The 144,179-nt window shown below is 37.6% G+C and overlaps 3 protein-coding genes and 1 long non-coding RNA gene across 5 annotated transcripts; 3 read left to right on the top strand and 1 right to left on the bottom strand.

Moving 5' to 3' along the window:
• Positions 1-10,284: 10,284 nt before the first annotated feature.
• Positions 10,285-11,187, top strand: LOC139123869 (uncharacterized). Its single transcript, XM_070690024.1, has one exon. The coding sequence runs from the start codon at positions 10,285-10,287 to the stop codon at positions 11,185-11,187; it is 903 nt and encodes a 300-aa protein (XP_070546125.1).
• A 37,037-nt stretch (positions 11,188-48,224) lies between these two features.
• On the top strand, positions 48,225-117,677 carry LOC139151753 (uncharacterized). 2 transcript variants are annotated; one of them, XR_011556487.1, is made up of 3 exons: positions 48,225-48,559; positions 52,116-52,223; positions 117,421-117,677. It is a non-coding gene; the product is annotated as an uncharacterized lncRNA (long non-coding RNA). The 2 variants fall into 2 exon arrangements; XR_011556486.1 differs by lacking the exon at positions 117,421-117,677 and adding an exon at positions 56,498-58,629 and having other exon boundaries at positions 48,226-48,559.
• On the top strand, positions 93,739-95,885 carry LOC139151745 (ATP-dependent DNA helicase PIF1-like). The gene is made up of 2 exons (XM_070724723.1): positions 93,739-94,857; positions 95,533-95,885. The coding sequence occupies exons 1-2, from the start codon at positions 93,744-93,746 to the stop codon at positions 95,883-95,885; spliced, it is 1,467 nt and encodes a 488-aa protein (XP_070580824.1). The 5' UTR covers positions 93,739-93,743.
• Positions 100,599-104,263, bottom strand: LOC139146820 (uncharacterized). Its single transcript, XM_070717785.1, has 4 exons — positions 103,265-104,263; positions 102,441-102,681; positions 101,946-102,042; positions 100,599-100,716 (listed from the first exon to the last, which is right to left on the bottom strand). Exons 1-4 carry the CDS (start codon positions 104,149-104,151, stop codon positions 100,655-100,657), a joined length of 1,287 nt encoding a protein of 428 aa, XP_070573886.1. The 5' UTR covers positions 104,152-104,263; the 3' UTR covers positions 100,599-100,654.
• Positions 117,678-144,179: the final 26,502 nt, after the last annotated feature.

Raw genomic sequence — 144,179 nt, forward strand, 5'->3', positions numbered from 1 at the left:
GTCAGACTGGCACCATACATTGCAGTACCAAGCCGTGTTGATGCAGTGACGAGCAGACTAAATGCCCTGGATAGGTACTGTTTCAATGACTTTTGTTTATTTGTTTTGCAGGAACCTCAAATACATCATTCTTACATTTCAATGTTACTTTCCAGATAGGAGCAGTGAGTATTGTTTTATTTTCTTTAACAAGTACACTAAAACTAGTTCCCTGCAAGGAAATACCAACCAATGAGATATGGCTAAAGGTTGGAAGAGACCATGGTGGTGGATCCATGAAGTCAGATCTTAAATATAAAAAAAGCCAAACAGTGTTTAGAATGCTGTGGGTTAAGAGCATTTTCCTTGTTAGTGATTCTGATAAGAATCTCCGCACAGCAATGTATGTAAATGTAGGACAGGTGAATCAACTGCATGGTCACAAATTGAGGTAAGTTGAAATGAAATTTGCTGTAAGTGTAGGCAATTTGCCAGTATTTATTTTTGTTTTTTTGTATCAACGTGTTACTCATTGCTAAGATTTCCTGTTTTCTGCTTGTCTACACGGTTTCCATATGTGGAACACATATAGCCATTGTCACTGCAGGCAAGTAGACTATTTCTATATCTGTCAGAATATTCCAAAATAGTCTGCCCAAGGGAGTAACTCATATATTTTCAGGTTTTGATTAGATAATTATGATATATTTGATGCTTGTGTTTACCACTGCAACAATTACAATGAGATAATTTCTGAAACTTAACGACACCATTTCTAATCACTTCAGGGAAATGTTGCTCCGTATATGGTTGTGCGGTGGCTATGAATATTTATTGAAGATCCATGGCTGGTCTGGAGCAAGTGGTATGTACACTTACTGGCCTCATCACATATAAGGGAGCCTTCAGTAATTACAGGGGGGTGGGCCGGGGGAATTGGGGGGAGGGTCACTTTTTAGAAAACAGTTCAAGGGGGAGGGTCACTTTTTATAAACCTATCTTGGGGGGAGGGTCACTTTTGACAGAAGCTGATATTATGGCCAAAACTTTGATTGTCCGCGTGATATTTCCTGAATAGGAAATCACCACAAAATACGCACACACTTATAGACCGCCATGCATAGTAAATTGACATTTGGTGAGATTCCAAAATCAAATTTCTTACACAACCATAGACTTGTAACCACTCTAGTCTAATCAAGAAAATTAATATCAATAATCAAGAGTACAGAAATGCAAAGATTTACCTATTTTTGTATTGGAAAAAACTATTCATAATTTCATTATAAACACCATGGATAGTGAACCAACTTTTTAGATGAAATTCAGAAATCAATTTCTCATACACAAATGTTCATTTTACTTCCCTCTTCAAGCAAAGTACATTTAAATACATTATCAAACATGTATAAAATACAGATATAGCATGTTTTGTGGGGGCAAATTGTCAATAATTTGCCTGATAGACTCCATGTATTATGATTTGATATTTTTGGATGAAGCACTAAATCAGCTACATCTTGCCTTCTTATAGTTGCACAAAATATGGTGACCCTCCCTAAACTGTATGAAATACCATATCTCTTCAAATATTCTTGCGTGATAAATTGCGACTGTCCCTCCAAAAACACCAGCCCTCCCCTCTGTAATTTGTCCCTAACATAACAATTGAACCAATTGTTATGTAAATTAGCTGATATTGTTTAAGTTATTTCTGGGAAGAATACCGCAGTGGTTTGGGGTTGGTGGAGGGTCAAGTTTTATAATGTCGGACAAGGGGGAGGGTCACATTTTAGACAGGAGGATAGTGGAGGGTCACATTTTACGGTATAGGTGTTCGCGAAATTCCCCCGGCCCACCCCCCTGTAATTACTGAAGGCTCCCTAAGCTGAAAGGCAATTCATCGTGATCATGCAACTAGCGTCTTAACATTGTTGTGATAAACTCTGTTATTGTTTTTACAGGAAAGTTCTTCTATCTGTTGTGTCTCATCACCAGGGAGACATCACTCATGGCACCTGAGAATAGACCTGTCATTCTAGAGAGAACCCTTGACATGATTTTAAAGGACAATTCCAATTTTCCGAAAGATGGATCAAAGCTTAAAGATGCAAAGGAGTTCCACAATTGTATTCGTCAGCCTTTCTTTTACATTCCACTTTCAAGGGTTAGTGAACTTGCCAGCTATTTTCACTGTGTACATTACTTCTAATCTAATTTGATTATTCTTTAATTTTATATAGGTTTGCCTGGATATTCATTGTTAAATGATCTTGAACTTTTTATCATAATATAGGTAGCTTTGCCAGTTTTACACATTTTCTCGGGATTATCCACCGCTGGGTTAAAATGCTTCAGAATACATGTCAAAAGCATGATATGGATGTATTCATGCACTTAGCCAAGGATGATAAGTAAGATGAGCCGGTTCTGACAAGTGGTCCATTTGATGATTGAAAACTAGCCGTATTTTCTACCCTGGGTTGGTAACTCTGCTGGTAGACAGAATTTTCCCCGAGGTTATCGTTCGCCCAGTTATAGCGATGAAATTCGTTTCTTCGCTTCGATAAAGTGTGTATGTGCGATGTATGATAGTGAGCATGTGTGCATGAGTGCTTCACGAACTCTACAACGTGTTGAGCGGTCTCAGTCAGAAAAATGTAACAACTTAGCCGGCTATTGAACCACTCTTTTTTGGGAGTGGAGATTTAGCCGAGCGGTTCTGTCTATGGCCTCTCAGCTAGGCGACTGATGCCGTATGTTGTGGGTTCGAATCCGATTGAAAACTAGCCGTATTTTCTACCCTGGGTTGGTAACACTGCTGGTGGACAGAATTGTCCCCGAGGTTATCGTTCGCCCAGTTATAGCGATGAAATTCGTTTCTTTGCTTCGATAAAGTGTGTATGTGCGATGTATGATAGTGAGCATGCGTGCGTGAGTGCTTCACAAACTCTACAATGTGTTGAGCGGTCTCAGTCAGAAAAATGTAACAACTTAGCCGGCTATTGAACCACTCTTTTTTGGGAGTGGAGATTTAGCCGAGCGGTTCTGTCTATGGCCTCTCAGCTAGGCGACTGATGCCGTATGTTGTGGGTTCGAATCCGATTGAAAACTAGCCGTATTTTCTACCCTGGGTTGGTAACACTGCTGGTGGACAGAATTGTCCCCAAGGTTATCGTTCGCCCAGTTAAAGCGATGAAATTCGTTTCTTCGCTTCGATAAAGTGTGTATGTGCGATGTATGATAGTGAGCATGCGTGCGTGAGTGCTTCACGAACTCTACAACGTGTTGAGCGGTCTCAGTCAGAAAAATGTAACAACTTAGCCGGCTATTGAACCACTCTTTTTTGGGAGTGGAGATTTAGCCGAGCGGTTCTGTCTTTGGCCTCTCAGCTAGGCGACTGATGCCGTATGTTGTGGGTTCGAATCCGATTGAAAACTAGCCGTATATCACCATCATTGGTCAAATTGTTATAAGAGGAATCTGATGTTAGTGAGTGGAGGCCAGAAGTGAAATCGGTTCGATGGTACATTGACAGTGTCATGTTCGAAAATGATGATAATGACGATGATAACGACAATGATGATGATGGTGGTGGTGAAGATAATGATCAACCTTCTCTGTTTAAATTGAAACAAACTGAAAGGAATGCTGAGCTTGCAGGAGAAGGTCAGGGTAAAAGGTTAATACTTTAGATGTTGTATGTTGAAATTTTATTTGTCAATTTACTGATACATAATCCTTTCTGTTCACAGGAATATTCATGATTACTTTGTTTTGCAGGCTGAAGTAAATGCTGACCTAGGTTAGAGGCAGCCCTTGCAACAATTAATGTGCACCTGCAGGATTACCATAGTCAGGCTATTGTAGGAAATCATGCGGACAGATGTTGTAAGGTGTCCGAACCTAGTAATGAACAGTTTATAAATTCTTTGTGAGCATATGAAATATTTTTGATTACTATTTTTGAATTTGTTTATTTAGGTAGAATTGTCATGTAATATTTGATTTTTCGAAAACGATGACAGAGAAGGAGATATGTTTATTCATGTTTAACTTTCATTTCAATATGTTCTGAACAAGGCAATGTGTCCATATGAAAATCACAGTTACATTTAATTATACAATTATTTGTTTAATATGCATATATCAACGGTTGACATACTTAAGCATGTCATTACTGTACCATTTTGATATACATATATATATATATATATATATATATATATATATATATATATATATATTATATATATATATATATATGCAATTGTGTTTTGTATTTGTATTTTATGTAACAGTTTGTTGGTATAAAGAGTCAAAAACATCATCCCCGTGACACATCCTGCCACAGCCCATGGCCATTGATTATGTATGATTGTTGTTTTCTAGCAATGTATGACAAGTTCAAGGTTAGTATTGACAATATACCATGGAATTGTTCTTTACTTCTGTAACCATTCTCTGTAATTGTGAGGTCTCACAGACAAAGAGAATGTGTCCCCAGCTACTTAATAATGCCAGACACATTGTATTGAAGTACCTACAACTTTTCACACAAATTGCAATATGTCATAACATCTACTCTGTCAACAGAGAGCTTTCATATGGGGAAATCAATAGGTTGGGTATGTACATAGAGGCCTATGGATTATTTCATCAGATATGGCATTCGTATCTTATTTTGTTAATTCAGTTGTTCTCTACACCTTGGTCTTCATAGACAAGACACCTATATTGGCATGCTTACTTGTGAAAGGGTTACTTCGCAAGCGAGTTAAGGCAGGGGTCCAGACCGAATTTCGAGCTGAATTTCATTTCTCAAAAACCACCGCTCATATTTTGATGCACTCTGGTACACATACGTAGTTTTGATAGTTCTTTCAGTTTATATCACTTAAATTTACATAAAGGTGTCATGTGATTTTTATATCGACATTTTCCCGCCAAAATCGAGTATATTATTTTTCGGCATATTCCAACTTGTAAACCACATTTAAACTATATTTTTTCGGCATATGATAATAGAATAGGTTCAGTACAATCGATTAACATCCTTTTCAAAGAAAAATTTCCGAGTTAATCGCCTCATATTTGTGCCAAATACGTACGATCCGTAGGAAAAGTCAATTCTTGTTTGAATTTCGATAATTTTTTAAAGAAACGTTACCAAATCATACATGTTAAAGGTATGGTTGTAAAGATATTTTAAGCCTAAGTTTGGGAATAGCAAAATTTCTGGGGAAAATGCGATCTACAAGTTGGAATTTTCGAAAGAAATCTGGTCGCTTTGTACGCGATCGGGCCATCTCGCAAGCTATCCAAAAGGTCATGACCCCGTCGCCTGTTACTAAAACGATTTGTAATTGTAAATTGGAAAGTGGTTGCGCACATCATCCCTCTTGTCTTGTATGTACTTTAATGTGTTTTCTGTCTGTATTGGGTAAGATTGTTAGTGTGAAAATTAACAAATGGGTTGTTAAAGCCATGGTGAGACGTGGAAGTATGTCTCAGACCACCGTGACCTTTTGACCCCACGTTTCCTGACCAGTTCGTTCCTTAGTGGCTTATATAAACATGGAGGTACCAAATGTACCTCCATGACATAAGCATATCTCTTTCTTAATTTTATATTGTATCTATGTTGTTGATCTCTGCATTCTTCTTGCAGGGAAGCAAGAATACTCATGTTTGGATCGTTTTGTGTCCGACTCTGTTCATTAACCCTTGTCACCTCGTTCCTCATGCCGTGGACTTTGGCCTCAGTATGGCTGATGTATAGATTTCGTTTGTATGCGATGATCGGCCTTTTTCTACGTGTTCCAAGTTCCACACAGTGCTTATGGGCTATATTTTGTTGTGAACACTAGTGTGTTCTTTGTCAATTCGTTGGCTCCAGTTAGGAAAATAATCGCAATCATACCAATCCATAATCCAATGACAGTAGGTCAGAATTCGCAAGACAACGTTATAGTTGTAAACATAGACACAAAACAGCACAGAACAAACAGTAAATAGACGGTACACAAACAAGTCATATTCATGAAAGAACTTTGTTTGTGATGTTATTTTTGAGATTTTCTGTTGCTATCTCATGTGTGGGTAGTGTTGTTTTATAAATATACATGAGCCCTAATTCATGATAACGTTTGACGCCCATGCCCAAAACCTACTTGCGTTCTTGATATAAGAATTATTGTATTTTTTGTAACTAACTCTTTTGTTATTGTTTTTGTTCAGATTTGTGCAGATGTTAGACACTTACATATGACTTTCTTTTTACCCTTGGTTTCTTCGTATGTCCATCATTATGGACACAAACAAAGAAAAACGAAATGAATTTTCATCGCGTATACATTTGAGCGGCTTACTTTGCATATTTAGCGTTGTCTTACATGGATTGTATGATTGCATTTTGATATTTTGGCAGGAAAAAATTGCACTTTGAAATTAAATTGCCGGAGAACTCCTAGATACACGTTAAATTTACCTGTATTTCGAACAAACGCCATAACTAACTAGCTGTACCACACTCAATATTTCTATGAGATTGAAACTAAATTGAGACCTCATCTAAGCTGTAATACTTACAATTTCGATGAAATAAAATAGACGAAAATAACAGACATGTATTTATGATAATTATCATGACACTGTAACCTGTTAAGAGAATTGATCACAAAGTAATAACAATTTAAGTTAGAATTTTGTGGTGACGTACGATCTTGATTGATCGCACTCTATTCAATGTGATGTGTAAGTATACATAAAATCAAACACTAAATGAAACACTTAGCTAAGAGTTTGCTGCCCTATATGCACTTTCAGTAATATTTTTCGTTCATACCTTAACTGACGTGAAATCCTGTGGTGAGAGCCTGATTCCCAAATACTTGTAACTGACACAATAAATGTTGATTCCACAACATCCAAAGTACCTCTACGGTATGTTCAATACCGTCTGACTTCTTACCTTAACTGAATGTAATAAATCTTTATTTACTTTAACAAATTTTCCTTTCTTTGTTTATTTTGGCTGAAAACAGAAGTAGATAACGAGATAAATGGACAATTAGCTGAATTTGCATACAAGATATTTACATCATAAACATTTGTGAATACAATCTTGACAGAAATTCAAAAAAATACCGATTCTGTCCCTGTGTAGGGATAGGCTAGCCATCAAAAATCTTCATCACAGTTAGCTTTCGTTTTGACTCGAGCATGAAGAATTCCAACCAATCCATGAGTGCATCAGATATCTATGTAAGAAATCGTAACGCTTTGTTAGAAAATCGTTCAGGGTAAAAGATAGGTAAACACTAAATATTACAATGAAATGGCTTGCAAGTAACTATAGAGTACAGCTTAACTGCGAGATAACCCTGGCAGTGCTAATTCTGGATGAGTTTCAGACCAGTTTTATTTCTGGGTAAATCCAAAGACGTGTGCAACGTTCAGCGAGAACAAAAGATTCCATTGGACAATAAACTCATCTCATAAGTTTCGTAGCTCGAAAAGAGAGCAACAAAGTACACGGATTATCAAAATATACATGTGCAAATCGTTATTGATAATGATATTGATATAATAATCAGCTCTTGAGTATTTCTTTGTCGAATAAATGCATGCATATTGAGCACCAGTTTCAGGAAATAAAGCAGTAACATAAACATTACATAATCACAACAACTGTAACGAAAGTTTGGTTACAACTATAACGAAAGTTATGCTTCCAGGAAGGACAGCAAAATCTTCAGAAACTTGCACCTCTGTCAATAATATAATCACTTTCTCCAGAAAAAATAATTTGATGATCATATGAGATATTAAAATCATTTTGAAATTCGCAAATATTTTGCCCGTTGACGAAGCTTATTGGTGTATCAGATGCATTACCAGGTGCATTATTTTCATTAAAATGTAATTTTGTTTTGTTCATCAACAGTAACAATGCAGTACAGTCCGTGTTAATAAGCTGAGATGTCTGTATTCCAATGCGCTGTGTGGCGGAATCTTGAAACTCATGCTACGCATGCAACAAAAGCCTAAAAAACGACTGTCATACGTTTCAGTTTCCCCCCTATAATTACATATTTATTTAACATTGTCATCTTGCATTGAATTCAATTTCAAACAATAAAATCGCGACCATTTTCTGTACATTCATGATCATATTTAAAATTAAAGCTCATCATATGCTTTGTATAATAAGTTTTTAAAAAACGTGAACATCATATTTTTGAGATGGAAAAGAGTAAAGCCATAGATCATTTGCATGACCAAACAAAGCCAACTAATTGCGTCATGCATTGGTTGCACACTTTGTTTGAGTTATAACATTTAAGCATGGCTCAACTATCCGAAAGAGGGTTAGGTTGACAATAACCGATACTTATTGCCCAAGTATGCACGTTTTACCACACTTTCAACAAATCTCATTCAAGTCGCCCCTGAGAGCCTGCATACAAAGGCGATTGGATATGGCTGTTTTAAGAAAAGGGTGTTCAATGTTTTACCCAAAATAGCAAAATCAGGCCTTAGAAGATGATACTGCAGACATCATCACAATTTGTACAATGATGACACAGATCATGCATCCTTGCGACATTCACATCAATTTTCACATCAATCCGCGAACGGTTTTAGAATTGAGTTAATAAATAGATGAGTACGTGTACGTATTTTGTCGCAGAATGCATAAAACAACGCAAAGTGATGTGAATAATTATCACTGCTGAAAGCCGACCACAGTGCAAATACCCAGTACATAAGTGTTGATAGAATAAAAATTATGAGGCATTTTGGAAGACTTTGCAACAAGTTAGATCATTTTAAAGTCGTTCACATGAATGATTGATAGGTGACTTTCTCAACACCAAAATCACATAGTTATTATTTGTTCAGAGTTGATATCTTAGCTAATAAAACATTTGTACGGTGTCGTGTTATTCCCCTCGTTTCGTCAATTTTATGTTTGTTTATGTTGATATCACATCCAGCATCTGAATATTGAAGAACAGAATGTTTCTGATTAAAGGTTTATAAAGCCAAACTTAAACCTTTTGTCCTCTCACTAATATCACCATATTCAATGACGTAACAGCACAATGGTGGACTCAAAGTCACAATTTTATAGGTACATGTAGTCATTATTGATGATGAAGTTTTACATTTTCATGTTGGAGTAGACAGAATGTCGCATTAGCTCATGTTTCGGTAGCTTTCTGAGGACCATTCATGCTTCATGTTATTAGTCTACGATACCTAGCAATACGTCTACATAGTCATTGTAATGTTATTTATTTTTTCGACCACGTGGACGCAAGGCGGGATGAAAGCATCCAAAGCCAAGGTATGGGATCCAAACGATTAGAACTAATCACCGTGCTCTACAGATTAGACACAAAAATTCACGCTCAAGAGTACTTCGTCTGATTCCGGTCTCTTCACAAAGTAATGCACTCAACGAGCATGCAATCGAAACCGTACTCACCACTCAGATTCACGAACACCTTGATTCAAGCGAACCTCCACACTTGTCAAAATTCCTAGAACATCTTCCTGCTTCAACAAACTCAATCTGAACGCTGCTCTGTGGAACGCCCGTTCTCTGAACGGCAAACTCGGTGCTATCGCATCTAATTTGCTCGAAGGGAAATTGGATATCATGATTATCACCAAGTCCTTGCTAAAGAGTAAATTTGATCCTGTCATTGCATCAATCCCGCTCTCAGCGAAAAGGAGGAGGGGTAGCTGTCGTGGCTCGATCTAATCTAGGACTTGTGGAAAAAAGATCAAAGATGTTCCAGTCCTTCGAATCGTTAGATGTTACATTTAAATCTGCAAATCAGCTTCTACGCATGGTCGCTGTTTACCGTCCTCCAAAATCAACGAAGAACAAGGCGACCGTAAGTGACTTTATCTCAGAGTTTTCCACTCTTTTGGAAACAGCCGTACCTTCCTCGGGCCATCTCTTAGTTGCTGGAGATTTTAATTTTCCATTTGAGAATACAAATTCTTCCGACACAAGTAAGCTGATCGACCTTATTCACTCAGTCGGCCTACAACAGCATGTCAAGATATCAACACACAGCAAAGGCCACACATTGGATTTACTTATAACACGATCATCAGAGCAATTCCTTCACTCCATCAGATCTGACGACTCGCTTAACTCTGATCATAGCTTATTTATGTTTTGGGCTGAATGTTCAACGATCACCCAACACCAAGGTAAAAATCTCACAACGTCACTTTCGTACGATGAACATTGACAGACTGATTGATATTATTTCATCCAAAATGACCGGTCGTCCACGCAATACCAACCCAGAGGATTTGTATGTTTATTTCCATGATGTTGCTACCGATGCTCTTGATACAGTCACCCCTGTCAAAAGCAAATCGGTCTTAAATAAAGTGCGTGCACCATGGTTCTCTGAGGATCTACTGACTTTGAGAAGAGAGGTTCGTCGACTGGAAATAAATTGGCGCAAATCACAGTTAGAAATCGATCGTCAAATGTTCGTATTAAAGCGCGTGGAATATTCAAGCCGCTGTGATGCAGTAAAATCAGCCAATCATCGGACTAGAATTGAAGACGCGGATAACAAGAAATTGTTTGCCATTGTTGCAGAACTATCGGATTCGAGAACAGGTTCATCCAACGCCATGCCAAACAACATCCCAATGAAAGAGATTCCATCAACATTCATGAATTATTTTGAAAACAAGCTGTCGAATTTTCGTGACAGGATTGGTGTACAACCGCACAGCTGTGAGATTGATGTACACAATGATGTAATGCCGACCCATACTTTAGCTCAATTTGACCCGGTGTCACCTGGGGATATAATTGCGTTAGTGAAACAGTCATCACCGAAATCCTGTGAGCTCGACATTCTACCACATGGAGTCTTGAAGAATTGTATACACATCTTGGCACCTTTCCTTGCGGATCTATTCAACAATTCGTTCACAACTGGCATCGTTCAGATTCATTTTAAGTCAGCGATAATTCGTCCATTGTTGAAGAAAAAATATCTTGATAAGAACATTCTGAAGAACTACAGGCCGGTTTCAAACCTCCCTTTCTTATCCAAAGTCCTCAAGCGGGCTGCTGTTCAGCAACTGAACCACCACCTCAATAAATTTAATCTTTTCACAACGTTTCAAGGCGCCTACCGTGCTAACCATAGCACATAAACTGCTCTCCTCCGTGTTCAAACTGACATAATGCTTGCATTGAATAACAAACATGATGTGATTCTCATCATGTTAGATCTATCAGCGGCACTCGACACAATTGATCATGAAATTATGCTTCAGAGACTACAATTTCGTTTCGGTATAACGGGCAAATGTCTATCTTGGTTTCGTTCGTACCTCGTAGATCATCAGCAATGCGTCAAGATCGGATCTGCATCATCCCCAATTTCTCGCATGAAATACTGTGTTCCGCAAGGATCTGTTCTAGGCCCCCTCTTGTTTACACTCTACACTGCACCTCTGGAAGACAGCTTCGTACACCATGGGATTGATCGCATGATATACGCGGACGATACGCAAATTTATGTCATCTGCTATAGACCTGACGATATTCGTAATAACATTGAACTCTGTGTCGACGACGTCCGCAGCTGGATGAAATCTAACATGCTCGTACTGAATGACAACAAAACTGAAGTTATTCACTTCTCATCACGCTTAAATCTGATGTGACAAAGCTAGACAGTCTGAGAATTGGTCAATGCGACATAATCCCTTCAGTTTCAGTCAGAAATCTTGGCATTACTTTAAGTCGGGATGGTAGCATGTCTGACCATATCAATATGTTGTGCAGAAATGGTTTCTTCTCTTTGAATAGAATAAGTAAGATTCGTAAACTTCTTGACAGATCTACAACTGAAAAACTAGTACATGCATTTGTGACTTCCCACTTAGACTATTGTAACAGTCTTTTATTTGGTATCCCTAGAGGACAACTCTACAGAGTGCTGCGGCGAGGTTAGTTTCTCGTACGCGCAAATTCGATCATGTCACACCCGTACTCAAAGATTTACATTGGTTACCGGTAGAGGCCCGCATCAGATTTAAAATTCTGTTGCTAACATTCAAAATTATCCATGGAAATGCACCTATTTATCTGAGAGATTTATTAGATTTATATGTACCAGCTAGAGACCTGCGATCACGTGACAAATTATGTTTAACCCAGCCCCGTGGCAACTTTAACAAGACATATGGACAGAGAGCGTTTTCAGTATGTGCACCCTTACTATGGAATGATTTGCCATTTGAAATTAAGACAGCCAGAAGTGTAGATAGTTTTAAGCGCAGTTTGAAAACTTACCTTTTTACTCAGTTTTATGTGTAATTTTCTGTTTTAATTTTCTAGTGTGGTTGTATTTTTAAATTATTTTATCCAGCTATGTACAATGTGCTGAGACGTATGTGTAGTGCATTTTAAACAATTTTTAATAATAATAATAATAATTGAGACAACACTATTACTTTCAAGTCAGTCTCATGATACAAAATACAAAAATTAATATCCGAATTTTGAGAGTTACAATTTTACACATTTCATGTAAGTCACCCTAAGGAACCTGGTTTGTAAATTTCGAAGCAATCAATCCAATTGTTTTGGAGAGGATACTTGGAATTTGAACAGTTAGTGGACGCCGCTGCATACAACAGACGACAGGCAACGACCTATCGGATAAGCTCTGCATTTAATACAGACAGTGTAGCTAATCTCACGAAAAGTCCCTAACTGAAGAATTCAACAAACATTTTTGTTTCTTTTGATTTCCTATTTGCTCATTTCTCGTAAGTGGGACTCTTGGGTTCATGCAAATTACTATTTGTATTTTGAACAATAGGAAATTTGTGAGATCAATTATCACACGCATGTATAGTGTACTCACCACAGCATTTATCATTGTCATCTTTTCTTTAACATCACATTTGATATTACATGCACCTGTGTGGAACGTTTTTATTGATCATTTTATTTACTTTTGCTAATATTGTAACCCAACAGATTGTCATAACAAAAAGGTAATTCGAATGTCATATTTGATAACATCAAAAATACATCGACATGCATATGTCTACTACAAACTATTAACGTTTGGACATCATAAGCAAATTGACTATCGCGCATCTCTGATTTGGGCGTGAACGGAAAATACACATAAGAAATTACCACCTTGTTATCAAATTGATCCCATAGAAAACACAAATGACTTGCATATTCATGCAAACTGTGATTATTATTGTGCCATGTTTTAAAGAAGTCGCCCAAGGCATGTCAGAGATATACAGATGCTGGAGTGGACGCATAGACACACGGACAGACTAAATAAAATCTACGAGTCACCTTGCCTTCGTCCTTGGGGACTATGAAGCAGTTGCAATTTGAATGTTAAAAAAGAAGAGCTAACATATACAAGTAAGTATTGAGCAGAGTTGAAAATTTCAATAAAAAAAATAAATACTCATTTTTTATGGTAAACGTGCGTTTAGAGTCAGCTGTATTTCACACTACATTCCAGGATTTCTAATATTTACTCATCATATTATCGCACACATTGAGCATACCTGTCCTCTTGTTTTGGTATAACAACACATCCTTCAGCAAGCAACAGCCGTGTTATGCAATCTCTGCAACTGATTGGGATATTTTTAGATCCACTGTCTGCGGGGCTTATCAAATAGGCTGATTTTTCCATCGTCCGTCAGTCTGTCGTCCTTCAATAATTGTCTTCTCTTCTGAAACTGCAAGTTCGATGGCTTTGAAATTTCATGTGCAGTTCACTTGAGGTGACCTCACTTAAGTTTGTTCAAATCCTGGTGAAATTTTCATATGTTTATTTTTGGGGCTTTTTTTGCTGTTTTTGGCAAAAAAAATCTTCTTCTATTAAACCGCATGTCTGATTGCTCTGAAGTTTGAAACGTGACTTACTTAGGGTTACTTCATTTAGATTTGTTAAAATCGTGCTGATATTTTCATATTTGTATTAAGGAAATTTTGTCATTTTGGGCAAAACATATTAAACAAATCTCTTCTTCAAAACTACAGGTCAGATAACTTTGATATTCGGTACATAGTTCCCTAGAGATGATCCATTTCAGATTTGTTCAAATTGTGCGGAAATATGCAAATTTGTATTTTTAAAGCATTTTTAGCTCTGCTATCAGCGACGCGGAGCTTATCAAATAGGTCGATTTTCTGTCATCGTCCGTCTTCCGTCAACGATTGCCTTCTCCTCTAAAACCACAAGTCCGATTGCTTGAAATTGTATATGCAGTTCACTTGGGGTGACTTCACCTAAGTTTGTTCAAATCGTGGTGAAATTTGCAAATTTCTATTTTGGGGCATTTTTTGTTGTTTTTGGTAAAAAATCTTCTCCGAAACCACTTGTCCAATTGCTTTGAAATTTTATGTGCAGTTTATTTAGGGTGACATCATTTGTGCAGATGTTCTACTTACATATGACTCAAAAGGAAGATAAGAATTGTTGCATATCACATTTTGTTTGTTGCATGTTTTATATTTTTGCGAAACGTGTTACTCTTTCAAGTCCTGACAAAAAATGCATTAAATGGAGATGCTGATGTGATTCTATATACATGCTGATTTTCGTTTGTTTTTATCTTTCAGGAATATTATTTTTGTCCTTCTAGGCCACTACAGGTCAACTTTCCCACAAGAAAGTTTTTTCCCCTAATTGCATGTCTTTGAATGCCATGTATTGGAAAGGATAAAAAAAATAATCAAAGGTCGGCTTATTGCATCCGTCTGCCTCCGTTTGGAGTTATTTTTCTGATTTACCGCAATTTTCACCGTTCATGTTCGCCCAAAATTTGTATTAAAAACAACAACATGACATTTATTTGGTCTGTACAACTTAAGAGACGCGTACTGATTAAAAAACTTCAATTTAGGACCCTTGTAGTGCAAAGGTAAACACTGTCAGACGGCTATTTTTGCGGGTACCAGTGTGCTGCGCGCGGTTATCAGAATATACAAATGCAAGTAAACAAGTTTTGTGAAGATAATTTAAAAATCTAAATGGTAGGATTTTCGTATATGACTCTAAGATCATTGTGCTATTTTTCACTATCATTGGTTAAGTGATAAGGAATTTGAATAGGCGAGGCGTAAGCATTCTGTACAGTACATTAGACGACATTGTTTTCTATGGGAAATCGAGGGGCTTAGCGACATCGTAAAATTAAAAAATGTCAGAAAAAACACAGTTGGTTTAACTTTTCCATTTCGCTTTATATTTCTTACAATATTACAGATTACACATCTCATGAAGGTTAACTAATACTCAATCGTTTTATTTATATATGTTTTGTAAGTTTTCTCATTTTTGTAAAACGACGAGTTCGAGATCGTTTGCTCTTTGGGCTGTGCTTTTGCCGTGACCTATTTTTGATTATGAAAATTATTGTTGAGGTATTTTCAGGCGTCCTTCTCCATGAAACTATTGCCAAAACATAATATAACAACATAAAAGGAAATGGATTCTTCGACTCATTCAACAATATTTCGTTGTGCAGCAAGGAAATTCGGCAAAATTTTCAATATTGCGCCGAAGCGTGATTTGACTCTTTGTACGCTTACTTGACGTATTTGTGGCGAAAAGTTGTATGGACTATTGTTTAACAAAATAGGGTCCTTTTGTCCCGCAGAGATGTTCAAAAGCAGTATTCTTTATTATTACATATGTACCACAGTTTACTCGCATCGAAGCGCGCGCGTACTACCGGTATTTGCACTGCAGTGCAATACCAAAAACATTATGCCATTCCTTTATGTTAATGAGTATTTACCAATGTTGACCCGGAACTATTTTTGTTTGTAAACACAAAAAATGTCGTCCACAAGATTTCATTTCATGTTGGTTCGTCGTACGATGGATGACATTACAGATAAAACACTACAACAAAGAAAATTGCATGTACTTATCGTAGTGTGAGGTCGATTTTTATAATCCAGAAGAGCAGGTTGTCATCAGCGAAGCAAAAACATTGACAACGGGCGACGTCGGCGCAGCCACGGTTACGTGTGGTTCGGTACACGGCACGGTACGCGGTGGCCGCGCCGCCGTGGGAACGGCGGCTGTCGTGTGTCGAACCACACGTAACTATTGGCGCAGCGGTGCCAATTAAACAGTTAACATTTTCAGAGACGTTTTGCCAGTAGTTTTCTCCCCGTGTGCAGTTTACTCTGTGCTTGTATGTGTGCCACGGTGAACACTGATATTTGATCGATTCGACAAGTTACGTTTGCCGTATCTTACTCTTGAAATTCCCGTAAAAATCTCTGAACTGTTATTTGTATCGATCATTGAGAAGAATTTCAAGCACAAAACGTGAAAAATTTACAAGCGTTCCATTTTCAAAGTTTTCTGTGTTTAACCTTCTATGGTAATGGTATATTGCTACCCATGTGCGAGCGATCGCGATCACAAGCAGAGTTCGAGCTCGCCGACGTTCCTCTGACGTCATCCTTGATAAAGAAGTAAACAATAGTTAAGCCAATCAAAATAGAGGGTGTGGCGGCGTTGACCAATGAAAAGTGAAAACTGATTTGATGCCTCATTACAGTGATGTCAATGTTGTTTAACGCCGCAGGGCTCGACTGAAGCTTTGATAGACAAGTAGTACGCACGACTAATCGTCGATTCTCTCGATGAATGATGCAAATAAAAGATAGAACATATGTAATAATAACAGAACCCCATGACCTGTGAGTGCAAGCGTCCGTACTAGCGGTATTTGCACTCGTGCTGCAGTGTATTCGGCTGTCCTTTCACGAGCGAACTGCCGCCGGATACACCGCAGCACGAGAGCAAATACCGCTAGTAGGGCGAGCTCGCACTCACAGGCCATGGGGTTCTGTCATATTATCTTTATGGGGCAATTCATAAGTTCCCGTGGTTTGAGCAGTGAATATGTGACGTCTGTATTTTTGCATTCTACACTTACCTACAAAAAGCAATAAATTAAGAATTCTCCTGAACTCTGTAATTGAATATGCTAATGTATAATTATACGAAACTTAAGCATGAGAATGAAAATAAAATAAAACATACAGCACTCACACCCGAAATACACCTAAAGAAAAACATTAAAAGTAATCTGATTAACATCTATAATCGACACAATAATTAAAGAACAGGCCAGCGAAGAGTCTTTAAGAAACACGTCTATGTATCAAATTGTGACTATGATAAATAAGTGAATGTCATTGTTTCTTACAATACGCCACATTAAGAGTACACTATACAATGCGTTAATAACGAAAAACCTATCAGAAATACACAATATAATAAAGAAATCTTTTAGAAGTACATAAATTTGTATATATGCAATTTTTCTCATTATATATATTGACCTGTATAATGTTCCAATAATCATTGTCATTTAATCGTTCAGTCTATAACTAAAGTGTTCAAACTGTATGCGTTACGTATAAACACTAGAATCGCAAAAAAACTTCGCTGGATGTTGTTTTTGACTTGAGAATAAAATCATACATTGTTAGACAAAATACACTATTACAACATGATTATGTCGCAGAGTTTAACAGGTGACAAGTTAATCAATGTGATTACAACTGTGTTTCAGTATGAGAGATATAATATATATATATATATATATATATATATATATATATATATATATATATATTATATATATACATATATATATATTAGATAGATAGATAGATATATGTGTGTGTATCTATCTATCTATCTATCTATCTATCTATCTATCTATTTATCTATCTATCTATCTATATGTATGTATGTATATACATGCAATATGATAAAATATGAAAGCTTTAAATGTCAGACAACTTATAACACATAAAAATTCCTGAATTTTGACAGAAACGCACAACATTAAACATGTTGACGATCACATATATCTATCTCTCAATCTAGTAAACACAATACGAACAGGATCTTGAACACAATAGAACAAAATTAGATATCCTAACTTCCAGAATGAAAGAACAAAGTTCCAGTGGGACAACATAGGAATACATACAATTTACCAATATACCACACAATTTATCCAATGAAGACGAACTTGAGGCAATAATCCAGAAAGGCTGGCAAACTTCCGAAATGCAGCGTCAAAGATTCGTAGTGTCTTACACAGTCTCTCCACTCTGGAGCACAGACTGCACTGACATGCAGATTACAGCCGCTTTGTCTCGCTGTGCCTAATCGGCTTGATACACAAGACAGTCAACCAGACAATACATACAAACAATCAAACGCAAAACCACCAATATATGCACGACGTGAAGAGTTGTTTTCCTCTCTCTCTCTCTCTCTCTCTCTCTCTCTCTCTCTCTCTCCTCTCTCTCTCTCTCTCTATATATATATATATATATATATATATATATATATATATATATATATATATATATGGAATATGATGAAATATGAAAGCTTTAATTGTCATCAGTTCAAGCAAATATTAGACTGTTTTAAATGCAATAATATGCACCAAAAGATCATGTTTGTCGTCCTTGTATGAATGAAATATAACCTCTTAAATATACGTTGCTATTAAAAATATCGAAGTGAGTCGATCGTAAATTGTACATTCAATCGCGACATTAATATACACATCAATGCAATTTAATCATGCTTAAGGAACTCAATCTAAAACAAAATGCTCAACAATAATGGTTGCTTAAAAGTTGAATAAACATGATAACAGGCATATGATCGGTAGTATATACACTAGAAAAGTTAATTCTAAATAAACATGTGTAGACTTTTTGCGTGTTTGAAATTATATAACCGGTAAAATCTTTCACCGGAAAGTAAATACAAGGAACAGCAGAGAAAGTTAGAATGATTACAAAGTAACTAATCAGCAACAGTACTTAGGCTTTCAAATCCGAACAAATTCCGTAAGCAGTTCATTGTGGAATAACAGTCAAGGAAATCGATTTTAAGGTAAACTGATTGTGATTCAAAGGAAAATGCAAAAGTGCAACCCTCTTGCTTGCTGGCGTACAAAGTTACAACAACAAGCTCCTTTGTTCTTAGCGTAGAGATTACAAATCACTCGTCGTTATCACATAAGGTGTAGACACCTTCAAAGCTACAACCTCGTTAGTTGTTTGTAATTAAAGGAAAGTTTACAGCCTGTCTAGAAAATTACAGCTGTTTGGGTAACCGCTTTCTAGCTATGCATTTATAAATGGTTGTGATTGTAGCTCATAGCTATCAGTCTGAGTCAAATTTCTTGTTTGATCATTTGCCATTCCTGTATTTGTTGACGAATTTTCATTTCTGCGTCTGGAGTATTCTTTCGAATATACATTTCTATCGAATGCCTTATTTCACTGATTCTATCTTCAAAGCGTTTAATTTTTTTCCCTCCCCTTCTGCTCTCAATTACTTTTGGTAAGATTGCTATTGCTGTTCCTAACATGGTTGAGATAAAGGGAGTTTGTTTGAATGACATGACCACAAAAAATACGAACAGCAGAAAAATAATGAGACAAAATAGTTTTATAAAAACCCTTGCAAGTTTAACTGGTATAGGGCTTATATCATTGCAAATATATGAAAACATGTCACGCGATATACATGGTCCCCAGCGCCAAGAGTTGATAATGGGAACACCTGTGAAAATCAGAATATCACTTGATTTTGATAATTTACAGTTCCCATTTATGTTTGTAACAAAACTTGCTTGGTGATTTCCAAATCGACTGCACTCATCATACGTACATGTCTTTAAGTCTTGATAATGTTGGGTTACTTCTCTATATGCTGTTAAAATATATGGACATAATAGCAATACAAGTCAAGTGTCCGGCCACGACATCTATGTTTAGTGTAAGACCCATCAATACATACGCACCAAATAATATAGGCGCACTGAAAGTCGGAGCGAGGAGAATTGGTTGTATAGACGGTAGAAACATCGCGAAATAAACCATGTATATCAGTACACAACTGTGCCGTTCTGGTCTTGGTAATACACGTGACAAAATGCATCTCAAGAGAAGTGGCATGAAAAAGACGAATATACCAAAACCTGAAAATACCAAAAAGGCAATAAACAGTAACAAAATCGGAGGCGCCACAAAAAAAAGAAAGAAAGGAAGTTTGCAACACCATTGATAAAATAAAATGATATTAGATTTATAAATCTGAAGAGACCATTTTGTACCTAATGACGATATATTATCATAAATATGTGCATCGATACAATTTCCTGCGCCCCGAAAACGTCCATAGATACGACTAATAATATCATCCATGGATAACTTAGAACAAAATGGCCATGGCAGCATGAACGAAAGTGTCTCATATTTTAGATTGAGACGTCTTAACTCATCTGCCATGCAGGGAAATTTATGAAATATGCATTGTAGTCCAAATTTATAACAAGAATATCTAATATAACAGATAATATGCCAGATATGACTGCAAGTACTACAAAAATGATGTACAAAGTTTTAGAATAGTGGAACTGAGAAAGGAATGTGGCAGTACCATGGTTGAAGGTTTTCTTTGCGTTATGTTCTTCCTCCTTGTCTTGGAAATATGTGAGCTGGAATATTAACAAGATCCACAATCCAATGGGGACAACCACAACACTATTGAAGAGGACGCGGAGAAGACGTGAGACTGGTACTCCAAACACTGTGCAAATTGTGTACGAACGTTGACAACAGCTTTGTCCATTGTCGTAACAACCATTTTGCGTTTCACAAGTTTGGCTTCTAAAGTGTAAACGATTTGTCCCATATTCGATGAAGCGAAGTATTTCACGAAAGCGTAGTCTAGATTGTTCACTGCAATCAATGAGGTCGCTGTTAAGGACAGCAATTTTGCGATTGTCCCGAGTTTCGAACTCTGCGCCAAAAGGAATATTATAAAACAGTAATTGCCAACCAATAAATGGCCCCAAATGTACGACATGAATAGGGAAACAAGGAACATTGTGTTTTTTGTCCAAGCTACCCATAGAGTGTCTGTTATATCTTCAAAATCACAGACTGTAGTATTCCCCATTGACTGTACTTTTAGATCACAGCAACATCTGTAACGGATACCTTTCTCAGCACGCAAAGTCGATGGTACATACCTAGAACAGATGCAGTTTTCCTCCTCCGCTTCTTCTTGAAAATCAATCACAGTAGCTAAAAAGTCTACACCAAGATCATATTTGCATAATTCAGAAAGAGAGGCTATATAATCTGTAGGCGTCGCATTTAGAAATTTAATATGAAGCGTCTTCACCTTCTTGTACAGTAAGCCAAGAGAAAAATATTGTGCCTCCTTCGGAAATCTGAGAAGAGATTTTCCGTATTCGTCATTCACCCAAATCCATTTCCACAAACCAAAGTTTTCGGTCAGATTGTACAACATCGGATTTATACCTTTATATTGTTGAAAATGTAACTGGAATATCACCATTTTAGCTCCATTTTGTTCCACAAACTCTCTGAATATCTTCTGCAGTTGTGACATCGTTTTGTCCGTGTATAGCGTTATGGAAGGACTTCCTGGTTGACGAGAACATTCAAAATGGAACTCATTGTTAGCATACTCCTTGTGGTTATTAACAATACCTTCATCGATTGCACCAGAAAATACAATACAAAATACATGATAACTGAGCAAAACAAATGGTACTCTCATAACCATGATGCTTGTTCAGTTACGGCTGTCAATTTGCTGTTGTCAACTAATGTTATTCTGAGATCTCAGTAGAAGCAGTGCGAGCTGTACATATGAACACCCTAATGAAATGTTGTTACCCATATATTGAACTAACGATATTCAACATTATTTTAGCCAATCCAAATTTACCGAAATGAGTGATAACAATATCAGCCTATCACAAATGTTCACACGCCCATATTAAAATATCTTGTCATTTAGTTTGTCTGTCAAAGTGATAGAACAAAGAATATTAGCTCCTCAATGTTTCTGTTCTTGGAAGAAGAGAACGAATGACATATACTGTACTATTGGTATGATTTGATCATATTTGGGGATGTAAGTATACTGTTATATTAACTGTAGCACCAACTTCTCAACATTTGCTTTTGATTGCAGATGCTTGAAATGTTATACAAATTCATCCAATGTTAACGATAAACCCAGATAGATTAATCGCATATGTTTGATTAAGTTAAGCATACTAAATATACGTTGGTAACACAGACAATGTACTAGAGATAAGCCATAAGGTATGATGCATTATTTGAGCCAGTATTCATTAACCATAAACGTTACGTATCAACATGCTACAATTATTCACACGTTAATAATTACAAGTCATAATATGTTCTTTTATCTCTTGACAGCCACCTGCATAAAGATCAGTACATGCCGCGCAAGTTTTTCGGCTCATACTTTACTGGGTTTAAGATAGCACGATTGGAACTTATTTGGGATAATTGGATGTTGCTATTCTTTTTAAGTTACACACTTGTTGTTATGAGTAATTTGTAATATTGCAACATTCAGCTATAGGGCACCTAACACTTTTGAGAAATTTAAAGAAATATGAAGATCCAATTATCTCAAACTAATTTCAATCGTGTTAGATCTATATTTCAACAAATTTCAAGATATTTAACCATTATTGGTGTTGTTACTTCCAAACACCAAAGACAGCTCAAAACGTAGGAATCTGCATATGCCTATCAAGTAAATATCTCGTACACACGTGTTTATCATTTGTGTTTCATTATCTAAATACTAAATTCAGTTTATACCGACTTCCAATGATTTTCTATTATTCCCTTGCATTTATCCTAGTATGTTGTTCAGCAAAGACATAAGCCAGATTTTAGCTTATGTAGTAACAAACATACACGACACATTGCCCTATCAAATTGGGATACAGTGTAGCTTTGATTGCTACTTGAGACCACTGACACAGGTAACACCATAAAGGTCACGATATCTCCTGGAGCAAACTGCCAACGCGATCAAAAGGCACACCAAAGGTCTACGGTCAAGTTATCACCAGCTGAATGACCTGCCAATAAGATAACTTTGTCCTTCTCTTTCAAATACGTAAGGCTTGTTTTAAGAGGATACAGTACTTTGACATTGGAGGCTAACATTGTACATTCTATTTTGGCGCAATCTTAGTGTTACATACGGATCACAACATTCAGTCGACAGTGGCAGGTTTGAACAGGTTTAGCGGTCGTGTATAACGTCAATGCAAGATAACACGACATGGTTTAGACTTGCCAAAAAGTCTTAAGGAAAACAAATATCAAAATAGAGTAATTTGAAGTAATAAATTTCATCAGACTATCGCTTTAGTGGTGACGTTATTGCAAAATTTAAGTTACATATTTTGCCATACTGTCACTAATAGCTTTGTGTATGATATCGACCTCTTTTTTCGGCCTTTGTCCAGGAGGAGGGCCTGTATGTTTCCAAATTACGCAGCGTGAAAAACAGTGCTCCCTCAAAAGTAATTGCAAAATATCAAGCGACCTTCCTCAATTTTCATGCCAAAACCGATGACTTTCCCCTTGCGCGTCATAGACCATATTCCCCTACGTGTCACAGTGCATATCACTTATACCGTTAACATGTAGTTACTCATTCGACCTCTGAACTTTCAGCGAATACCTTTTACTCCGTATTAATCAATGCAACTGTGTAAATTTGATAATTGTTGGTACGTATTATTCTGAATCTATGCAAAACATTACGCTTACAGATCGCATAAAGTTTCTCTGCGTTAGGTTATTGCTGTCCTGACTTCTCTAGAACTCACGTGCTGCTTTTAAGTATAGTCTGCTGCTTTTTCTTGCTTCGATTTATTAATTTTGAACGATTATTTCCAGTAAAGATTATGAATTCAGGAGAATACCCTTTCGTGACTACAGTTTTTTTGAGCTGATGGTTGACGGCGAAGTTCTCGGGCATGCCACTGACAGGTGATAGCGTTGTACTTTGACTAAAACAGAGCTAAAATGAGCATTCCATAAAGGTTTCAAAATCCCAAGGACATACACTCTGATACTGGTGCGCTTGTTTGGGTAGTTTCCGGACACCCAAACACTCACATGCTGCCAACTTTCCGAATGGACAGTAGTAACGGATCAAGGGAGGTGCTGGAAATGGGCAGTTACAAATACTTTGTACGGATAGTATCCTTAGCAGGGAAAAAGAGGGTTTAAATGGCAACTTAAGGGAAAAATAGGAAATAATTAGGAAACCACCGAGAGTACAACAGTCGAACAGCGGTCCTGACCGTTGTAGAAGTACTAACTTGAATTTTGACTCTACATGGCTGTAAAAAGTAGAGAGACCACATGGTCTAAGTAAAAGGTTGATCGGGAAGCGAAGCTTATTTGGTAGTTCACGGATTTGTCGTTTGACGAGCTGCCGATTGGAATTTTCAGTCATTTTGCCAGTTTCAGTAAGTTTTCTTTGAAAGTTACATGAAACTCGGGAAATTTTATGACAACCGATATTTTCCTTGGTACTCTACGGATAATGAAGTGCAAATGAAATGACGATCGTCTTCAGCAGTTTACAATTTAACGAATGTCTCTCCAAACAAAATATTGGCACGATCAACAGATTCAATTTCTTACTTGCTCATTTAAATTTGCAATTATTACGGCGACACGGGAATTTTGTGCGTACCCATAGTGAAGAATAAGGATCGTTGTTTACCGCACATTTTTCGTTTAAAGCAGGACACTATATGATGGCGTCAGCTATGAAAGCAGTGTGCATCATGCTTGACAATTGCCACAAACTGATCGATCATTAACTTCAGAGAGATTTATGACTAGTGTAATAATATACTTGCTTGTCTTATGTTCTGTGATAAGAATTGAGTTATTGAATAATATTAAAGGACCAGTTGACCAATTGGAACACTATTCAGGGGAGAGAAAATCCATGCGTCTGAAATGAAAATTATACAAGTATTCATGATCCACGTTCTGTGAGGAAAGGATTGTTTGCATGTGGTATCAAACTTTTAGTGTTCAGTGTAAATAAAAAAACAGACAGTAAATGTATCAAAAGAGTAGAGAGGAATTTCTATGTATTTGCTTTTGCTATATATGATGCGTAACACATTATGGAATAGTAAGTGACTTGAATATTACAAATATGTACTTAACAGGAGAAAATATTTGAGAACATATATTAGCCGAACGGAAGTTACCCGGTTGACTATTTACTATTTATGACTCAAGCATATGAAATTTTGACCATCGAGAAGGTGAGTTAAACTTATTCCGTATTCCAATGCCTATATATGACCTGCCTGTTCAACACTGCATCATCATATAATGTAATTTGACCATAGACATACAGCCAATCAATGAAATAGTTTTTAATGTAAACTGAATTGTGGGAGGATTATATTTGTCCTTAATTAAGTTTGGATAGCATAACCTTTTTGTGTCGCTCTCCCTACATACCATGAGGACCTTGCATCACCCTGTATCAATGTCAATGCAAGGCACGCCGTACCACTTACCATATGGTATATAATTTAATTTTGTAATATCTATACATGATGAGATATTTCAAGTACCATCAGTAGTATACAATTGCACTGGACAAAACGCTGGATATACGTTCAGTATATTTACGTATATTGACGTATATGGAACACAATACTAATTGTACACGTATACATAACGTCTATCTTTGTATATGGAACATTTCAATACGTTGACATGCGTAGAGTATATCTATGGATATCATGAGTATACGTAATGAAGATCTTTGCACACTCAGTGTACATTTTAGTTTTGCATTTCATTAGTATATGTACGTGTATACTTGACATATTTGACACATGTACAGAGTCAGTATATGTCTATTATATTCTTTTATTCAAACATTTTGCCCAGTGTTGGGGTTCTGTAACCACTACCCCAGTGTAGGACTCTTAAATCGACAAATAGAGGCTCCTGATCCCAAAAAATTCAAAAACCAAGGATCACTTGGCTCAATGAAGCACGTACCCCACCTAAAACGGGTGCGATTCTGCACCATTTAGGGGATGAGTGCGTTGTTTCCATGGTTGGAATTGATCATTCATTTTAACTATCAGCTAAGGAGCTACCAGCAGCAAAGGGGCTACGTACCCACCAATCACTTAGAGGAACTACTCAATAGGTATTGAACGATCATTTGGAGAGAAGCAGCAAAGGAGGTATCCACTCATCAGGATGCCCCTTGAGGCCATGCCTCCGCGACCTCTCCCAATGGAGAGGATATTAATGGGAATATCCTCACCTTCATTTGCACATATTTTATCATTAGGACCCTCCTGCGGAAATTGAACATTGGTGTTGCCCAAAGGTATCGTCTCCGAGCTTATCCCTGAGTTTCCTTTGAAGGTGTACAACCCAAGATCAGACTGAGACTCACTGTAGAAAGAGGAGACCATGGCATCCTAATGTTTCACTTCGTGATGAGGGTCCTCCTTAGGCTTGACAAACCAGATAAATTTCAAGATTACCAACAGCCTCTGTTCGCGTCAAGCAAGTGGTACCCCTACAGGCCAGTGAGATTGATCAGTCACTGGACGTTGCCCTACCCATCTCCTGGAGATGTTGGAAAAGTGAAGACAGAGGGCCTCCTGCTAGGTGGTTGAGAGAGTTGGACGTCAATAGAAACCAGACCCCCAGAGGCAGCTCTTACATTGCACTACCTGCAGCCCTCAGAAACAAGAAGGCAATCAACAAAGTGAAAAACAAAGACGACAACTGCTGATGCTCCACCTGTGTCAAATACATTAAGTATACACGTATGTATACTAATGTAATGCGTAAGCTCAGAGTACACTTGGTGTGCAAAGATCAGCATTACATATATTCTTGATCTGCATAGAAACACACTATGCATATCAAAGTATTGAAATGTTCCCTATACAAAGACATATTTTATGTATACAATTAATATTGTGTTCCATATACATCAATATACGTAAATATACTGAACGTATATCAAGCATTTTGTCCAGTGGTACCTTATCAAGGATGGGTTACACAAGGCTTTCAATGGCATCAATATCTAACCCACTGTCCAAGATTGGAAAAAATTGAGAGACAGAGAGGTCTGGTAAGATTTGTCTTTGGCTGGGACAAAGGCAGTGTCACTGCCTTCCATATCACCAAGAAACCCAGGGAAATGACCAGGAGTTATGTTATGTTGATTGAGGTGGTTTTGAAATCCCACTGCACCCACGGGAAGGACCTCAACCAGCTGCTGTATAAAGGACCTCAACCAGCTGCTGTACGACCAGACAAAGCACAAGGAGTGCAAACACTTCTGCGTACGCTGCCTTCATGGGTACACCAGGCAGGACCTGCTGGAGGCCCACAAGCCTGAGTGCCTGGGGATTGGGAAGACAGCTGTGAGGGTCAAGATGCCAGAAGAGGGCAAAACAAGCTCGCCTTCCAGAACCACCACAAGCAGCTCCCAGCCCACTTTGTGATCTATGCTGACTTCGAGGCCCTGATCATTAAGGTGGAGGGCCCGAGCTCAACCCCACAGCCAGTAACACCCAGTAGTCCCTGAATCTTGGCCCCGCAGCTTTTGCTACGTTATCGTGTGCAGTAATGGCACACGAGATCAGAAGGCCTAACCCAGCACAGCATGTCTTTAGAGCTGTTCGAAAAGAGGTGCGACGAATCAAGGAATTTCAGGCCACCCAAAGACCTGCAATGACCCTAGAAGGCTGCATGGCCAATCGTTCTGCCATGACCTGCCACATGTGCCACAAGCCTCTCACCAGAAATTCTGTCCATGACCAGTGCCACATCACGGGGCAGTACCGAGGTGTGGTCCACAACGCTTGCAAGCCTAAGCTGCAGTGACCCCCAAAACCACAATCACACCAGTCGTCTTCCATAATCTGCAGGGCTATGAATCCCAATAAGCCAAAGAAACGAGGTTCTTGAAGATTTTCACGCTCATTTTCTCCTTTTCTACGGGATCCTCCTCTATCCCTTCCACAGGAGATGAGGCCTTGGGTAGCCTGCTTCCTTCAACACGTCCTGCACGTGTTTGACCATTGCTTCTATTCTTTGCACAAATATAATTGTGCAGCAGTATATTTTGTACCGAAAGAAGCCAATAAGGAGCCATAGCACAAGCAGGGCCACTGCCATGAGGGGATTCACCTCTTTAGCTTGTGCTGATGCTTGTTTTGATAAACTCTGTACGGGCGCATGAACAAGGGGTTCTCAACAAAAGCATTGACGCCATTATTGTAGCCAAAATTCATTTCGGCTGTGGCTTACTGCAGCTTGTTGATGTACTCTGCAACACTTCCAGTGATTATCAGCATCTTGCTTGGCATCAGCAGCAGAGCCAGCAAAACCACCATGTCCAACTTCACTTTGGTGGTGTCAATCGTGTCTCCCCAACCTCAGTAGCTGGTGACTTTGTCCGGGTTGGCAATTTCATCTTCAAGAAGAACACCTAGCTGTTCCCGTGCCTGTTCTGCACCTCCTGTCCCACCAATGATGGTGCTCTTGACGCTGGTTTGGGTCCAAAGAATGCAGTAAACATATAGGCCTCGATGCTTTTGTTCAGTCTGGCCGTGCCTGCCTGTGTCAATCTGCTGCCCGCATCCCTGCCACCCCCCACAGGGACAAACCACTTGTACTGTCCTTCTGCCCCATCATTTCTGAAGAAATAGTAGTGGGCCCTCTTGCTGTCTGGGCTGGTATGTTTGTGTTTTATGGCCGAACAAGTCCTTGGTGTAGAAATATTTGCTATCGGGGCTGATGAAAAAAGTCCGGGCCATTAAACTTTGTTACTTTGCTCAGCAAGAGGCCACTGTTGGTGACATACGTGTTGCCGTTGACAAGGCCCGTGTTTGACCCCTGCTGGTGTGTGACCATTGACAAGGCCCCTATATGACCCCTCCTTCAAAAGAGCTATGTAACTAACCTTAATGTAGGTGTTGTTCCAAACCTTGAAAGCATCGTCGTCAGGCAGGGCAACCCAAATCTGATGGTGAATGTGCCTGGTGGTGAAATTTACATGGTAATGGAGGAGAGATCTGATCTCAAGGTGAGGGTGGATGCAAACAAGTAGTCTTGGAATGTTACACCATAACCGGCTGTGGTGCACCAAACAGTAAAGTTAACTGCTGGGCCAGTATTGGTATGTGAAGGCCGGCCAACCAAGCCTTTGTCTCCTTTGCATTCCAGTTGGCAATGATATTCTTCTTGAATATGTCTCTGGGGTGTGTTATGAGCTTTTCTGTTTTTGTCGTATAGATTTCGAGCCCTGTAGGTAAAACCATGAGATCGCCTACAGGTGCTGCTCGCACCTCATCTACCGCAGGGACCACTGGGCGCATATCCTTGTTAAGCTTGTAACTTTCTGGGTAACCGGCCATCCTGCCTGTATATATTTTAAAGTATTTACCGCCAGGGTGGCCGCGGGCCACTTTTCCTCAGTATGGCTGTTGAGCCTGTACTGCTGTATATACCTTTCAAGAGGTGGGGATGAGGCTCTGCCACTTCTGAATCTCTAGTAACTCTGAGAAAATTTCTTGATAACACCGAGTCTGGGTCGTCCAGCACTTGCTGGATGGGCACACATCACTCTGTCTTATTTCTTTGAGCAGCTGTTTTTACCGGAAGTAGAACACTATGTATTTTTCTCTTTTCCTTGCCAGTGCTTGTCTTGATGACCTCGACGACAACACAAGAAAGGGCAACTGCCCCAACGGCTGCCAATAGGGGAGTAATGATGGCAGCCAGCGTACTGCGCACTGCTGATGAGCATGCCTTTTGTGATGTTCAGGCCCATATTGATTTGGCCAATCAACTTGTAACTGTGCCGGAAATAAGCAGCAGCTGTTTTTTCAACAAAATCAGCCAGCCTGGTGGCGTCTGTATAGACTTAAACATGCCTTATGGTTTTTTATCATATACCTACATTCACGTGCCTATGTAAAGCCATGGGGGGAAGTGCTCTAACTTCCATACTGAGGAAAAGTGGCCTGCGGCCACCCTGGCGGTAAATACTTTAAAATATATACAGGCAGGATGGCCGGTTACCCAGAAAGTAGGGTTACGCCTGCGCCATGTAAATTGACAGGTGGTCTCGTGTGTCATTCGCCAGATATCGGTCAAGTTGTACTCATCACAAAGAAGATCAATTTCACGGCGCGAATCGCGATGGGAATCTTTTGTACGCCCAGCAGTATCACTATCGAGATCTCTGACAACATTCCAATCCCCAACGACAATAACTGAATCGTTACCTATCATGTCGATCTTCTCTTTGATATTTACAAAAAACGTAGGGTCATCCTCATTGGGACCATACAAACAAACTAAAGTAAAACGAAATCCTTCAGCTGTTAAGTCAAGAAGAATATAACGCCCGTTTTGATCACTCTCTTCAAAATGAACTTGAAACTCAAAATTATTTTTGAGCAGTACCATCACACCTCTGCTATTACTGTCACCTGCACTAAAGTAAACAGGTGCACCCCATTCTAGGCGCCACTTGGTAAAATCGTTTTCTGAACAGCCACTATGGGCAAAAAGGGCCTTAAATTGTTCAGTACAGCGCCCCCGCCGGACAACGCTTTGGCTGGTTGCTAGTGACGACAGCGAACATTGTATCAATTTCATTTCAATAAAATATCGATCGAAATCTGCTCGCCTGTCGCTCGTATTTTCAGGTTACGTCATGAATTTTTCCATGACAGCCCGTATATATTGACTTATGTACCATAAAATCAACGTATCTGTTGTTTTCTTCCACTCAAATTGAATCGAAGACAGTTTGTTTAGTTTTGGTGATACTTTTATGTCTCAGCATATTTTGGCGCTCTTTGGACAAGTTTGGCACCATGCGATCCGCGGGTATGCAACACAACATTGTATCAATTTCCAACAAAAGAATATCGATCGATTACGTTCACAACACGTTCACAGTGAACACTCTACACCAGTTCGCCTCCGTTCCGTGTTATTTTTACCAATATAATGCAAAGTTAATGATTCATAATCACCCAAATTTTGTATAAAAGACAACAACTTGACAGGTATTTGGTCAGTACAATTTAGGAGACACTTGCTGATTAATTTGCGTCAATTTCAGACCCTTGTTCTGCACATGTAAACGCCGTCAGATCGCCATATTATTGACGGCAACAGTATATTTCAGTGATCAGAATAAATAGAATGGCAATAAAACAAATTTTACGAAGAAATTCAAAAATCTAAAACGATACGATTTTTGCTTATAAGTCAAAGGATCACCGTGCCAATTTTCATCATCATTGGTTCAGAATTGAAAAATTTGAACCGGCGAGAAGTGTGCAATCTGTTCGGTCGATCGGACGCGCATAAACGCCATTGTTTTCTATGGGAATCGAGCTTATTTGGCACATCGTAAAATGAAAAATACATCTGAAAAAACCCGCCGGATCAAATTTTTCATTTCGCTGTTATTTCTCACAATATTTGAGATTAAGCATCTCATGAAGGTTAACTAAAACTCTATGGTTTTAGTTTTTTAAATTTCTCTCTTATTTTTATGAAATGACGAGTTTACGATCGTTTGTGCTGTTGGCCGTGTTTTCGCCTATTTTTGCATAGAGTATTTTCGCTTCGGTATTTTAAGAATTCCTTCATGAAATTATTGCCGAAATATCATAATGGACAGAGGAACATATGAGGAAATGGAATCTGCATCTCTTTCCTGAATATTTAGCTGTGCGGCTAGGAAATTCGGCGAAGTTTTCAACATTACGCGGAAGCTTGATTTGGCTCTCTTTACGCTCATTCAGCGTATGTGCGGCAAAAAATTGTCACACTTTGAGTGAACAATATAGAGGCCATTTTGCCCACAGTGGCAGTGGGTTTCTTGCAAACAAAAAATGGAGGCGTCTTTTTTACGTAACCAATTCATCACGTCTTTTCTTTTGGACGTGTCACGCAAACCACGTACATTTAAAGAAATAATACTCAAGTTATGACTCATAAATTACATGTGTTAAAGTTTGTTTGCGATCATCACAATTAAACTGTGATTGTAATTGGCATGAACTAGAAAAATAACTTCTATTTCTTGATACAATGCTAGTGACAATAAAGAAATTTAAACCCAACATGAAAAAAACAAGCAAGAAAACGAGCAGCCAAAAAAAAAAAAACCCAAAAACCGCAGCAAACAAAAAAACCAAGGGGAAAAAATAAAAAACAAAAGACGAGGGCACAGAAGCACAGAAAACAGGACGCAAGCAAAGAAGAAAGCAAGATATTAGCTGAACAAGCTCTTGACATGCGTCATTCTCAAATTACTGTAGCCAATGACTAAAAACTGATATAAGGAAATAGTCTGATACTCATTTTCAATGATTCCTTACACATTGAGTTCATTGAATTTTACTGCTCTGCCGCTTTTAGCAGTTTTCACGAAGGTCGTGCCGAACTTTGTCCATACACTGAACCATTTCCTCTCCTTTCTCATCTTCCGAGCTCTCTGAAAATTCCAGCATTTTCCTTTGTTAAACTCTCGTTTACGTAGACTTGTTTCGACCATAGCGAAATTCCAATGTCAGTGTTTTTGACATGATGTAGTTTAGTTCTAGCTGCGTAAAACTTAGCTGCAAGATGGCTTGACTTGAATTTAACCACATACACGGGCAAATTATGACTGGATCGCGGCAGAGGGTGGCAATTGTCTATATCGTTGACTGATATGACAACACCAGCTGCTTGGCTTATTTTACAAACGCTGCACTAATTTCATCAAACGTTTTATTTTCGTGTATAATCCATGAATTTCCAACGAGTATCTTCTATGATATTGTTCAGAATCTCTCTGTCTTTCTTTGAGTTGTTGAATTTCTTCTTTATCTTTGCTCACTCATTTTCTAGGGCCAAGATTTTTACGTCGTGTGCGGTAACAGTGTCGTCCAAATACGACAGGCTCTTTTTCAAATCCCGTATTTCGGTGCTAAGTTCTGTAGAAACTGAATCCAGTTTGTCCATTAGTCTGGTAAATACATCTTGTAGAGACATTTCCATATTTTCTGAACAAGGAGACTGCTCTAGACAACTAGGACTCTCAGAAACAGAACAATGTGAAGGACTGGTTTTACTCACACCTGTTGCAGCCATCTTGACACGTTTCGGAGTCACACCACCACTGTCACTGGAACTGCTCACACTTTTGGAGAATTTTTTCTTCTGGAACGTTTCGGCATTGGAAACACATGCAGTCAGTGGACTATTACCAAACCATGTCTTTCTGACTACCTTACAGGTCTCTAGTCAGCAAATATCCCTGGTTTCGACGTCAAAAACCGGGAGCCATGTGAAAACGTGGCTCACTCCACAAGAACCAAAAGCGCCCTATAATTGCGGTTTTTTATATTGTCGGTCTTGTAATTTGTACTAAATTGTGTGACTTTCTGTGTAAAATTGGTTTCGTTGTTGCATGTTCTGATGTATCGTAATGTTTCACCTTTGATAAGACCTTTGAATGATGCTGCCGTATGACATGAGACTCAGAGTTTCTTTGTAAGAACTGGAATGTGTCTATTGGTTTTTTTGTGTGTCTTGTGTCGAGAATGTTCTTTTTGTTGTATCGACGACCTTTGTAGATAGTCAGGTCTAATATATGATTTCTTGAGAGGAGCTTTCAAACGAAATTTGAAAGTAGGATGCATGTTGTTGATGTTTGATATGAATTCATTGAGTTCGTGTTGTGTTCCGATGAAAGTCAGAAAAACATCGTCCCTGAACCTCAGCCAGGTCGGTATTTGTTGTTTGTGTTTCTCTTTATTCTCATTTCTGTCTCGTGAAATGTAATATCTGCATAGAGCATCCCATATTTGCCGTAGAATTCATCGTTGAATTCAAATGTTTTGTTTTTTAAGTATTTTTAGCAGAGCTATCATGTATCGCGTTGCTTGCTGCTTGATTATGTAATTGTTTGATGATCTTTGATAACCGTACAACACCCTTTCAAAATGAACTACAAATGGATCCCACATACAACTGAGAACTCAAAGCTAGAACATTATTTGGAAGCGACAAAATTGGCTATTGTTTACACACCTATTTGAAACGCAAACATGACACATACAGAAAAAATAGCGTTGAAAACGCTATCGAAAAGCAAGAAGATAACCATCAAGCTGTTTGATAAAGGACGGGGGGACAGCAGTTTTAAACATTGATGATTACATAAGAGAATGCCAATGTCAACTTAGCGATCAACAATGTACACAAAATTGGTAATAGATGACACAAACACTACAATAGAAGACATACACAATTTCACAACAGAAATGTACAATGAAAAACATATGACTATCCCATATATGAATACTTGAATCCAGTCAATAGAAAAATAAGAAAACCACTTTTGTACCTTCTACCGAAAATACATAAAATGCCGCCACCAGGAACTAAGCTCGTAGGGCGGCAAATTATAAGTGGAAGCCCCAGTCCAACATTTCACATATCAGAACTCATTGACCACTTTCTCAAACAAATCGCAAGAAACAACCAACATACACCAAAGATACAACAGACTTTATACGGAAAATTAGGACAATCAAAGTACCGGCCAATGCGACACTAGTAAGGCTAGATGTAATTTCAATGTACACAAATACACAAAATAATGAAGCGGTTGAATCAGTCGGCAGAGCATTAAATCAGGAAGGATCATCAAAATAATTACATAATCAAGCAGCCACCAACGAAATACATGATAGCTTAACTAGAAATAATCTTAAAAAGCAACACATTTGAATTCAACGATGAATTCTACCGGCAAATATGGGATGCTCTATGGGGTCTCTCTCGTCTCCGGAAATAGCAGATATTACATTTCACGAGACAGAAATGAGAATAATACAGAAACACAAACAACAAATCCCGACCTGGCTGAGGTTCAGGGACGATGTTTTTCTGATTTTCATCAGAACACAACACGAACTCAATGAATTTATATCAAACATCAACAAAATGCATCCTACTTTCAAATTTTGTTTGAAAGCTCCTTTAAGAAATCACATATTTAGACCTGACTATCTACAAAGGTCGTCGATACAACAAAAAGAACATTCAAGACACACACAAAACCAACAGATACATTCCAGTTCTTACAAAGAAACTCATGCCATCCGACAGCAACATTCAAAGGTCTGATCAAAGGTGAAACATTACGATACATCAGAACATGCAACAAGGAAGCCGATTTTACACAGAAAGTCACACAATTTAGTGAAAAATTACAAGACCGACGATAAGAAAAATGAAATAGAACGCATTATCAGAGAAACAGATCATAAAAGCAAAAAAGACAGCTTGGACAACAAAAAGAAAGAAAGAACGCCACAAACAATACAGTAGTCTTCATAACAACATATAGCCCATACATCGAAACGACAAAAATCAAGCAAGCCCTGACAGAAAACTGGAGTGTACTTGAAAAAGACGAAACACTAAAAAAACTGTTCAAAATCAACCAATAATCGCATAGAGAAGGAACAGAAATATAGGCGATACACGTATAAGTGCCAGACTTCACAAAAGCGACAACAGCTCGAACTCAAGTTCACACGAACCAACACAAACACAAAAAGACCAAACAGTAGATATTCTAGCTTCCCTACTTGAACAACAAACGTATGTGAACAACATACTACAAATAAAAACAATCAACCATTCAACACGTCTCACCAATCAAGAATGAATTTTTAAGCGACTGATGAAGAAAACTCTGTTTTCGAAACGTAGTGCCAAAGGATCGCAGTGTCACACTAGTCTCTCAGCTCCAGTGCAGAGTAACATCAAGACACGTAGATTACGGGTACGTCTAGCCATGGCTAAGCAACATTTTACATAAAACAGCCAAACATGAGATGCACTTATATTATACACAATTTCATACACAAAACACAAACAATCCAAATATGAACGATGTGTGGAGTGGCTTTCCCTTTACTACCTGACCTCGGAAATGTGAACATCCACACAAGCAACACGTTCCGGATGAAGAATATGACAGTGATTATTTTTAATACATGTATAAATATGCATATTATGGGACTTATGATCATTTTCCTATAGTCTAGATATGGTACCTGGATTCCTAAACCACCAAAACATGGTGGTAGACACAGACATCACTAGTCTAGCTTTAATATTTAATTAAGTAGTTATGGCCGTTTTAAGTATATGGCGGCCATTTTGGACGCCATCTTAAAAATGACACGTTTCCGGTGGTCAGATTTTGGTAGACTTTTAGTATGTTATTAAGCACATTGACTCTATAGAAAACCGTTGAGAAACCTTTTGTAGCAATTTGTTTTGGGTCAAACCATATTTTCAGCCGACTAATGGTATTGACCATGTTTACATAACGCCAGATGGCAGGTAATGTATGAACAACCTTGGGGATTACCGTCAAGGACAGTGTGCTCATATTTGGTTAATTCAAGAAATATTTAAACCAGAAACACAAGAATGACAAAAGTAAATAAGGTCTGACACTAGGTACTGGAGGTCAACTTTAGCAACATGCATAGCAGAGGAATGTTTCAACTCAGTCATTCTTAGTTTGAGTAGGTCTGCCAACATGTAACAGTTCATGAACAATGACGGGAAATGACTAATAAGCTATTTCTGTTACTGCCACCACTCCTACATATAATAGGTACACTGCATACAAATAGGTTAAAGGTCATAAACCTCTTACTCAGATGTGTGGGCTGTCTCAGTTACTGCAACCACTCCTGCATATTTGCAGGATTTCCCCTTTCTCTTATCTCATTTGCATATTTTTGACACTGACATGTTCATTTGAACATATTCACATCTCCACCCCTGGGTCTACCTGTACACAAAACACTAAGATGGTAGGTGTGGCACTTTAAGAGTTTTGATGTGGATGGACATACATCTGCACATACTAATATACATACATACATACATACAGACGCCACGGTCTCACCATATAAGCTCTCTTTGGTATTTATACACATACCAAATATGAGCTAAAATTATTTACATATAAAATTTGGGGATTTCCCAACTCTTTGAGCAGAAGATGTATCTAATAACATCCCTCAGGAATTTTGTTACAGATTACAAAGCTATCAGACAAGTAATTTTAAGAACAAGTTTTCTGAACTAAAAATGAAAAAAAATGGCTTAAAATACAAATATGTATATTTCAGGACAACTTCCACTTATCTAACTATTGTCATCCCTGGACATCTGTGCACCAAATATTAAAGTTGTCTCTCCAGGGGCTTTAAAAAGAAAATATATTTTAAGATTTTTGGACCAAAAATGACAAAAATTCCCCCAAACAGTATTATCAATTCTGCAGGGTTTTGCTCTAAATATCTGTTTAGTGTTGGCTGTTTGCATTGCCTTTGCTTTGCAATGGAGAAGGGTATTGTCACCATGTTTCTTTTCACTTGGTTGTCATTTTGCCCAGTATCCAATTTCAACGTGATGCACTGCCACAGTAATGGTTCTTGAATCTGATTGGGTGAAAGAAAACATTCACTTGACAGATTTAATGTAAATACTATGTTCTACAAATTGTTGAAATTAGTTGAAATCTGTTCAATCTAGAACATCGTGATTTTATCTTCACAATAAGACAAATTGACTGTTTATGACTTCTGTAATTGTAATTAAACCTTTAATCACTGGTACGATTTTGCCCAAACCAATCGTTATCAACGGTGATTGTGGTCCTGTTTAAAGAAAACAGGTATGTAGGTCAAGACGTGTGGCAATATACTTATTTATTTATTTGTTTATTTCAAGAAAGACCGACCAGAAGTCCCATTAAGGCTCAATAAAGTATAAATAAAAATATAAATGCAAAAAGTACAATAAAACGATAAACAACAAACAGAGGACTAACCATATAAAAACATTAAAAATATCTACAAATTAAAGCATGACTCTGAAACTTCAATACGATGAATCAATGGCAGGGCTGGAAATGCAACTTGTTTTATCCAGAATGGCATCAACAGGGGGATTTTGCCCCTTTACCGGAAAATTTGGGGGATTTCACCAGTTCATGTGTTCTACTTGTATCTCTAAGGTGTGACTGGCACAATTTCTAGGGGGATTGTCCCCTCTTGACAAACAAGTCATCGTTGATGACACAGTCCCCGATTGTTGTTAATAGGTACTTTGATTACAGGTCCTCAGAGAGGATAGATTCCTCTTCATTAGGTCTGCGATAAAAATACTTTTAAATAAATTCGCTTGTAATTGATGCATGTCTAAGTTATGGTTCAGGACATGTAAAAATCATAATAAAATGGTCACACAGCGGCAATATTGGATCGTATCACAAAACAAATCAATGTGCATATGTATGACATAGGTCAATGTCCCTGTACTAACTTTGAATAAAATCGGTTGAGATATGCCTGAGTTATGGCTTTGTACATGAAAAAAATCATAACAAAATGACCGCACAGCAGCTATATCAGATTGCATCACAAAACAAATTCACGTGCATATGTATGACATTGGTCAATCTCCTTGTACCAACTTTGAATAAATTCGCCTGATACATGTCTGAGTTATGGTTCCGGACATTAAAAAAGGTAACAAAATGGCCACACGGCGGCCATATTGGATTGTATCACCAAAAAAATCAATGTGCATGTGTATGACATAGGTCAATATCCTTGTAGTAATCTTGAATCTTTTTCAGCGTAGTATGCACCTCGAAAGTGAATAACTTAAACTTTTGCTCAAACTTTCCTTAGGAAATCTTTCATCCATTCTCTTTTAAAATCAAGAATAATAATCGGGGGTCACCGTGCAAAGTTTGGTACTACAGAAACAAAAGACCCAAAATTTACCGATATTTACAATTCAAAATGGCCGCCATCCCTGTGTTAACTCTATGGAGAAAAATACAATTTTCGAATTACGAAAAAACTAAGCTAGTAAAACGTTTCTTACACCAAGAGCTGTAAAATTACCCCCCACAAGTGGTAATTCAGAAAAGAAATGTAAAAGCTTGACAATTCAAATATCTGTCCCCGAGTTGCATTCTACCTTAAAGTAACTAGTTTCTTCTGTGTCTCTAATGACTAGAGTATCTGATAAACGCAGGGCACAAATGGATAGAAAATCGATATAATGCCTGTTAATGATACATTTGGAATGTAGAACATGCCCTTGTTACTGCTTTGTAGCATTATAGATATGCACTGTAGGTCAACTTTGAGAGAAACGCGATTTTTGTATACTTATACGTAAGATCAGACCTGAAAGAAACACTAGTCGATACACAGGAATTAGCAAGCTGTTTATCTCTACATTATGACCAAATAAGACGACCGCAACAAGTCATATACTTGGGACCTGAGCATACAACCAATGACTAAACTCAGCTCAGCGGTCGATTAATGATTGAGTGTCTTCATGGCGAGAAGTTGAACTGAATGATAAATGTTAGAACAGCTGTAATACGGATATTTAGCGGTTACTTTTACGTCAAAATGGTGGCGATCGGTGAATATCTATAATGCTACAAAGTAGTAACAAAGGGCATGTTCTACATTCCAAATATATCAATAACAGGCATTATATCGCTTTTCTATCCATTTGTGCTCTGAGTTTATCAGATACGCTAGTCGTTAGAGATACAAAAGAAAACTAGTTGCTTTAATCAGGACAACGTGGATGAAACAGCATAAAGTTGATAACGCATTAAACAAATATTATCAACCTCTTTCGAATGGTTCATTTATTATCAGGTGTACCTTGATGAGTCAGAACTCCTCATTTTTAGCAGCAGACAAATAGAAGAATGGTGACATCAGGGTACGAAGTACACGCCCTTTATCATTTATACTGGGACCTGACTCGAGCCTTATTTAGCATTCTTTATGTACCTTGTCAACGACCTTTAGTCCACAAAAAGATTATAGCTAACCATGGTACAACGTAAAGGCAAGCGTTTAAATAAATTTCTTGCACAGTATTTTTTCCAATTTCCACTGTATGAAATCGGGCGTTTACGATTTTTATAAGCTAACGTAAACGCGCCTTATCCACTTCCTGTCCCGTCGATTAAGCCAGCTTATATTTCCTAGGGTTGTGACCGGCAGAAACTTACACATCCTAAATCTCACACTTAAGCTGTTACAGGCCGTGTACGTCGAATCTACAAATACGCCCAAATGTACGTTTCAGCAGGGTGATTCGTTGCAATTTTCAACTATAGTGCTAACATAGTGATCTACGTTGTCTTTAACATGCACTTTTGTGGTTTACGGAGCTAAAACTGGATAGAAAATATGGTTTTGAGCAGGGTTACTCAACTATGTCGAAGTTGCTAGCGAGTGGCGTCAGTGGACAGGCGGGGCAATTGTCACCACTGTCCGTTGTGATTACATAAGCAACGCGCTCGGGTAACACACGGGAAGTATGAATCGCTTCGGTTACGTGCCTTACTAATACTATGACCACACTCTTTTAGTTCTGGTATATAAAGGAACATTAATAGTGGAGCAGCCTCGGTCAATTTTAGCACAGAATGTCTCCCAGTAAATATGTAGTCTTCCCAGTAACTAAAGGCTGACGGTAGCCAGCTTCACTTGGACACCCGGACCATTTCGACAGGAGTTATTCGACGTCTAGTTTGCCGCGGCCACATTGATTCCCTTTTTAGTCACTTCCAACAAGGGAAATTCTCATTTCACTCCTTTTCTTCATGTTAACGCACGTTTTAAGGCGAAGCTAATTCTAGGTACTACATGTAGTACGTTCAAGAACGTGTTAACTCTCACTCCGAGGCACGGTAGCATGGCATTCATTAGTGTCTACCAGCACGCATTATCGCCTAGCGCCTTCTTTACCTCATAACTATACATGTACTTAACTTTGAATCATTTCAACCCACTCTGATTTGATTTGTAATTAGCCATGGATTGACTGCTCACACAAACAGCTTGGCGGTCAGAATGATCAGGATCGAAGTGGCAATAATTCTGGCTGGACGTTGATCAGTAATTGGACGATGTCGTTACCTACTGTGGTCCTTAGGTGAGCGCTTGCTACTTTTGATTTGAGCTTCAAATAAGTTTCCCGAAACTTACATTCAAAAACGCTGGCTGGTCAATAGGGACGCACAAAAAAACTATAAAATTAAGAAAGTTCACTAGTAATTTTGAAATGCGAAAAAAAGTTTAGTGTAAGTTAGGGTCGTGTTATAGAAAAAAAAGGCATATATACGCAAACTTTCGAAAACAATTATTCCTGTTTTGAAGGTCAGTGAACCGCTAAATACCGTGGTTTCAGTAAGTTGCGACGGAACGATGTTCCGATGTTTTACAGGACGAACAGGATAAAAAGTTGTGAGTGACAGTAAGCCGGTACGACTGACGTTTCGAACGATCAAGGGACCGTGTTTCCATGAGTGAAGTGAATTATCCCCCTGAAAATCTCCTCGAATGAATAGAATAGCTGCCAGAATACATATACTATAGGAAATGTCGCTAATTTATACATCAATTTATCAATTTGACAATGTACAACGACAGTCCCTAAACACACAACTACATGAACAACGCAAAGCGTTTCTTCGCAAACGCCGATCACGCCTGTTCTGAATGTGAAATACAATAGAGCATAGAGGTATATCTGGTGCTTATGTGTAAATGTAGTTCTCACCTCTTGACACCTCATGTTTCGCGATGGAATCTGTTATTGCATGATCTGAATTTTCTTGCCACTGTGAGCAAACCAGCACTATCATGATTATATCGCTGGGAACAATGATATACTTACAAAATACCGCAACCTCAAAGACAGATGCAATAAGCAATTATCATAAAACATGATGGACTTTCGTCAATTTATAATGGCGCTTCAGTGAAAACTGGGAAATTCCTGAAAAAGTCCACTGACTGGAAACGCCATGATACTGGCCACGGTCCCTCCTGGCACGTATTTTAACATTTATTTCCGGGTTAAATTTCTAGATGTTTCGGCATAAAGTCGTAAATTCCGACCGCAAGCCGTTTCGTGTCGGCCTCTAGCATGTTCTATCTTACAGGGAACATGGTAAAACACAGTAATATCTTCACATCATTTTCAATTCTGTGACACAAGTTTATCGATAGCACTAGCCGCTGATAAAACAAAAGCTTGAAGGCGGATCCGTTGGAGAAAAAACAAAATGCACGTAAAAGTAAAGGTAAGAAGGCAAGGTCAATCAAGCTTACGAATACAACTAGTCAGTCAATGACTGATAAGTTTGCCCCCCCCCCAAAAAAAACAACAACAAGAAAAACAAAACAAAACAAAACAAATCGAAACAGGGATGCTGAAACGACTTAGGTCACGATGCCGATGTGACTTGCGGCCGGAAATTGAGATCGTAATGACATGGGTTGAAACGACTGGCTGGAGGCCACCGGTAGCCAGCGCTACGCAAACCCTTTTATTCCACAAGCTATCAGTCTTTTTAACGCAAATTTTTATCGTGGTAATTACAGTTGTCAAAGTGTAGGTCAGGCCCAGATCATTCAGCTATATCATGGCTGTGAGGTAATTGCCTAATGGCTTCCTCAAATATCCGAGAGAATTTCTGAAAATCGCCGTTTGTGAAACGTTCCTTTGACATCTAAACCATGCGATCAGAATTCGTCCGACCTTCGCGACGTCAGAACTACGAGTGAAAGACAAATGATAGAAACATAACTTTTTTCCAAAATGCAGAAAAGCCACTGACATGAACAATTATGCAACAAATCACCGTCCCTCCGTGGGTGGAGGGACGGTGAACAAATGTAGATCGTGTGAAACGGGTACGCTTTTCCCGCAGAGGAAGTCCTTCAAACGGTGTTTTCTTTGTACAAAACGTGTCAATTACCATTGCGCCAGTAAACTCTCTAAACAATCATGAAAAAAATATTTCAGCCGACAAACATTGTAGCCAAGACAGTTCAATTTAGTACAAAAATGAGATAAAAGTTCACAGGTCCGCATTTGATAGCCAATATATTCCCCGGAGAAATAACCCATTTGAGAGGTTGTCGGACAAGTGTGTCGAGGTATCGAGAGAACGTACGGCTATCAAATACTACGCAAAATAGTAAAGAATGACAGTGGAATGAGCTACAAAATCACTATAAGTTTTAAGTTGCAGGTAATATAAGTCAAGCAAGCTTGTCGAAGAGAATGTTGCATCGGACATTAGAGGTATCGAAGATAACATCTGACAAGTGTGTCACGGGTGTCGATCGACTAGATGGCTTTCAATTCTACTGGTGGACTCAGAAGGAAAAAAATCAAAGAAAAATTAGTCAGAGGAAAGCATTAACGAAATCAAGAAAATCAGTGTATGTCTCATTGTACTTGTCCGTGCACAGTCCCTCCACCAAGGGACCGTGGTCCGCGTAAGCTCATTTTTAACCACAGGCTTTGTTTCTGTATATGGTTTTACTGTTGGACAAAAACACCGTAATGCTACGCTAAAATTATAGAATGATTTCCTTCCCAGAGAACTTTTTCATATTATGATACGCAGATCGATGGGGAAATAGTTTAATGTTAGGTATTCTTAGAAGTCGGCTGTCCTTTGTTTGATATTATGATTAGCAACTGCACCCTTCGTTCATTTGCATCTAAATGAAGCCGTCTTGGCTTTGGATTTGCACATATGCATGTGAAATGAGATTTCAACCTGTCGTTTTCACGGGTTGAAGCGATGTTGTAATCACCGTCCCTCCACCCACCTAGGTGGAGGGACGGTGTTGTAATTAATGGTTCATTGTGTATGCACAAGGGGCAGATGAAAGTCCCCGGGTGGGAGGTTTTTTGTGCAACGGTTTACCTTATTTGATTTTATTAATTTTGACTGTGATATTTCAAATAAAGCTTTCGAATCCAAACTGTCTGACTGTGTTTCCAACGTCCTTATCTCCTCTTCAACCAGTGCACATACCACTCTAATTGCTGCGCAAACATTGCCAACTTGTATCAGCGTATCAGCGGATTGGCTTATTAATTACGTCAACACCACATTCGTCCCACATGTGTAGGGCGGCTGTGGTGTTGACTCAATCACTTAATCCGCTGATACCGACAACGGATTAGCAAGTTGGCAATGTTTTCGGAGCAATTACAATGGTGTATACACACGTTGGAGAGGAGATAAGGACTTGTCGGGTAATATATAAAACAGTCAGACGGTGTGGAGTCGAAATCTTTATTTGAAATACCACAGTCAAAATTAATAAAAGTAATTTTATTAATTTGACTGTGGTAAAATTAATAAAAGTAATTTATTAATTTTGACTGTGGTATTTCAAATAAAGATTTCGATGATCAAGAAAGCAGTCAGATGGTTTGGAGTTGAACTTTATTTGAAATATCACAGTCAAAATTAATAAAATAAAATAAGGTAAACCGTTGCACAAATAAACCCCCCTCCCTACCCCAGGGGACTGATTTCTTTCGCCTATGGTGTATGGTGCGAGCACTATCAGTGTCAAAGAGGTGAAACGATAATGGTGGTGACATTTCGGGCATTCTCCAAAACAGTCGGTTTTCACTGAAAAAAACAGCCTTTAATTTTAGGAGCGGTGAAGATCGCCCAGGTCCCTGCTTCAAGCCATCGTTCATGAGCACTGTTGATCGCCACGATTTAGCTCCGCACCGAAAACTGACGCATCAGCAATACAGTATTTGCATCAAAGCACGTGTTTGCATGACTTTGCGGTCCCATGGCACGCGCCGATAGCATTTTTGTCAAAGGATCAACAAAACATAGCTAAACTTCTGTAAGGCGAAACTAGATTCTAACGCCTCCCCTTGATGATAAACATATAAATGAACAATATCTGATTGGTAAGACAAGAGACGTTACATGACCGCAAAATCTTCTCAAACAGTCAAAGACTAATTCTCAGAAGCAGTTGTCACTAGTCTCTAACGGTCCCATCCTACGGTGAGAAGTTACGCAATTTGTGTGATTTGTTAATTTCATTGCCACTCCATTTTGTGGGGTGACGGCGGTTATTCGGGTAAAATTCCATAGCCTGGGATCCCCCAGGCCGAAGAAACTGACCAGACCCATAGTGACAGTTGAAAGAACGCTAAATTTTCAGGTACAGGTAGTCAACGGAGCTGTTCATCGAAAAGGGGCAGGGGAATCGTAATGGCAGTGGATATTTTAAGGGCAGTGAAACAATATTTTAACTGGATGTGTGGCAGATTTTGTTTGTTTGCTGGTGGGTAAAATCACATGATTGGCGTTTGGAACGGGTTATTAACGACTGGCGAGACGAAAATGCTCGTAAACTTGTACAGAACAAGAACATTTACGATATACAGCGGAAACGCAGTCAGATGTGTCCCTCGGTAGCTACATGTAAGAGTACACCAACAACCGCACACTATCCAAAATACAGTCAAAATGTAATAAAGTTGAGGAGAGCTGATGTACATCGACTTTCATCTGTTTATATTACCAATAAAATCAATTATGAAGTATGAAGCTTTTTATATTTGTTCTTCCCCCGAAGTGTATAGAAAATATACCGTATGGCGACATGTCTGAACTTTTCGTATTGTTTTCCCAGGCATAGCATTCCAATTGCAAAGAGTTAGCGAGTATATAGAGATGGAGCGTTTTACAAGATGGTCTATACCAGACTGCCTGATTAAGTAAAAAAATCCTGCATGAGAGATTTAGAATTGACGGACGTCCGAATTCTACTTGTCCAGTTTATTATGAATCATTGTACGACGTAAGCGATCAAGACTTCCAAAGAATTCTATAGACAGGCACGTTTTATAACAACTTTATAATCTTATAATCCGCGGACAACTAAGATCATAATATTTAGCAAAATGCTCTCGTTTCGATTTGTTAGGGTTGCCATCGCAAATGTCGCTCATTTATATGACAAATATGTGCAGTCAGCAGACGACACTCTCTTGTGAGTTCAACTTTGTTAAAATTGATGTGACTTGCGACGAAAATTGATTAATTGACACATAACTATAGGAGAGCTGCATTACATTTTGTACCGGTGTGTTTTCGAATATTGCCAATACACTCTCATTAACATTCACCAGGGGCATCAACGACATCAAAAATCGGCTCGGGGGTGAGTCAAGGTTGTTTAGCGACATTGCTTAGCAACGCAGAAAATTATTCTTGGAAACAGGACGGGAGCATAAGTCAGGGCCGGATTGAGCACAGTACCTATGGAAACCGGTGGTTATTTCTTACAAAATATGTGATTCGACTGCGTACTTCTTCTTTTGGCCTTGGACTTTCGCCGCCTTGCCCCAAACGTCAATCAGCAAACAAATCATAAGATAGTTCAGTCACATTAATCTGTACATTTTGATGCATAAATCTTTTGTGATTTATTGTTATTCTGACTACCTAACTCATACACCGGTACCTCCAAGCTCCATCAAATCCCACATCAAGTTGTGGTGAACACCGAGCTCAGTTCCGCATGTGAAATCGCGACCGTGACCCGATGATGATGAATTGCATAAAAAAGTGCTTCTATTTCGCTTTTCCCGTCATAGGGGGGGGGGGGGTGCCTACAGGTTGATAGTTATTATACCAGGCTGATTCCAAAGCTTATTTAGAAATTGAAACAGATACGATATCCAACTAAAAACCGTGTTTATACAACTGATTCGTTATCTTTTCGCCTAGACCTTGTTGTGACATCCTTACTTCTGGAGCAACCTGGTTGAGCGCGACCGAACTACAATATTTCTTCAATGTCTCAAAACATATTGCACCACGTTGGCGCATTGGACACGTCCTTGTATTTCGTCAGAAACTAAATACAGTAGGTTTGGATATGACATCGGTTACAAATGATGGAATATTAAAGATTAAAATACTTTTATCGATCGACAAAAAAAAAAAAGAAAGAAAGAGAGGGTATGTTGAATCAAAGTCGGGAGACACGATACTTTCCACGAATTAATCAACAGTGAGCAACGACCATGAATATTTTATTCAACTTTTAAAATTTAGTTATCGACTTTCTTTGACACCCCCGTTTTTTTGGTTAGGAAATACTGTCTTCAGTCGTTTTGGTACCTCTTAGTATGACTGACACACGATTGCAGGCCTTACCCAAAGTTTTAATTAGGCCTAATTGCTGCTAGTTTTTACTATTTTGAAAAAGACCTCGCCAAATATCCGGTTCAGCCAGGTGCAGCCAACGAACAATTCACTTTTAAAGGGGTCCTTACTAATGATAAGGTATATAGTGTGAACTGACTAATTTTCAGTCGAGAGGGTAATTAATTCATAATTTGCCCCCCACTAAAACTTTTTCGACCTACCCTGCCGCACTCAAACCCACTCCCCACTTATTTTTGCCCGTTTCCCCTCCCTACTGTGAATTTTTGAAGCTGCCCTGTGGCGAAAAAAAACTTGCCAATTTCCCCTGCCCTGGAAAAAAATTCCCTCAAAATGTTGTCATTCCTTTTCCCTGCAGACATGAAAAGTTATAAGTACTAGCCCTGTGTCCCAATCCCAGAAACACCATGACTCAACTTCCCCTGTCCCCGTTTTAAAAGTAGCTTTCTCTCTCCTCGTTTTTCGCCAAGCTCTGTCCCCAGGACAATCAACCGATATCTGCCCTGTCCTACAAAACAAACACTAAAATTTGCTCCCCTGCCACTTAAAAACATGTTCCCTGCCTGAGCAAAATTAAAATTTCCTCTGCCCTCAAAAATCGCCTCGGAACAGCTTTTTCGATGTTCCTGTTCTGTGCACGGGTTTGGCACGTCTGTGTGCGTAACACAGAATATTCATGAGGATAATATTGCGTAAATACAATACAAGCCGCAGTCTGATAGCACGGCAAAACTTGACCCTCTAGCCTGCTGCCCTTGAGTTTGTACATTTATCTGGTGTAAGACAAAGATGGGGCTAAGTTAGCAATATTATTGTCTAACGAGAGCGAAAAAATAACATTTTCTTCAAGATTGAGTAAAAAATGATAGTTATCATCAAATTCTTCGCAGTTCGTTTCGTGAATATTTGAAAACCTAAGGAGCCGTAAGCCATATTGGTCAAGGTCAATCAGAAGACCCAGTGTGGTGTTGGCGTGGCGTCGCGTACACGTACCGCCAACAATGATCAAAATCTCCAGTTGTTCATCTTTTTGCGTTTACTGACATGTCCCGCCCGTGTTTAAAAATGTCTACAGTCTACCTTGAAATCCTGGACCATCTCGACGACTACGCTGTACGTTTTAATCTAGTACAACTGGAGAGTCCAATCGTGTCGATGTCATGAACTTAGTTACGTTTAGAGCTACTACCAGAAGCTCAACGGTTCGACAAGCAGCAAGTTTATTCTCCGTTCAATCGGGACGAAACTCGACAACCCATTTAGCAATTTGGACGGAAGAGGGCAACTCTTTTCGCACAAGCGAAAGGTCGACCCCTCGATCGCTGCTGAGTCCTGCATCAGCTGGACGGAGGTCGTGTACAGTATACCAGGTACAGGTATGTATAGTTAACTTGTCCTCTTTGTCTTATTTATTCTTAACCAGCCATATGTAACCAGCCCAAGTGTCTTTTCGTACATACGTCTACTCCTTCTCGTATAAACGTGTTCAGCAATGTCTTTATCTTGCAAAAATGTCTAACGTTTGTGTTGTTAAATCATCGATATTGCTGATAAAATTTCAATAAACAATGAACATCTAATTCCCAGGCAACTTCATGCTAATGTAACCTTTTCGTGGCGAGGGACTGTACAGAAATTACGGGGGGGGTGTGTGTTAGGGTTCTGGTGTCGGTGTTTCGAAAATATAGAATAATCACCCTTCAAAAGTGTTTTCAAGAAAAAGATTGCCCCAACTTTCATTTGTCCTTTGTGTCACAGTCTTATTTGATGTTTTATTAATAACTGACGTAAAATTTCTTATTTGACCTTTGAACTTTCAAAGAATACCCTAAACCTTTAGAAACATGTAATCACTTGGGTGAAAGTCCAATAGCATATTTGTTGTTCACATCTGCTTTCAAACGCTATTCTCACCATCCGGTACTATTCGAAAAACCAAATTTCGTGCACCAACATTCATGATTCACTAGTAACCAGCTCAGTCTAATTTAAGTACATTAATATCAATAATCAAGCATCTATAACATACACAGATGTGGCTAGTTCTGTATTGAAAAATAAGATTTAATGGTTTCCTCATAGATACAATGTGAAGTGAATCACCGTCCCTCCACCCACCGGTCTGGAAACAGCTCCTGTTTGCTCCGAGCCGCGTGCTGGTAAATATATCAATTACAAAAAATCTCTGAATCTCTGACACCTTAAATGTGACAAGTACGTGAATTTGCATTAAAAATATGCTAATTTTATCCAAAATGACCAGAATGCATGGCGATATTCACTACAGCGATTTTGCTGGATAAACTTGTCGAGACCAAAATATTTTGTAACATAAACATTTTGATATTGAGGTGGGAGCCTCAAGGTTCTTTCACATTTTTATACATAAAAATTCATTTCTTTTCAAAGCTGTCGCGTACTCTTTGGCCTCCAAAATAGAGCTTGCAAGGAATGATGCTAGACAACTGTATGCGACAGTATCCCTTAGTTACACAGGGAGCTATATCGGCCGCTAGGTTTGAGTAATGTTAGAATGAAAATCGATTCTAGAAAATAAACTTTTAGAAGACTTACACCTCGCAATTCCCCATTTTCAAAAATAGGTAATATTACTAAGGACATAGAACATACAATGTCTAAGTTGAAAACATTCAGCGCTCTACATTATACATTAGACTACTCTGTGCACTTTATGTGAAGATTTCAGTGCAGGTATGCACAGTATCCTCAGTGTTTGCATGTTTGGGCAAATATTTAATCACAGCACAAACTTTACCTTGTGCAAAATTGCACATACACCAAAATTACTGTATTTTCACAAACTTACTTCAGCTCTGAAGGATGTTGGCTTTTACTGCAGTAGGAAACCATACATTTGTGAAACATATGATGAGTAAATTCAAATTTTAACAGTCATTTTGATTTTGGTAATATTCCTAAGGAACAGAACATGCAACGTCACAGGTGAAAACATTCACCTCTGTCAGTGTTCAATCTGGGATGTCAAAACAGGGGGTCACTGTAAACCCCTACTCCTGTCCCAAGGGGACCATTTTAGAAATTCGGGGACATCAACACACATGTAAAACCCTTGAATCTTCTGTGGAAATTACTATATTCTGTCAACGTGGGATTTAAAGGGACATAAGCTGTAACTTGTTGCAAGTTTTTCAGTGTTCTGCTTCTGTCAACTACTGTGTCTGATCCTAAAAAGTTTGTCATGCTGAAATTTCAAGTATTCTTTTTGTCAACACAGCTTGTATGTGTGTAGTGATCATTGTTTATTGTTTACAAATGAATTCTAGTCCAGGCTTGAATGCAATTTTCAACAATACCGTAATTTCGTAGATTATACTCATTTAGGTTGTGTTGACATGCTAAATACTTGGCATTAAATTACGAATTAGGGATTCAATGCAGAAAGTGTAGGAAAACCACAAAACAAAAGTTCTGAAAAAATAGCCAAAAGATACAGCTTATGGAGCTTTAAATAAAGTATATATCAACTCTTAAACATACTGTTAACTTGTATGTATTTGGAAATTTATGATCATTGGTTCTGACCTAAGGGTTTACATAGCGCTGTTTCTCTGGAAAATCAGATATGTCCGACCTAAAATATTGCTGTTCAAAACGATCATAGCTGGCCCTACATGGATGCTTGCCTTGTAGTGTTCAACCTTTGTATGGGTGGTAGACATTGCAGACGCTTCAATTTGAGGGCATGCCCCATCACCTTTGTCTAAAACAGGGGTGCATCAACTACTGGCATTAAAAATCCAAGTCGCAACTAGCCTATTGCCATTATGCACAGTCTATTTGTCTTGTTTACATTCATTAGCCATGTCACATGCACACAGCTCTACACTACATCAGTCCTTTCTACCCAGCTTCTTACACACCACCTTATACACTCTCACAAACTTATTTCAACTTGAAAGTTAGCGCATAAAATAATGCTTAAAGATACTGCTATTGGGCTTTAAAAGGCCGTGAGCTGCAACACTGTGAAATTTGTCCAACCTCAAAGTACCTTCAATTTCTTCAGATATTCATTGCAATCTACAAATTGAACGATATATAGTCATTAACTGTGCCTCAACAGCATTTGGTTGTGGCAGAATAGACAAGAAATTGAGCACATCTTTGTTAATTTAAATTTCCCGCAATTTCAAAATCTTGCCATAATTAATAGGTGAAAACAAGAATTTTTCCTCTAAGTGGAGTGAATCCCTTTCCCTTCCTTTCAGTGGGTTGCACCATGTTGTATTTGTAAAGATTTAAATGTGTACATCCACCATTTACGCTGTTTATCATGTAGTTGCATGTAGGCAGCCATATTTGGGTGCGGCACCCATTTATTATTTGTCTTACAAGAATCTCCTCATGCAGTCCAACTCTGTGGATAATTATACTAGAGTAAACATCTCTGAGTTGTAGAAATTTGCTATGAACTGATTTTAATCTAAATATAAAAATCATAAAAATAATGTCAAAAGTTGCAACTCATCTGCCTTAAAGTAAACATGAGAATAATTCTGATCTTACCTAAACATGGTATGTCATTTTATTTTGCATCACTTCATTAATGATTTCTAACTTTCTAAATTAATGCAATTTCTGTATCAAATGAAATATGGTCTTATTTTCAACATGAACATTTTGTATTATTGTATAACCATGGATGTAAAAAGAGTCAATCTTTCATCCATGCTTAGTGCAGTGGGAATCCGATGATGTCAAGCCTTTGTAGGCCATGGGAATGCTATTGTCTGATTCAAATGTGAATACCAATTGATATTCAGATTAATATGATTATTCATTGTCATTATTGTCACATGAAATATGATGATTCATCATCTGTGTTTCAGATATTTTGATTTTTCACAGTAAGATTTTTAACTCTTTTATTTATATCCTTGCAAGTTGCAGGCCCCTTGGAGATGTTTATTAGGCACTGAAAAAGTAGGGAAAGGGTAGTGTCTCAAGGAAAGACAGAGTTACACAAAAAGGCATGCCAACAACAGGAGAATACGAGAGGTATGTACTACAAAGTCTGCACTGATAATTTTTTAGTCTAAACCAGTGAACTTTGAAGGACAAGGTAACCAAAGCACCAGTGTTGGTGAATTATAGTACATGTACATGGTAGAACCATCATGACACAAGTAAAATCAATTTTACTTAGTTCAGCTTTGATATTTGGTTATACATTTGCAGAGCACCTAACAGCTTTAAGCGACAAAATCTGCCTTTTAGCTCCGCTGTCAGACACGCGGAGCTTATCCGATAGACTGATTGTCTGTCGTCGTCCGTCCGTCAACAATGGTCTTCTTCTCTGAAACCGCAAGTCAGATTTCTTTGAAATTTGGTATGGAGGTTCATAGGAGTGACCTCACTCAAGTTTGTTCAAATTGTGGTGAAATTTGCATAATTGTATTTTTGGGGCAATTTTTCCTTTTGGTCAAGAAATCTTCTTCTCTGAAACTTTAAGTCAGATTAATTTGAAACTTGGTATAGAGGTTCCTGGAGGTAACCCCAGTCAAGGTTGTTCAAATTGTGGTGAAATTTCCATAATTGTATTTTTGGGGCAATTTTTCCTGTTTTTGGTAAAAAAGTCATCTTCTCTGAAACCGATCGTCGGATTGCTTTGAAATTTGATGTGCAGTTTACTTAGGGTAACTTAGCTTTGCAATTTGTTATACAGGTTCCTACCGATGAACTTAATGGTATTTATTGAAATTATGATGAAATCTGCAATTTTGTTATTTATGGGTAATTTTTGCCATTTTTGGTCGAAAAATGTATTTCTCAAAAAGTACTGGTCTGATAGCTTTGAAATTCGATAGGCAGGTTCCTACAGAATAACTAAATTTGTATTTTGACATTATGATGAAATCTGCAATTTTGTATATTTTGGGGCAATTTTTGCTATTTCTGTTAAAAAATTTGTTTCTCAAAAACTGCAAGTGGATAGCTTTGATATTTGGTATACAGGTTCCAAGGGATTATTGTAATATGTGATATACTAAAATTATGGTGAAATCTGCAATTTTTATTTTAGGGGACAATCATTGCCATTTTGGTCAGAAAATTTTATTCTCTAAAAACTACTCGTCAGATAGCTTTAGTGGACGTGTTCTTTGGAATGATCCGATGTAAAAATTCAAATTATGATGAAATCTTCAATTGTATATTTTTGCAGATATTTTAGCCTCTTTTTTCTGGCCATTGAAATGAGCTATCAAAGATTACCACCTTCTTCACCAACATGTGTCAAAAATAGTTATTCTCTACATAAACACAGCGGAGCTATATCGGCCGCTAGGTCGCTTGTTAACCTTCCCTTGAAGATACAGATGTAATCGATAGTTATGCAGCTTATTCAATGTCAAATTTTGAGATCACAATGAAATGTGTAAACCCTGCAAATTATTTTGGAGAAACATACAGATAAAGTATCGCCCAAAGCTTCGCTTTTTTAGCCTCATTATCGTTTCCGTATCGTTTCCGCATCGCCCAACCCCAAATCCAACATCGCTCACTCGGTTGTTTGGTATCGTTTCCGTATCGTTTCACTAGCGCATCGCCTCATTCACGGAACTCAAAGACATCGGATATGAGATATCGGGCATGAAAAGTCGATGTCATTTCGTCAAAAGTCATCGAAAATTGAGAATATAGACAAGATTTTATCTAGTTGAAGGTAAATGATCGGTTAATAATCATGAATTTGAACGTCTGGACGATGTGGGTACGTGATTTAGAGTGATTGGCGCGGCGTGACATATGTAGGCCAACTCAGATTTATACCGTATGCGCATGGTGCGATAGTTTGCCTAAAATTAATTTTATTTGTGATGGATAATTGGTTGCGGAGTGTAACTCTATAGTATGAATTGCGTAGCAATTATTGAAACACTTGGAAGTTCCCGCTATCAGAGTGTTATCAATGTGTTGTGACTAAAGGTCACGGACTTCCTCTACATCATAATTTATTCACGTCAATCGGGTTTAAAGGTCACTGTGCAAAGCGTTAGGAGAATTCATGGCGGCATCACTATATGTGTTAACCTAGTATATGATACACTGCAGTTATTATTTTAGCAATTGTCCTTACTTTGTACGGCCAGTTTTTCTTGTGCGCTTTCAAGGACGTACATGTATTTAAGCTTAAAAATACTAATTTCAGTCATTTAAAATGGTAATCCGCACACAGTACCATACATTTCTGGGTTTCTAGTCAGTGGAAAAGTTGTCCCACGTCACTTTTTGACACTTGTCTCATCGGGCAACCCGTACTGGTGTTTCAGTCAGTTGCAGTTGTCCAAACGCGACTTTCACTTGCAACCGTTAATGTCTGTCCCTGGTAGAGTGCTATCTTGTTACAAAAATGTTTGCAAATAAAACGGTATACAAACTTCATATCAAATAAAAGCAATTCGTAAAAGAAGCGCATTATAATCACAATATGTTTCAACTTTGTTCCCATTTTTGTGTGTTGAAGCAACATTTCATGAATGGATAATGTTGGACATATGGGGTTGGACACATGTATTTGATCTTTCATTTTGTATACCTTTACTCTCAAAAACATGGGCAATGCCAGGCGGCGAAATTTCCGAAGGCGGCAACTTTGCTGTGGCATTTTGAGTGAATAATATGCCGTGGCCAATTGGGACCATGAAATTGACTTGATACGATGCAGTGGCGATGTTTAGGCTGATACGATGCGGAAGCGAAGCATGCAAGGCTGATACAGAGGCGGTGATGAAACGATATAGAAAATAAACAAACTGAGGCGACAGCAATGTCGGAAACGATACAGAGGCGATCTGAGGCGAAGTTTTATGCCATACTTTATCTGTAGTGTTGAAACAACTAAAGGGGCTCTTAGATTGAGTTCAAAACACAAATGTACATAACATAACATACAATAATAGCATAGTCAAACTCAGGATGAGCTTTTAACACTTTTAACAGCTTTTAACTGGCCAAAATATTGTTGAAGGAATCCATGAAGTGTATTTTATGAACCTTGCCAGGGAACACAACTTTGAAACAATATCACAAGACACACTCATGTCCAAGAGTTTGTTGCAAATTTAATATTGAAAGATGAAACAAGCTTATGCTCTGATAACATGTTCCAGATTACACGATGTGCTAAAAAACCATAGTTTTATCTTTTATTAACATTATACGAAACTGTTTTTGGAACAACCAACTGTGTGCAAGAAAACTCTTGCCTTATTTCACAAAATGTAACTTAATATACATTTTTTCATAAAAACATTTTGCATAGTCAAAACAGCTTCAGTGTTGCACCCGCTGGGAACAAGGATATAGTTTTGAACTAGTATTTACTTAGTGGCTGAACTGACAGTTATTGAACAGTATTCAACAACAGCCAGTCCATGCTTCAAGTATCTCTATTATACTTCAAACTTTTCTGTATGGCTGTCTATATAATTTCTTGAAAATTATATAAAATGTATATAACACGATTGGAACTAATTTGGGATAATTGGATTTTCATATTTTTCAAATTTCTCAAATATGTTAGGTGCCCTATAGTTGAATGTTGCAATATTACCAAATACTCATAAAAACAAGTGCATAACATAAAAAGAAAGTAGATGAGGTTACATTTAGTAGATGAAATCGACATTACTTCATCCAATTATCCCAAATTAGTTCCCATTGTGTTATATGTACTCTAAATAATGCATGATATTGAAAAATCATTTGAAATGGTTATTGACAATGAGTCTCCTTCAAAGCATTTTTTCAAAATTTTTATTTTAGTAGTCTACAGTTTTCTCTACACATGTGAGCTATGCCTGGCTTGACTAGGGAATCTCTGTTGGTACAAATCAGAATGAATCATGGGATATTTGTAGTATGGGTTGGGGTCTTTGCATAGTTAGCACTATTAGATATACAGAGTCAACAATTTTGTCACAATAATTGTACAAATGTACTAATGGGTTCAAATAAAATTTAACAAAGCAAGACTTACTTTAGTTGAGGGTTATGTAAATTGACAGTTCCATTCTGATGTGCTCAAAGGTCTTTGGACAAGGATGCCAATGTTAAAATGATACATGAATTTCCCTATGTTCCTAAGCATAGGTGGAATGGAAGGCAACATAATAGTTCAAATCAGTAATAAGTCATGATACCAGAGTTGATCTTAAAATATCAAATGTACCATATTGTTAGTTATGGCAGTGACTGTAAGTATTATGCCATCATTTATCTCACTCTTTGCATTATTTTAAATAACCATCATTTATCATTTCTACCTACAGATTTTAAAGAGGAGAAGTGCAGTGATCAATGCAGATGAGAAGGGTTTCTGGAATGATGTAACTGCAGACCTGATGTCTGATGAGGAGGTCCCACCAGATGGAAGGATAATTGCCTCCAGGCCTTCTTGGCGATCTGACAAACTAAACGTTTTGATAGGATAGACACACTCAATCAGCGAATGCTTAATGACTCTAATTCAAGACACTACATACTGCAGAGGAAGTATGGCAGAGCCAGTGAGAGACCACCTGATAAAAACAGTTCAGTGACAATTGTGTGAGACAGAACAGTGATGCATAGCTTTTCTGAGTAATTATCCATCATCCCTCTGTTGGTCAACAACTGATTTGTTCTCAATTTTAATTGCTTTACTTGAAAAGTAGTACACAGAGCTGGTGTTGTAAGTTCAGTGAAATATAAAGTCATTAGCTGGCACAGGTCAGTTACACCAAGAAAAGTTTAGTATAACCAAGGCATAACTTACAAATACTTCACAAGTACATCTTTGAAGTACTGCTGAAATTTGTCACTTTGACGTATCTGGATTTGTGCCCTCAAGAATTTATCAAGGTGCAGTTACAGTGTTTAAACATGCTGAAACAAATGTGAGCCACACCGTGTTACTGATGGTATTTTTCTATTTCTTGTCCAAAAATTCTCTGAAATTGCTTGTCAGATTGCTTTGAAATTTAAATGCAGGTCTCTTAGGATAATATAATTGAAGCAGTAATCAGTTTGTCCTGAGATATGCAATATTGTGTTTTTCAGAGCAATTTTTCCTACTTTTTTAGATTTTGATGAACTGAACAAAAGCTACAATTTAACAGTGCACATACATGTATGTGATAAGTAAGAGTTAATTAAACATACACTACAAAAAAATTCACCCCTGAGACAGTTCCTGCACAGGCCCTGATACAAACTGTGTTACAGGTCTGTGTCAGCAAATACAGAAGGAGTTCTATCAGGGGTGATGCACATGTCTGTATCAAGTACTGTAAACACATGGCTGTATTTCTACCAATTACAGCACCTGTACACAGTGCTGTGAACACTGATCTCTAACAGGGTCTGAAATTTTTCAGTGTTCAAACAATAACATTTCTTTCTGCTTCAATCATCAAAATTTGCCAATTTTTACAACAAATTTACACCCTGAAATCCATCCAAATTTCAGGCCCTGTAGCTGACACACCACTGTACGCACACCGGTGGTTCAGTGCTGCAATTATAGGTCTTGATACAGTCAGAATTTACAGCATTGTATACAATCCTGTACCACCATGAATCAGAATTTACACAACCCTAAAATTGACAGGTTTTTACTGGTCTTGCAAAAAAGGTTATTTCTCTGGGCCTGTTACAGGTAATGATTATCCTCTGTTACAGGCATGTGTCTGCCTTTTCTTGCTGTGTAGATAGCTTGAGTGCTTCATATTCAATCAAGAAACTCTTGAAATGATTTTTTATTCCTATATTTAAAGGTACACATAGTTGATCTTGTAATTTGGTGAATTACACAGTCATTAGCTGACACATCTCAATTGACACAAACTTACTGTACAAAACTTAGGAATACTACACATGTATATCTTTTAACGTATGCCAAAATTTACAGCATACTGTAAAGAGCATTAATTTTCACCAGGATTTAATTTCACTATTTTGCTGTTTGGGACACATGATTCACTGTGTTTTATTTTCACAGATCAGGCCGTGAAACAATGAATTCTATTATAATTTAAAATTGTCATATGGGTTTAATTGAGCTGATTTTTAGTTGCTTGTTGTATTTGGGTTATTTTCCTGTTTTTGTTTAAAATAATTTCTCTGAAACAGGTCAACAGATTGCTTCAAAATTTTGTATACAGGTCAATAGGGATGATAATGGTAAGATATCAAATTGTTCTGATGAACCATATTTCTCCCTGTTAGGCTCAGGCATATTTAAAAGTGACTGCATTAATTGATATTAGAGTTATCAAGGCTATGGAAATTCTTTTTTTACAGTATTGAAGATAACTTTGAATGTGTCTCAGGAAAATTGTTCTGAATGTTTTTGTCTGTATTTTTATTTATTTTACTAACATTTACACATTCGTTTGGAATAAAGAAGAATCATTTACAGTGATCTTGGATTTGTGTATCTAAATTGCAGTATAGTTTTCAGATGCAATCTGTACTCTATTTTGCTGTAGAAAGCATCATTACATTGGTGTCTTCACTTGTAAAAAGAATACTCATTGCGCATACACACACACACACACACACACACACACACACACACATATATATATATATATATATATATATATATATATATATATATATATATATTATATATATATATATAGTGTATGTGATGCCTGTATGAGTAGAAATACATGAGTCAAAAGCTACAAAGCATTACTGTTATTTGAGGACCCACCCCCACACCCAGGTCCCCGAAGCCAGTGTTGGATAATTATGTAAAAATTGGTGAATAATAAGTATGGATATATGCGGCAACTGTCCCTTCCATTATTATGTAATCAATCAAGCCAAAAGTACTGGTCCCTTGATTCTCTATAAATTAGAGAATCCAGTAGTATCCTGAAATACATATATAATGGATAACACGTGAATCCAGCAGAATCCTGCAATGGATTAAGCAATGGATTCTGTTCCGTATCCGACAGAATCCATTGACCACCAGAATCCACTGGCATACATAATGTATATTTTAGTATTCTGGTGGATTCTTGAAGTATCCAGAACAATATACAGAAGAATCCTCAATGGATTTCTCACTTTTGGCACAGTGTACCGGTTAGATAAGTAGCCCCTAATTGACTAATCTGTTGATGACACCAGTTAGTGTTTGACAAGCCTGCAGCTACTGTTCCCAGGCCCTGGGACGGCTAACCAACCAGATCAACACAAACCAAACCCATGGTAAAATAGTAAAGTAAACAAAATTGTGTCACAGATCATGAGTTTGGTTCTATTACCCTCTCACCGTCCCCTCTAAAGATGCCCAAATTAACGCAATTCAACTATAGACAGTAGAGGGAGCCCACTCTACTGTTTATGATAACAAATCGCGGTTTAGTAGTTGTTAGAACATCTATCATGTGATAAAGATTTCAGGAGCCATCGACGTCGTGGCCATTTCATAGCTAGTTTCGTTTGTCGGACCACGCGGATGTTCACTTTCCTGTCTCAAGGCTGAAATTTATGCATGTGCGTCAATGGACAAACGTATTCACTTTATTGCCAAATTGGGCGTTAAAAACCCAGCGTACTCAGTTTGTACTGACCCAATATTACTGTTGAACGCTACATGATTGTATCACAAAATACGATTGAAATTCAAAATCGTCGAAGTAAATAAGAAAATAACGCCACCGATATAAAATAGAAAGGTCAATCAAGTGCATGGCGGTAGAAGAGACTGCTTCAAAGGATGGTCACCCATTAATTAGAGTATTATTTTGAGGTCCCGACATCGACTAATTCTTCATCAGGTATTTCTATGCCGTAAATCACAAATTAAAACATATTGAATATGGGAATCATGTAAATATGAATATGGAATCATGTAAAAAATCAACAGGTCGCAGTTACAAGCTACCTGTGAAAGGTCGCGATCGACTACTATCGATGGAGGAAGCGTGTCGCCCTTGAACAGAAATAATTATATTACTTTTGTGAAAGGCATGTAAAAAATTAAGAGAAAATAGCTTCAGGTCATAAGGACCTGCACCAAGCCAAAGCTTCAGGTCCTTACAGAAAACTGCCGGTCCTCAATAAATGCAGTTGTTAACGACCATTAAAGTCAATTCTCCACCGATACTATGCTTTTGAATGTTGTAATATTTAATTTTTCATATCCTTTATCAATAGAGTCAGTAAGTATTCACTCCAAAGGACTATTTTTCACATAGATTGCAGAATAGTGTAAATGAATGATCATGAAATATTCATCTACATGATCAGGAATCTGAAAAAGATCACAGCCCTCATCTTCCTCAAGGTCATGCGCACACATTTATCAATGTTTTCCATCACCGGGGGGGGGGGAGACAACGGGACTAACAGGAGAATTTGACATTTTTCCTAGCCATGTCAAATCCCCTACTCTCGGACTATAAAATGATGTCAAACACCCAGGGGCCGGGGAATACAGGCTCATGCACTGGCATGGCTACATGTGGCTGATGATAGCGAGAAATTTTTCTATCGTAACTTTCTATGGGGAATGGTGTTCTCTACATTGCTGTGTACAATAGCGCTGTTCACGGTTACACGTTTGTTCCTAAATATAGCTGTACGCGCGCGACATCGGACACACAGCTTGAAATGCGGACAAATTTTATCAATGTTGCACACATGGCCGTTTTTGCAGGTTGTACTCTGAGTCCTGAATATGCCTTTTATTATTCATTGTTACACTAGCAGTCGCCTACTAAGATTTGTTTTCGTCGATTTTGCATGCGCAATTTCAATTTCTAAAAATGCGGACAAATATTAATTTTTGCATATTAATAAGAACAGTGACGTAAAGTTATTAAAATGACTCTGAAAAGTTTGACAGACCTCGATACTGCTGAAAACCATCGACACAATCAGTTAATGATACCGTAAAATCTTAAAAGACGTAATTTTTGCGACATTTAGGCCTACAGTCCATGATGACGCTGAGTTTTGCCTGCCTGTCGTAAAACGGTATACATCGAAACAATTTGAAGCCCTACTCTCGGCCTCTGAGAGTATACACGACAGACAGTGCAACTCGACAAAACTGTTAATGATAAGGTCGCTCTGTTTTATAAAATGCACACTTGTTATCACGATATGTCGTGGTAAGAGTCGGCCTTGTGAACTTTGGTTAAAAACCAACAAGCGAGCAAGATGTTCTAGCGGTCCACAAACAAACGCAGCGAAACTTGAACTTGACTGTCGACTGCAGGTAGTGCAATTGGGCTGTCGTGTAACATCTAGTCCTTGTTCAAAACTTGAGGTAAACAAATACCTCCATGTTCAGTCAACAGCACTGTTCTCGTAGTAGGTTTTTGTCTTAAACTCTTCTGTGAACCGTTTATGTTTTTAACGCTTCAATGAAAAATCAAAGCAAAGAAAATAGAGTCAGTTTGATAAAACGAAGGGCTGTATTATGTACATTTGTGTACATGTAAATTCCGAACACTTAAAGTGTGGAACTATTGAAGTAGTACTGGGTGTTGTTATCATATGACACAGATATGCTAACATTACCAGGGTTACACTCTCTAGACGAGTATTATTATAATATTGTGTCACATTGTTGCACCAAAATCAATCCATTCCATCATTGCTAGAATCTGCATGCACGGACGTAATTCATACTGATCTGAATGTAATCAGTTGCACCGTGCTAGCGCGTCGATCGGAGGGGTTAGACTTTTTGTAAATGTAAAAAGTCGCAAGACAAAAAATTACTATGTTGCGACATTGTCAACTCCCACCACCCCCGGTCTGGTGTACCATAGAGATCAAATTCCCACTACCAGGACACGAAGTGCGATCAATATCCCCTGTTGCCCCGCACTCCCACGGTGGAAAACATTGATAGGTGCATGACATTCAAGTCTGAATCGCATGATTCAGAGTCAGTCATCATCTGCATCTGATACAGGTCTTGACGGAGAAATTTCATCATTTATTCCAAATTTCAGTCGGTCATAAGGACCGACATGTTGCCAAAAACCTTCGGCCCGACGAGAAATCTGTCGGTCTCGGACCGTCGGACCGACGTTAATTTCGCACACTGCTTATAACTGAATGCGTCATTCTAAAATCGTGAGGTTCGAGTCTTGTACAAGTAAAGAAATACGTGAACTTCAGTCAAACAGTTGAATATCGCGTTTTCTGATATGTTGAATCGAGCATTCGTCGTTCTTCGGTGGCGACTGGCCGTTGAACTACTATAATAACGATGATAGACAACCCAGCAGCACGCTGTTTGTCCGCGTGATTGAGTTTATAACAGGAAAAGCAGTTGGTGATTCGAAAAAGCACTTTCGTGGTTGTTTAAGTTTTTTCAAGTTCATGGAAATAATTCTATTATTTTCTATTTTGGTTTCTTTAAATTTATTGCATAAGTGTATAATTCCTTATTCAATATCGTTTTCAAGCTATACTGACATGAATTTGTGCTGTGAAATATCGCATACTTTTCAATCGAGATTTACTTCGACCCTGGACTTCGACTCATTTCATAAGCAGTCCGCCAATGACAAATTATGTCTGCTCTATATAACTGTTCGTGATAGAGGGACCGTGGTCTGCTCTATAAGAGCGCCGGTACAAATTGAAAAACAAATGCTAGGTCAACATTGTGTTTACATTGTAAATCACAGCATCATTCTAATGTAATATAGCAAAACTTTACGTGCGTTACCCGTATCACGTTCCCTCTTTACCCGCATAGAATTTACATAACAATAAGCTTTTCCAAACCGGGCAGAGCAGACACCGGTGCGATATTTTGTCGCTTTAAAAGTTCGAACTATTGGCATATTATTTCTAATTTCTACTGAGAGGCATGTTGCTCGCTCAACTGTCGAAACAAAAAGACGTCGCAACCATTCTCACAAAAAAGGCAGAAAACTTTTGGTGACGTACAGGAACGTAATGTTCATTGCATGCTTTAAACCGTACAGTATAAAGCGGGAACAGTTTTGATTGCAGACTCACTGGGCATATGCAGACATAAAAGTCATCTGACATTTTTATCGTCAGTCGCAATTAGTTCGGAGCGGATCGATTTTGAATGTCGGACTTCATTAGGTGCAGACGAACATGTAAAGTGTTATCAGAAAAAGACGTAATTTTTGGATTTTCGAAGTAGGCCAAGTTTGATTGAGACGGGGTCAGTTTGAATGTCAGACTATACTTTGCATAGAGACCACGTCAATTCGAGAAAAAACGCAAAAAACCTGTTTTGTTACTTCGACGCGACGGTATTTGATAATTAAACGTGCATTAACCTAAACGCAGGCATATTTTATTACCTAGTGATAATGTCGATCGGGAATGACAATTGTTCAAAGAAAAGTTCCGAGAAAAATAAAATAAATAAATAAAATAAATCACGGAAAACTACGATTTTTGGAGCCTTCGTTTCGGCACGTCGCCAGAGCTAATGGCTTTACCAGGCAAAAAAATGACGATGAGTCATTACTGAGATCGGACGTGTCCTAATTCATAATATAAGCTTGCCTACGTTCCCCAGATACATCGGACTAATGTTTATTGTTCACAAGTTGTGAGAAGTAATCTAATAAATGACTAGAACCGTCAAGCACCGCAAAGCGGCTAGTTCATCCTCCAACCACAACTATCGGTATTTTCGAGGTATAGCCTAAACTTACTTGTATAATTAGGGTTATCATACGAAGTTTGGAGGGTACCGACTGATGTTTCCGTATTTTGGCAAGTAGCGCAGCAACTTTATCGTGCCTTCAACAAACAGGTTTTGAATTGCTCTGAGCTCCGGTCAGAGGGTGGAGATTCCAAACCAAAGCAAGGTCATTCGAACGTAATGTAAAACAATCGACGAATACCCTGGCAACGTTTGCCGATAGGGTCGAGGAGCGGTCGGCATATTTTTTCGCGTACAATCCGGGGGAGTTCAAAAGAGTTCGTGGGGGATGTCGCCCGATCGACTGTCAAATTGTATGACATCGCACCATTTCCAAAATAAAACGACACTGAAACCCTTGGTGAGGTACGTGAACGTAATCTTTATTCACCGTGATTACGTTCAGATGCATTGAGGAAGGTGCATAAGCTTACAACGCGAAGTTTACCGAGTTTGACCATGGTTGACCGATGTGTAAAACACAATCACTGCATCAGAAAAAGATGTTCGTTTTTTCGGCTCCAATTAGTTCGGAGCAGGTACAATTTTGGATGTCGGACTTGAGCAGATATGCTAAATATATTCAGAAACGGACATAATAATTTGGTGTTCTGCATCATAGGTTGGGATTCTGGGAACAGTTTTTGAATGTCAGACATTGTATTGACCGACATAATATACCAGAAAAAGTCGTGGTTTTTGGTAGTTTTTTCGACCCTAATTTCATTCAGAGCAGGATCGAAGAATTTTGAGTGTGGAACTTTGTTGCATGTCGACTCACATGTAAAATGTTAACAGAATTGGACGTATTTTGGGGTTTGAGGTCGTAATATTAAGTTGGATGGAGAACAGTTGTCTCTTATCGGGTATGGATAAGCTTAGACGTGAAACATACCGGTAAAACAGGTAGTTTTTGGCCGCAATGCGTTTTGAGCGGAGACACTTCCGTATGTCGAAAACTGACTTATTGGACTAGGCTTCAACCACCGTCCCTCCTGGGTGGAGGGACGGTGCTTCAACAAACATTATTGTTACGGTTTATTGTTGACAGGTGGGAGTGATCATGGGTTTTGGAGAAGCCCAACAACGTCACTATGTAAATTACGCAACGCTGTGTCATTCAAGGGGAATTATGCAAATAGGAATGCAAATGTGTCCACAATGTTTACAAAAGCTCCCCGATTTGACCGGGATAGCCACGTGCATATGTTTTGAATTTTAAAAATCGTGTATTACACGGAAACAATTACTTATTATGAATGAGCGACACAGCTCAATGATGGCCTTGATTTCAAGGCGTATTCTCTGAGAATTTCGAAAATTTGACAGAAAAATGACCAATTTAGTATTTATCTACATAAGATAAACGATGGCACGCGAACTGGCTCACATTGTTCATTTTTGTTAAAATCTAACACATTTCCGAGTATGTTATGATTTCAAACTTATCGTCCACTCAAAGGCTATATATTACACGGATTCAAAATTTATCATAAAACAAAAAATGACCAAAATCACTCAAGGAAGGTGGGTGTACCCCTTAAAACTACTTTTGTGCCCTGCAGTTAGGATTCCTATCCAAATTTCTACGAGGTGAAAATCGCATTGCGGAGACGGCTAATGTCACAATTATTTCAAATTTCATGAAAAAAGTACGTTTCCGCCAGAAAATGAACCGTCTACCTGGCAGTTTGTGTATTCACATAAATTAGTGTGATGGCAGGTTAGCCTATGACGTCGGACTGTCAAGTACGGTTTCTTTCAGTTGCCGGGAGGTGCTAACTGATCCTCGTTAATTGGGATTAGCTGATAAACAAAGGCTTGTTCCAGATCGATTATTCTCTTTTGTTCACTCGCCAGTTCCTTTCCATGATGGGTAGACTGGGAAACTACTCAGAGATTCGTGAATGTAGCGATTTTGTCTTGCTTCGGTTTAGAGATTTGTTGCGCTCATCCTTGTTTGTTGTGTAATCAATGTGTTTTTTGTTGACAGAATTAGTAAAGAGATAAATTTTGCGTCAGTCCCTGCAGTTTGGTTCATGAGATTTTGTGCTGCGGACCAGTCTATATACCTAACTCATGCAATTTGTTGCGTACCTGGCATTTTCCCAGCATTTAAAATTGGATCTGTGGTGTGATCATCTGAAAGTTTTGTGTTTTGTGCGTGCCAACACTTGATAGCTAAGGCTAATCAGACACATATTTAATCACCTTCGACAGATCAAGCTGATGAGGCTGCACGTGTGGACAACGAACCATGTGGCCATACTGTATATTACGCTTGTCACTGATACTTGTCTTCGCATCGAAGCATAGACCCTCTAAAACACGTCTATGATCGAAGTAAATAATCACTCACATGATCCATGAGTGACAGCTTTTTATTGCCCCTTTGCATCAAAGCTGAACCGCGTCACGGCATTCCTTGCATAAATGCATATGAAATTAGCTGGTTACCGGTTGCCGCCTGGTAGCGTGTTTGCTTTTGCTTTTTTTTTTTCACATTAATCCTGTTAGTCTGAAGTGATAAGTCGACTACATTTGTGGTCATAAAGCTTTCCCCCCAGATTGAGCGCTCTATATAAGACTGCGCTCGATTCCCGATAGTTTCGAAACCGACGTTTGGTATGCAGTGTAAGATTTCTTTTACAGACTGCCTGACTGACAAACATTAAATGTTGTAATTTATGAAACGTGTGTGTTTCACGGCATATAGCCGTTCCGTTGGTTGAAGAATACTCGAAACGTAGGCCTACACACTGTCCCTCCACAAACTGGCCTACATCATGGATGTAAAAAATAGACATCCATGCCTAGATAAGCTCACTCTATTAGCGAATATAGGCTACAGTAGAAGTCAGGTCTCGCTGCCACTCTCTACATTAATGCAGCGTGGAGGTAGCATGGAGGTAGCATACCTCCATTGATAATGCAATCATGAACCATGTCCTGTAAATCCCAGTAAAAATCACACGCGCAGATACGGATACCTAGCTTATGTTACACAACTGGTATCAGTGGTAAATGACGTTATGCTAGCAAGTACTGCGGTTTTACAAAAGTTTCGGCAGAATTTTGAGGTTGTGAACGGGTTACGAGTATTTGATTCAACGTTACCGACGTGGCCCTAACCGATGTATAAGTTGGGCTTAACCATGCCGGTTAAAGGACATTTAAGCCATGTCGTATACGTCGGCCTACAAAGCGGATAAGCTGACGGTTAAGTAACGTATTGGTAAGTAAACAACCGACGGTTCTCTTCCGGTCCAGTCGGATCAGCCATTGAACCGGTGACGAACCGCTGACAAACCGTTGCTAAACCGGAAGTGTAAACGCCCGATTTCATACAGTGGAATACGTTGCAATTTCAATAAATTAATACGGTAACACCCTTGGAAACATCCAACCGAAATTTGAGAATATTTGGGCTGACGGTTTAAGAGAAGAAACATTTTACTTAAAATGAGAAAAATCACCAAAAATTCAGCAAAAATACAAAACTCAAGATACCTTCCCGATATTCATAAAACTGTATTAGGTTACCTAAGGTACTTGCACACGAATTTCAAAGCAATCAAAACAGTGGTTATTGAGTTATTAATTCTTGACCATTGTCACTTTTCAGCTCATTTGCAAAACTTTGGCAATGCGTCATTTTAACAAAATCCCATCTATAGCTCAGGATGCATCAACACGCCAAATGCCAAGCTAAAAAACGCAGCGGTTCGCAAGTTTTTTGAGGTTGACGGATATACTATACGTACATACATCAGACGCCACTAACTTCAGCTTATACGATAACCTTACATTGGTATACAAATGAGAGATAATAATGCTCCAAAAATACAAATATGAAAATTTCACGTTTTAAGTGAGGTCACCCCAAGGCAACTGCATATCTGCAGACTTGCCGTTTCGGGGGAAAAGGCAATTGTTGACGGATGACAGAAAATCAGCCTACTTGATAAGCCCGCATCACTGACAGTGGAGCTAATAAGCTAGTCAGACTAGGAACGGTGTTCATAATTTTCTGTCACTCTAATAACATGAATTTTGTTGAAATATTGATACTTATTGAAAGCAATAGTGTTGATCTCCAAAGCAAGCTTCAGATGTAGTTTTGAGCTTTTATTTTTGATCATGGAATGTAACTTGACATGTCCATGAGCAAGTCAAATTTGCAGTAATCTGCAACATTCTCTGTACCCTGTCCATGGGTTGACATTGCCTGAAATCCATCTTACATAAGCTTGAAGATATCCCCTAGTAACTAAAAATATTTGTACTCCAGTAACTGTAATTTTTTGATAATCTTTTCACAATTTCTTTTAATATCAACTACAGTTTCTTCTTCTACTAGAAGCCTATTGGGAAAGATAATATTCAGCTTGTCAACTCAGCCTATACATGTGTAGTTTGCACTGTTATTGACGAGTAAATCTAGACCCTGATTGTTATGTACATCCACTGTCATCCTGCCGATTGGCAGATGTTTTAATAAACATTTTTGAAGTAGAACAAGAAGTTATAATGAAAAGACATGATGTTAAAAAATCATCACAAGTGACGATTAGCTACAGGTTCTTTACTAAATCACAATGATACTTAGTTTTGCGGGGGGGGGCAATGTGCAACAATAATTGTGTTTTTTCAATGTTCTGAAGGTTGGATTTTTTTCTTTCTTTATGAGCTGGATCACCTTCAACAGTTCTGTTCACTAGCTGTACTGTATCTGATGATGCTCGAGGGATTACTTCTGTTAAATGTCTACTCTTTGTGTGTGTGCTTGCTGGCAGTGTAAGAGTGCACTTCTCTCCACCATACTGACCAATAGGAAGTCCTCTACCGAATGGAGGTGTAATCTCACTGCCTTCATCCTGAGACCACTGTACTTGTAGGTGGTTCCTTTCTTTGTCTGTTAAAATGCTGCCTTGAAGTCAGTTTTGGATTGATCTTGTTCCTCTTCTGCATGGATATGCACACCTGTTCCCTAACATATTAAACATAGTAAAAACATGGAAGATAATCATTGAACAATCATGGAAACAATATTTTCTCTTCAAAAAATGTCAGTTTATTTGTGCACAAACAATTAACTTTATTTTTCTCTCCGCCATATGCATGTTTCTCTAATCTTAAATCTCAACCACACTGTACAAACCTGTGCCACAGCAAGGACTCCCTGCCTTGGGAAAGAAAATATATTGAAGATAGACTCCCTCAATTCTGCAGGGTTTTGCTCTACATATCTGTTTAGTGTCGGCTGTTTGCATAGCCGCACACTGTGCCTTTGCTTTGCAATGGAGAAGGGTATTGTCACCATGTTTCTTTTCACTTGGTTGTCATTTTGCCCAGTATCCAATTTCAATGGGATGCACTGCCTCAGTAAGGGTTCTTGAATCTCATTGGGTGAAAAGAAAACATTCACTTGACAGATTTAATGTAAATACTATCTCCTACAAATTGTTGAAATTAGTTGAAATCTGTTCACGCTAGAACATCGTGATTTTTATCTTCACAATAAGACAAATTGACTGTTTATGACTTCTGTAATTGTAATTAAACCTTTAATCACTGGTATGATTTTGCCCAAACCAATCTTTATCAATGGTGATTGTGGTCCTGTTTAAAGAAAACAGGTATATAGGTCAAGATGTGTGGCAATATACCTATTTACGTATTTGTTTATTTCGAGAAAGACCGACCAGAAGTCCCATTAAGGCTCAATAAAGTATAAATAAAAATATAAATGCAAAACGTACAATAAAACGATAAACAACAAACTGAGGACTAACCATATCAAAACATTAAAACTATCAACAAATTAAAGCATGACTCTGAAACTTCAATACGATGAATCAATGGCAGGGTTGGAAATACAACTTGTTTCATCCAGGATGGCATCAAACAGGGGGATTTTGCCCCTTTACCGGAAAATTTGGGGGGATTTCACCAGTTCAAATGTTCTACTTGTATCTTTAAGGTGTGACTGGCACAATTTCTGGGGGGATTGTCCCCTCTTGACAAACAAGTCATCGTTGATGACACAGTCCCCACTTGTTAATAGGTACTTTGATTACAGGTCCTCAGAGAGGATAGAATCCTCTTCATTAGGTCTGTGATGAAAATACTTTTGAATAAATTCGCTTGATGCATGTCTGAGTTATGGTTCAGGACATGGAAAAATCATAACAAAATGGTCACACAGCGACCATATTGGATCGTATCACAAAACAAATCAATGTGCATATGTATGACATAGGTCAATGTCCTTGTACTAACTTTGAACAAAATCGGTTGAGATATGCCTGAGTTATGGCTTTGTACATGAAAAAAATCATAACAAAATGACCGCACAGCAGCTATATCAGATTGCATCACAAAACAAATTCACGTGCATATGTATGACATTGGTCAATCTCCTTGTACCAACTTTGAATAAATTCGCCTGATACATGTCTGAGTTATGGTTCCGGACATTAAAAAAGGTAACAAATGGGCACACGGCGGCCATATTGGATTGTATCACCAAAAAAAAATCAATGTGCATGTGTATGACATAGGTCAATATCCTTGTAGTAATCTTGAATCTTTTTCAGCGTAGTATGCACCTCGAAAGTGAATGACTTAAACTTTTGCTCAAACTTTCCTTAGGAAATCTTTCATCCATTCTCTTTTAAAATCAAGAATAATAATCGGGGGTCACCGTGCAAAGTTTGGTTCTACAGAAACAAAAGACCCAAAATTTACCGATATTTACAATTCAAAATGGCCGCCATCCCTGTGTTAACTCTATGGAGAAAAATACAATTTCGAATACGAAAAAACTAAGCTAGTAAAACGTTTTCTTACACCAAGAGCTGTAAAATTACCCCCACAAGTGGTAATTCAGAAAAGAAATGTAAAAGCTTGACAATTCGAATATCTGTCCCCGAGTTGCATTCTACCTTAAAGTAACTAGTTTCTTTTGTGTCTCTAATGACTAGAGTATCTGATAAACGCAGGGCACAAATGGATAGAAAATCGATATAATGCCTGTTAATGATACATTTGGAATGTAGAACATGCCCTTTGTTACTGCTTTGTAGCTTATAGATATGCACTGTAGGTCAACTTTGAGAGAAACGCGATTTTTGTATACTTATACGTAAGATCAGACCTGAAAGAAACACTAGTCGATACACAGGAATTAGCAAGCTGTTTTATCTCTACATTATGACCAAATAAGACGACCGCAACAAGTCATATACTTGGGACCTGAGCATACAACCAATGACTAAACTCAGCTCAGCGGTCGATTAATGATCGAGTGTCTTCATGGCGAGAAGTTGAACTGAATGATAAGTGTTAGAACAGCTGTAATACGGATATTTAGCGGTTACTTTTACGTCAAAACGGTGGCGATCAGTGAATATCTATAATGCTACAAAGGGCATGTTCTACATTCCAAATGTATCAATAACAGGCATTATATCGATTTTCTATCCATTTGTGCTCTGAGTTTATCAGATACTCTAGTCGTTAGAGATACAAAAGAAAACAGTTGCTTTAATCAGGACAACGTGGATGAAACAGCATAAAGTTGATAACGCATTGAACAAATATTATCAACCTCTTTCGAATGGTTCATTTATTATCAGGTGTACCTTGATGAGTCAGAACTCCTCATTTTTAGCAGCAGACAAATAGAAGAATGGTGACATCAGGGTACGAAGTACTCGCCCTTTATCATTTATACTGGGACCTGACTTGAGCCTTATTTAGCATTCTTTATGTACCTTGTCAACGACCTTTAGTCCACAAAAAGATTATAGCTAACCATGGTACAACGTAAAGGCAAGCGTTTAAATAAATTTCTTGCACAGTATTTTTTCCAATTTCGTTGCAATTTCAATAAATTAATACGGTAACACCCTTGGAAACATCCAACCGAAATTTGAGAATATTTGGGCTGACGGTTTAAGAGAAGAAACATTTTTACTTAAAATGAGAAAAATCACCAAAAATTCAGCAAAAATACGAAACTCAAGATACCTTCCCGATATTCATAAAACTGTATTAGGTTCACCTAAGGTACTTGCACACGAATTTTCAAAGCAATCAAAACAGTGGTTATTGAGTTATTAATTCTTGACCATTGTCACTCTTTCAGCTCATTTGCAAAATTTGGCAATGCGTCATTTTAACAAAATCCCATCTATAGCTCAGGATGCATCAACACGCCTAATGCCAAGCTAAAAAACGCAGTGGTTCTCAAGTCTTTTGAGGTTGACGGATATTCTATACGTACATACATACAGACGCCACTAACTTCAGCTTATACGATAACCTCCACTGTGCAAAAAGTGGAGAATCATTGAGGATTCTTCTGTATTTTGTTCTTGATACTTCAAGAATCCACCAGAATACTACAATATACATTATGTATTCCACCAGAATCCACTGGCAATCAAGCAATGGATTCTGTTGGATACGGAACATAATCCATTGTTTAATCCATTGAAGGATTCTGTTGTATACCAGTGTAATCCATTATATGTATATTTCAAGATACTGCTGGATTCTCATGTGTAATCCACTGTATATATTACAGGATACTGCTGGATTCCCTTATTTATAGAGAATCAAGAGACCAGTACTTTTGCCTTCTTTGATTACATAATAATGGGAGGGACAGTTGCCGCATATATTCATACTTATGCTTAACCAATTTTTGCAAAACTGTGGCATCTGAAAACTACAACTACAATTTAGATACACAAAATCAAGTTCACTGTAAATGAGTTCTTCTTCGTTCAAAAAGAATGTGTAAATGTTAGTAAAATTAGACAAAAGGCAAGATAAAGCATTAAGGAAACTGCACTGATTAACTGTTTAAGCGCCAAAGTCAATTTTTTTCACCCTTGTAAACTACACCTTTGTTCATTTTTTCAGATTTTTGCCAAAATTTGATAGCAAACTGTGGCCAATGAAAAATTGTGTTCATCTGGTCCAAAATTATCAGAAAAATTACACAAAAGTTCATAAAAATTGGTAAAATGTTGCGCCATAATTTTGGTTGGAAAAATACAGCACACCAAAGGATAATAAAATACACCAAAATCAAAAATTCAGAACAATATACAGATTGTTGATCAACTGTTGATGGACGGAGTGATGATGAATACTTACTTCATCAAAAAAGCTATGAGTCACTGTTCTGTCTGACAAATTCAAATTTTTTGGAGGTGGCCTCTCACTGGCCCTGCCATACTTTCTCCGCAGAATGTAGTCTCTTGAATGAGAATCATTCAGCATTCTCTGATTTAATGTGTCTATAAAGTCATTGAGTTTATCAGATCGCCAAGAAGGCCTGGAGGCAATTATCTTTAGATCTGGCAGGACCTCCTCATCAGACATCAGGTCAGCAGTGACATCGTTCCAGAAGTCCTTCTCATCTTCATGGATCATTATGCTTCTCCTCTTTAAAATCTCACTGGACAAAATGCTTGATATGCGCTTAGCATATTTATGTATATTGACGTATATGGAACAAAATACTAATTGCATACGCAGTGTATATCTTTGTATATGGAACATTCCAATACGTTGATATGCGTAGCGTATTTCTATGCAGATCATGAGTATACGTAATGCAGATCTTTGCACACTAAGTGTACACTGTAGTTTTGCATTTTATTAGCATACGCACTGTATACTTAATGTATTTGACACATGTACAGAATCAGTATATGTGTATATGTTGTATACCAAGCATTTGCCCAGTGTCTGTAGGTAGAAATGATAAACGATGGTTATTTTCAATAATGCAAAGAGTAATACTTATAGGTCACTGTCATAACTAACAATATGGTACATTTGATATTTTAAGAACAACTCTGGTTTCATGACTTGTAACTGATTTGAACATCATTATGTTGCCTTCCATTCCACCTATGCCAAGGAACATAAGTAAATTCATGTTTCATTTTAACATTGGCATCCTTGTCCAAATACCTTTGAGCACATCAGAACGGAACTGTCAATTTACATTACCCTCAAGTACAGTAAGTTTTGCTTTGCAACATTTTATTTTATTAGTACATTTTTAGTATTATTGTGACAAAATTGTTGACTTTGTGTATCTAATACTAGAAGTAGATTATGCCAACTGTGCAACTCCCCCCCCCATACTACAAATATCACATAATTCTTTCTGATTTATACCAACAGAGATTCCCTAATCAAGCCAGGCATAGCTCTCATGTGTAGAAAAAAATGTAGACTACTAAAATAAAAATGAATATTTTGAAATATACTTTTAAGGAAACTCTCATTGTCAATTACCATTGCAAATGATTTTTAAATATTATGCATTATTGAGAGGAGATATAATTTTTTATGTAATTTTCAAGAAATTAAATAACCAGCCATACAGAATAGTTTGAAGTGAAACAGAGATATTTAAAGCACCTGTCTAGTCAAAAAGATATTGATTTTTTTCTATTGACAGGGCTAAGGCAATGTCCATGTTAACAGTCAACAAAGACAGGCCACCTCAGTTACTCATTTGTTTGATTTGAATAGTGTGAAATTTGTAGTACATGCATACTGTTATTTCTATCGCTTTTAAATTTTGATTTTGAAACTTTCACTCTAACTCTCAATATGTACTTTTAATGGATAATAATAGATAATTTTATATATACTTTGTATCATTGTTAGTATATTAAACAGAAAAAGTTCTAAAAATGTCAACCTCCTATGGTACAAATCACAAAGAAGCCATATTAAGCCATAATTAAGCCATATTATCTCTAAAATATTACTCTGTATGGCCTTGGCAACAGACTGGGTCTGTCTAATTCACGCAAAGTGTTTTTGCTGGTGGAAACCATATTTTGGTTTCAAGGCAAAATTATTTTATTGTACAAAATTTGTATGTTCTTCATCAATATTTGACAATTTTCTGTGGCCATAATTTGGAAGAACTTTTGCCTAAGCACTCTAAATTTCAAATCATGATATAACAAATGATCTGAAAAAATACAGCTAATGTACCTTTAAAGCTAGTTACACCTTCTGTTATACTTTTATGGAACATGATGTCTTAAGGGCACAAAGTTGCTCGTTCCGGAAATGCATTTGGTTATTTCAGTTTCGGTTGAAAATCATTATGTTGGTATTCTAACTGAAATATACTCATTAATCACTTGTTATAATTCACCCTACACATGGCCATAACATGTGAATTCTACTTTAATAAAATTTTGGTACATACTGAAAATTAAATGACGGAAGTAATCATGCACTGTGGTCTTCACTAGGTGTGAGATAAAATGTGACAATCAGAGATTGAACCACTTTAAGTTAAGGGAACAACATACAGTGTTCTTCCCATAATAATTAAAGAATATCGGCCAAAATCCATCAATTTAGGGGAAAAATTAGTCGATACTGTATAAGAAATTCCTGGGGAGAACATACATAATAAATCAAAAGAAACCTACCCAAAATAATGCCAAGATATAAGTGGCTCTGATCATTTAATGAATAAAAAAGTTTGTCAGATGCAAGGTCTACCTCTCTTGCAACATATACATACTGGAATACACAAATGTGAACATTTGTTTTTTGTTTGGGAGAGGGGTGTAAGCATGTATCTTTCTAATAACACTTGCACATTTTCCATTTAACTATAGGATAAAACAACAAACCTTGTGCAGACGACTTCTCTTTCTTCTTCTAACTTTCTGGTTTACTCCAAAATCAGTGTTTTCCGATTCTCTAAACTTGACACGGTCGGTGTCAAATCTTCTTTTTACTGCCACTGAGGAGGATAAAAATTGTAAGCTTGAATAAGCATTTTTACAAGGCAAAAACAAAATTATTTGTGGTAGTCTGGTTTTACAAGGATGATAATGAGAAATAAGTTTACTGGACTGAATGCTAATCTTGGTTGAACAACATAGCAGTGTGTTACAGTCAGCTGGCAGGTCATGTCTTTTAGACTCGTTATCATAATTTGTAGACTCCCCATGAAGGCAGCTGAGCAAAACATGCAAGAGACCAACACTCGATGATCAATTATAGGGCGCCTTATAGCATGGCTGTCACAATATATCACAATACATAATATTGACAAACTTTCTTGTATTCATAACTCAAATAATTTTCCAGCCACAACCACAAAAAACTTATCATTTCTTGTCATTCCAAAATAGAGCATGTGTACTTTGATCGAACTCTGACAAGCTTTTTTGAGAAGATGTTTATCTTTTTAGACTAAAATTGGCAAAATTCGCCCCAAAATATAATCTTGCATATATCAGCACAGGCTGATAAAATCTCACTCATATTATCCCATATTTTGTGCTTATCGAGTCTGACACCTGATTTGAGAGAAAATGGTTTTTGACCATAAAACATGAAGAATAGCTCCAATAATACCAATGTGCAACTTCACCACGATTTCAACAAACTGAAAAAATACCGCAATTATATGGTGTCGCTCAAATTTGATCAGAAATGTTCCATACCAAAGATCAACAATAAGTGTTATTTCTATCTGTTCAGTGCAGGAAAATTATACGTTGATGTTATGACAATTTCTGCACAGAACAACCAGAAAAACAACAAGAAATATTTAAACCAGAAAATTAAGAATGACAAAAGTAAATAAGGTCTGAAACTTTTACTGAAGGTCAACTTTAGCAACATGCATAGCAGAGAATTTTCCAACCATGGATGTACAAAAATGACATCCATGGTTCAGCAGATCTGTAATATGTCACAGTTCATAAACAATGACAGGAAATGACCAATTAGCTGTTTGAGTTACTGCTACTACTCCAAACATAACAGGTACCCTGCATACAAATATGTTAAAGGTCAAAATCCTCTTATTCAGATGTGTGGGCTGATTCAGTTCACTGCCACCACTCCTGCACATTTGCAGGATTTCCCTTTTGACACAAATGGCAGTAAATTTTTGATATCGCACGCATTTTTATCGCCTTAACAAAACGAATATTATGTGATCTACATATTTATCATTCCATAAGGTATATGATAAAACATTAACGGCCCTGATACGGCTTTTGCGGCCCTTGGTCGTATGAGCGTACGGGCCCTCGCACGCTCGGGCCCTTCCACCGTACGACCTCGGACTGCAAAAGCTCTATCAGGGCCGTAAAGATTATTCATTCCCTTGCAGCATTCTTGGGAGTGGTCTGGCTGATTATACGTGTAATGTTTGATTTATTGACTCGCTCTACCACACTTGCCAAAGTTTGTTTTTATGGAATAAATTTCTTATTAGTAGTCTTATTCACGATTTTCATCACGGCAAGTCATGCACCTGAAGGGCGTGCTGAAAAATGTCTGATATATTAAAGTAATGAGCTTGAAGAGCACGCTGAAAAATATTGAACATACAGATATCTCTGATATATGTATGCTTGATATGTTAAAGTTGGGCGTGCTGAAAAATATGACTGATTATTAAAGTTACGCGCCCTTCGGGCGCGCCGAAAAATACAACTGAATGATGAAATTTGTGGCTGACACTAGCATTTTAGGCAATGATGAGCCTGTGTCAAAATTCAAAAACACACTGACCCCCCCCCTATTGGGCATTTCAAAAACATGGTGACCCCCCCTATCACCAAAGTCAAAAACAGGGTGACCCCCCCATGAATCCAACGGCCCCCCCCAAGGCTGAAGAAACAGACCAGTCCCTAAATCTGAAACTACACCTGATACCAACCTCACCCTGGATATTACATCTGCTGGAGGATGCTATGGCTACCGTAAGGTGGTGGTCTGTGTATAAAATATTCACCTCGATGGCAGGGCGCTGGATTACATTTTGCGCGGAGGTGAAAAACAAGGGAGGTGGTGACGGATTCTAACGTCTTAAATTGATACATTGTAACTGCATTGCTGACTGTGTGTTAATTGGCACGGATGCAACCCCGACTAGCGTGATGAAAGTCTCACAAACAGCCAGGCAGGGTACACCCGCAGAAATTTATAAGTTTTACTGACAGTGCGTCACGGTGAGTTCCTGGAATAATTCATCTAAACTGTCCATACTAACGAAAGTTGTAAAGACGGCGTTATACGGCTGTGGTGGGAGGCCATACGTATAACGCTGGTAACACACAGCCCTGCCACGCAGAGCTAAACAAAAACGTGGTCTAGCGCTTCCAGTGCGGTCGTTTTCTGACAATATACAATATACATTTTTACGTCTCGTATGACCCTATGTCGTATGACCCTATGTTGACACAACTGTCACACTACACATGATCTACAATACATCGAAATTAGTGCGATAAATTTATCATTTCAGTCGATTCGAGTATAATATGATCAAGCGTAAGCTTACCTCTGCGTGGCATGCGCCAGGCAGGGCTGCACGTGTGTTGAACATACTGCCGTGGCATGCACGCAGAGCTACATATTTTAATTGGTAGTATACTTGTCAAGTACTTACGTGGGAGGACGGACTTCGCAACTCGAGGCAAATACGTTATCATCAGCTGTGGCCCTACAATGGTGGGAATTGGCTTGAGTAAGATGTATACGGCGCCGCGTTGAGGTAACTTTCGCCAGGGGTTGCACTGCACATTCACCATACTGGTCACCACGCCGACCGTGTGCCTTCAGCGAAACATTTGCTAGAGTACAAATAGGTCCGCTTTACACAGGCATATCCTTCCATGACAAGCAATCAAGTATGCCATTCTCGGCTTTATTTTGACAATACATCAAAGTAACTATTTTACAGAATGCTTTATACAATATAAGCCAAGACTCCTAGCACATTAAGCTGTCAATAGTAGTGTTAATTTAACTTCGCTACACTTCGCTACACTTGTTCTTGTTTGCATAGAACTTTGCACCTCCTTTCTTGAATGAGATGAGACAAAACGAACAAAGAGGTGAACTCAGCAGTTTTTTTTAAAGGAAATTTATTACAAAAATAAAACTAATCACTAAGTCTAGGGATAGAATACAAACTGTAAAAGTGTGCAGGCTACTTAGCTTAGCTGGTACGGCACTATAGGCTCCAGAATCAGACACCGACACAAAGTGAATAGTCCTTTGACTTGCTTGCAGGGTTGAGGTTGATCAAAAGCCCGCGGAATAAGTAAAGCATTGCTGTGAAGGTCTTGAAAAATTTTGAAATTAATACTGCTGGAGTTTCCAAAGTCTTGAAGTAACACGCACGAGACACTCATCCCAAATGCCTGACTGCAAGCCTGCTGCCCTAGTATTTATACTTTAATGGTTATATAAGAAAATGTAAGGACAATCTAGAACTTTTATCGGTATGCTAATTAGTGCTCTAAAGTATCCCCACCTGCACGACTAATTGAATTTCGAGAAGGTTCCAAACAGAAATAACTGAATGCAAGGTCATGAGGTCATGAAGGACAGTGACCTTGAGAATGTTCAAAACTTATTAATATAATGTTATCTATACAGATTTCAGCAAGGTTTTTGATAGAACTGCTCTACAAATTACAGTATTTTGGAATTCATCAGAATATATGAAATTGTTAAAAAGTTATTTGAATAATAGACAGCGATGTGTCCTAGTAAATGGAGCAGCATCAACTTGATACCAGATAACATCTGGCATGCCACAAGGTTCCATTCGTAGGGCCTTTGTTACTTCCATTATACATAAATGACTTGCCGATGACTATCTGTTCAGCCATTGCTGTTTGCAGAAGATGCAAAACTTTTCAGTCGTGTTAAAACTCTTGATGATAGCAAGCACTTACAAAAGTCTGTTGATAACCTTATTCAGTGGTCAAAAATTTGGCGCTTAGATTTGAATGCTAGCAATGTAAGGTACTTACCATCACCTTTAAAAGAAACATATAAGTTTAATTACCATGTGGATAATAGACAATAATAGAGAATAGAGACCAAGGATACCATTACCATCAATTTACGGACATATTATTCCGCCAGTTACAGAGACATATTAACGCTGAATAATTAATATCATTGCATGATCAAGCTCCGTTGTAGTCGGATCGAAACGTCGCAACTGTTTCAAAAAGACCGTTCCAAAGTGACTATATTTCACTATCTCCTTTGATTCTTGGAACATGAACAATATATTTTCCAATGTGGATAATTGTTTGCTCGATCATGTTTCTCACATAAAGGATTTCGGTACCATTTTGATTCCAAACTCACTTTTGTTCACCATATTGCATCTATTGTAGGTGAAGCCAATCGCATAATTAGTCTCACTGAACTCATTTGAATTCAATTCTGATAGTCAGGCAAAACGTATTGAGTCAATTCAGAAACGTTTTCTTAGATATTTACATCGTCAGCAGGGATGTCACAGTGACTCTACATCTAGGTTAAATTGTGACTGTAAATTGCTCTGTAATTTATTTAAAATTCAACCTTTGTTCTTGCATAGAAAACTATTTGCTTTTATGTTTGTGAGTAAATGCCTTTTATCTTCCTATGACTCTACAGATTGTACAGGTTTTTATGGCTTATGCGTCAATAGATCCATACTCTGATAGACATTGACCTCTATTACATATCCCTTACTGAAAAGTTGATGTTACCAAAAATGGCCTGATTGAACGTACATCACGACTTTTCAATGATTTGATAGATAAGGTTTGCAAGGTCGATGTTTTTTGAAAAATATCATTCAACCTTTAAAGAGATGTTAATTTGTTTTTGTCAGTGTTTGATGTTTAGAGTACTATTTTGTTGTTTAAATTTTAGTGTCTTTTATCCCTTTCTTATTTTCTCGCCTGTAAGTACCTGCCTTATGACGCTGTTGATGAGCAAATAAAATAAATTAAAAAAAAAATTTAACCCAGGTCATGAGTGTGGGGGGGGGGGAATGACATAAATAACACACCCCTCTTCAAAAAAGGAAACTTTTCAAAGAAAATTCTTCCTTTCACAAATGTGATATTTAATAATAAACAATAAACTCTAAATACGAGAGAGGCAGTCTGCAGTTAAATTGTTTATGCCCTTGAAATGTCTAATGTCAAGGTTAAACTACGAACATTAAACTCCATCTTAACGATCTCTATTTTTTGCCTTTTAATTTCTGCAGAAAAACTTCAAATGTCTAATGTCAAGTTTAAACTACTTTAAACTCCATCTTAACGATCTCTAATTTTTGCCTTTTAATTTCTGCAGAAAAAAAAACAAGAGGGATATGATCAAGGGAAACCAGTATTGGGTGATTCGGTTATATTAATAATCACACAATCAAGTTGTATGCAGTAACCTCTGCGCTTCAAAATTTTGATATTTCAAGCCTTTTTATTAAGTTTTTGCTCTGGTACGACAACACAGACTTTATAAATGCTTCGTGCCTACTTCGGTTTGGATGTCAATTTTACAGCTACTTTGAAGACGCTTTACATGGTGTTTTTCCATTTGTTGTTCCTGATTCTTCGTGTACTGGGACAGTGGACAGGCAGGTACTCTTACTTTTACATAACAAACACTGGACAAAATGCTTGATATGCGCTTAGCATATTTACGTATATTGACGTATATGGAACACAATATTAATTGCATACGCAACGTTTATCTTTGTATATGGAACATTCCAATACGTTGATATGCGTAGCGTATTTCTATGCAGATCATGAGTATACGTAATGCAGATCTTTGCACACTAAGTGTACACTGTAGTTTTGCATTTTATTAGTATACGTACGTGTATACTTAACGTATTTGACACATGTACAGAATCAGTATATGTGTATATATTGTTGTATATCAAGCATTTTGCCCTGTGAAAAAGAGTCTGTCATCCATTTCGTTATTGACTACCTTTTGATGTCATCGTTAACTCAACGTGTGAGCATTCCAGGCCTGCTGTAAATCAGTGCCGTCATTAACGGGCCAAGTTTGTTGCTCCTGTCCTCTACTACAGCAATAATAAAGCTTCATTTAATGTGTTGTTGTGAGACGGTGACATTCATACCAACCAGGTTCCACTTCAGAATTAAATCCACATCGTAACTGTGGCTCTACCAACAGTCCTGATGTGTAAAAGCCATCTTTTACCAGAATACAAGGGATTGCAAACAAAACTCTGTGATTTTTATGTCAACTTGTCGGACGCTTTCTTTGATGTTTTTCTCCTGACTGAAACATGGCTGAATCCACATATATACGACAGTGAAGTTTTCGATCTGGACACTTACACTGTATACCGGAGAGATAGGATCGACTCGCCTTCTCTTAGGAATGATGTAGGAGGTGTTCTAATCGCGCTGAAGTCGAAATTCATATCACGTCGTTGCTCGGAATTCGAAAACTTTAGCCGAAATATCTTAGCCGAAATTATCTGGGTTGAAATCAAGCTTCCAAGAGCGTCTATATATATATCCGAATTTACTACCCGGGTGACGCATCAAATTCTGTATCAATGAACTGGATAAATCACTTGAACTAGTTCATAGGTCAAAACTGCCAAATGATATCATTTTGGTCAGTGGAGACAATCTCTGTGACATTATCCGGTCATTTTCTTCTTCTGATATAACTGAGCCTATGTCATGGTCTTCTTCTAGATCTGAGCGTTTTTGAATAGTTTTGTATTTGAACATCGGCGTTTCCAGTGTGTTGATGATTTCGCTTGTAACGCGGATTATTGGACCTTATTTTCTGTAACATTTAGAAGATGAACAGATGTAGAAGATGAGCCTATATTTACAGATTTAAACGACCTCACTTCACCATCCAATTATCCCAAATTAGTTCCAATCGTGTTGTGTATTGATCCAGTAGTAAACTCAGCTCAAAAGGCTATTGTAAGTGTTTGTAACTAATACTACTAGTGTACCACTGAAATCAAACAGAGTTATATATAATTACAAAAAAACAGATTTTGATCATTTAAATCAAACACTTTCCTGTATACCATGGAGTATTATAGCAGACACAGCTGAGATTGATGAGTGTATTGATATTATTGATATTTTTATGATCTGTTGTTTTCTGACATAAACGACTGTGTTCCTCCTTGATTTGATGAAGATCTCATTTGTTTATTAAGAGAGACGGAAGCTCTCCATCGCAATTACAAGAGAGATGTTGACTCGTATGCCAACTTTACTGAAACACATGCTAAATTTAAGAAGGCAAGAACGAGAAAGTACAAAGATTACAATGCCAATATCGAGCATGACATTCAAATAATATTAAACACTTTTGGGGCCACATACAATCAAAATCCATAATAAAATCGGTCCCAAATTCTGTACGGTATAATAACGTCTATTCGTGTAAGCCAAAGGACTCGCTGATTTGTTATTTCATTGAATAACTCTGAATTCAGTGACTATCTCGCTATGATTTATCCTCCAGAATTGGAGATTAAAGAAACTACAGAAACGGCCTCTACTGCTTCATATCTGGACATTTTACTTGAACTTGACTCTAATGGTCACTTTTCTTCTAGGCTATATGAGAAGAGAGATGATTTCAACTTTAGTATAATCAATTTTCCACACCTAGTCAGTAATATTCCACTCTCACCTGCTTATGGGGTATACATTTCCCAGCTTATTCGATATGCAAGAGCATGCAGTTCATATGGTGATTTTGCATAGCGACATGGCCATCTCTCTCACAAACTGTTAAATCAAGGTTACACCAGAGCAAGACTTGTCTCTACATTCAAATGCTTTTTTGGCAGGTATCGCACGCTGGTAGATAATTACAATATCTCTCTTCGACAAATGATCACTCATGGCATCGGTGACATGGGGCCTTAGTTAGTGACCACTACCTATCTGACTTACAGATTGATATATGGCGGGTGCCATTTGTGGGCAGGATGCGCTTACTATTTTCGAAACACCTGATATCACTTCTTTGTCTTTTGGCTAGAGGTCTATATATCTTTCTTTCATGAATTTGACTTTGATTGTGTACCGTCTATTTACTGTCTGTTCTGTGCTGTTTTGGGTCTATGTTTACAACTATTGTCTCACGAATTCTGACCTAGTGTTATTGGATTATGGATTGGTATGAATGCGATTATTTTTTTTCACAAGTTTTTTTTTATCAGATTTAAGAAAGATAGTCAAAGTGATATCTTCCAACGTTTTGATGATGTCACTGACGAGGTGTTATGTGATATTAATATGTCTACAAACACCGTTCTCAAACATCTTAAGTCACTTGACCCTAATAAGGCTATTGGTCCTGATTATATCTCGGGTATGTTTCTTAAAATGTGTGGAGAACAAACTTGCCTAGTACCCAATTTCTGTTATTTCTACTAAATCTGTCCAAAGTGGGAAATTTCCAAACCAGCTAAGTAGGGCAAACGTGGTTCAAATTTCTAGGAGTGGTACCAAATGTGATGTTACCAATTACAGACCTCTCTCTCTTCTTTCACTTCTAGGTAAGATTTTTGAGAAGGCTAATTTTGACGATATGTTCAATCATGTTAAACAGCATATTTCTAATTCACAACATGGTTTTATTAAGTGCAGATCAACCAAACTAATCTTTGTGTTATGTAGATCATTTTGCTGTTTGCTTTGATGAGAAAATACAAGTTGATAGTATTTAAACTGACTTTTTAAAGCTTTAGATTAAGTCAATCATAGGCTTCTTGTATACAAACTTGAGCGACACGGATTTTCAGGTCAGTTACTTCAGTTGCTTAAATCCTACTTAACTGACCGCAAGCAGAGAGTAGTGGTTGGCAATCATTTTTCTGAATGGGTTGCAGTGTCTCTGGTGTACCCCAGGGGTCATTGCTTGGTCCTTTGTTGTTTACCATGTACATAAATGATTTACCAAGTAGTTGTACTAATTCTAAACGTTTGTTATATGCAGATGATGCTAAAATGTTTGACCCATACAGAATTTATCAGATTGTGTAAACTTTTAAGATGATATTAACAGATTTGAGGTTTTGTGTACTGTGATTTGAATGTTCAAAAATGTTTGGCAATTTCTTTTACTAACAACAAATCTGTTATTGATTTTAATTATTGTATTGCAGAGTCTTTCATTAAAAGGGTAAACCAGGTCAAAGATTGACTTGAATATCAAAGACTGGCTCGTACGTTCCAGTTTACCTAATCGTGACTGCGCAACTGGAACGTCATCATGTGGCCGTCGAGTGTGTAACACCTGCCCGCATACTTTTACGACCAATTTCATTCAGGGCCCGGGTGGTAGAGTCAATGCTTCAGCGTGTTCACATGCACGTTGGCTAATATCATTTACTGCATCAAATGCAAATGCTGCAACATGTTATTTATTGGCGAAACAAAGCATTGCCTGGGTGATCGCTTTAGTGAACACCTTCGCACCATGACCGACAACAAGCTTGCATACCCGGTGGCTAAACATTTCTGTACACCACCCCACCGTGGTCGGTCTGACATGGCAGTGTTTGCTATTATTTCCAACTCCGACTCTACCGGCCATAAACTCGAACAGGCCACAATTTTTAAAATTGGCACTCTTGCGCCAGCCGGAATGCGTTTGATCGTTCTGTCGCCTGATTGGTTGTTTCATTTCTTGTGTCTCCATGTGCTCCAGCGAGTTTTAGTACTGACGAAGGGTTGCACCCGGAACATCTGTGTTTTTAGTGTCTGCAATTTGCAAGTGTTTTATTTCCTGCTAGTCGGTCAGTATTTACTATATTTGTTTTAACTATTGTCGTTTTTATCATCTGTCTTTTAACAAGTATTGTATCTCCTGCTGGTTGGCACATATCAGAATCCACCGACTATTTTCTCAAACAAATTGTGCAGAAATAACCAACATGCATCGACAATAAAAGTTTCGGCTAATGCGACATTGGAAACACTACGCATTGTGTAAATGTACATTGCTGTAGTACACCACATAATGTAGCGATGGAATCAGTCGGCAGAACATTAAATCAGGACAGATCATCATTATTACATAATCAATTATTCAACGACAAAATACATGATTGCTATACTGAAAATAATCTTTAACTAAATAGCGCGTTAGACTTCAAAAATGAGTTTTTCAGTCAGATATCACTGGACCAAATGCATGATATGCGCTTAGCATATTTACATATATTAACGTTTATGGAACACAATATTAACGTATTGTATATGGAACATTCCAATACGTTGATATGCGTAGTGTATATCTATGCAGATCATGAGTATACGTAACGCAGATCTTTGCACACAAAAGTGTACACTGTAGTTTTGCATTTTATTAGTATACGTACTGTATATTTAACGTATTTGACACATATCTGTATATATTGTTGCATATCAAGCATTTTACCAAGTGTATGTGGGTGCAGTATGGGATCTCAAGCTTCACCAGAAATACCCGAAATTACATTTCACAAAACAATATGAGAATAATTCAGCATGCGACGCTCAGAACAAATATATCTCTCTGAGTGAGATTCACAGATGATGCATGATTTTCATTGAAAAGATTTCAGTGTGGCCGTACTGAAAAAGATCCGTAGTAAAAGCACCATCTGAAGAGACACTGAAGAACTCAAAATCATAGAGTATTTCGACTATGTCAAAGAAGGACAAATAACAATGTTGGCTGTGATTTGCCCCAGTTGTTCCTACCATTGTCCTCACTCAACAGTGTTTTCACACCTTTGCTCAAACTCTTTGTTTCACTTTGACACCTCCCTTTGGCATTGTCCATTACCCACAATGCATTTGGCCTTTTGCTCCTTTGTCCATTCTGCAAGTACATCTGATGAAGGAGACTGTTGTCTCCGAAAGCTAATGTTACAGTAAAACAGTTGATCAACAGTGTGCTACCCTCAACAATATTGGTATCTACATCAAAAGTAATGATAAATTTACCCTGTGTAGGAAAGTCACCACTCTGCACACCAGCTAAATCAAAAGGAGTGCCACGATAACGCTCTGTAGAAAGGTCATCACTCAAAACACAAACTACATCAAAAGTAATGCCATATTCACCCTCTGTAGAAAGGTCACCACTCAACACACCAACTACATCAAAAGTAATGCCATATTTACCTACGTACCTTGGTGGGCTTTGTGGGTGAACAGCTTTGGATGTTCATGAGAGTGCTTTTATTCTACAGAGTGAATAGGCTGACAGTAAGATGAGGATATTAGGCAAAAAGAATATTCCAAAGTTTCTTCAGAAACACAGAGGAGTCTTGGGCTTCTGCATTGATCTACAATGGTGCAGCCTGCGGAGAGCAAACAGACATATCCTCAAGGCAAACCCTGGCAAAAGGCTAATGTGCGAGCTACTATACTGTACTGTCCTTGGTTTTGTACTTTTTGAAAAGGATGGACTTCATAGATGTGTTCCAAGACCAGAAGAAAGTGAAGAGCAATACTAAAGCTCATATATGACACAGAGAGGAGGTACATATTTCAAGCGCAAAGAGATTTGCATTAAAAGCTATTAATCTTTGCGGTCCTGACACAGCTTTTGTGGCCCAAGATCGTAAGGGTCCGAGCGTGCGAGGGCCCGTACGCCATACGATCAAGGGCCGTAAAAAGCAATATCAGGACCATAAAGGTTATATCATATAGCGTACGGATGATAAATGTGTAATGTACAGAATATTCAACATCGTTTAGGCGATACAAATTGCGTGCAATATCAAAATTCTTTTCATTTGTGTCAATTTTTCTAAAACACAAAGCAATGCGCGTACTAGTACGTGACCAAGAGTGATCCAGGCTGAAATCGAGGTGTAAGAAGGACAAAAACGTGATGTCAGTTTATTGTAATTTATACTGAACAGGCACGCACTTAGTATACACAGGATTTCACTAGAATTTAGAAACATAAGCCGATGTCAGTGTCGCTGCTTCACCTTCACCTGCTGCATATACCTTTCACGTTTTTGTCCTTCTTACACCTCGATTTCAGCCTGGATCACTCTTGGTCACGTACTAGTACGCGCATTGCTTTGTGTTTTAGAAAAATTGACACAAATGACAAAGAATTTTGATATTGCACGCAATTTGTATCGCCTAAACGATGTTGAATATTCTGTACATTACACATTTATCATCCGTACGCTATATGATATAACCTTTATGGTCCTGATATTGCTTTTTGCGGCCCTTGATCGTATGGTTACTGGCCCTCGCACGCTCGGACCCTTACGATCTTGGGCCACAAAAGCTGTGTCAGGACCGCAAAGATTAATAGCTTTTAATGCAAATCTCTTTGCGCTTGAAATATGTACCTCCTCTCTGTGTCATATATGAGCTTTAGTATTGCTCTTCACTTTCTTCTGGTCTTGGAACACATCTATGAAGTCCATCCTTTTCAAAAAGTACAAAACCAAGGACAGTACAGTATAGTAGCTCGCACATTAGCCTTTTGCCAGGGTTTGCCTTGAGGATATGTCTGTGTGCTCTCCGCAGGCTGTACCAATATAGATCAATGCTGAAGCCAAAGACTTTTCAGTTTTTCTGAAGAGACTTTGGGATACTATTTTTGCCTAATATTCTCATCTTACTGTCAGCCTATTCACTCTGTAGAATAAAAGCACTCTCATGAACATCCAAAGCTGTTCACCCACAAAGCCCACCAAGGTACGTAGGTAAATATGGCATTACTTTTGATGTAGTTGGTGTGTTGAGTGGTGACCTTTCTACAGAGGGTGAATATGGCATTACTTTTGATGTAGTTTGTGTTTTGAGTGATGACCTTTCTACAGAGCGTTATCGTGGCACTCCTTTTGATTTAGCTGGTGTGCAGAGTGGTGACTTTCCTACACAGGGTAAATTTATCATTACTTTTGATGTAGATACCAATATTGTTGAGGGTAGCACACTGTTGATCAACTGTTTTACTGTAACATTAGCTTTCGGAGACAAAGTCTCCTCATCAGATGTACTTGCAGAATTGACAAAGAAGCAAAAGGCCAAATGCATTGTGGGTAATGGACAATGCCAAAGGGAGGCGTCAAAGTGAAACAAAGAGTTTGAGCAAAGGTGTGAAAACACTGTTGAGTGAGGACAATGCTAGGAACAACTGGGGCAAAACACAGCCAACATTGTTATTTGTCCTTCTTTGACATAGTCGAAATATTCTATGATTTTGAGTTCTTCAGTGTCTCTTCAGATGGTGCTTTTACTACGGATCTTTTTCAGTACGGCCACACTGAAATCTTTTCAATGAAAATCATGCATCATCTGTGAATCTCACTCAGAGAGATATATTTGTTCTGAGCGTCGCATGCTGAATTATTCTCATGTTGTTTTGTGAAATGTAATTTCGGGTATTTCTGGTGAAGCTTGAGATCCCATACTGCACCCACATACACTTGGTAAAATGCTTGATATGCAACAATATATACAGATATGTGTCAAATACGTTAAATATACAGTACGTATACTAATAAAATGCAAAACTACAGTGTACACTTTTGTGTGCAAAGATCTGCGTTACGTATACTCATGATCTGCATAGATATACACTAAGCATATCAACGTATTGGAATGTTCCATATACAATACGTTAATATTGTGTTCCATAAACGTAAATATACGTAAATATGCTAAGCGCATATCAAGCATTTTGTCCAGTGATATCTGACTGAAAAACTCATTTTTGAAGTCTAACGCGCTATTTTTTTAAAGATTATTTTCAGTATAGCAATCATGTATTTTGTCGTTGAATAATTGATTATGTAATAATGATGATCTGTCCTGATTTAATGTTCTGCCGACTGATTCCATCGCTACATTATGTGGTGTACTACAGCAATGTACATTTACACAATGCGTAGTGTTTCCAATGTCGCATTAGCCGAAACTTTTATTGTCGATGCATGTTGGTTATTTCTGCACAATTTGTTTGAGAAAATAGTCGGTGGATTCTGATATGTGCCAACCAGCAGGAGATACAATACTTGTTAAAAGACAGATGATAAAAACGACAATAGTTAAAACAAATATAGTAAAATACTGACCGACTAGCAGGAAATAAAACACTTGCAAATTGCAGACACTAACAACACAGATGTTCCGGGTGCAACCCTTCGTCAGTACTAAAACTCGCTGGAGCACATGGAGACACAAGAAATGAAAACAACCAATCAGGCGACAGAACGATCAAACGCATTCCGGCTGGCGCAAGAGTGCCAATTTTAAAAATTGTGGCCTGTTCGAGTTTATGGCCGGTAGAGTCGGAGTTGGAAATATTAGCAAACACTGCCATGTCAGACCGACCATTGTGGAGTGGTGTACAGAAATGTTTAGCCACCTGGTATGCAAGCTTGTTGTCGGTCATGGTGCGAAGGTGTTCACTAAAGCGATCACCCAGGCAATGCTTTGTTTCGCCAATAAATAACATGTTGCAGCATTTGTATTTGATGCAGTAAATGATATTAGCCAACGTGCATGTGAACACGCCTGAAACATTGACTCTACCACCCGGGCCTGTATGAAATTGGTAGTAAAAGTATGCTGGCAGGTGTTACACACTCGACGGCCACATAATGACGTTCCAGTTGCACAGTCACGATTAGGTAAACTGGAACGTACGAGCCAGTCTTTGATATTCAAGTCAAATCTTTGACCTGGTTTACCCTTTTAATGAAAAACTCTGAAATACAATAATTAAAATCAATAACAGATTTGTTGTTAGTAAAAGAAATTGCCAAACATTTTGAACATTCAAATCACAGTACACAAAACCTCAAATCTGTTAATATCATCCTGAAATTTTAAACAATCTGATAAATTTTGTATGGGTCTAAAAATTTTAGCATCATCTGCATATAACAGACATTTAGAATTAGTACAGCTACTTGGTAAATCATTTATGTAAATAGTAAACAATAGAGGACCAAGTAATGACCCCAGGGGTACACCAGAAGACACTGCACCCCATTCAGAAAAATGATTGCCAACCACTACTCTCTGCTTGCGGTCAGTTAAGTAGGATTTAAGCAACTGAAGTAACTGACCTGAAAATCCATGTCGCTCAAGTTTGTATACAAGAAGCCTATGATTGACTTAATCTAAAGCTTAAAAAGTCAGTTTAAATACTATCAACTTGTATTTTCTCATCAAAGCAAACAGCAAAATGATCTACATAACACAAAGATTAGTTTGGTTGATCTGCACTTAATAAAACCATGTTGTGAATTAGAAATATGCTGTTTAACATGATTGAACATATCGTCAAAATTAGCCTTCTCAAAAATCTTACCTAGAAGTGAAAGAAGAGAGAAAGGTCTGTAATTGGTAACATCACATTTGGTACCACTCCTAGAAATTTGAACCACGTTTGCCCTACTTAGCTGGTTTGGAAATTTCCCACTTTGGACAGATTTAGTAGAAATAACAGAAATTGGGTACTAGGCAAGTTTGTTCTCCACACATTTTAAGCAAAATACCCAATATATAATTAGCACCAATGGCCTTTTTAGGGTCAAGTGATTTAAGATGTTTGAGAACGGTGTTTGTAGAAGAGTTAATATTACATAACACATCGTCAATGACATCATCAAAATGTGGGAAGATATCAGTTTTACTATCTTTCTTAAAATCTGATAAAAAAAAACTTGTGGAAAAAAAATAATCGCATTCATACCAATCCATAATCCAATAACACTAGGTCAGAATTCGTGAGACAATAGTTGTAAACATAGACCCAAAACAGCACAGAACAGACAGTAAATAGACGGTACACAATCAAAGTCAAATTCATGAAAGAAAGATATATAGACCTCTAGCCAAAAGACAAAGAAGTGATATCAGGTGTTTCGAAAATAGTAAGCGCATCCTGCCCCACAAGTGGCACCCGCCATATATCAATCTGTAAGTCAGATAGGTAGTGGTCACTAACTAAGGCCCCATGTCACCGATGCCATGAGTGATCATTTGTCGAAGAGAGATATTGTAATTATCTACCAGCGTGCGATACCTGCCAAAAAAGCGTTTGAATGTAGAGACAAGTCTTGCTCTGGTGTAACCTTGATTTTACAGTTTGTGAGAGAGATGGCCATGTCGCTATGCAAAATCACCATACGAACTGCATGCTCTTGCATATCGAATAAGCTGGGAAATGTATACCCCATAAGCAGGTGAGAGTGGAATATTACTGACTAGGTGTGGAAAATTGATTATACTAAAGTTGAAATCATCTCTCTTCTCATATATCCTAGAAGAAAAGTGACCATTAGAGTCAAGTTCAAGTAAAATGTCCAGATATGAAGCAGTAGAGGCCGTTTCTGTAGTTTCTTTAATCTCCAATTCTGGAGGATAAATCATAGCGAGATAGTCACTGAATTCAGAGTTATTCAATGAAATAACAAATCAGCAATATCCTTGGGGTTACAGGCAGAGACGTTATTATACCGTACAGAATTTGGGACCGATTTTATTATGGATTTTGATTGTATGTGGCCCCAAAAGTGTTTAATATTACCACAGGCGACCCATTAAGTATTACTGAGTTTTTCACAGTTTTCTCTATCATTTTCTCTTCTTTCTTCATGCTCTCAATGATCAGAGTAAATAAAATAAATGGTTATATAACCTAACCTAGCCTCTGTGACTCTTTATTTATTTTACACTCCATTACATGGACGTATATCTCTCATACACACATGCTGTAATTAATTAGTCAACACAACTAATTATGCTAATCCGTGGACTTATCAGGGATTTTACGGGTTAGTCAACATCGCGAAAGATAGGAATGGTTACTAAAATTGGAAGGTAAGAAGCTCTCCTGAAATGTTTTCAGAAATTACCAAATTGCAGCCGGTCATGACCATTTATCCAAAATCTACTGCAGCCAATGTATTTCGATGGCCGAGGAAAGCCAGCTACTCTAATTTCAAGCGTGTATATGGTCGCGAACAGTGCAAACCCTACCAGTGCCTTGCCTGCGGCTCATGGCATGAGGACGTCCGTAAAGCAGGAAGTCGGAAGTTGAAACCTTTGACCTTTACGTTGTTTAGATGTGGGCAAACTTGTAAACATATTTCCCAGGGACCAGTCTGCTTTTGATTGGGGTCAAAGTTCGTGTTGTGAAGCGTAGTTCTCTCTCTCGCTCGATCGATCGCATTGTGTTGCCAAGGTTTTGTCTGCCATCCACCGCAATAGACAGTACTAGCCAAGGTAAGCCCATGTTTAATCACACTATCTATGGTTTGAGTATGACAAAAGTGTCTGAAAAAATCGATTAAAACTGATTCAGTTCATTTTCCCGTGCGCGAATCGTTTGACATTCACAAATGTACATTGTGTCCAATCGTTAATCACGGTCCGCGGTTTGATAAGGCACTTGTATCTTAGCTGCAAAATTGTAGCTATACGGTGCACTGTGAGGCGGTCGGTGTTTGGTATTTTGCGACCTCGCTCACCAGTAGAGCTACAATGCTAAAGGCCCTGTAGCGTTCAAAAACACTTCTAGGACGCAATTACCCACCTCAGGTAATGGCGGCTCACAGAAACACGCTCAATGTTGCACAGTTTTTGGAACGCGATCGACGTGTTTGAACAAATACCAAACCCCATAACCGTGATTTACATCACAATAAGTTCATATTTTCTCAAATAATACAATTAGCTAATAATGAACTGGGTACATTAAAATATAGTACTGAAGTTGTTCACAAAAAGACAACTCTTGCTTGTTTAACCCTTTCACCCCCAGTTCCCTGTATACAGGTCCAACTTTACCATAGAAAACAATGGATTTGGGACATAACATAGTGGTGAAAGGGTTAATAGAGAAATAAGCTCAATAAGCTGATTTTTCAGTTGTATCATTTGGGAGATTTATTGTGCTGAGGACTTCATTTCTTTAACATGTTGTCATAATGTATTCTGGTTGTTCCACAGGTTTTAGTGATGGAAACACTTACAGCAGATTATATCAAAGTACTGAAGTGGACTGTGGAAAGAAAAAATGTTTTCTTCTGTGGAAGTGCTGGTACAGGAAAAACAACTCTGGTGAAAAAGATCATAAGGGCCTTACCAAGAAGAGCAGTTGTCACTGCTGCAACAGGCATAGCTGCTAGCCAGTATGACAATGCATTTACAATACACAGTTTTCTCGGCATCGGAACCAAGAACAATTCGCTTTCAACAGTTTTGTCGAACATCAACAATAACCCAGATATTCATCATCGTATCAACAACATAGATGCTATCATCATTGATGAAATATCCATGATAAGCAGTCAACTGTTGGAGCTTATCAATAGCATTTTGCAGAGTGTTCGTGAGAATGAGGAATTATTCGGTGGCGTCCAATTGATTGCCTGTGGTGACTTTAAACAGTTGCCACCTGTTCCTTCTAAAACTGACATCGGTGATTATGCTTTCAACTCCGAACTGTGGTCACTAACATTTAAGCACAGTGTGTATTTGACCTGTGTTTTCCGTCAGGAAGATCATGAATTTGTGGACATTTTGGAAGACATCTCTAATGGAAAGTGTAGCGAGAAAACCATCCAGGTCCTTTCAAATCACAGAAATGAACTTGATCCTCAGAACTTCAACATGGAATTCATTCCAACAATATACACTCACAATGTTGATGTTCGGCATCACAATATGAGTAAGTTACTGGAACATCCAGGTGAAATCCACACGTTTAAGGCAACTGATACAGGCAGCAGAACAGTCATCAACAAGCATGTACTTGCAGAAGAAAAGTTGCATCTGAAAGTTGGTGTACCAGTAATGTTGATTTATAACTGCTCCAGCAAGTTACGAAATGGAACCACAGGCACGGTAGTTGGTTTTGAAGAAGGCTTGCCAGTGGTCTGTTTTCCAGCTGCCAATCAATATGTTAGGGTCGGCCGAAAAACATGGAGAGTTGAGGCTGGTGGCATTGGGAGTCAAGTGTGTTCCCGTACTCAAATACCCCTCAAGCTAGGGTGGGCATTCACTATACATAAGTCACAGGGATTGAGTTTAAACGCAGCTGAAATACACTGTAGAAACGTGTTTGCTCCTGGTAAGTAGAATCATTGTGTTTGATGTTACCGGTCTTTGGACACTTTACCTTGATAGAAACAATAAACTTGCAAGTGATATTATTTCTTTGTTTTCATTGCAACATTTCATGTTTCTGAAAAAAGAAGGAAATTTCATTCATACTGATATCAGTTTCACCCTTTGAGTGCTGTAATTTTTCCTGCCAAAAGTTAGGTGCAAAATTTAATAATTTTGGGAATTGTTCTGTAATCTTTAAAATACTTTTTGAAAAAAGTTGTCTGGTTGAATTTTGTAAAGGCAACAAAAATCAACTTTGGTGCTCAAAATTTGTTTCTTGCAACCCCCCCCCCCCCCACCAACAAAAATGTTTCATGGTATAGTTGCAGGCGATGCCAATTAAAAGATAGAATTAAGAGTCTACCTAAAAATGTTGGAGACATTTGAAGCTTTACTGAGTAATTTTATTGGGGTGCAGCTCATTGAGCTTAACTTTGTCAAAAAAAAGATCTTGCCTCAGAGAAACTTATCAACAATAACAATTGTTATTCAAGAAAGTAGAGGATAGATAATGGACTAGATGTTCAAAGGTATAGCTACTATCAATTTAACATGGAGTACATTTCATTAACCCCTGACAATTATTAGAACTATGTTTTTGCTTGGAAGAAATCATCATTTTTTTCACTTTTCACAGGGCATCTGTATGTTGCACTGTCCAGGGTGCGTACACTCCAAGGTCTACGTCTCGTAGGTTTCAGCCGTAGCAGTGTAACAGCACCACCTCCCGAAGTGTTAGCTTTCATCGATAGCATCCAAACTGGCAGCCAGTATGTTCCCAGCCATCGAAGAATCAATTTAACCACCGGTGATGATGCTGATGATGCTGATGACTGGCATGATGTCAATGATGATGAAGTCAACTGGGCCAACAGTGTAGAAAATCTGCTATCAAGTGACAGCAATGTTCACTCTGACACTGAGGACACCACCAAATTCTTGACACAAGCGATAATTACTTTTCATCCCCTCCACTGCATTTCAATTTAAAGTTTTTCCTGACATCGCTGACAGACGACTCCATATTCTCCAAAAATCCAGAGTCACCAGCTTATCAGGTTAATACTATTTTACATGACCTGCAACAACCAGGCAAGTTGATGAAGGTAAAAGCTTTCATTGAAAATCAGTGGAGAAAAATATACACCATTATGAAGAAAAACAGTAAAGGAACCCTTGACAAGGCAGATTCTCATGAGAGAAAGACCTTCACCATGCATTTTGAAGAATTACACCTCCACATGACAAGTGAATCTGTGAAGAGGGAGTTTGAAACTGTATGCGGTGTACCCCTTACAGCCAACCACATTGACTGTATGGCCACCATGTTAATGGAAATTAACAAATTGCTGATAAAAGAAATTGCTGACATCATGAAAGCAGAAAAGCAAATCAACCTATCTACTGTTGAAACACCTGACATAATAGAATCAGGGAAAACTAAAATTCGCTACATTGGAGGGTGGGCAACACGAAAATGCCTGAAGAATTACCAACGTTACCTGTCACTTTACAGCTCATCTTTGGAACATAGTGTCCGCACTTCCTTGCATAGACACTATGAGAAGAAGACCATGGTAGAAAGTCTCATTTGGACATCCCATTATGCACATGAGCATACACAACATAGAGATTCCCTGTCAGTAACTGACTACAAACAGTACCGGCGAGGAGGCCTCCTCCACATCTCCGATGCAGCATTTGAATTTTATGTTGCTCTGGAGAAGGAGCGCATAATGCTTATGAGCAACAGCAACTTCAACACTCACAAAGCCAATCTACTGATCTGGGTTCGTAGTGAATTATTGAGGAACACTTCTTTAAGGGAACAGTTCATTTCAATAATGGCTCCACCAGAAGACGCTAGTCTTTTTCGGGATGGACAGTTCACCGCAGAAGGTCTGGTCCTCATACGCGAGATTTTGGCAGACATAATACATCATTATGTCAATATGGGTGCTGCCCAGTTTGTACAACAGCAAAGATGCGCACTTAAATTAAAGAAAACTGAAGCCCACAGAAGAAAGGTGATGCAGCGGGATCAAAAGTCTTCTGAAAAGAAAACCAAGATGTGCATCGACAAAATCAAGGAAGACTGTAGCGAAAATAAAGGCAATTCACATGCAGCAGTCTATGCCAAAGTTGTAGAGAATCCAAAATACTTCACATCCCGTTTGTACACGAAAGATGAAATAAGAACCTTTTTCGGCTTGTATGATTTACGGTTCGTTCAGCGATACAGCAAGGACAAACTCAATGATATTTTAGTGAACAGAATCAAATCCTGTGAAAGAATGCCAAAACCGAATAGAGTGTAATTAAATCACTGGGTACAAACACATGGCACTACTGCACTGTTCAGTTTTGTAGCGGTAACTTGCTGGATCCATGCCCAAATGAGGTAACAGAAAATAAGGTAATATATAGGTTATGAAAGCGATCATTTCTTTAAAGTTTGTTTGAGATCCATGTTTATCGTGAGATGGTGAAGATATCTTGAGTTTTACCAAATTTGGGAAGAATTTTCTACATATTTGGTAAAGAAATATTCTCTGAAACTACTTGTCCATTTTTTCTCAAAATTGAGTTTAATGCATAGAAGGGTGATATCTTTCTTATATGTTCAACTTGTTACAAAATTCATTTTTGGGTTATTAGTCAAAATTAGTCAAAATTCTTTTCTCTCCATAACTAAGGGTTCTCCACAGGAATACATTTCTACAACAAAAGAATATGCAAATTATGCATTATTATGTAAACTGGTCATCCCTCTGTTTTTGTAAGCTGTGGTGAACACTGCTACTTATCAAAATGCTATGAAATCAAGGTTTGATAGATGTCTTCATTGTAGCACCAAAATATTTTGCAGGAGATACTGAAAATATTTATTGCAACCAATTTTCATACATTGTTACCACGTTTTGATTATTATAATGGAGCGGACAGTGAAATTTGAAAACTTTGACATTGATTTTGTATATTTGAAAATGTCTGTGTCCTTGACAAGTCTCACTGTATAGAGAATATCTAACTGTTCATGCTTGAATGACTCCAAACCAATACATCAGTTTACTGTAAATACTTAGTATTGGGCAATTTCGAAAGGTTTTGTACATGGAAATAATTTCTTGTATTTCACGGCAAAGAAATTTGCCTACTGTTGACTGAAACTATGCAACGTATTACATCTCATGTTAACTGATCAGTCACTGCTGTAAAGATTAAGGTGATTGTCTACATAGCTACTGCAAATTGTTTTAATCAATACAAAATGATGAGTCACACTGACTAATTATTTCAAAGCCTAAAAACACATGGAAAAAACATATTTACAACCATTATGGTCTACAGTAAAAAGGCAGTGATGCTCATCAGACCTGTAATATTACATTTGTATTTCCATAAGCTCCGTCCAGGACGTTGCAAAGCAGCACTTTGAAATGGCAAAAAAGTAACTTTTACAAATTTAAATCTGACTTTGGCATGGTTTCGCACAGAAACTGTAAAAACACCTCTTTATTATTTACAAAATAAACAGCCTTTTGTTACTGTCTAGTACAAGTAAGATTCCATGCAATGCCAGAATAGTTGTTTAATTTTCTATATTTACTGTCAGACAGTAATAAACACAGTTCCTCATCAATCATGTTCTCTCTGTTTTCTTTCTTCCCTTGTAAAGTGGAAGGCTTAAAAAAAAAAATTGTTCTACTTTTCCAGAATTACATTTTCTGGTACTTGCTGATTGCCCCAAACATATTGCATTGATACCCGGGCCATACTGCAAGTAAGAAGGGTTGTTATTTTGGCCATTTTTACCTCGTTGTTGGCAGAAGATATTCTCGACCAAATTGCTGTTTGCCCTTGCAGCAACAATCCCACACCCAGGATATTTTGAAAAAACTTGCACTGCATATATCCCTTACACCTAACAACATTTAGCTAATGTCGAATCTAGCCTTGTCGGAGAGTAGCATCTCGTTCTTATCAGAAGCTGACAAGCCAGAGAGTGAATAGACACCCCTTTCCCATCTTCTGAAATATTCCAATATTTCGTCATTTTCCACCAGTCTTTGGCCATGTGTTGAGAGGAGTGGGTTCCAATCCTTGACATTTGCAATTAGCTTGCTGGTATTGCTGAGCAAAAGAATAACTGCATCTAAATCCTGCAATTCAGCGCCTGCTGCTCCCTCACACTCCCGGTATTTCTTGAACTCCTGTAGAATCAAAGAGATTAGTGAAATTACTACAAAACATATGACACAAACTGCATTGTTTGGTGTTATTTTAATGATATTGTTTGAAACAAGTCATCAATAATGACAGAGTTCACACTAGTTCTATGTTGTTAACATCTCTGGTACTTGGTGTTAATTGTTAAAAAAAGATGACTTTTTACAGATAATTGTAAATTGTACTTATTGCAAAACTTCTGGAGAGCAATTGTGGATAAGCGTCAAGAAATCATATGATTATACATGTCCAAGTACATTGGTCCTTTAACCAGTTTGGATGAAATTAATTCAGGGTGTCAAAGTATTACATTTTGACAAGAAAAAAATGTGACCATAGTGACACCTGGTGGTCATTTTAACAAAGCTACAAAATATTGAAACAAACATAATGAGTGTGTACATGTCATGACACAATAACCCTGTACCATCTTTGAACAAAATTACAGTAGCTCATGGCTGTATTACTTAAGGTTCTGCAGATGAAAATTATCAAACAAAATGACTGCCTGGTAGCCATTTTGAATCATATCATGACCTAAATACATAGGTGCCCACATGAACATCATGATACAATGGCCTTGTGCTACATTTAAAAGAAATTCAATACTGGGTCTGAGTTGGGGCTCAAAGAATGAAATTATATGTGACAAAATTAATGTTTGCTTATATGTCACGACACATTAGCCTTTTGCCAAATTTGAACAATATTTGCAATTGCATGTCTGAGCCAGCCAGCAGCCCCCCCCCCCCCGGCCTGTTTGAAACATAGTGCAATAGAAAATCACATGCAGTATGGCTAGACTAGTCTTGCATTCCTACCTTCATTAAATATAACATGTCTCTATTCAACACATCCTCAGCCAAATGGTTGCGCATCCGAGTGCAGGGCCTAGATCAAAATGTTCCGGTGTTAACCTGTGATGCAGAGGGAGACTGTGTTTATCCTGGTCAAATCTGAAGGCATCTTTCCAGTACTTCCAAAGAATTTTGCCATTGCCTTGCTGAAGGGTCCGTGTCGACCTGCCAGTCTCCGAACTTTTCTCAATTCCATTCGAATTTTTTTGAAGTTGTGCTGAAACATTAAATGACATTGTGACCAAAATATCATTAACTTGCTCTACTTCTAACTTTAAGTTGGTTTAAACTTATATTCTAGCTGATTAAAGGAATTTTTTGTATCACTACAAAATGTATTTCAATATCTCACAGGTCTGTTGTTAAATAATGTCAAAAATGCATCTATAAAGTGACATTTTATTTATCAATAATGACACCTACCCATGGATCCATGCAGAAAACCATAGGTTCATGAGTGCACAGGTTTAGAGTTGTTAATTTCTCTTTCACATGATCCTTCCCCTTAAAATGTAGTTGGACAAAGGAACAGTTTGCCTGTCTCCCGTCCAAGCAACAGAAGGTTACATGAAAACCCCTTTTCTGCAGCCAATGTACAGCATTCCAAAACTCTGTATATAAAGTAGCTGGATCCACTTTCCTTGTTCGCCAGTGAGCAATTGGAAATTGGAATCATGTATTACCCAGGAAAACCATTTGAAGCACATGGGTTGCTGTGACAGTGGTATCCTCTCCTAAAAAAGTAAACCGATATGCATTATCAGAATTAGATATACCATATTAATTACGAAGAAATATGTTTACTCTATTAATTTGATTGATGGACACACCTACGTAGTGTATTTGAGTTTATACTTTCAATACCATTGTATTTCTAACCTTAAAGCCGCAATTTTCAATCCTACGTAGTGGGTGTGAGTTTATACTTTCAATACCATTGTATTTCTAACCTTAAAGCCGCAATTTTCAATCCCAGGTTCTCGTATTAGTGGGATTCTCCTCCCAGTCAAACACTTAGCCAGTAAGAAATTTGATTTCTATAACATTAATTACACAAACTGATCTCAACCTTTTGGTGCCTTTTGTTTATCCCACAAACTGAGTTTATACAAGAGTTTGATTTACGGTCGGTTCAAATCGCCAACGGTCATGATTCCCCACCACCAACACTCAAATTTCCTAAAAAATCCTCTTCCAGACACGTTAAAATTTGAATATAACCACTGAGTTTGGTCAGTTGCAGCTTCGCGCTGACCGCTTGGCAGTCTATCTGTGTTTTTAAGGCTGGAAAAGCTAAAAAGTGGCTTTTTCTGGAGTGTGTGCCTGTTCGATGTCCACTTACACAATGAACGCAGGCATAGCTTTGCCCCCTTCTGCCTTTAACTTAACCCAAGAAGTCAAAGCAAAATCATTAACAAGCTAGAACCATGTACATATTCAGTGCTTTCGTAAGTTTTTTAACAATAGGCTGAAAGAGAATATCAAGCGGCTAGTAAATGTCGCCGATAACAAGGGGAGAGCTTGAGAGGGGATGTGCCCCCTCTTGCCCTAAAAAATGTAGAGAAGTGAATGTCCTAATATATAGTGACATGGCATATTAAAGCTCCAGTAGCTGCATCTTTTCTGTATTTTGATAATGCAAAAGCACCATCCAATCTCTCAAGATATGTATTTAATTCTAAGTCATTCAGCCGAAGTACCTCAGTAATAATTACATTTCAAACAGTGGCAGGTCACCAAACTCCTGTACACATGTGTAAAGACTGGTGGCAGCCAAAAATGATTCTTGTGTTAAGAGCCAAGTTCTGTGTTGACGGTAGTGCATTGAAACTTTCTGTGGCCAGACTTAAATGTTTCCTTAGTTACTTTTGGTTTAAAATTATTACAATAAAAATACTACAAATTGATACAGCTAATGGTGCTTTTAGGGTTACAGTTGGCCTCACTTTTTATTAATAATTACCTGATATTATCGTCTGCATATCATCATTTTCATCTCCAAGACAAACAAGTCCAACCACTTCTGCTCCTTCAGCAGTAAACTTTATTTGCAAATCTTCCTGCAACAGAGAAAGTGTACGAATAAAACAGATTAGAATAACTCTGCTTCACCATGTTACTCAACTACAGTCACAGGCTGCACAGACTGTATTAATATTATTGAGTTTTTCTTATTAAATTATAGCTAATTGTCCTAATGCCTGCAAACATAAGGGATTAGAACTCATTTACAGTCGACAAGTTGTGAGGTATGGCAGTTACATGAAGATCACCAAGTGCCACTGTTTCTGACTAATTATTCTGTTTCTGACTGATTATTGTGATAGTGTAGCCAAGGTAATAAGATGGTAGTACAGAGTATCACAGTCAGTCATTTAGAAAAATGCTTAGAGGTGAAGTCAACTATAGTACAAAAAATGCACATTTATCCATGCTAAATGTTAGGAAGGTATCAAACCTGAATTGCCATTTCATCCAGTACTATTCCTCCATTTCTGCCTTCAATTGGTAGACATGTATTGTCAGCTTCCCGTACCATCCATTCAAGTACTGCATCATTTAATCCAGGATTCTGATCAACGCAATTTTTATACATACTTAGAAGTCTCCCCGATGGTAAAATCAGCATCCCACTTCTCTTTAATTCCTCATACGCACGAGGACTTCTCATCCATATCGACAGACACATCCGGATAATTCTGGGGAAAAAATTCATGAAACTAATGTTCTGACTTTAACATTTTGGTGTGAGCAGAAAATTAAATAAAGCAAAATGTATTCCTAATCATTACTATCACACAACAGAGTAAAATAATACTTTAGAAAAACCCTCCAGGGCTCTGACAACCCTGCTCTGCTGGCTTGTGTCCAATTTTTGTATGTCAGCAAACACTGCATATGATATATGAACAGCTGAAAAGTAAAATAAAATATGACAATCCCTGTATACCACACAGTGATACACTGTTAGTGTTTTCATACAAATCAGACAACCAAATATAGGCTGGTGTCAAAGCTGTACCAGCATGGAGTAGGGGGTTGTTTGAGTGGAAAACATGTCAAAATGCCTGTTCCAAAAATTGAAGTCAGTTGATCTGTATGCCTATAACAAACATTTTTCTACCTAACTATGAAGTACCTAACGCTAACTTTGTTTTATCAGGATTTTGCTAATAAAAAGTGCGAAACGAACTTTGTGTTGGGTTTATAATTAGGTAGCCATTCTGTGTAAACTGTACTTGGGCCGTAGACTGACATAAAGACTAAAAGATTGACACTTACTTAGGATGCCATCTCCTCCCAGTTGCACCTTTCGTCTGTAGCATTTTCTTTTGTTCATCCCAAAGTAATAACAAGTCAGGATTATTTCCACAAGCTCCAGTTTCTTGAGCTGATGTGAACAGTGTCACAAAATCTTCATGAGCATTATTTGAGAATAGAATCATTTCTTTCTTTACAGTCTCACGAAGCCTTTGTTCCCTTTTTTGTGCATTCAACCTGTGTTTCCTTTCCTCAGAAAGTTTGTCCTTAAGTTCTTGCTCACTCATGATCGATTCCTTCTTGAATTTTGATACCCCAGTAGGCGTTTCTCCCTCGAAGAGATCCTTCCCACAGTTTTTCTTCAGTGTGGCACAACGTTTACATGTTATTTCTGCATGTTGTATGGATAACAACATCTGACACCCAGTTGATCTGTGTATTAGCGACGATACTTCAGTGTTGTTAATGTTCTTCAGTAAGGTCTCTGTTCTACCGATAACATCACCCTGAGTCGATCGTGTTTCTCTCCTGGAACACACTTCAAAACCTGGGCAAACTTTGGATTTAGCAGCAATCATGAACAGAGATAAGAGTTCGTATTTATCGCCACTTAAAATGGTTGGTATACCATTCCATTGAGATACCTTTCTATTAAGAATATGAAGAGACCATGTCCAGTCTTCATACACTTTCAACTCCCGTATGACCCTCTGGCTACCGTAGGAGATGTTATCGTCGATAAACAACCATTCTGCCGCGAGTGTCGACGTGTCAGTTAGGGGTGCATCGCTAGCGCTGTGTCGGTTTTGAGTCTGATCATGATGACCTCGGGGAAGCCATCCAAGTTCACTCACGTCCAAAGTTTTCACGTCAGACCAACTAAGTTGATCAGGATACTTACGAAGCATCGCATTTGGGCCCCTTTTGAGATTGAAGTAAACGTGACTAATATATCTGTCAAGGAAATTTTGTGAACAAAAAGCATAAACGTGTCCACGCGTACGAGTACACCACTCCACTTCGAACGCATATTAAGTGGAGGAATTGCTATAACAAACAAACACACAATGTCAAAGTTCTCGCCGTGCTACTGTGGACGGAATTAAATGATATACCATTACCAGTCATTTCATATGGATGGAATAACTGTAATATAATTATTAAATGTTACATAGAAAATTCAGATTCAATTCAAAGGATACCATCGTTTCCATCCACGTTGAGTTTTCTATCCTTCACTGTGTTGTGCAACTGGCGAACAATCGCTCCTTTCTGTGCCGGAGAAAGACGGCTGTCCTCAAGGCCATTATCTCTTCGACGGGAACAAATTCCCCAATAGCCTCATGGAAATTTTTGCATAGCCTATAGGTGACGAAATGAAAATTCGGAAAGAAAAGAAAAAAAAACTACAAGTAAAAGAAAAAAATTCAGTGTACACTTCACTACACTACCGCGTCACGGTCCTATATAATTCTAGCGATACAAGTGCGACAATGTACGTTCCCTTTGTCATAGATACAGAAGACATGCATGAAATACAAAAAGAACGAGGCACCTTGACGAACTGGGTACTGTCACAAGGGGTCTGCATTCAGATTAGCATTTAACCACAGTCCCTATCCTGTCTTTGGATACGAACATTCCATCGTTCGATTTGAAGTATGCTTATTAGGCCTAAACCGACAAACAAAGTTTTAGGCTATCCGTGCGCCGCTTATTTCGGGAAGCACATGTACGCTACACTATGTAGGCCTAAGGCGTGATTGAAAATCGATGAATTCCTTAGACGAGTGGCGACACAACTCTCTTTTATTAGGTGGAAAAAGTAACCGGCGAGATTAACTTATTGACGCTGTACAGTCATAGTCATGAGCTTGGTTTCTACCGTATGACAGAAAACAACCGACTTTTGCGTCAAAGGCCTGTTGCTGGTACGTACTTTGAAAAAGAAAATAGCGATATGTTACCGCAAGACATATAGTGCTGCAGAGAAATGACGGTGCCTGGTTTAAAAAATTCACAGTGGGCGGCAAAAATTCTCCAGCGCGTGCTTGTGCTAATTAGGCTAATGTTTCACGACGTATTGTAAATTTTACTTGGCTTATACACTCTCCGAAAACGATGACGTGAAGCATACATCTAACTTAACTTACCACGTAATAAAACAGCCACTCCGGCGATCTTTTCTGCTTGGTCGGTCGATACTCTCTTGGTGACATTTGTTACATCGAGCAGGGCCATGTCTGCTTAGTTGTGTTTGAATTTCGCGCTTGGCAACGACACTTCCGCGTTCCTTCGATCCAACTTCCCGTTTATTTTTGAATAATGAGCAGTGTTTGTTTGCGCATATCATGAATATATAAGCGTCCACTAGGTTTACGGACGTCCTCGAGACACATTTCCCAAGATCTTCATACCTTCCCCTTTTTCATTAACATCACTATCTTTCCGATGTTGACTAACCTCTGATAAGTCCACGGATTAGCATAATTAGTTGTGTTGACTAATTAATCACAACATGTGTGTATGAGAGATATACGTCCTTGTAATGGAGTGTAAAATAAATAAAGAGTCACAGAGGCTAGGTTAGGTTATATAACCATTTATTTTATTTACTGTGATCATTGAGAGCATGAAGAAAGAAGAGAAAATGATAGAGAAAACTGTGAAAAACTCAGTAATACTTAATGGGTCGCCTGTGGTATTATTTTGAATGTCATGCTCGATATTGGCATTGTAATCTTTGTACTTTCTCGTTCTTGCCTTCTTAAATTTAGCATGTGTTTCAGTAAAGCTGGCATACGAGTCAACATCTCTCTTATAATTGCGATGGAGAGCTTCCGTCTCTCTAATAAACAAATGAGATCTTCATCAAATCAAGGAGGAACACAGTCGTTTATGTCAGAAAACAACAGATCATAAAAATATCAATAATATCAATACACACATCTCTCAGCTGTGTCTGCCATAATACTCCATGATATACAGGCAAGGGTTTGATTTAAATTATCAAAATCTGCTTTTTTGTAATAATATATAATTCTTTTTGATTTCTGTGGTGCACTAGTAGTATTAGTTACAAACACTTACAATAGCCTTTTGAGCTGAGTTTACTACTGGATCAATACACAACACGATTGGAACTAATTTGGGATAATTGGATGGTGAAGTGAGGTCGTTTAAATCTGTAAATATAGGCTCATCTTCTACATCTGTTCATCTTCTAATGTTACAGAAAATAAGGTCCAATAATCCGCGTTACAAGCGAAATCATCAACACACTGGAAACGCCGATGTTCAAATACAAAACTATTCAAAAAAGCTCAGATCTAGAAGAAGACCATGACATAGGCTCAGTTATATCAGAAGAAGAAAATGACCGGATAATGTCACAGAGATTGTCTCCACTGACCAAAATGATATCATTTGGCAGTTTTGACCTATGAACTAGTTCAAGTGATTTATCCAGTTCATTGATAACAGAATTTGATGCGTCACCCGGGTAGTAAATTCTGATATATATATATATATATATATATATATATATATATATATATATATATATATATATATATATATATATATATATATATATATATATATATATATATATATATATATATATATATATATATATATATATATATATATATAGACTCTCTTGGAAGCTTGATTTCAACCCAGATAATTTCGGCTAAAGTTTCGAATTCCGAGCAACGACGTGATATGAATTTCGACTTCAGCGCGATTAGAACACCTCCTACATCATTCCTAAGAGAAGGCGAGTCGATCCTATCTCTCCGGTATACAGTGTAAGTGTCCAGATCGAAAACTTCACTGTCGTATATATGTGGATTCAGCCATGTTTCAGTCAGGAGGAAAAACATCAAGAAAGCGTCCGACAAGTTGACATAAAAATCACAGAGTTTTGTTTGCAATCCCTGTGTATTCTGGTAAAAGATGGCTTTTACACATCAGGACTGTTGTAGAGCCACAGTTACGATGTGGATTTAATTCTGAAGTGGAACCTGGGTTGGTATGAATGTCACCGTCTCACAACAACACATTAAATGAAGCTTTATTATTGCTGTAGTAGAGGACAGGGCAACAAACTTGCCCGTTAATGACGGCACTGATTTACAGCAGGCCTGGAATGCTCACACGTTGAGTTAACGATGACATCAAAAGGTAGTCAATAACGAAATGGATGACAGACTCTTTTCACTGGGCAAAATGCTTGATATACAACAATATATACACATATACTGATTCTGTACATGTGTCAAATACGTTAAGTATACACGTACGTATACTAATAAAATGCAAAACTACAGTGTACACTTAGTGTGCAAAGATCTGCATTACGTATACTTATGATCTGCATAGAAATACGCTACGCATATCAACGTATTGGAATGTTCCATATACAAAGATATACGTTGCGTATGCAATTAATATTGTGTTCCATATACGTAAATATACGTAAATATGCTAAGCGCATATCAAGCATTTGTCAAGTGTTTGTTATGTAAAAGTAAGAGTACCTGCCTGTCCACTGTCCCAGTACACGAAGAATCAGGAACAACAAATGGAAAAACACCATGTAAAGCGTCTTCAAAGTAGCTGTAAAATTGACATCCAAACCGAAGTAGGCACGAAGCATTTATAAAGTCTGTGTTGTCGTACCAGAGCAAAAAACTAATAAAAAGGCTTGAAATTTCAAAATTTTGAAGCGCAGAGGTTACTGCATACAACTTGATTGTGTGATTATTAATATAACCGAATCACCCAATACTGGTTTCCCTTGATCATATCCCTCTTGTTTTTTTTTCTGCAGAAATTAAAAGGCAAAAATTAGAGATCGTTAAGATGGAGTTTAATGTTAAAGTAGTTTAACCTTGACATTAGACATTTGAAGTTTTTCTGCAGAAATTAAAAGGCAAAAAATAGAGATCGTTAAGATGGAGTTTAATGTTCGTAGTTTAACCTTGACATTAGACATTTCAAGGGCATAAACAATTTAACTGCAGACTGCCTCTCTCGTATTTAGAGTTTATTGTTTATTATTAAATATCACATTTGTGAAAGGAAGAATTTTCTTTGAAAAGTTTCCTTTTTGAAGAGGGGTGTGTTATTTATGTCATTCCCCCCCCCACACTCATGACCTGGGTTAAATATTTTTTTTTAATTTATTTTATTTGCTCATCAACAGCGTCATAAGGCAGGTACTTACAGGCGAGAAAATAAAGAAAGGGATAAAAGACACTAAAATTTAAACAAACAAAATAGTACTCTAAACATCAAACACTGACAAAAACAAATTAACATCTCTTTAAAGGTTGAATGATATTTTTCAAAAACATCGACCTTGCAAACCTTATCTATCAAATCATTGAAAAGTCGTGATGTACGTTCAATCAGGCCATTTTTGGTAACATCAACTTTTCAGTAAGGGATATGTAATAGAGGTCAATGTCTATCAGAGTATGGATCTATTGACGCATAAGCCATAAAAACCTGTACAATCTGTAGAGTCATAGGAAGATAAAAGGCATTTACTCACAAACATAAAAGCAAATAGTTTTCTATGCAAGAACAAAGGTTGAATTTTAAATAAATTACAGAGCAATTTACAGTCACAATTTAACCTAGATGTAGAGTCACTGTGACATCCCTGCTGACGATGTAAATATCTAAGAAAACGTTTCTGAATTGACTCAATACGTTTTGCCTGACTATCAGAAATTGAATTCAAATGAGTTCAGTGAGACTAATTATGCGATTGGCTTCACCTACAATAGATGCAATATGGTGAACAAAAGTGAGTTTGGAATCAAAATGGTACCGAAATCCTTTATGTGAGAAACATGATCGAGCAAACAATTATCCACATGGTAATTAAACTTAATATGTTTCTTTTTAAGGTGATGGTAAGTACCTTACATTTGCTAGCATTCAAATCTAAGCGCCAAATTTTTGACCACTGAATAAGGTTATCAACAGACTTTGTAAGTGCTTGCTATCATCAAGAGTTTTAACACGACTGAAAAGTTTTGCATCTTCTGCAAACAGCAATGGCTGAACAGATAGTCATCGGCAAGTCATTTATGTATAATGGAAGTAACAAAGGCCCTACGAATGGAACCTTGTGGCATGCCAGATGTTATCTGGTATCAAGTTGATGCTGCTCCATTTACTAGGACACATCGCTGTCTATTATTCAAATAACTTTTTAACAATTTCATATATTCTGATGAATTCCAAAATACTGTAATTTGTAGAGCAGTTCTATCAAAAACCTTGCTGAAATCTGTATAGATAACATTATATTAATAAGTTTTGAACATTCTCAAGGTCACTGTCCTTCATGACCTCATGACCTTGCATTCAGTTATTTCTGTTTGGAACCTTCTCGAAATTCAATTAGTCGTGCAGGTGGGGATACTTTAGAGCACTAATTAGCATACCGATAAAAGTTCTAGATTGTCCTTACATTTTCTTATATAACCATTAAAGTATAAATACTAGGGCAGCAGGCTTGCAGCTCAGGCATTTGGGATGAGTGTCTCGTGCGTGTTACTTCAAGACTTTGGAAACTCCAGCAGTATTAATTTCAAAATTTTTCAAGACCTTCACAGCATGCTTTACTTATTCCGCGGGCTTTTGATCAACCTCAACCCTGCAAGCAAGTCAAAGGACTATTCACTTTGTGTCGGTGTCTGATTCTGGAGCCTATAGTGCCGTACCAGCTAAGCTAAGTAGCCTGCACACTTTTACAGTTTGTATTCTATCCCTAGACTTAGTGATTAGTTTTATTTTTGTAATAAATTTCCTTTAAAAAAAACTGCTGAGTTCACCTCTTTGTTCGTTTTGTCTCATCTCATTCAAGAAAGGAGGTGCAAGTTCTATGCAAACAAGAACAAGTGTAGCGAAGTGTAGCGAAGTTAAATTAACACTACTATTGACAGCTTAATGTGCTAGGAGTCTTGGCTTATATTGTATAAAGCATTCTGTAAAATAGTTACTTTGATGTATTGTCAAAATAAAGCCGAGAATGGCATACTTGATTGCTTGTCATGGAAGGATATGCCTGTGTAAAGCGGACCTATTTGTACTCTAGCAAATGTTTCGCTGAAGGCACACGGTCGGCGTGTGACCAGTATGGTGAATGTGCAGTGCAACCCCTGGCGAAAGTTACCTCAACGCGGCGCCGTATACATCTTACTCAAGCCAATTCCCACCATTGTAGGGCCACAGCTGATGATAACGTATTTGCCTCGAGTTGCGAAATCCACTCTCCCATGTAAGTACTTGTATACTGCCGATTACAATATGTAGCTCTGCGTGCATGCCACGACTGTGTGTTCAACACACGTGCAGCCCTGCCTGGCGCATGCCACGCAGAGGTAAGCTTACGCTTGATCATATTATACTCGAATCGACTGAAATGATAAATTTATCGCACTAATTTCGATGTATTGTAGATCATGTGTAGTGTGACAGTTGTGTCAACATAGGGTCATACGACATAGGGTCATACGAGACGTAAAAATGTATATTGTATATTGTCAGAAAACGACCGCACTGGAAGCGCTAGACCACGTTTTTGTTTAGCTCTGCGTGGCAGGGCTGTGTGTTACCAGCGTTATACGTATGGCCTCCCACCACAGCCGTATAACGCCGGTAACACACGTACATCCCTGCCATGCAGAGCTTGTTTTTTTTCGAACCGCCGAGGAACGAAAGAGTGTTGCACAAGCCACAGGTAATTCACGGCATGGGTTTGCTTAGCTGTGCGTGGCAGGGCTGCGTTTTACCGGGGTCATACAGCCTCCTTCCGAATTCCGTATATTGCTGGTAAAACACAGCCCTGCCACGCAGAGCTTGGGTTTTCTTATCCCATTCGTCAGCTGAGGCACAGTCCTTCTATCACCATGGCTGAGGTAAACTGATGATTCACCTTAGCATAGTGCGGGGTAGTAGTTACACAAACGTTCATTTTTCTTGTTCGTATCTTAGATTGTTTTCACGAACACGTACACGTAAGTACGGGAGCTGAATTGCATTTCAAACGCTTGCGATTCAAGTATTGTACAGAGATGTTTGATAAACGGTATGGCATCAGCGGCAAGGGGTATCATACGGATAGAGGTCACACTTTGCTCTGCATGGCAGGGCTCTGTGTTACCGGCGTTATACGGCTTTGGTGGGAGGCTTACACTAATTTCGGAACGGAATGAGCTAAACAGAACAGGACGGAATAGCCACACCAAATAAGAAATTAATAGTTTCTCTTAATTCGGGGGAAAAAAATGGAATTAAGACAGACATTTTGATTTAAATATAATATATCATTTATTTAACTGTATTAGTAAGGCACGTCAATTTTGAAGTTTCCAAAATGAAAATTATGTCAAATACCACAGGAAACGAGGCTGTAACTTCAATTTGAAGCTAGGTATACATCTTAATTTAAATCTAACCCCGAGAATCAGGCCTTATAAAAGGCACTACCATAGTGTGGAGGGGGTGGTCAACCCAAAAGAGGGCGTGTCTATATATGGTCAACATGTAATTGTGCACTCTGTTTTGTTACGTGCGATTGCAATTTTTTAAGATGTCACCGCCACATGAGCAGCTGTATATTTTTTCGAAAAACAAGCGGATTTAGTATCTTAATGTCTTTACAACTTTCGTTAGTATGGACAGTTTAGATGAATTAATCCAGGAACTCACCGTGACGCACTGGCAGTAAAACTTATAAATTGCTGCGAGTGTACCATGCCTGGCTGTTTGTGAGACTCTCATCACGCTAGTCAGGGGTTGCATCCGTGCCAATTAACACACAGTCAGCAATGCAGTTACAATGTATCAATTTAAGACGTTAGAATCCGTCACCACCTCCCTTGTTTTTCACCTCCGCGCAAATGTAATCCAGCGCCCTGCCATCGAGGTGAATTATTTTATACACAGACCACCACCTTACGGTAGCCATAGCATCCTCCAGCAGATGTAATATCCAGGGTGAGGTTGGTATCAGGTGTAGTTTCAGATTTAGGGACTGGTCTGTTTCTTCAGCCTTGGGGGGGCCGTTGGATTCATGGGGGGGTCACCCTGTTTTTGACTTTGGTGATAGGGGGGGTCACCATGTTTTTGAAATGCCCAATAGGGGGGGTCAGTGTGTTTTTGAATTTGACACAGGCTCATCATTGCCTAAAATGCTAGTGTCAGCCACAAATTTCATCATTCAGTTGTATTTTTCGGCGCGCCCGAAGGGCGCGTAACTTTAATAATCAGTCATATTTTTCAGCACGCCCAACTTTAACATATCAAGCATACATATATCAGAGATATCTGTATGTTCAATATTTTTCATCGTGCTCTTCAAGCTCATTACTTTAATATATCAGACATTTTTCAGCACGCCCTTCAGGTGCATGACTTGCCGTGATGAAATCGTGAATAAGACTACTAATAAGAAATTTATTCCATAAAAACAAACTTTGGCAAGTGTGGTAGAGCAAGTACAATAAATCAAACATTACACGTATAATCAGGCCAGACCACTCCCAAGAATGCTGAAGGGAATGAATAATCTTTACGGCCCTGATAGAGCTTTTGCAGTCCGAGTCGGTCGTACGGTGGAAGGGCCCGAGCGTGCGAGGGCCCGTACGCCATACGACCAAGGGCCGCAAAAGCCGTATCAGGGCCGTTAATGTTTTATCATATACCTTATGGAATGATAAATATGTAGATCACATAATATTCGTTTTGTTAAGGCGATAAAAATGCGTGCGATATCAAAAATTTACTGCCATTTGTGTCAAAAGGGAAATCCTGCAAATGTGCAGGAGTGGTGGCAGTGAACTGAATCAGCCCACACATCTGAATAAGAGGATTTTGACCTTTAACATATTTGTATGCAGGGTACCTGTTATGTTTGGGAGTAGTAGCAGTAACTCAAACAGCTAATTGGTCATTTCCTGTCATTGTTTATGAACTGTGACATATTAACAGATCTGCTGAAACCATGGATGTCATTTTTGTACATCCATGGTTGGAAAATTCTCTGCTATGCATGTTGCTAAAGTTGACCTTCAGTAAAAGTTTCAGACCTTATTTACTTTTGTCATTCTTAATTTTCTGGTTTAAATATTTCTTGTTGTTTTTCTGGTTGTTCTGTGCAGAAATTGTCATAACATCAACGTATAATTTTCCTGCACTGAACAGATAGAAATAACACTTATTGTTGATCTTTGGTATGGAACATTTCTGATCAAATTTGAGCGACACCATATAATTGCGGTATTTTTTCAGTTTGTTGAAATCGTGGTGAAGTTGCACATTGGTATTATTGGAGCTATTCTTCATGTTTTATGGTCAAAAACCATTTTCTCTCAAATCAGGTGTCAGACTCGATAAGCACAAAATATGGGATAATATGAGTGAGATTTTATCAGCCTGTGCTGATATATGCAAGATTATATTTTGGGGCGAATTTTGCCAATTTTAGTCTAAAAAGATAAACATCTTCTCAAAACAGCTTGTCAGAGTTCGATCAAAGTACACATGCTCTATTTTGGAATGACAAGAAATGATAAGTTTTTTGTGGTTGTGGCTGGAAAATTATTTGAGTTATGAATACAAGAAAGTTTGTCAATATTATGTATTGTGATATATTGTGACAGCCATGCTATAAGGCGCCCTATAATTGATCATCGAGTGTTGGTCTCTTGCATGTTTTGCTCAGCTGCCTTCATGGGGAGTCTACAAATTATGATAACGAGTCTAAAAGACATGACCTGCCAGCTGACTGTAACACACTGCTATGTTGTTCAACCAAGATTAGCATTCAGTCCAGTAAACTTATTTCTCATTATCATCCTTGTAAAACCAGACTACCACAAATATTTTGTTTTTGCCTTGTAAAAATGCTTATTCAAGCTTACAATTTTTATCCTCCTCAGTGGCAGTAAAAAGAAGATTTGACACCGACCGTGTCAAGTTTAGAGAATCGGAAAACACTGATTTTGGAGTAAACCAGAAAGTTAGAAAAGAAAGAGAAGTCGTCTGCACAAGTTTGTTGTTTTATCCTATAGTTAAATGGAAAATGTGCAAGTGTTATTAGAAAGATACATGCTTACACCCCTCTCCCAAACAAAAAACAAATGTTCACATTTGTGTTATTCCAGTATGTATATGTTGCAAGAGAGGTAGACCTTGCATCTGACAAACTTTTTTATTCATTAAATGATCAGAGCCACTTATATCTTGGCATTATTTTGGGTAGGTTTCTTTTGATTTATTATGTATGTTCTCCCCAGGAATTTCTTATACAGTATCGACTAATTTTTCCCCTAAATTGATGGATTTTGGCCGATATTCTTTAATTATTATGGGAAGAACACTGTATGTTGTTCCCTTAACTTAAAGTGGTTCAATCTCTGATTGTCACATTTTATCTCACACCTAGTGAAGACCACAGTGCATGATTACTTCCGTCATTTAATTTTCAGTATGTACCAAAATTTTTATTAAAGTAGAATTCACATGTTATGGCCATGTGTAGGGTGAATTATAACAAGTGATTAATGAGTATATTTCAGTTAGAATACCAACATAATGATTTTCAACCGAAACTGAAATAACCAAATGCATTTCCGGAACGAGCAACTTTGTGCCCTTAAGACATCATGTTCCATAAAAGTATAACAGAAGGTGTAACTAGCTTTAAAGGTACATTAGCTGTATTTTTTCAGATCATTTGTTATATCATGATTTGAAATTTAGAGTGCTTAGGCAAAAGTTCTTCCAAATTATGGCCACAGAAAATTGTCAAATATTGATGAAGAACATACAAATTTTGTACAATAAAATAATTTTGCCTTGAAACCAAAATATGGTTTCCACCAGCAAAAACACTTTGCGTGAATTAGACAGACCCAGTCTGTTGCCAAGGCCATACAGAGTAATATTTTAGAGATAATATGGCTTAATTATGGCTTAATATGGCTTCTTTGTGATTTGTACCATAGGAGGTTGACATTTTTAGAACTTTTTCTGTTTAATATACTAACAATGATACAAAGTATATATAAAATTATCTATTATTATCCATTAAAAGTACATATTGAGAGTTAGAGTGAAAGTTTCAAAATCAAAATTTAAAAGCGATAGAAATAACAGTATGCATGTACTACAAATTTCACACTATTCAAATCAAACAAATGAGTAACTGAGGTGGCCTGTCTTTGTTGACTGTTAACATGGACATTGCCTTAGCCCTGTCAATAGAAAAAAATCAATATCTTTTTGACTAGACAGGTGCTTTAAATATCTCTGTTTCACTTCAAACTATTCTGTATGGCTGGTTATTTAATTTCTTGAAAATTACATAAAAAATTATATCTCCTCTCAATAATGCATAATATTTAAAAATCATTTGCAATGGTAATTGACAATGAGAGTTTCCTAAAAGTATATTTCAAAATATTCATTTTTATTTTTAGTAGTTTACATTTTTTTCTACACATGAGAGCTATGCCTGGCTTGATTAGGGAATCTCTGTCGGTATAAATCAGAAAGAATTATGTGATATTTGTAGTATGGGGGGGGAGTTGCACAGTTGGCATAATCTACTTCTAGTATTAGATACACAAAGTCAACAATTTTGTCACAATAATACTAAAAATGTACTAATAAAATAAAATGTTGCAAAGCAAAACTTACTGTACTTGAGGGTAATGTAAATTGACAGTTCCGTTCTGATGTGCTCAAAGGTATTTGGACAAGGATGCCAATGTTAAAATAATAGTAATAATAATAAAGGATATTTATTGTGCGCCTAATCTCGCAGAGCTCTAGGCGCATGGCTACAAAAGAACTCTCATCAGGTGTGAGATTTAAAAGGTGTGTTTTAAGAGTAGAACGAAATGATGCTAAAGATTGAGTATGACGGAGATTTGCAGGTAAACTATTCCAAGTCGTAGGACCAGTATAGGAAAATGATTTTTCGCCGAAGCTTTTCGTGACAGCACGAGGTACTTTGAGTACACGAGTATCAAAGGAAGAACGCAACTGTCTTGAGGGACAGTACTGTTGAAGAAGGTCTGTAAGGTATTGCGGCCCAGATCCAATAAATGAATTGAAACAGATTACTGAAAGTTTGTATTGTATGCGAGATGTAATTGGTAACCAATGTAGCGAACACAAAAGAGGTTGGACGGAGTCCGATTTCTTGACCTTATACACTAGTCGTGCCGCAGCATTTTGCACTCTCTGCAACTTTTGGAGTAAATATTTGGGACAACCAGCTAAAAGAGAGTTACAATAGTCCAGGCGCGAAAGTACAAGTGCGCAGATTAAAGTTTTGGTGGCTTCCACAGTGAGTAAGTGACGAATTGAACTAATATGTCGGAGGTGGATGTAGGCGACTCTACAAATATTTTGAACATGAAGCGACATATTCAAGTGACAGTCAAGTGTGACACCAAGGTTTTTCACATTTCTAACAAATTGAATATCAGAATTCCGACACGCATAGAGGTAGGGGTTAATTTTGGAGATGATCTTTGAGATATGACCACCATTGCTTCAGTTTTGTTGTCGTTCAACTGAAGTTTATTGTGGGTCATCCAAGTTTTGACGTCACTGATACAATTTTGCACAGTATTGATTGTCACTTGAATATTGTCAATTGTGCTGACTTTATAAAGTTGGTTATCGTCAGCAAAAGCATGATGCTGCACTCCGTGATTTCTGACAATTTCGAAGAGTGGTTCTGTGTACATGACAAACAAGACGGGCCCAAGTACAGAACCTTGAGGAACTCCAAACGAGAGAATGGACGAGTCTGATCTCACACCATTGATAGTAACAGTTTGCGTTCTACCAGAAAGATAGGACTCAAACCAGGACAGCGCAGATTCAGTTATTCCAAAAGTGTGCTGAAGTCTGTGAAGGAGGATGCTATGGTCTATAGTGAAATGAATTTACTTATGTTCCTTGGCATAGGTGGAATGGAAGGCAACATAATATGTTCAAATCAGTTATAAGTCATGAAACCAGAGTTGTTCTTAAAATATCAAATGTACCATATTGTTAGTTATGACAGTGACCTATAAGTATTACTCTTTGCATTATTGAAAATAACCATCGTTTATCATTTCTACCTACAGATTTTAAAGAGGAGAAGCACAATGATCCATGAAGATGAGAAGGACTTCTGGAACGATGTCACTGCTGACCTGATGTCTGATGAGGAGGTCCTGCCAGATCTAAAGATAATTGCCTCCAGGCCTTCTTGGCGATCTGATAAACTCAATGACTTTATAGACACATTAAATCAGAGAATGCTGAATGATTCTCATTCAAGAGACTACATTCTGCGGAGAAAGTATGGCAGGGCCAGTGAGAGGCCACCTCCAAAAAAGCAGTTCAGTGCTGAATTTGTCAGACAGAACAGTGACTCATAGCTTTTTTGATGAAGTAAGTATTCATCATCACTCCGTCCATCAACAGTTGATCAACAATTTGTATATTGTTCTGAATTTTGATTTTGGTGTATTTTATTATCCTTTGGTGTGCTGTATTTTTCCAACAAAAATTATGGCGCAACATTTTACCAATTTTTATGAACTTTTGTGTAATTTTTCTGATAATTTTGGACCAGATGAACACAATTTTTCATTGGCCACAGTTTGCTATCAAAATTTTGGCAAAAATCTGAAAAATGAACAAAGGTGTAGTTTACAAGGTGAAAAAAATTGACTTTGGCGCTTAAACAGTTAATCAGTGCAGTTTCCTTAATGCTTTATCTTGCCTTTGTCTAATTTTACTAACATTTACACATTCTTTTTGAACGAAGAAGAACTCATTTACAGTGAACTTGATTTTGTGTATCTAAATTGTAGTTGTAGTTTTCAGATGCCACAGTTTTGCAAAAATTGGTTAAGCATAAGTATGAATATATGCGGCAACTGTCCCTCCCATTATTATGTAATCAAAGAAGGCAAAAGTACTGGTCTCTTGATTCTCTATAAATTAGAGAATCCAGCAGTATCCTGTAATATATACAGTGGATTACACATGAGAATCCAGCAGTATCCTGAAATATATATATAATGGATTACACTGGTGTCCATCAGAATCCTTCAATGGATTAAACAATGGATTATGTTCCGTATCCAACAGAATCCATTGCTTGATTGCCAGTGGATTCTGGTGGAATACATAATGTATATTGTAGTATTCTGGTGGATTCTTGAAGTATCAAGAACAAAATACAGAAGAATCCTCAATGGATTCTCCACTTTTTGCACAGTGGAGGTTATCGTATAAGCTGAAGTTAGTGGCGTCTGTATGTATGTACGTATAGAATATCCGTAACCTCAAAAGACTTGAGAACCACTGCGTTTTTTAGCTTGGCATGAGGCGTGTTGATGCATCCTGAGCTATGGATGGGATTTTGTTAAAATGACGCATTGCCAAATTTTGCAAATGAGCTGAAAGAGTGACAATGGTCAAGAATTAATAACTCAATAACCACTGTTTTGATTGCTTTGAAAATTCGTGTGCAAGTACCTTAGGTAAACCTAATACAGTTTTATGAATATCGGGAAGGTATCTTGAGTTTTGTATTTTTGCTGAATTTTTGGTGATTTTTCTCATTTTAAGTAAAAATGTTTCTTCTCTTAAACCGTCAGCCCAAATATTCTCAAATTTCGGTTGGATGTTTCCAAGGGTGTTACCGTATTAATTTATTGAAATTGCAACGAAATTGGAAAAAATACTGTGCAAGAAATTTATTTAAACGCTTGCCTTTACGTTGTACCATGGTTAGCTATAATCTTTTTGTGGACTAAAGGTCGTTGACAAGGTACATAAAGAATGCTAAATAAGGCTCAAGTCAGGTCCCAGTATAAATGATAAAGGGCGAGTACTTCGTACCCTGATGTCACCATTCTTCTATTTGTCTGCTGCTAAAAATGAGGAGTTCTGACTCATCAAGGTACACCTGATAATAAATGAACCATTCAAAAGAAGTTGATAATATTTGTTCAATGCGTTATCAACTTTATGCTGTTTCATCCACGTTGTCCTGATTAAAGCAACGTTTTTCTTTTGTATCTCTAACGACTAGAGTATCTGATAAACTCAGAGCACAAATGGATAGAAAATCGATATAATGCCTGTTATTGATACATTTGGAATGTAGAACATGCCCTTTGTAGCATTATAGATATTCACTGATCGCCACCGTTTTGACGTAAAAGTAACCGCTAAATATCCGTATTACAGCTGTTCTAACATTTATCATTCAGTTCAACTTCTCGCCATGAAGACACTCGATCATTAATCGACCGCTGAGCTGAGTTTAGTCATTGGTTGTATGCTCAGGTCCCAAGTATATGACTTGTTGCGGTCGTCTTATTTGGTCATAATGTAGAGATAAAACAGCTTGCTAATTCCTGTGTATCGACTAGTGTTTCTTTCAGGTCTGATCTTACGTATAAGTATACAAAAATCGCGTTTCTCTCAAAGTTGACCTACAGTGCATATCTATAATGCTACAAAGCAGTAACAAAGGGCATGTTCTACATTCCAAATGTATCATTAACAGGCATTATATCGATTTTCTATCCATTTGTGCCCTGCGTTTATCAGATACTCTAGTCATTAGAGACACAAAAGAAAACTAGTTACTTTAAGGTAGAATGCAACTCGGGGACAGATATTCGAATTGTCAAGCTTTTACATTTTTTTTCTGAATTACCACTTGGGGGGTAATTTTACAGCTCTTGGTGTAAGAAAACGTTTTACTAGCTTAGTTTTTTCGTAATTCGAAAATTGTATTTTTCTCCATAGAGTTAACACAGGGATGGCGGCCATTTTGAATTGTAAATATCGGTAAATTTTGGGTCTTTTGTTTCTGTAGTACCAAACTTTGCACGGTGACCCCCGATTATTATTCTTGATTTTAAAAGAGAATGGATGAAAGATTTCCTAAGGAAAGTTTGAGCAAAAGTTTAAGTCTTTCACTTCCGAGGTGCATATACGCTCAAAAGATTCAAGATTACTATAGGATATTGACCTATATCATACACATGCACATTGATTTTTTTTTTTTTGGTGATACAATCCAATATGGCCGCCCTGTGGCCATTTTGTTACCTTTTTTAATGTCCGGAACCATAACTAAGACATGTATCAGGCGAATTTATTCAAAGTTGGTACAAGGAGATTGACCAATGTCATACATATGCACGTGAATTTGTTTTGTGATGCGATCCAATATGGCTGCTGTGCTGCCATTTTGTTATGATTTTTTCATGTACAAAGCTATAACTCAGGCATATCTCAACTGATTTTATTCAAAGTTGGTACAAGGACATTGACCTATGTCATACATATGCACATTGTTTAGTGATACGATCCAATATGGCCGCCTTGTGGCCCTTTAATTACGATTTTTTCATGTCAGGAACCATAACTCAGACATGTATCAAGCGAATGTATTCAAAAGTATTTTTATCACAGACCTAATGAAGAGGACTCTATCCTCTCTGAGGACCTGTAATCAAAGTACCCATTAACAAGTGGGGACTGTGTCATCAACGATGACTTGTTTGTCAAGAGGGGACAATCCCCCCGAAATTGTGCCAGTCACACCTTAGAGATACAAGTAGAACATTTGAACTGGTGAAATCCCCCAAATTTTCCGGTTAAGGGGCAAAATCCCCCTGTTGATGCCATCCTGGATGAAACAAGTTGTATTTCCAACCCTGCCATTGATTCATCGTATTGAAGTTTGAGAGTCATGCTTTAATTTGTAGATATTTTTAATGTTTTCATATGGTTAGTCCTCAGTTTGTTGTTTATCGTTTTATTGTACGTTTTGCATTTATATTTTTATTTATACTTTATTGAGCCTTAATGGGACTTCTGGTCGGTCTTTCTCGAAATAAACAAATACATAAATAAGTATATTGCCACACGTCTTGACCTATATACCTGTTTTCTTTAAACAGGACCACAATCACCATTGATAAAGATTGGTTTGGGCAAAATCATACCAGTGATTAAAGGTTTAATTACAATTACAGAAGTCATAAACAGTCAATTTGTCTTATCTTGAATATAAAAAAACAATGTTCTAGCGTGAACAGATTTCAACTAATTTCAACAATTTGTAGGAGATAGTATTTACATTAAATCTGTCAAGTGAATGTTTTCTTTTCACCCAATGAGATTCAAGAACCCTTACTGAGGCAGTGCATCCCATTGAAATTGGATACTGGGCAAAATGACAACCAAGTGAAAAGAAACATGGTGACAATACCCTTCTCCATTGCAAAGCAAAGGCACAGTGTGCGGCTATGCAAACAGCCGACACTAAACAGATATGTAGAGCAAAACCCTGCAGAATTGAGGGAGTCTATCTTCAATATATTTTCTTTCCCAAGGCAGGGAGTCCTTGCTGTGGCACAGGTTTGTACAGTGTGGTTGAGATTTAAGATTAGAGAAACATGCATATGGCGGAGAGAAAAATAAAGTTAATTGTTTGTGCACAAATAAACTGACATTTTTTGAAGAGAAAATATTGTTTCCATGATTGTTCAATGATTATCTTCCATGTTTTTACGATTTTTAATATGTTAGGCAACAGGTGTGCATATCCATGCAGAAGAGGAAACAAGATCAATCCAAAACTGACTTCAAGGCAGCATTTTAACAGACAAAGAAAGGAACCACCTACAAGTACAGTGGTCTCAGGATGAAGGCAGTGAGATTACACCTCCATTCGGTAGAGGACTTCCTATTGGTCAGTATGGTGGAGAGAAGTGCACTCTTACACTGCCAAGCAAGCACACACACAAAGAGTAGACATTTAACAGAAGTAACCCTCGAGCATCATCAGATACAGTACAGCTAGTGAACAGAACTGTTGAAGGTGATCCAGCTCATAAAGAAAAAAAAATCCAACCTTCAGAACATTGAAAAAACACAATTATTGTTGCACATTGCCCCCCCCCGCAAAACTAAGTATCATTGTGATTTAGTAAAGAACCTGTAGCTAATCGTCACTTGTGATGATTTTTTAACATCATGTCTTTTCATTATAACTTCTTGTTCTACTTCAAAAATGTTTATTAAAACATCTGCCAATCGGCAGGATGACAGTGGATGTACATAACAATCAGGGTCTAGATTTACTCGTCAATAACAGTGCAAACTACACATGTATAGGCTGAGTTGACAAGCTGAATACTATCTTTCCCAATAGGCTTCTAGTAGAAGAAGAAACTGTAGTTGATATTAAAAGAAATTGTGAAAAGATTATCAAAAAATTACAGTTACTGGAGTACAAATATTTTTAGTTACTAGGGGATATCTTCAAGCTTATGTAAGATGGATTTCAGGCAATGTCAACCCATGGACAGGGTACAGAGAATGTTGCAGATTACTGCAAATTTGACTTGCTCATGAACATGTCAAGTTACATTCCATGATCAAAAATAAAAGCTCAAAACTACATCTGAAGCTTGCTTTGGAGATCAACACTATTGCTTTCAATAAGTATCAATATTTCAACAAAATTCATGTTATTAGAGTGACAGAAAATTATGAACACCGTTCCTAGTCTGACTAGCTTATTAGCTCCACTGTCAGTGATGCGGGCTTATCAAGTAGGCTGATTTTCTGTCATCCGTCAACAATTGCCTTTTCCCCCGAAACCGCAAGTCTGCAGATATGCAGTTGCCTTTGGGTGACCTCACTTAAAACGTGAATTTTCATATTTGTATTTTTGGAGCATTATTATCTCTCATTTGGTATACCAATGTAAGGTTATCGTATAAGCTGAAGTTAGTGGCGTCTGTATGTATGTACGTATAGTATATCCGTCAACCTCAAAAAACTTGCGAACCGCTGCGTTTTTTAGCTTGGCATTTGGCGTAATGATGCATCCTGAGCTATAGATGGGATTTTGTTAAAATGACGCATTGCCAAAATTTTGCACATGAGCTGAAAAGTGACAATGGTCAAGAATTAATAACTCAATAACCACTGTTTTGATTGCTTTGAAAATTCGTGTGCAAGTACCTTAGGTAAACCTAATACAGTTTTATGAATATCGGGAAGGTATCTTGAGTTTTGTATTTTTGCTGAATTTTTGGTGATTTTTCTCATTTTAAGTAAAATGTTTCTTCTCTTAAACCGTCAGCCCAAATATTCTCAAATTTCGGTTGGATGTTTCCAAGGGTGTTACCGTATTAATTTATTGAAATTGCAACGAAATTGGAAAAAATACTGTGCAAGAAATTTATTTAAACGCTTGCCTTTACGTTGTACCATGGTTAGCTATAATCTTTTTGTGGACTAAAGGTCGTTGACAAGGTACATAAAGAATGCTAAATAAGGCTCAAGTCAGGTCCCAGTATAAATGATAAAGGGCGAGTACTTCGTACCCTGATGTCACCATTCTTCTATTTGTCTGCTGCTAAAAATGAGGAGTTCTGACTCATCAAGGTACACCTGATAATAAATGAACCATTCAAAAGAAGTTGATAATATTTGTTCAATGCGTTATCAACTTTATGCTGTTTCATCCACGTTGTCCTGATTAAAGCAACTAGTTTTCTTTTGTATCTCTAACGACTAGCGTATCTGATAAACTCAGAGCACAAATGGATAGAAAATCGATATAATGCCTGTTATTGATACATTTGGAATGTAGAACATGCCCTTTGTAGCATTATAGATATTCACTGATCGCCACCGTTTTGACGTAAAAGTAACCGCTAAATATCCGTATTACAGCTGTTCTAACATTTATCATTCAGTTCAACTTCTCGCCATGAAGACACTCAATCATTAATCGACCGCTGAGCTGAGTTTAGTCATTGGTTGTATGCTCAGGTCCCAAGTACATGTATATGACTTGTTGCGGTCGTCTTATTTGGTCATAATGTAGAGATAAAACAGCTTGCTAATTCCTGTGTATCGACTAGTGTTTCTTTCAGGTCTGATCTTACGTATAAGTATACAAAAATCGCGTTTCTCTCAAAGTTGACCTACAGTGCATATCTATAATGCTACAAAGCAGTAACAAAGGGCATGTTCTACATTCCAAATGTATCATTAACAGGCATTATATCGATTTTCTATCCATTTGTGCCCTGCGTTTATCAGATACTCTAGTCATTAGAGACACAAAAGAAAACTAGTTACTTTAAGGTAGAATGCAACTCGGGGACAGATATTCGAATTGTCAAGCTTTTACATTTCTTTTCTGAATTACCACTTGTGGGGGTAATTTTACAGCTCTTGGTGTAAGAAAACGTTTTACTAGCTTAGTTTTTTCGTAATTCGAAAATTGTATTTTTCTCCATAGAGTTAACACAGGGATGGCGGCCATTTTGAATTGTAAATATCGGTAAATTTTGGGTCTTTTGTTTCTGTAGTACCAAACTTTGCACGGTGACCCCCGATTATTATTCTTGATTTTAAAAGAGAATGGATGAAAGATTTCAGTTTGAGCAAAAGTTTAAGTCATTCACTTTCGAGGTGTATACTACGCTGAAAAAGATTCAAGATTACTACAAGGATATTGACCTATGTCATACACATGCACATTGATTTTTTTGGTGATACAATCCAATATGGCTGCCGTGTGGCCATTTTGTTACCTTTTTTTAATGTCCGGAACCATAACTCAGACATGTATCAGGCGAATTTATTCAAAGTTGGTACAAGGAGATTGACCAATGTCATACATATGCACGTGAATTTGTTTTGTGATGCAATCTGATATAGCTGCTGTGCGGTCATTTTGTTATGATTTTTTTCATGTACAAAGCCATAACTCAGGCATATCTCAACCGATTTTATTCAAACTTGGTACAAGGACATTGACCTATGTCATACACATGCACACTGATTTGTTTTGTGATACGATCCAATATTGCCGCTGTGTGACCATTTTATTATGATTTTTCCATGTCCTGAACCATAACTTAGACATGCATCAATTACAAGCGAATTTATTTAAAAGTATTTTTATCACAGAAGTAATGAAGAGGAATCTATCCTCTCTGAGGACCTGTAATCAAAGTACCCATTTACAAGTGGGGACTGTGTCACCAACGATGACTTGTTTGTCAAGAGGGGACAATCCCCCAGAAATTGTGCCAGTCACACCTTAGAGATACAAGTAGAACACATGAACGGGTGAAATCCCCCAAATTTTCCAGTAAAGGGGCAAAATCCCCCTGTTGATGCCATTCTCGATAAAACAAGTTGCATTTCCAACCCTGCCATTGATTCATCGTATTGAAGTTTGAGAGTCATGCTTTAATTTGTAGATATTTTTAATGTTTTCATATGGTTAGTCCTCTGTTTGTTGTTTATCGTTTTATTGTACTTTTTGCATTTATATTTTTATTTATACTTTATTGAGCCTTAATGGGACTTCTGGTCGGTCTTTCTTGAAATAAACAAATAAATAAATAAGTATATTGCCACACGTCTTGACCTACATACCTGTTTTCTTTAAACAGGACCACAATCACCGTTGATAACGATTGTTTGGGCAAAATCATACCAGTGATTAAAGGTTTAATTACAATTACAGAAGTCATAAACAGTCAATTTGTCTTATTGTGAAGATAAAAATCACAATGTTCTAGATTGAACAGATTTCAACTAATTTCAATAATTTGTAGAACGTAGTATTTACATTAAATCTGTCAAGTGAATGTTTTCTTTTCACTCAATCAGATTCAAGAACCCTTACTGTGGCAGTGCATCACGTTGAAATTGGATACTGGGCAAAATGACAACCAAGTGAAAAGAAACATGGTGACAATACCCTTCTCCATTGCAAAGCAAAGGCAATGCAAACAGCCAACACTAAACAGATATTTAGAGCAAAACCCTGCAGAATTGATAATACTGTTTGGGGGAATTTTTGTCATTTTTGGTCCAAAAATCTTAAAATATATTTTCTTTTTAAAGCCCCTGGAGAGACAACTTTAATATTTGGTGCACAGATGTCCAGGGATGACAATAGTTAGATATGTGGAAGTTGTCCTGAAATATTAATATTTGTATTTTTAAGCCATTTTTTTTTTCATTTTTAGTTCAGAAAACTTGTTCTTAAAATTACTTGTCTGATAGCTTTGTAATCTGTAACAAAATTCCCGAGGGATGTTATTAGATACATCTTCTGCTCAAAGAGTTGGGAAATCCCCAAATTTTTATATGTAAATAATTTTAGCTCATATTTGGTATGTATATAAATACCAAAAGAGCTTATATGGTGAGTTGGTGGCATCTGTACATCTGTATGTGTGTGTACGTATGTGCGGATATATGTCCGTCACACGCAAAGCTCCCAAACCGCCCCACCTACCATCTTAGTGTTTTGTGTACAGGTAGACCGAGGGGTTGGGATGTGACGTTGTTCAAATGAACATGTCAGTTTCAAAAATATGCAAATGAGATAAGAGAAAGGGGAAATCCTGCAATATGCAGGAGTGGTTGCAGTAACTGAGACAGCCCACACATCTGAGTAAGAGGTTTATGACCTTTAACCTATTTGTATGCAGTGTACCTATTATATGTAGGAGTGGTGGCAGTAACAGAAACAGCTTATTAGTCATTTCCCGTCATTGTTCATGAACTGTTACATGTTGGCAGACCTACTCAAACTAAGAGTGACTGAGTTGAAACATTCCTCTGCTATGCATGTTGCTAAAGTTGACCTCCAGTACCTACTTTCAGACCTTATTTACTTTTGTCATTCTTGTGTTTCTGGTTTAAATATTTCTTGAATTAACCAAATATGAGCACACTGTCCTTGACGGTATTTTTTCAGTTTGTGACCTTAAATGACCTACACCTATCCAGGATATGTTGTGAGACAGTTTCGAAGGCTGTGAACATAAGTTTGTCATTTTTGGTATCAATTTGTAACAAAATCTGATCCAGAAAATAAGCTTAGCTGAGTTGTTTCATTGTGGACCAATATTTGTAACTTTTCCATGTAAGACACAAAAGAACTGTTGAGAAATTTGGATCCAGGATTATTCCAGATGTTGTAATCACCCCAACAGTGGAAGGCATTTCACTATCTGTGAGTAATTTAAGTGCTGTTTACATTCTAATGATAACACTCATAGCATTAATTAAAAATCCCCAAGGTTGTTCATACATTACCTGCCATCTGGCGTTATGTAAACATGGTCAATACCAATAGTCGGCTGAAAATATGGTTTGACCCAAAAAAATTGCTACAAAAGGTTTCTCAACGGTTTTCTATAGAGTCAAATTTGCTTAATAACATACTAAAAGTCTACCAAAATCTGACCACCGGAAACGTGTCATTTTTAAGATGGCGTCCAAAGTGGCCACCATATACTTAAAACGGCCATAACTACTTAATTAAATATTAAAGCTAGACTAGTGATGTCTGTGTCTACCACCATGTTTTAGTGGTTTAGGAATCCACGTATCATACCTAGATTATAGGCAAGTGATCATAAGTCCCATAATATGCATATTTATAAATGTATTAAAAATAATCACTGTCACATTCTTCGTCCGGAACATGTTGCTCATGTGGATTTTCACAATTTCCGAGGTTAGGTAGTAAAGGGAAAGCAACTCCACACATCGTTCATATTTGGGTTGTTTGCGTTTTGTGTATGAAATTGCGTATAATATAAGTGTATCTCATGTTTGGCTATTTTATGTAAAATGTTGCTTAGCCATGGCGAGACGTACCCATAATCTGCGTGTCTTGATGTTACTCTGCACTGGAGCGGAGAGACTAGTGTGAGACCGCAGCGATCCTTTGGTACTACGTTTCGAAAAAAGTCTTTTTTTCATCAGTCACTTAAAATTCATTCTTGATTGGTGAGACGTGTTGAATGGTTGAATGTTTTTATTTGGTAGTATGTTGTTCCACTTACGTTTGTTGTTCAAATAGGGAAGCTAGAATGTCTACTGTTTGGTCTTGTTGTGTTTGTGTAGGTTTGTGTTAACCTGAGTTCGAGCTGCTGTCGCTTTTGTGAAGTCTGGCGCTTATACATGTATCGCCTATATTTCTGTTCCTTATATATGCAATTATTGGTTGATTTGGAAGAATTTTTTTAGTGTTTCGTCTTTTTCAAGTTCACTCCAGTTTTCTGTCAGGGCTTGCTTGATTTTTGTCGTTTCGATGTATGGGCTATATGTTGTTATGAAGACTACTGTATTGTTGGTGGCGTTCTTTCTTTCTTTTTGCTTTTATGATCTGTTTCTCTGATAATGCGTTCTATTTCATTTTTCTTATCGTCGGGCTTGTAATTTTTCACTAAATTGTGTGACTTTCTGTGTAAAATCGGCTTCCTTGTTGCATGTTCTGATGTATCGTAATGTTTCACCTTTGATCAGACCTTTGAATGTTGCTGTCGGATGGCATGAGTTTCTTTGTAAGAACTGGAATGTATCTGTTGGTTTTGTGTGTGTCTTGGTGTCGAGAATGTTCTTTTTGTTGTATCGACGACCTTTGTAGATAGTCAGGTCTAAATATGTGATTTCTTAAAGGAGCTTTCAAACGAAAATTTGAAAGTAGGATGCATTTTGTTGATGTTTGATATAAATTCATTGAGTTCGTGTTGTGTTCCATGAAAATCAGAAAAATATCGTCCCTGAACCTCAGCCAGGTCGGTATTTGTTGTTTTTGTTTTCTGTATTATTCTCATTTCTGTCTCGTGAAATGTAATATCTGCTATTTCCGGAGACGAGAGAGACCCCATAGAGCATCCCATATTTGCCGGTAGAATTCATCGTTGAATTCAAATGTTGTTTTTAAGATTATTTCTAGTTAGAGCTATCATGTATTTCGTTGGTGGCTGCTTGATTATGTAATTGTTTGATGATCCTCCTGATTTAATGCTCTGCCGACTGATTCAACCGCTTCATTATTTTGTGTATTTGTGTACATTGAAATTACATCTAGCCTTACTAGTGTCGCATTGGCCGGTACTTTGATTGTCCTAATTTTCCGTATAAAGTCTGTTGTATCTTTGATGTATGTTGGTTGTTTCTTGACGATTTGTTTGAGAAAGTGGTCAATGAATTCTGATATGTGAAATGTTGGACTGGAGCTTCCACTTATAATTGGCCGTCCTACGAGCTTAGTTCCTGGTGGCGGCATTTTATGTATTTTCGGTAGAAGGTACCAAAGTGGTTTTCTTATTTTTCTATTGACTGGATTCAAATATTCATATATGGGATAGTCAATATGTTTTTCATTGTACATTTCTGTTGTGAGATTGTGTATGTCTTCTATTGTAGTGTTTGTGTCATCTATTGCCAATTTTGTGTACATCGTTGATCGCTAAGTTGACATTGGCATTCTCTTATGTAATCATCAGTGTTTAAAACTGCTGTCCCCCGTCCTTTATCAAACGGTTTGATGGTTATCTTCTTGCTTTTCGATAGTGTTTTCAACGCTATTTTTTCTGTATGTGTCATGTTTGCGTTTCAAATAGGTGTGTTAACAATAGCCAATTTTGTCGCTTCCAAATAATTTTCTAGCTTTGAGTTCTCAGTTGTATGTGGGATCCATTTGTAGTTCATTTTGAAAGGGTGTTGTACGGTTATCAAAGATCATCAAACAATTACATAATCAAGCATCAAGCAACGAAATACATGATAGCTCTGCTAAAAATACTTAAAAAACAAAACATTTGAATTCAACGATGAATTCTACCGGCAAATATGGGATGCTCTATGCAGATATTACATTTTACGAGACAGAAATGAGAATAAAGAGAAACACAAACAACAAATACCGACCTGGCTGAGGTTCAGGGACGATGTTTTTCTGACTTTCATCGGAACACAACACGAACTCAATGAATTCATATCAAACATCAACAACATGCATCCTACTTTCAAATTTTCGTTTGAAAGCTCCTCTCAAGAAATCATATATTTAGACCTGACTATCTACAAAGGTCGTCGATACAACAAAAAGAACATTCTCGACAACAAGACACACATAAAACCAATAGATACATTCCAGTTCTTACAAAGAAACTCTGAGTCTCATGTCATACGGCAGCAGCATTCAAAGGTCTTATCAAGGTGAAACATTACGATACATCAGAACATGCAACAACGAAACCAATTTTACACAGAAAGTCACACAATTTAGTACAAAATTACAAGACCGACAATATAAAAAAACCGCAATTATAGGGTGCTTTTGGTTCTTGTGGAGTGAGCCACGTTTCACATGGCTCCCGGTTTTTGACGTCGAAACCAGGGATATTTGCTGACTAGAGTACTGTAAGGTAGTCAGAAAGACATGTTCGGTAATAGTCCACTGACTGCATGTGTTTCCAATGCCGAAACGTTCCAGAAGAAAAAATTCTCCAAAAGTGTGAGCAGTTCCAGTGACAGTGGTGGTGTGACTCCGAAACGTGTCAAGATTGCTGCAACAGTTGTGAGTAAAACCAGTCCTTCACATTGTTCTGTTTCTGAGAGTCCTGGTTGTCTAGAGCAGTCTCCTTGTTCAGAAAATATGGAAATGTCTCTACAAGATGTATTTACCAGACTAATGGACAAACTGGATTCAGTTTCTACAGAACTTAGCACCGAAATACGGGATTTGAAAAGAGCCTGTCGTATTTGGACGACACTGTTACCGCACACGACGTAAAAATCTTGGCCCTAGAAAATGAGGTGAGCAAAGATAAAGAAGAAATTCAACAACTCAAAGAAAGACAGAGAGATTCTGAACAATATCATAGAAGATACTCGTTGGAAATTCATGGATTATACACGAAAAATAAAACGTTTGATGAAATTAGTGCAGCGGTTTGTAAAATAAGCCAAGCAGCTGGTGTCGTCATATCAGTCAACGATATAGACAATTGCCACCCTCTGCCGCGATCCAGTCAAGAATTTGCCCGTGTATGTGGTTAAATTCAAGTCAAGCCATCTTGCAGCTAAGTTTTACGCAGCTAGAACTAAACTACGTCATGTCAAAAACACTGACATTGGAATTTCGCTACGGTCGAAACAAGTCTACGTAAACGAGAGTTTAACAAAGGAAAATGCTGGAATTTTTCAGAGAGCTCGGAAGATGAGAAGGGAGAGGAAATGGTTCAGTGTATGGACAAAGTTCGGCACGACCTTCGTGAAATCTGCTAAAAGCGGCAGAGCAGTAAAATTCAATGAACTCAATGTGTAAGGAATCATTGAAAATGAGTATCAGACTATTTCCTTATATCAGTTTTTAGTCATTGGCTACAGTAATTTGAGAATGACGCATGTCAAGAGCTTGTTCAGCTAATATCTTGCTTTCTTCTTTGCTTGCGTCCCGTTTTCTGTGCTTCTGTGCCCTCGTCTTTTGTTTTTATTTTTTCCCCTTGGTTTTTCTTGTATGCTGCGGTTTTTGGGGGTTTTTTTTTTGGCTGTTCGTTTTTTCTTGCTTGTTTTTTTCATGTTGGGTTTAAATTTCTTTATTGTCACTAGCATTGTATCAAGAAATAGAAGTTATTTTTCTAGTTCATGCCAATTACAATCACAGTTTAATTGTGATGATCGCAAACAAACTTTAACACATGTAACTTATGAGTCATAACTTGAGTATTATTTCTTTAAATGTACGTGGTTTGCGTGACACGTCCAAAAGAAAAGACGTGATGAATTGGTTACGTAAAAAAGAACGCCTCCATTTTTTGTTTGCAAGAAACCCACTGCTGTTCAGAAAACGATTTTACCAGGTGGCGCCTAGAATAGGGTGCACCTGTTTACTTTAGTGCAGGTGACAGTAATAGCAGAGGTGTGATGGTACTGCTCAAAAATAATTTTGAGTTTCAAGTTCATTTTGAAGAGAGTGATCAAAACGGGCGTTATATTCTTCTTGACTTAACAGCTGAAGGATTTCGTTTTACTTTAGTTTGTTTGTATGGTCCCAATGAGGATGACCCTACGTTTTTTGTAAATATCAAAGAGAAGATCGACATGATAGGTAACGATTCAGTTATTGTGGTTGGGGATTGGAATGTTGTCAGAGATTTCGATAGTGATACTGCTGGGCGTACAAAAGATTCCCATCGCGATTCGCGCCGTGAAATTGATCTTCTTTGTGATGAGTACAACTTGACCGATATCTGGCGAATGACACACGAGACCACCTGTCAATTTACATGGCGCAGGCGTAACCCTACTTTTATCCCAAGTAGGTTAGATTATTTTCTTATTTCTCCAGATTTTGTTCATATGACTTCTTCAGCCTCTATTCGTGCCGGTTATCGAAGTGACCACTCTATGATAAGCTTGACACTGTGTTTAAATCAAAATCAGCGTGGTAAGGGCTTTTGGAAATTTAATACTTCGCTCCTTCGCGATGATACATACGCTGAGTTGGTAAAAAATACTATTCGTGAAACAGTCAATGAGTATAGAGTAATAGATCTTAATGAAGGCACTTCAGATTTTAGTATTTCCGATGAGTTGCTGCTTGATATGATTAAAATGAAAATTCGCGGTGCCACTATCCCGTATGCAGCCAGGAAAAAGGCTGAGCAGATTCAAGCTGAGAAAAAGTTGCAAGCAGAGATTGAGGTTTTAGAAAAGCAGGTTAATTTTTCATCCTTGGTGGCACCGTTAGATGAGCTACATGCAAAACAGGAGCAGTTAATTGAGCTTCGTAGTAGGCAGGTCGAAGGCAGTCGAGTTAGGGCACGGGCTAGATGGTCAACTGAGGGTGAAAAACCTACCAAGTACTTTTGTTCTTTAGAAAAGAGAAATTTTATTAACAAAACCATTGGTAAGCTTACTTTAGAAGACGGTAGTACTGTAACAGATGTCCATGCTATAAGTAATGCGCATCCGCGTTCTATAAAAGTCTCTATTCTATGCCTGGGTATTTGGATAATAGTGTCGAAGGTTTGAATAATTTCATGACGCATGGGAACACACTTCCAAAGTTGAGTAAGGAGGATGGGGACAGTTTGGAAGGGCCTCTAACTATGCAAGAATACGAATGCGTTTTACGCTCCATTGCCAATAACAAGTCCCCCGGTACGGATGGTTTTCCCGCTGAATTTTACAAGTTTTTCTGGCAAGATATCGGCGACTATGTCGTTCGTGCACTAAACTCTGCTTACCATACAGGTCAGACGTCCATTTCGCAAAGGAGGGGAATTATTACATGCATTCCGAAACCTAACAAAATAGGTTCCTTCTGAAAAATTGGCGCCCCATCACCTTACTTAATACTGATTACAAAATAGCCTCGGGTGTTATGGCGAATCGCATGAAGAAAGTTTTGCCTACCATTATTCATTCTGATCAGAAAGGGTTTTTAAAGGGGAGATTCATTGGGGAAAATACTAGGTTGATTTACGATGTGTTGCTGACTTCGCAATTGGATAACATTCCTGGTTTACTTGTTTTGTTAGACTTTGAGAAAGCATTTGATACTCTTTCATGGAAATTTATAGATAATGTGCTAAACTATTTTAAGTTTGGGCCGACTTTTCGTAAATGGGTCAACGTTTTCTATTCAAATACTACCAGTTGTGTAATTAATAATGGTAACTTTTCAGATTTTTTTTTCTTTGGAAAGAGGCGTCCGCCAAGGGGATCCGCTATCTCCTTATTTATTCATCACGTGTGTAGAAATTCTAGCTCATGAAATTAGAGCAAACACGAACATAAAGGGTATCAAGCTTAGAGATGAAGTTTTTCTTCTTGGGCAATACGCAGACGATACATTTTCTTTTTTGGATGGGACTGAAAATTCATTGAGAAATTTGTTAAATGTTTTACGTGACTTTTCAGAGTTATCTGGTCTTCGCATCAACTACGAGAAAACAAAACTGGTCTGGATAGTTTAGCCATTCCAAGGATATTTTGTTACCTGACATGAATTTGCTTTGGGTTGATGAACCCTTTACTGCACTTGGTATCGTTTTCAGTGTTGATTTAGACAAACTTGAGAATCTGAATTTCATACAAAGGATGCAGGAAGTGAAAGTTCTTTTAGATAATTGGGCATGGCGTCCATTGTCGTTATGTGGTAAAGTTACTATAATCAAGACTCTAGCTCTTTCAAAATTTATTCATATTTTTTCGTCTTTACCTCCTTTATCTAATAGTAATTTAACTATTTTGTCGACAGTTTTTTTATAATTTTATTTGGAATTCAAAACAAGATAAAGTAAATAGATTACGCCTCTGTTGTGATTACGAACACGGTGGCTTACGAATGACGCATCTCCCTTCTTTTATACAAGCAGTTCATGTGTCATGGGTTCACAGGTTGATGTAAAATCATCGCCCCTGTAAAAAGTGAAGCCAAGTATGAATGGACTGATATCTTTTCTGAATATTGTACAAAGCGCAGACGCTTATCAGGCAAAAGTGATGGGAAATGACATCCATCTGAAATACTGGAGTGATTTCACGCATTTTCTTGATTTAATTTAGTATTATATATTCAGTTATGTAACGGTTTTGAGTAAGTGACAATAAAGGGAAAAAAACAAAAAACAAAAAAAAACAAAAAAAAACCCGCAATTATACGGTGTCGCTCATATTTGATCAGAACTGGAACATACTACAATGGGTACCAAAGATCAACAATAAATGTTGTTTCTATCTGTTCAAGTGCAGGAAAATTCTACGTTGATGTTATGACAATGATTTCCGCACAGTACAATCAGAAAAACAACAAGAATCATTTAAACCAGAAAAACAAAATTGACAAAAGTAAATAAGGTCTGAAACTTTAGGTACTGGAGGTCAACTTTAGCAACATACATAGCAGAAACTGCTAGTCCCTCTTAGTTTGAGCAGGTCTGTTAATTTCTAACAGTTCATAAACAATGGCAGGAAATGACTCAAGGTCAGTGGAGTAGCCTGTTTCAGTCACTGGCATGCCACCACTCCTGCACATTTGCAGGATTTCCCTTTTTCTCACCTCATTTGCACATTTTTGACACTGACGTGTTCATTTGAACAGCGTCACATCTAAACCTCTGCATCTACCTGTACACCAAATACTGAGATGGTAGCTTTGGCGGTATGGGAGCTTTTGCGTGTGACGAACATACATCCGCACATACATACCCACATACATACATACAAACATACAGACGCCACCGACTCACCATATAAGCTCTTTTTGGTATTTATATACATACCAAATATGAGCTAAAAATGAAATAGAACGCATTATCAGAGAAACAGATCATAAAAGCAGAAAAAGACAGCTTGAACAACAAAAAGAAAGAAAGAATGCCACCAACAATACAGTAGTCTTCATAACAACATATAGCCCGTACATCGAAACGACAAAAATCAAGCAAGCCCTGACAGAAAACTGGAGTGAACTTGAAAAAGACGAAACACTAATAAAACTCTTCCAATATCAACCAACAATCGCATATAGAAGGAACAGAAATATAGGCGACACACTTATAAGCGCCAGACTTCACAAAAGCAACAACAGCTCGAACTCAGGTTCACACGAACCAACACAAACACAAAAAGACCAAACAGTAGACATTCTAGCTTCCCTACTTGAACAACAAACGTATGTGGAACAACATACTACCAAAAAAAAAACAATCAACCATTCAACACGTCTCACCAATCAAGAATGAATTTTAAGCGACTGATGAAGAAAACTCTGTTTTCGAAACGTAGCGCCAAAGGATCGCAGTGTCACACTAGTCTCTCAGCTCCAGTGCGGAGTAACATCAAGACACGTAGATTACGGGTACGTCTAGCCATGGCTAAGCAACATTTTACATAAAACAGCCAAACATGATATGCACTTATATTATACACAATTTCATACACAAATGCAAACAATCCAAATATGAACGATGTGTGGATTTGCTTTCCCTTTACTACCTAACCTCGGAAATTATGAAAATCCACACAAGCAACACGTTCCGGATGAAGAATATGACAGTGATTATTTTTAATACATGTATAAATATGCATATTATGGGACTTATGATCACTTTCCTATAGTCTAGATATAGTACCTGGATTCCCAAACCACCAAAACATGGTGGTAGACACAGACATCACAAGTCTAGCCTTAATATTTAAGTAGTTATGGCCATTTTAAGTATATGGCGGCCATTTTGGACGCCATCTTGAAATGACACGTTTTCGGTGGTCAGATTTTGGTAGACTTTTAGTATGTTATTAAGCACATTTGACTCTATAGAAAACCGTTGAGAACCTTTTGTAGCAATTTTTTTAGGGTAAGGTCCTTTTTTTCATAAATGCAGCCGACTACAAGGGTGGAACATTTGAGTTTCAGGAGGAGGTAGAGTCTAGAAGATTGATTTTTTTACCAGATCCCTTGTACATTTTTCCCACTCTTTCCCCATTCTCCAACTTTTTCTTTTGTCAAGCCTTCTCGCTAATTAGTCCTACGGACTCCCTTGGGGGGCATAGGTTTTGTCATGTCCGTGCGTCCAGCCGTCCGTGCACGCAGATATCTCAGAGATGACTCGACCGATTTCATTCAAACTTAGTACAAGGATTACTATCTCTGTCATACATATGAACGACGATTTGTTTTGTGATCTGATCCAATATGGCCGCTTGGCGGCCATTTTGTTTCCTGTATTTGATGTCGGTGCATACGTTCAAGCAAATTTCTCAGTGATGCTGGGAGAGATTCTATTCAAACCTGGTATACATATGCACGGCAGTTTTATTTCCTGTATTTGATATCCATCCACAGGGTCTCCAGAATTCATACACAGGGCAAGGATGGCAGATTACTAATATGAGATGATAAAGAATAATGCTATGTCCATGCATAGGGGCTCAGTGATGAATGCAGATATCTCTGATATGCCTGTGCCAATTGTTTGTAAACTTAGTACAAGGATACCACACTATGGCGTACATATGCAGGTCCATTTATATTGGTGTGGCATGCACAATTAGTGTAATTTGCATAATTTTGGATTAGAGCGCTGTTTCTGGAATGACTGTGCCAAATTTGATGAAACTTTGTACACATGTTTTTCACACACAGTTTTAATATTACACAATGACATATATCTATATTGCACAAATTAACCGCTAATTTGCACATTTGATGAATTTTTATAATTAGGGTGATGTCTATGTGATGAAATGTGATACAGGTGATACAGGTGATAATCTGTCAGTGTTATAATTGAATGAACAATCATTTGCAATATCCTGTTGATTAATTACTACTTGAGTCATTTTTGTTATTAGGGTGGCAGGCCAGATTGGTTTATGTTTTAACCAGCATTAAGCTCATTCTCGGCCATTAAGCCTCATCTGTATTGCAGTATTTTTAATCACAGACCCTTCAATGAACAGGACTCTATCCTCGCTCTCCGAGGACCTGTAATCAAATTACCAATTAACAAATGGGGACTGTGTCATCAACGATGACTTGTTTTGGTTTTTTTTGACATTTGCTTATGTATGTAGGATCTGCTTATCCCTTGCTATAGAAGTTGATATGCATGTTCCTAAAGATGACCTCCAGTACCTAAGTTGCAGACCTTTGCTTTTGTCATTGTTGTTTCTCTGAATGCGAACACACTGTCGTGTTTTTTGCTGTTTCTGGTAAAACTTTCTTCGTCTCTGAAACCACACAGCAGATTGCTTTGAAATTTGATATAGTTTATTTAGGATGACCTCAATAGAATTTACTTATTGTGGTGAAATTTGCATATTTGTATTTTTAATTCAATTTTTGTCAGTTTTTGTTAAACAATCTTCAAAAATCTTCAAAACTTCAGGTCAGATAGCTTTTGATATTTGGTATATAGGTCTCTAGGAATGACGTATTTAAGATTTGTTCAAATTGTTCAGAAATATGCAAATTTCTATTTTTAAGGCAATTTTAGCCATGTTTTGTAAAAAATTTTGTTTCACCAAAACTGCTCGTCTGATAGCTTTAATATTTTTGTATACAGGTTCATAGGTATGAGCAAAATGTGATATATTTAAATTATGATGAAATCTACAATTGTGTATCTTTGCTGCTATTTTTTGCCATTTTTGGTCATGCCATCCTGAAATGAGCTATCAAAGATTTCCAGCTTCATCAACAAGTGTCAGAAATAGTTATTCTCTACATAACACGGGTGAGCTCTATCAGCTTCCACATCAGTTGTTAACAATAAAAAATTGTTAAATGCTATTATTTCACAAACCTTAAAGAGAGTTGCCACAATGTTTTGAAATGAACGTATTCATGACATCATTATAAATTGGAAACAGCCCTCCAATACCTTTTCCCTTCAGTGACTTTCTTTGCTTTGCTCACTCACTGACCCCTTATCTTAACTATCATGGATCACAGTGTCCCACCTTTCCAAATCCTTGGAAAATCACTCACTGAAACCGACAAGTACAGCATTCATCAATACATTTGTCATACATAGTTATTCTCTGCAAACCACAGCAGGGCTCTGGCAGCCGCTAGGTCACTTTTTTGGCATAACCCTTCTTCTCCTAAACATTACAACCAATACTTTGAATAGGTCAAGTTGACCCAAGTTCAGTTGGTTAAAAGCAACATGTGTTAGTGTAGAAAACTTTGTTAACCTGTTTTATGCAGGTATGATGCATCATTTTCCTCAGAATAAATGTTTCAGATTATATACAATGATTAGTCTTAGGCTTTATGTGCTCATTGGTATGCCTGTAAAAATATGCAGCTAAATATTAAAGCCGTGTATTGTGAAATTCTCTTGTTACAGAGTAAAGACTTGAACATATCAAAGTACTGTACGCTGATTTACACGGGATCATGATGTCATCCCCTGTTGGCAAAATTGGCATCGTATAAGCTGTACACTGATGTATGTTAGAACACCAGGTTTGATTGTGTTACATTCGTGTACAATATAATACAGATATTTTTATGGTAAATAAAAGCTCCTAACAAGCTTTTATACATCATAATATGAATTTCTGTCTCTGTCATATTGTAGAATGGTCTGTGTTCTAGTGTTTTGTAAAATGTATTGGAATATATTCAAATAGATGTAAGCCATCTTGAATATCACATTCATACTCTGTGCCAAATGACAAGGTCATCAATCTTGAATCCCACCAATTTAAATGTGTCAGAGGTATTATTCATATATTATCATAGAAAGCATTAATTTTTTCAAGAAAAATTTAAGTACACATTTCTGTTTCATGAAAATGTATACTCTCCAAGACAGTATGTACAGTAAAACTGTATTTTCCAAAAGAAATATCACATACTAGAGGTCTTTTGGTTGCATAAGTCCGTGCATATGTGCATGCAGATATCTCAGAAATGCCAAAGCAAATTCCTTTCAAACTTTGTACAATGACAAAATGCTATGGCATACATATGCACAAACATTGTTTTGGGTGTGGCATGCTAATTAGTACTTAATTGCATAATTACCAATTTGTGAAAAAGCTCTGTTTCTAGAGAGGTGGTGCAAAATTTGATGAAATTTAGTACTGTGTTGGTCACACAGAACTCTGATAACAGACAAAGATATGTATCAGTATTTTGTCAATTAACTGCTTATTTGCATATTCAATGAATACTTATGACAAGTGTAATGTGTCAAGGAATTCTGCATCAAATTTGACTAATATGGTACAGATGTTGATCTCTCAGTACTGCCATAGTGTGCAATGGCATTTAGCAGTATTATGTTAATTAATGTGTAATTTCCATATGTGATGAATTTTCGTAATTAAGATGATGTGTTTAGAAAATCTGCAAAGTTTGCAAAATGTAGTCCTGTAATAGTATGCAAGGACATTTACCGGTATCATGTTAATTAAGTTCTAATTTGCATATTTAATGAAATTTACTTATGAGTGTAATATGTCATGAAATACTGCATCAAATTTGATTGCACGTCGTAGCATAGTCCCTAAAAAATGAGGGTCTATAGTTGGTCAGAGGTGGATCTTTCAGTGTGAAATTTCACTTGTTGAATTTTTCAATGAAAATAGGCTAATTCAAGCAATTTCTCTAAGATTTTGAGGGTTTTGGGAAAAAAATGCAAAGAGCCATGGTTTTCAGGAAACAGGAACATTTGAGTTAAGTGTGTACAAATTGAGGTGAAATTTGCATGCTTGTACTTTTGGGGTTATTTTTTTCAGTTTTTAGTCAACATTGATCGCACGTCGTAGCATAGTCCCTAAAAATGAGGGTCTATATTTGTACAGATGTAGATCTTGCTGTGTGAAATTTCACTTGTTGAATTTTTCAATAAAAATAGGCAAATTCATAGCATTTCTCTAAGATTTTCAGGTTTTTTGGAAAAAAAATGCAAAAAGCCATGGTTTTCAGGAAACAGGAACATTTTCACTTCACATTCGGTATATGTATAAAACCAAAGAGAGGCTATCTTATAAGGTGAATCCATTCATTTGTATCTCATTTGCATATGCGTGTATGTATGTATGTTTGTATGTATGTATGTATGTATTTATGTATGTATGTATGTATGTATGTATGTATGTATGTATGTATGTATGTATGTATGTACGCATTTTGTATGTTTGTATGTATTAATGTATGTATGTATGTATGTATGTATGTATGTATGTATGTATGTATGTATGTATGTAGGTAGGTATGTCAATTAAGATCAGAAACTCCGAAACAGCAGCACCTACCATCTTAGTATTTCACGTACAGGTGCACCCAGGGGTGGAGTTGATTATTTGTTCAAACGTCAGTGCCAAAAATATGCAAATTAGGGAACAAAGGAAAAATCCGGCAATTGCAAAAATTCTGTAACTTTAGGTCAGATGGGATTGAAACTTGGTATGTGCAGGCTCCTTCAGGTATACTAAGTAAGTTACTAAGTTAGGTGTGTACAAATTGAGGTGAAATTTGCATGCTTGTACTTTTGGGGTCAATTATTCCGTTTTTTGTCAAAAATCTTCTTCTGTGAGACGGCTTGTCCTAGTGATGTGAAAGTTGGTGTCCATGTTCCATGGGATGACTGTCGTCGAGTTTATACAAATTGTAGTGAATTTTTCATATATGTAATATTTGGCATTTTCCCCAAATTTTTGGTCAAAAACTACTCATATAATAGCTTTGATATTTGGTATACAGGTTCATAAGCTTAATCGAAATGTGATGTATTCAAATCTGATGATATCCACAATTTTGTATTTTTAAAGGGCAACTTTTGTCATTTTTAGTCAAAAAATTTGTTTCTCAAACAGTACTCTTCTGATAGCTTTGATATTCAGTAGACATAATTCCATGGATGATCTTAATTTAATGAGTCAGAGTTATGATGAAATATGCAATCACGTATTTTTGCAGCTATTTTTACCATTTATGGTCAGGCTGGCCTGGAGAGGACTGTCAAGATTTCCTCCGTCATCAACTCGTGTCACAAAACGTTCTCAACATTACACAAGAGGCGATCGACTGCTAGGTCGCTTGTCTTGACCTTCAGAGAATTATTTTCAATTTGTTTTTTTTATAAATTGAAGTTTTTTTCCTGATTTTGACGGGAGAAATACAGAAATAGTTCGTTATTGATTGGAAATTAGGTTTGTAAATCCCTAGAAATGTTCTCATACATATATTGCATGTCAGAATGGGATGAACAGTTGTGATATTTTTATTATTTTTCTTTGTTGATCTTGGTAAAATATCCCTACAACAATCACTTCTGATGCTGGTTTAAATTTGGCATGAAAGTTCCATTGAGTGCAGTACCATACTATATTCAGATTGTGTTGACGTGAACAAAATAAATAAATACCGTGAAGATTAATTCATATTTGTGGATATTTTATACCTACAGGAACTTAGAGTACATATAATTTGGTTATTTAGTAAGCATTTTATATGTTAAACTGTATTGGTGTTGAAATAGCAAAGGTGAAGGTGATTTTAGCAGGTCTGGTCTCCAACAAATATATTCCATAGGTTTTTCGATTCTCTCTCTCTCTCTCTCTCTCTCTCTCTCTCTCTCTCTCTCTCAGGGATGACGAGATCGATGTTTATGAGTATTAAGGTTGTAAATAGTTTACATATTTTACATTTTCTGCCGTTTGAAATCATAATTTACATCAGAGCCTTCCGAGTGCAATGATAAACAAGGAAAATACGAAATTTGACTTTATTTGATATAGAATACGAAAGTAAGCAATAACTAATGAAACCTAATCGAAGCGATTTTTTCTTAAACTTATTATTTACAAACTACGTAACTACGCTTTGAACTGTGACAAACTTTCGGTGTTCCTTTATAGATGAAGCCATACTATATCAGATTGTAGAAGTAGGTTCATACAAACTATATCATACCAGTATATTGATGGTGCAAATACAGCGATCTGATTGGTCGAGATGAGTAAAGAACCATGGTATACTCGCGATATACCACGGCTGGAACACGCGCGAGCTCTCGGCAAGAGCAAAAGTCCTTTTTTGATGTTCCATGTCCGAAATTCAATATACTTTTATGATATAATAGCAATTTAATCACACCCAGCGACGGTATTCCACTCGGTTTTGACCAGTTCACTTCATATATGCACTCACTATTACTCGTGCATATATGTCGTGAACTGATCAAAATCTCGCGGCATACCGTCGCTTGGTGTGCTTTATTGCTTAACTAACTAGTTGCCGTCTGAAAACTTGGAATATACAAATCAGCGTTGCCTGAACTCCGAGTATTGAAATGATACATCTAAAACACAACGAAAAAGAGTTCCCCTTTTACGAAAACCAAGAGAAAATCAGGTTTTTCCTTGGAAATATTCCAACTAAATCAGATATGAACTGAATATGTTCACGTGTTTTACAACAGGTTCATTAATAGTTGTATGCTTCACAGAACAATGATATATGTTATCACTATATGTAGCAGGTTTTTTTTAACTTAGCACAATACTCTCAGAGTTTAATCACTAATTACAAAACTTTATTTAATATGCAAATGAGCTGTTAATTAACTTGACACTGCTCAATGCTTTATGGGACAATTAGATATCCATCAGACCAACATTTGTAGCACGTTTTATTTAATTTAATGCTGTAATTTTAGAGTAATGTCACTAATAACAGAGTTCATTAAATATGCAAATGAACCCTTAATTAACTTTACACTACTAAATGCTTTACAATACAGTTAGATATCTGTCGTATCAGTATGTGCAGCATTTTCATCATATTTGATGCAGTTACTTCCGAGTTATATGACTAATTATAAGATTCCATGAAATATGCAAATGAGCTAACTATTAACTCGACGCTGCTCATTGCTTCTAAGTACAATTGAATATTTATTAGATCAACATCTGTAGGGAGTTTCATCAAATTTAACGCTGTAATTTTGGAGTAATATCACTAATTACAAAGTTCATTAAATATGCAAATGAACCCTTAATTAACTTCACACAACTAAATGCTCTACACCACAATTAGATATCTGTCGGATCAGTATCTGCAGCAGATTTCATCACATTTGGTGCAGCTATTTTGGAGTTCTATCAATAATTACAAAACTTCATAAAATATGCAAATGACTTATTTGTTAACTTGACACTGCCAAATGCTTCTCAGTACAATTAGATATTTATCAAACAATATCTGTACCCGATTTCACTGACTTGGCTGCCGTAATTTCAGAGTTATAGGCCTATACCTAATTACAAAGTTCATTAGATATGCAAATGAACCCTTAATTAATTTCACACCACTAAATGCTTTACACTACAGTTAGATATCAGTCGGATCAGTATCTGCAGCAGATTTCATCACATTCAGTGAAGTTATATCGGAGTTATATGACTAATTACAAACCTTCATAAAATATGCAAATGAGCTATTTATAGACTTGGCACTGCCTAATGCTTCTAAGTATAATTA

This window comes from Ptychodera flava, chromosome 2 (genome assembly GCF_041260155.1).
Source record: "Ptychodera flava strain L36383 chromosome 2, AS_Pfla_20210202, whole genome shotgun sequence".
Lineage (NCBI taxonomy): Eukaryota > Metazoa > Hemichordata > Enteropneusta > Ptychoderidae > Ptychodera > Ptychodera flava.

Coding starts and splice junctions, on each gene's coding strand:
- LOC139123869 (XM_070690024.1), top strand. CDS start 10,285: ATGACCGGTCGTCCACGCAATACCAACCCAGAGGATTTGTATGTTTAT.
- LOC139151745 (XM_070724723.1), top strand. CDS start 93,744: ATGGAAACACTTACAGCAGATTATATCAAAGTACTGAAGTGGACTGTG. Junction 94,858..95,532: donor TAGAAACGTGTTTGCTCCTG/GTAAGTAGAATC, acceptor CACTTTTCACAG/GGCATCTGTATGTTGCACTG.
- LOC139146820 (XM_070717785.1), bottom strand. CDS start 104,151: ATGCTTCGTAAGTATCCTGATCAACTTAGTTGGTCTGACGTGAAAACT. Junction 102,043..102,440: donor TGGATGAAATGGCAATTCAG/GTTTGATACCTT, acceptor TCTCTGTTGCAG/GAAGATTTGCAAATAAAGTT. Junction 100,717..101,945: donor TATGCAGACGATAATATCAG/GTAATTATTAAT, acceptor TTACTTTTTTAG/GAGAGGATACCACTGTCACA.